This window comes from Magnolia sinica, chromosome 5, assembly GCF_029962835.1.
Source record: "Magnolia sinica isolate HGM2019 chromosome 5, MsV1, whole genome shotgun sequence".
Classification (NCBI taxonomy): domain Eukaryota; kingdom Viridiplantae; phylum Streptophyta; class Magnoliopsida; order Magnoliales; family Magnoliaceae; genus Magnolia; species Magnolia sinica.
The window spans coordinates 81,045,202-81,189,380 of record NC_080577.1 but is presented as its reverse complement, the minus strand read 5'-3'; the positions used below and the strand labels follow the sequence as shown (position 1 = coordinate 81,189,380).

Sequence of the window (144,179 nt, the reverse complement as noted above, 5' to 3'; positions counted from 1 at the left end):
GGTGGAAGCAGTATCCAAGTGGGAGCAGCCCACTACAGTGACAAAAGTTCAGAGTTTCTTAGGAATGGCCGGGTACTACTGACGTTTCATTAAGGAATTCTCCCGAATCGCTCGGCCGCTCACTCAACTAACAAAGAAGAACGCCCGATTTACATGGGACGAAAATGCAGAAGCAGCGTTCCAAGAGTTGAAGATGAGATTAACTTCTACGCCGGTGCTTACTCTCCCACAAGAAGGGGAGAGGTTCGTGGTATATAGTGATGCCTCATAGTTGGGCCTTGGTTGTGTTCTGATGGAGAACGATAAAGTGATTGCCTACGCCTCTCGCCAATTAAAGAAGCATGAAGAGAACTACCCGACTCATGACCTGGAGTTGGCAGCAGTGGTATTTGCCTTAAAGATATGGCGACATTACTTATATGGAGAAGATTTTCAGTTATTCTGCGATCACAAGAGCCTGAAGTACATATTCACACAGAAAGATCTGAATATGCGCCAGCGTCGGTGGATGGAAACACTTAAGGATTTCCACTTCGACATCTCATCCACCCTGGCAAGGCGAACTCTGTGGCCGATGCTCTGAGTCGGAAGAAGAAGCATGAGTTAGTAGCCACCCTGATGATCAAGGAGTGGGAGATGATAGAATTCGTATAAGACTTCGATATCTAGCTCACCCTCGATGAACCTGATGCATATGTGGCTCTATTAACTGCAGAGCCAACCCTGGTCCGACACATGATTTCCGCTCAGGACCAGGATGAATGGCTCATCAAAATGAAAGAAAGATGCAAGAATGAAGAGATGCCTGGCTGGAAGGTTGGTAACGACGGCGGTCTTCGGTACCAGGGACGAGTGTGAGTTCCAAACAATGTCGAATTAAGAAGAGAAGCAATGGTAGAAGCCCACCATTCCAAGTTAGCTATCCACCCAGGAAGTACTAAGATGTATAATGATGTTAAAAGACAGTACTGGTGGAGCAATATGAAGAGGGACATCACCAACTTTGTGACGAAATGCATGGTGTGCCAGAAAATCAAGGCTAAGCATCACAAACCCACTGGCCTCCTTCAGCCATTACCCTTAGCCGAGTGGAAATGGGACAGCATTTCTATGGACTTCATATCAAGTCTCCCTAGGACGCAGAGGAAACACGACTCGATCTGGGTCATTGTTGATCGATTGACGAAAGCCGCCAGATTCCTCCCAATTCGCATGACAGATTCCACCGATAGTTTGGTAAGATTATATATTTGGGAGGTCGTACGATCCTATAGAGTTCCACGAGAGATTATATCGGACCGAGACTCCAGATTCACTTCTGCCTTCTGGAAGAGGCTGCGGGAAGAATTGGGCACGGAACTCAAGTTTAGTACGGCGTTCCATCCTCAGACAGACAGGCAGACTGAGAGGGTAAATCAGATCTTAGAAGATTTGTTGAGAGCGTGTGTCCTGGACTTTCAAGGCAAATGGGACGACTACCTAGCACTTGCGAAATTTGCATACAATAACAGTTTCCAGTCCAGCATTGGCATGGCACCCTATGAGGCTCTCTATGGTCGCCCTTGCCGAGCCCCATAGTATTGGGCAAAAATCGGACAAAGAAGCTTGTTGGGTCCAGAGCTAGTTCAGGCTACTACTCAGGTCATTGACGTGGTCAGGAAGCGTCTGCATACCGCTCAGAACAGACAGAAGAGCTACGCAGACAATTGACATCGCAACCTAGAGTTTACAGTTTGCGATCATGTATTCCTGAAGGTGTCACCCATAAAGGGTTTGATGAGATTCGGACAGAAGGGGAAGCTAGCACCGCGTTTCATCAGTCCGTTCAAGATTTTGGATCATGTGGGAGCCGTGGCATACCACCTTGCACTACCTACTGCATTCGTCAGTATTCACAATGTCTTTCACGTATCCATGCTGAAAAAGTATACGCCTGATGAGTCGCACATTGTTAGTTGGGAGCAGATCGAGCTGACAGACAATGCCTCCTACATCGAGGAACCTATCCGTATCTTGGACCGCAAGGAGCAGGTCTTGCGGACAAAGACTATACCCTTAGTCAAGGTTCTTTGGTCACACCATGGGGAAGAAGAAGTAACGTGGGAGCGAGAAGCAGAAGTTAAGGAAAAATACCCTCACCTGTTCGATAGCACACCTCAAGTAATTTCGAGGGCAAAATTTTTTTTTAGGGGGGTAGACTGTAACACCCCGTACCAATGGTACACAGGTGTTACCTTTAAAACCCCATCAACTAAAATCAGGCTGGATTAATCAACTGACTTGAACACGACACATGTAGGGTGGAGATTCCAGTCGAAGTTAAGGCCATCCATCCAGGTCTCCAGGAGACGGGACACGCCTTACAACCTTCAAAAGGGTAAGATTACCTGAACACTTTAAATTAAAGCATTTATGTTAATGGAATACCGCTTCAACACACTTATCACCAACATCTGAGGATTTGATAATGGCAAGTTGAACCTTCATCACAACCAGTACATTATATTAACCGTTGGAAACGAGTATCAGGCCCATCCACTCGATAGATCACGTCCTATGGGCCAAAAATGGCCCATAAGAGGGTGTAACGGCCCACCTAGGCCTCACCATCATCTCAAGTGGGCAGGGATCCCTATGTAGGGTCCCCAGTGCGAATGGACGGAGTGGATTAGGGTAATAACATCACAGCGGGCCCCTACACGGTGCATGTACACTAAGGATGTATGTGCACGACGTGCACTGGAGTCATGAGGTCAATCAAACGGCCTTTGACCGTGCTCCTCTCAAAAAATTGCAAAATGGCATTTTCTCCCGCCATTTTTAATTTTGAACGGTGGATCTTTGGGCCTCTAAGTGGCCCACCCTAGCCACTTTCCGAGCCATCTGGACCGATCATTTTCTCCATGGGGCCCGGCTTAATAAAACCGTATAGCCTTTTAGGTCGTTGTAAACGGACAAGATAGATGGGTCACCACCATCCATTGTACTACACGTGGTGAAAATCCGCAGGTTCATGGTCGGCCCGATGGCGCCATCTCAGCCATCCAACTTCTAAGGAGAGGCGTGCTCTCTTTATTCCGGAAAAGGAGGAGCAAGGGCTGTGCAAGGAAAAGCAAAGGGGAACATTCCCACTTCGGGAAACTGCTTCTGGTGCGATTCCAGCTGTCTGTGAGGCCACGTGGCCTCATCCCTGCCCTTGGTTCAGGGCGTAGCGAGATAAAGACGGGAAATGCAAGCTATCTCACGAGAAAGGAAGATTCTCGTGAGATATGTCGAAACTGATGCTTAGGTCCTGAGAAGTGGGCCTCACACTGATCTGGGTCCCATCTAGACTGACCAGAAGGATTAGATCATGCCTATGCATGTTAAATGACGATCCACCATTAAAGATCGGATCATCTTCCCTGTTGAAAACCCACACGAAACGACAAGATGGACCCCACCAGATAAGAAAGAATGCTTTCTGGAGGGCCTCGAGGTCAACTTTTCATCCAAACGGATGGATGGACCCCATGCACAACTGATCTCAAATCTCAGTCGTGCATAGTCAATGCATTTCTAGCTGTTGGTGTCCTCCCTCTCCCTCTATATAAAGAGTCCTATAGCCTTGGGATTTGCACCAATGAGAGAGGAGAGAGATAGAGAGATAGAGTGTGTGCAGAGAGAGTGGCCAGCCGACGGTGTGGACTCGGTTTCCACTGCTCCAACTCAATCCCTGTGAGGTCGGACCGAGTCGGGTCAGTTGGGATCGTAGCTTCACAAGCAGATAGGAAGGAGAGTGGGGGGGAGAAGAGAGAAGGAGAGAGATAGAGAGAGAGTGTGTGTAGAGAGAGTGGTCGATCGGGTGAACACAGTGCACCCTGCACCGCCTCAGTCGTGGGAAACTAGGCTGAGACGGGTTAGTGTGGACCCGTCGTGGCACCGCTAGCAAGAGGAAGAGAGTGAGGAAAGAGAGGAAAGGAGGAACAGGGAGGCCGATCCTCTGTAAGTAATGAAGGCAGCAACAACCCCTGTTAAAGCATTCTTCCCTTGTTCTTTTATTTATTTATTTTTCCTTTTAGCTGTAAGAGTGACGTTCCCAGACGGAGACCAAACCTAGAAATGGCTGAGTTCAGGGCCGGGACTGTGTCAGGAAAAATGCCAAATAATGGCTGTCTTTCCATATGAGAAACTGGCCTTCTTAATGGCTGCGTTATGGGCAGTTTAACCAGACTCTGTATGAGCTAAAACCATGGCCAACTAATGGCAAAAATCTCGGGCCCAATCAGGGTGGCACAGTTGTGGCATTTTGATCTAGAGGCCAAGCCAGAACAATGGCTGGGTTTTGGACTGAAGCTAGCCATGGTGCATGGGATTGCTGCAGGCCTATTCAGGCCTCTGTCCAAGTTAAATCCATCTTGGAGAAGATGGTGGAAGTTAGTTGCAGTTGAGCAGAAATCGGGCTCAAGCAGGCTGCGTTTTTGCTAAGACCCAACACCAAACAGGGGCCTGAGTTGAGCTCTCGATAGAAGCTTCAAAGTGAGCCTCATTAGGTCACAATCAGATGAAGGTCGAGCCTATTTCAACCCTCTACCTGGCCGAAATCAAAGCTCCGATCCGCTTTCTGAACGGGGGGTCAGGCGCTGCATAGGAACAGCCCTTAGCAGAACTGAGAACATGTTCAGGTGGGCTGCTGTTGGGCCCGTGTAAATGCACATGGGCCTCAGCCAATGTCACAGGCTACCCCTACGTGGGCCCTGTGAAAATTGCAGATGGGTTGAAAATGTCCCACTATTTGAAAACAGTGGGCCTCACCTGAGATTCCAACCTCAGAGGGCCACGTCAGATGCTGAAGAAATGTTTTGACCGTCCATCAGGGGACGGCAAATCCAGACCATTCATCGATAGTTGTCCTGTGCTGAATGACTGGTTTGGTTGTTTAAAAGAAAAAAATAGAAAAAAAGGGAGACATATATTACTGTGTATAAGTGGTGGGCCCCATGAGGGACCCACATTGATATATCTAGATATATATGCATGTACATATATGTACACAAGCTGGCCCTACGTGGGACCCACGCAAGTAGGAAAAACCACCCTGTACGTGTGTGGGTACCAACCGTCCCAGCCATGGTCCACCTGGGTGCATATCCAGTCCATCCACCTATGTTGTCAGCTGGGTGGGACCCACCAGGTGCCCATGTTGTGTATATAACGTATAAGATGTATACATATATACTATGTGATACGTATGTAATATATATGATGTACACATATGTGCCATGTGATGCAAATATAATGTATATATTATGCGATACATATGCACTGTGTATGTAATGTATACATATGCTATGTGGCTAGTGGGTGCCGATCGGGCCCAGTTCACCATAAAATGAGTGGCACGTGTTTGGCAGGCTTGATTGCCTTTGGTTATAGGCCAAACAACCTCGGTTTAGGATCTTCCAACCCTCATTCATGGCTCATTGACTGATGTAAATAAACTTGTACAGGGAGTTACGTGAGTAGTAGAAATTCACCGTCTTCTCAAGGAAACTTGCCTTTGGGAGCATTCTACAACTTGCCTAGTGACGATTTCCTCCCCTTAAGCTTTCCATCCCTAACTAGACTAGAAATAGTAGTTTTAGTAGTGTAAATGGTTAACTAGACTAATGATGAATTGTGTATGGAACTAAAGCTGTATTCCCTTGATTTATCTGTTTAACATGATAATCCTCATGCTTACTATTGTTTAGAATATTTATTTCTTTGAATTGCCTAAGTGAACAATCCAGTCATTTATGTCATGAATCTTATGCGATTTCAGTTGTTGTTCCTTATTTCCCTTCAAAATTTTGATACATGTTGCTATGACACACATATTGCTAAAATCTCTCCATGGGAATTCCTATCAAAGGAGAGTCCGTGCTTAGGGTGTAACTAGACTAGTTGTGATCTATGTAGGCCCCTGACATGGAGGTTTTGGTTGTGGTATTTGACCCTGGGGTTTACCATCCATGTGGGGTTTCACCTATTTGACTTGGGATGAACTTCACAACTTTTCTAAATATCGCTATTTACTCGTCTTTGCACCATTCATGCCGTCATGTTTAGTCGCCACATTTAGTAATTTCAACGTTTCATTCCCAGTCGGCATTGGTGGTGGCCCCTTTATGTTGAATTGATTGCCCACATGTTAGCGGGTACTACACACCCTAAGACGGCGGTCTCATGGGCCGGGGATAGTGGTAATGGAACACTGTGCCAGAGCCGTCGGCTTACATTGGGCCTTGCGCTCCCCGTAGTGACCGTGAGCTTACTCAAAAATGGCTGATTGCAATTGGACTAATAATGAGCTGGCAAATCATGCATGCATAGCATACTACGACGGCTTGGATCATTATGTTCATACGATTACACCGTGTGTTGCGCTAATGACCTGCCGATCGATTTTTTATGATGACTTGGATTCTCATGCCCATGCGATTATGCGGAGTGTTGCACTGACGACCAGTCACATCCATAGGTGACATCCCCAATGTCCGTCCGGATGTTTTCCCCAGGACATAGACCATCTGAATGTTTTCCCTAGGCCGACGTTGCGTTCATGCATTCATGCATTTAATAAGACTACATATACTGTGTTTTGGATTACTTATGTGCTTTTATGCTATTCCTTGTTTAGGGCGGCCGTGTGTAATCTTGAGGGGAGATCATACTGAGCTGGCCACTCATTCATCAATGTTCAACCATACAGAGCACGCAGGTACGGGAGACGTCAAGAACGTGACAGGTCTGGAGGCGGTGGTAGCTGAGGAGGAGCCATATGATGAGGAGTGACAGCAAGAGGCAGTAGCCTACTATTGGCTAAATCAGTAGTTTAGTCATTTATTCTATTTCAGTACATTCGGGTTTTAAGGAAACTTAAGATTTTGTAAGTGGCCCCCAGCTGGGTGGGCCTGAATATTATTCCTATTTTGAGGTCATATCTATGACATGATTTTCATTCCCGTTATATTGCACTTTGATTTATTGGTTGATCATCGTTATCAATAGCTAACTCCTGGGTTCTTGGAATCCGAATCGTGTACTCGGGTTCTGAAAACCGGGGTGTTACACCAAGCTTCCATGAGAGAAGCTAGTGTGGCCCACCTTCCTACCTCCCATCTCCACCATCCAAGCTTCATCTCAACCGTTGAATCTCATCTATTGGAGCTCTATAATGCGTTGATAGAAGGAGAAGTTCATGATCAAAGGTGGGTGATTTTATTATTTGATTTTGTGATTTGAGGGCGCACATATGTGGGACCCATCTTGATGTATGCATTATATAGGGAAGGCCCATAATGGTGGGGTCCCTCCCCTCCTCTCTCTCTCTCTCTCTCTCTCTCTCTCTCTCTCTCTCTCTTTCTTGATGATGATGATGATTGTATGGCCCACTTGATCCATATCATCAACAAGATGGTCCCCACCTTGAAAACGGATTGGCTGGGTACTTCACACCAGTTATATGGTTGGGTACTTCACACCAGTTATATGGCTGGGTATTGACGTCACCAAGCTCAATGGGTCCCACTGACGTCAGCAAGTGATTGTGGGTCCCACCATCTACACCATCCATGGACTGGACAGGTGGGAACCACCATGATATATGTGTTTTATGACTAAGCCGTCTGTGCCTGGATGATCTTGTAGGACCCACCCCTTATGTGTTGTACCTCCACCGTCCACCTGGCTGGATGGTGGGACCCACACGTATGGAGTCCAGCACCGTCCAGCAGGGATGGTGGACCTCACCGTGATTTATGTGTTTCACCAACGCCGTCCATCTGTTTTGATGGTGGGCCAGCAGCCGCTGCCAGTAGCTGCTGCACGTGCAGCAGCAGCAGGGGATCACCGTGATGTATGTATTCCTCATGCCGTCCTACCATCCATCCATTTGGCAGTTGTGGGCCCACCCCACATGTGCTGCATGTGTGAGGGGTGGGGCCCACCTTGTCTGCATACGTGTTATGTCTAGACCGTCTAGATGTCTGGACGTGGTCTTGGACCACCGTGATGTATGTATATTATATTCAGACTGTCCATCTATGTGGACCCCACCTCCTGCTGCTGCTGTACAGCGACAGCAAGTTCTGTGGGCCACCTGGATGTATTTAAATCCAAACCGTCCAGCAATGGGTCCCACTGTAGGACGTCAGCAAGTTCTGTGGCCACACCTTGATGTATTTATTCTATATTCATTCCGCCCATCTGTCCAGATCAGTGAGGCCCACATGATATATATGTTTTATCCACACCATCTGGATTGTGCTAGACGGTGCTGGACTGTTTGGACAGTGCCGATTTACATGGACAATGTTTGGACAGTGCTGATAATCATTAGTGAGCCATGTGCCCCATAGAATGATAGTGTACAGTGATACACATGTTGCACCTGCAACTATTGAAATGATTTTAGATGTAATCCAAGCTCCCACTTGTAGCCTATTTGTGAGGCCCACCTTGATGTATTCTGTGGCCCATCCGTCAGGCCCACTTTGATGTATCTTGTGGCCCATCTGTGAGGCCCACCTTGATATATTTGTAGCCCATCTATGAGGCCCATTAGTATGGCCCATTGATGCAACCCACTTGATATATATGAGGCCCATTGGTGCGGCCCATTGATGCGGCCCACTTGTGATATATGAGGTCCATTGGTGCGGCACATTAATATGGCCCATCGTAATGTATATAGACCCATGTCATGTGACCCAATTTGATGTAATTGAGGCCCACATGATGCGGCTCAATTTGATGTATTGGAGGCCCATTGATCTGGCCCACTTAATATATATGATGGCCCATTGGAGTGGCCCATTGATGTGGCCCACTTGATGTATATGATGGCCATGGGTGCGGCCCATTATGATGTACTGAGGCCCATGGGTCGTAGCCCATTGAGATGTATTCCCGGCCCATATGTCATGGCCCATTATGACGTATTTTCAGCCCATGTGAGGTGGCCCATTATGATGTATTTGAGGGCCATGTGCAGGGCTGACTTGTTATGTATTTGTGGCCCAGTTGATAAGGCCCGTTGTGATGTATTTATGGCCTATATGACGAGGCCTGATGTGGTGTATATGTGGCCCTTGAGTGAGGCCCAATGCGATCAATGTGCTGACTGATGTAATGTGTGATTTCACTATAATGTATGTAATGATATTTATATGGGCCACTGCTCAGGAGCGATGTTGGTTAAATGTCCACATTGATGGGCAATGATGGTTTGATGTCCACATTGTGACCTTCCCTTGGGCCCATTGTGAGGCCCATTTTTGTTATGAGTAGGCTATCTAGGCCCATCCTTGATATGAGGAGAGTACACCATCATCTTATAGCACACTTAGTATAACTTTACGATCCATGCCCATGCGCATTATATGTATGCCTGATATGAGGAGTGATTCATCATAGCACATGCCATTGGGTAGATTATCATGGGACTCCCTGGTAAGTGGAGTTACCCCATATGAGCGCGCGGTACGTGCAAGTTTCATGCATGACTGGATGATATGACTCATGCATATCGCATTTTATGATATGACCACCGTACGCCCTAGCGACATTAGGGCCGTAGCCTCCACAGGCATATCGTGGATGGCCGATGGGACACAGAAAATCTGTTCTACATAGGGTGCTATAGATATCCCTGGGCGAAATTTCATAAACCTTCTTGGTTCTAGAGGTTGCTCCAACATCTAGACCGAGTGGATGCATTAGCGCATGAGGGCCATATACCGTTAAGCCGCATCTCCCACTGTGTCATGGTCGGTTGGAAGGGGGTGTGGCCTTACCTGCCGAAGAGGATGGAGCAAAGCTAAGCTGAGTTTGACCAACTCGAGGATTAGGTCCGCTATCAAAGAGCCAGGCCCGATATTGGCAGGTGGATAACGAGGTCTCTTCCACTCACCTTGTTGCGTGCGATGGGGTGGCAATCTGGTTTGGAGTGTACTAGGCCCTAATGATTTCCCAGAGAGGAACCATACTGATATGTGAACTTATTCAGTAAGAGTGCATACTCATTCATTCATTCATTCACTATCCACTCGAGCTGGTGGTGCACAACTAATCGTTGTGTACCTTCATAATGGCGAGGATTTCAGTTGAGGCGCGTGACTAACCTGAGATCAGGGGTCTACTACATTGAGTCTGGTTATCTAAATTTAGGTATGGGACTGGTTTGGATAGAAGTCCCTTATGATGGACCCCATAACTTGTGATACTATGTACTATCATCCCGACTTCAATCCATCTTGGTCATTTCATTCGCACCGCATATTGCATTTCATCCGCGGCATATGGCATTTTGGGTTGCCATGTTTTTACATTCATATGGCCGTTAGCATTCATGCCTTACATCACATAGCCTTGGTACGGCTGATGGCACTCATGGACTTACCAGTATATTTCTGCTTACTCTGATATTGTATGATTCATGATCTTGTCAGTATTTCCGCTTATTTCGATATTGTATAATTTATGGCGTTGTATTGCATAATTAGCACTTATCTTGTGTACATACTTTCACCACCCTCTAAGCTTTCTATAAGCTTATGCACGATAGATGCGTGCAAGTCGCGTTAGGTCGCAGCAGCGTTAAGCTTGGAGCGTGCAGGGGACTTTTAGAGCTTTAATTTTTGACATATGTATTCCTCTTTCAGCACTGTATTCAATATTTATATTAGTGGATATGTGATGATGATGTTGCCTTTATGAATTGGGTAAACTTATGGTTATACTTCTTACGAGATAAATGTACGTTGAAAAATCCTCCTTATAAGATCCCAGGATTGGAATCTGGCTTATGCATGCTGGGAGCCGAGAATGGAGTACTACGGAGGCTGTCAGCACTAGATTCGGTGATAGAAAATTTTATGAGACCAGTTTCTAAGTTTGAGGCATGACAACAACCATTAACGAATAAAGACTTACCTAAAGCTAAGACAACTATGGTTCGAATCTTAATTAATAAACCAAAGCAACCCAGTTACTCATTTAGCCTACGAACCAATGATTTAGAGTGATTATGACCGAATTGATATTTCTGTTAATTACAAATAGGCCACACTATGAACATAGCTAATCTAAACCTTAATAATTGCACACAAGAAATCTTAATACCTAATTCATTTCAGAAATGTTCTAATTATCTGAACCTCTAAACCTCTCGTTAGTGGGCCACTAATTTCAAAACTATAAAATAATGTCTATCTCACTGGGCTTGACGTCCATCGCAAGTGGCGAATCAAGATAGTACCCAAAACTGCGCAACCTGGGCCAAAGGCTGAGTGCTTGAAATGTGCAAATACCCTAAGCTGAAGCCTAAAACTTAAGTGAAATAGACCTTCTGCTCTTTCGTGAAGTTGTGGCTTTTCGACCGTTAGATCGCAACTAAACTTGAGATATGAGTTAAGGATATTTCTCTTCTCATATTCGTATAGCCGCGGCCCTGATCGATCACCGACGATCGTCTATCACAAGTGAGGTCCCCACGTTTTATTGAAGCATCTATTTGCCACCAAATTATGATGTAATATAGATCCCATGGTGGGACACCTACCCTCTAGTGTGGATGAGCCTGTGGGCCTCCCTTAAGGCCTTATAAATCAAAAACACCCTCCCTCGGGGAAAGTTTATGAGAAAGGGGGGTCCCGGGGCTATTTGTGCAAACCCTTGGCACTATAAAAGACCCTATTTCTTACCCCCTCACTCCCATACAAAATTTTAATTGCAAACAGGGAGAGAGAGTGAAGAGAGGGGGAGAAAGGAATTTTGGGAAATGTAATTTGAGAGATTTCTCCGCGTCCACTTACTACAGCATAACTCCCGACCGCGTCGCACCGTAGAAAACAACTCGACGGCAAGAAAGAGGTAAATATCAGACCCTCCTTGTGATTTAAGCCTTGCATGTGCCTTTGCAAGCTAACCTCGATGGCACAAGACACTGGCACATCCTATCTACAGACCCAATCCTAGGAGTGGCACTAAAAAATTGACGAATCATTTCCAGGTGTGGACCATTACCCTTAGGTTACCAATTATCGAGCCCATGTCACAATTAATGATTAATGTAGTGAATGGATGATCGCATGCTAACCAGTGTGTACTCGTTCGATTGATTGCCCTTCATAAATTTTGATTTTTGTGTAATGCAGCCTAAACATCTGATTGCATGCTAGAATAGGGTGAAATTTGCTAAAATTTCATGTTCATGCTTCGTATTATTCTCTTACATGTGCGCCTAATTTTGCTTTATCACATGTAAATTGTGATGATTTGGGTAGTATGCCTACATGTTCGACAAAATGCCCAAATCAAGTAAAATTTTCCTGATTTGTTGTTTTGTACTCTTTCCTGTAGTTGCGATAATTAATTTATTAAGTATATTTATTGATTGTGGATATTTAGTTAATTAGGTTGGCTGGTAAACCATAAATTTATGAGGGCAACCCTATATTGGGTTGGCTACCTCAGACTAGTCCGATTGATCTGTCCCGAACGCGGATAACTGACATTAGTCAAACTACACAGAATGCTTGCACCCAATACCTGTTACGCTGAGGTTCGTCGAGTCCACCGAACTAGTCTACTAGCTGACGAACCATGTGTGTCCACCACATATGTTTACATCTACTTTCAGGACAACCAAAACTTGTCTTGTAGTTCATCTTTTCATTCATTGTCATTTTTCCAACTTTTGATTTTTCCATTGATGGCTTTCATGCTATTCAACCTTTTTAAAGATCTTTAATAGGTAGCCGTTTTTTTACGACAACTGTTTTTTAGCTGGGTATTACTTTTTTTTCATTTGAACATGATGGCTAAATTCCCCAGGTTGGTTCCTTCCCTGCTTAATATCATCAAGTTAACACTTCAATATCAAATTGAAGCTCTAATGTGAAAGCTAGATGTGACATGTGAAATCATAACTCAATCAATGTTTAAAACTTCTAATCATGGATTAATAATTCAAACTTAATTTTCAGATCTCCCAAGTGACTAAAATTCAAAAGGCATAAAGCATCTACATTAAGCATCTTATAATTTTAATTCATGCATTAACTTCAAAATCACTTAAATTCACAGAATTTTTAAAATTTTTCAAAAAAATTTCACAATTTTGCTCAAAGATTAAGTAAATAACTGAAAGGAAACCTACCCCCAAACCTAAAATCTACATTGTCCACAATGTAAAAGAGATAAGCATGCAATACACATGAGGCAACAAAAAGAAAAAAGTAGAGATGGAAAGGTAGTACCACCTGAAGAAGGGTACGGATCTTAGCATAAAATGGGTTAGCATACAGACTAAACAATTGAAAACAAACTATCCTAGTCCTAAATCCTATGAAAGTAGTAAACCTAACTACACCTCCATCAGACTAGGAAATCAATCCTGGTAGACAGGATCAGTCAGAGGTATGGAGATGTCTTATGAATCAAATTTCTCAATAAATGGCTTTAAATGGTGCCCATTCACTTTGAAAGCACTAGCATTTGTTGGATTTACTATCTCGACGGCCCCATGAGGATAAACATTAGTGACAGTGAAAGGGCCGATCCAACGAAATTGAAGTTTACCCAGAAAAAGGTGTAACTGAGAATTATATAGAAGGACTTTTTAGCCAGCCAAGAATGATTTATAAAAGATTTTCTTATCATGGAACACCTTCATCCTGTCCTTGTAAATTCTCAACTTCTCGTAAGCATCATTCTGAATTTCCTCAAGTTCATTCAACTAAAGTTTGCGTAGCAAGCCGGCGTTGTTCAGATTGAAATTCAGATTTTAATAGCCTGGTAGGCTCTATGTTCCAACTCCATAGGTAAGTGACAAGCTTTCCCATAGATGAGTCTAAAGGGAGAAATTTCAATGGGGGTCTTAAAGGCATACAGTAAGCCCATAAAGCATCGGTCAAGCGAATTGACCAATCTTTACGATCAGGGTTAACCGTTTTCTCCAGAATGTGTTTAATTTTCCTATTAGAAATTTCAGCTTGTCTGTGGGTGGTATGGAGTGCTCACTTTGTGAGAAATGCCATATTTTTCATTAAATTCTCAAATGGCCTATTGTAGAAGTGTGAACCTCCATCACTAATGATGGCTTGAGGCATTCCGAACCAGGAAAGGATGTTTTCTTTTAAAAATCTAATGACCGTTCGATGGTCATTGTTCCAGCACGAGACCGCTTCGACCTATTTAGTGACATAGTCTACTGCTAGTGGAATATATAAGTTCCCAAAGGATTGGGGGAATGGTCCTATGAAATCGATGCTCCAGCAATCAAATGCTTTAATGATCAGAATAGGGTTCAGAGGCATCATATTTCAATGAGACAATGCTCCCAATTTCTAACAATGCTCACAAGCTTTGTAAAACTCATGAGTATGTCTAAACATAGTGGGCCAGTAAAAGCCACACTACAGAATTTTGGTCGTAGTTTTTTTAGCATAAAAGTGACCACCACGGGCCTGAGAGTGACAAAAGGAGATGACACTTTGATGTTCATTATCAGGAACACATCTCTTTAGAATTTAGTCTGGGCAATATTTAAACAAGTATGGATCATCCCAGAAGAAGTTACGTACCTCGGTGAAGAACGTTTTCTTATCTTGTGCAGTCCAATGTGTCAATGTGAAACCTGTGGCAAGATAATTAGCAATATTAGCAAACGAAGATAATTGGGAGAGTTTAAACAATTATTCATCAGGGAACATGTCATTTATGGGTGTTGTCTCAAGGGAATTAAGAAGATCAAGCCTCGAAAAATGGCCAGCCACTGCGTTCTCTAGCCCCTTTTTATCTTTTATTTCTAAATAAAATTTCAGGAGTAGGAGGATCCATCTTATCAAGCAGAGTTTGGCATCATTCTTAGAAAGAAGATACTTCAACGTCCCATGATCAGTGTAAATGATGTCCGATCAAGTGGGACCTAAATTTGTCCAAAGTGAATATTACAGCTAAGAATTCCTTCTCTGTAATAGAATAGTTCACTTGGGCAGAATTTAGAGTTCTACTTGCATAGTGAATAACATAAGGCTTCTTTTCTTTTCTCTAGCCTAACATCGCCCCAATCGCATAGTCGGATGCATCGCACATGATTTCAAAAGGGATCTGCCAATCGGCTGGCTGCATGATAGGTGTAGTTGTTAACATGCCCTTGAGCTTAGTGAAAGCTTCTTGGCATTACTCAGTCCACTCGTATGGTACATCCTTTTGAAGTAGATTGCATAAAGGACGAGAGAGGTGACTAAAGTCCTTTATGAATTGTCTGTAAAAATCGGCGTGTCCTAAGAAGGATAACACGTCACATATGCTATTGGGTGGAGGTAGGTTGGAGATAAGATCGATTTTAGCCGTATCTACCTCAATTCCCTTGGACGAAATTATATGTCTAAGAACTATTCTCTTAGGAACCATGAAATGGCACTTCTCCCAATTTAGTACCAAATTCTTTTCCTCACATCGCTTTAGTACCTTTTTCAGACTTTCCAAACACTTGCTAAAGGATGGACCAAAGACAGAGAAGTCGTCCATGAAGACCTCTAAATATTACCCCACCATGTCAGAAAAAATACTCATCATGCATCATTGAAAAGTGGCGAGGGCATTACATAGTCCAAATGGCATCCTTCGGTAAGCAAATGTGCAAAAGGGACATGTGAATATCGTCTTTCCTAATCTTCAGGGGCTATCTCTATCTGGTTGTAGCCCGAATACCCATCAAGGAAGCAATAGTATGAGTGCCTAACTAGCCTTTCTAAAATTTGATCAATGAAAGGCAAAGGAAAGTGGTCCTTCCTTGTGACAGTATTCAATTTTCTGTAGTCAACACACATTCTTCAACCAGTAGTAACTCTAGTTAACATGAGTTCATTGTTGGCATTGGCTACGATGGTGATTCCAGACTTCTTAGGAACCACCTGAGTTGGACTCACCCATTGACTATCGGATATCGAGTATATGATACCCACATCTAATAGTTTAAGTACCTCGGATTTAACCACTTCCTTCATGTTTGGATTTAATCTACATTGTGATTGACATGAGGTCTTCGCATTATCCTCTAAATAAATGCAGTGAGTACAAATTGAAAGGTCAATTTCCTTAAGATCCGTAATCGACCATCTAAGGGCTCCTTTATGATCAATGAGAGTAGAAATGAGCATACTCTCTTGTTCTTACTCAAGGTGGGAAGAAATCTCCACCGAGTATGTCTCATCTTGACCTAAGTAGACATATTTCAAATCAAAGAGCAAAGATTTTAGGTTAAGCTTCGATGCCTTGATGGTAGACGATAGAGGCACTAATTAGTTTGGGGCAATTCTTCAAATTGTGGCCTCCACCAGTTAACTTCAATTACTAGTGCGGTATCCAGCATAGTCCCCATCTCCCTAATCATGTCATCATCAAGATCATGGGAGTGGACTAGGCACATCTCTAAAGGGTCAGAGGATAAGGTCAGAAGTACTCTATCTTCCACGAAAGAATCAATCAGGTTAATATCATGGGGATCGTCTTCATCTTCTAACTATTTACCGGTGTTGAAAAAGATATTCAACTCCAATGTCATATTCTCGAAAGACATACTCATGACTTTATTCCTGCAGTTACTGATTATATTTGAAGTGGCAAGGAATGGGCAACTAAGAATGATGGGAATTTGAGTGCTCATGTCCATGATGGGTTGAGTATCCAGGACGATAAAATCTACCGGGAAGTAGAATTTGTCAACCTGGACTAACACATCCTTAATTATCCCTCTCAATACACAGACTAAGCGATCAGCAAGTTGTAACGTGGTCCAAGTGGGTTTTAATTCACCCAGACCTAGTTGCTCGTAGACTGAGTACGGGATTAGATTCACGCTCGCTCCTAAGTCAAGAAGTGCGTGCTTAATCCGGTAGTTCCCAATTACACAAGCTATGGCTAGACTACAGGGATCTTTGTACCTTTGTGGCATATCTTGCTTCAGGATGGCACTCACTTTTGCAGTTAAAAAGATCTTCTTTTGAATATTTTACTGTCTTTTGGTCGTGCATAAGTCTTTTAAAAATTTAGAATATGAAGGTATTTGTTTAACAGCATCAAGTAGAGGGATGTTGACCTTCATTTGTTTCAGTACCTGTAGAATGTCTTGAGAGTTAAAGAGAGGTTTTGGTGGTATCAACCGTTGGGGAAATGGGGCAATCAGCTTCCCTTGAGGTTTCAGTTCTAATTCTTATGGGGCATAGCTAGATCAAACATTATTGTCCTCTTCCGGGTCCTTAGGCCTTTCAACCCTAACCAAAATGGTTTTGTCAATGGTCTTCCCACTCCTAAGAGTGGTGATAGATTTAGCTTGCTCCATCTGATTTGAAGAGCTCGGGTCGCTAACTTCATATTGTGGTTTTGGATTGGGAAGAGGTTGAGCTGGAAGGCTCCCTTTATTCCCAATCACACTTTTAGTCTCAAGTCCTTGTATGCCCTTTGTGAGATCTTGAAAAACTTGTAGCATACCCTGATTGAAAAGCTCTTGATTTTGAAGATGCTTTAAAGCTAGATCCTCCTGAGGTTTCCCTTGATGTGGAATTTCATTAGGGAATCCTTGAGGTGTAGCAGTTTGTCAGTTTCTCCAACTGAAGTTTAGATAATTTCTCTAGTTGTGATTGTACGCATTAGAGGTGGGCCCACTGAAAGGTCTTTGGTAATTATTTACAGCATTGGATTGCTCATTCAGTACCTCTTGAAAGGCAGGTATTGTTGGATAATTTTCAGTTGTGTGAATGTTGCAAGCACAAATACTGCAAACAGTTTCCTTAACCTTATCCTTCTTTAATTCCATGGCATCGAGTTTTCTGGTGAGATTAGCCACTTTAGCATTGATATCATCATCCTCTCTTAGGAGATACATTCTGCCCCTCTCCTTGGTGTTTCGAATAAGAAACAAATGCATTCATTTGGGAGATTATCTTATTCAAATATAACAGAGAAAGAGTTCATTAAGAACAATCATCGTATTATTAATACTAAGTTCATTTACATCCTCGAGTATCCCTTGATTCTAAGATAAATTATCTAGAATACAGAAATTGATAAAGTTCAAATATTCAAGCTGGATGTCAAATTCGACAGCACTTTGACTTGTGATTTGATCATCTCTTTAAGAGGAATATCATGTGGATCCGATCAGCTGATTTCTCTTCTTGAAGCTTGGACAGAAGAGGAACTGGAGCCTGATCATTTCGGTAGCATGTCAGCCCCTCATCATTATAGACTGCATGACAGTCTGGTTGCATGGACCCGCACAACCAACATGGTCTGCGCAGGTCCGCGCAAACCACAAGCTTCTCTTCAGTCCTACCTTCAGTCTTCTCTACTGCTTTGCACTTCTTCCAAAATCTTCAATTCTCTAAATGAGGGAGGGGGTATTTATAGGCCTTCACACGTGCGAAACCTCGATCTTGGTGCCAAGGGACCCACCTTTCATTGATTCTAATCATTCACAGACAATAAGTCCCAAAATCTGTTGCGCGAACCCGCGCAACTAATATCATTTGCGCGGACTTGGGCAAACTCCCCTTAAAGACACTCTTCTTTTTTTATCCTCTATTTCCTTCCATATTTTTTCACTTTTTATCTTCTTAACCTCAATTCTTTCTTTGTTTCTCCAAAAATCAAAGAATCAGGATCAATTTCACTCTAAAAGGGTTTGCACAAACCCGCGCAACCATCACCCGTGTACTGTACTCGGCCTCATGCACTATAAATACCTGGAACTTTTACTCATTCCGCACCTACTTTAGTCATGACGAACCTGCATTTTTCCTCTGAACTTCAGCACAACCAACATTGCTTGCGCAGACTCGCGCAACAGCTTTCTTGTTCGCACTAAACCTTTGGTCGTCCCGCTGTTGCGCGCAACTGACTTTGATTGCACGAACTTGCGCAACTAGGACTTAGAGAAATTTTTAGTTCCCTGATTTCTCCCTTCTTCAAATAACCTTAAATCCTTGACCTTTTTCCACTATGGCCCACATTAAGTGAACTTTTCGTGTTGTTAACCCACCAACTGCACAACCTTCTTACCAGGATTTGCCAAACCCATCCTCTTTTCACCCTTCTCCTTCCTCTAATCAGCCACCGGCAAAGCGCACGAAAACCACTACCCATCATCCCACATATTTCAAGGAGCCTGTGCTCCCGACCTTCGATTTTACCGACTGCATTTCTTTGCTACCGTCTCCCATTCATCAGGCAATTTCGATGGGAGACCAGAGCGACCCCCGAAACATGGTCGCGAATACGATTGGGATGAGTGGCTGAAATCAACCGCCCATATTTACACTGACAACCAAAGACCTCTTGTTCGAGAAGACACACCTCCTGCCTCTCAATCGAAGAAAACTCGACGCAACAAAGCCAAAGAGTTCGAGGAGAAGATCAAGGAGCATAACAAGAAGAAGCTCCAGAACTCATGGGAAATGGTCCGAGTAATCGAAGGTATCATGAAGTTTAATAACCCACACTCGGAAGGTATGACCGTGATTCCTCTCAACCTTCATCACCATCAATTTATGCTCGACTGTGAGCCAAGAGACCACATAGATGGAGAGAGACTGATGTACACCTCTTCTTGGTCATCGAGAGAACTGTACATTCTCAAGGGGATCTTGCTAGCGCATAACCCGTGGCAACGCATTGGCGAGGTCTACCCAATGATTTTCCTCACCCCTTCTCACAATCCTCACGAGACAATCCAGCAACGTTTCCAAGATTGTGAGCAGCTTTGGGGACCTGAAGAATTTCAAATGAGGGGTCTCCTAACTTCGCGCCATTATTACTCGAACTGGGTGGAAGCCATCTTGAATAAACACGCGGGTATGCTTGCCAAGATAGGCTTGTATCACGCTATTAAAGTTACATCCCAGTACTTCTACAAAGAGCCGACTGTAATAAAAGGCTTCCTCGCTACTGGTCTCCCACCACCATCTCCTTTCATTTGCCATTAGGTGAGATGAGCATCACACTATGGGATCTCCACCGGATAGCAGGCCTTCCACTGACAGGGAAGTTTTAAGATGAATTCGTCCCGTCTAACAAGGAGTTGGCATTTGCTTCTCCACCTAACTGCAAGTCTTCCATCTCCAAAACCACTATCAAACTCTTCAAAGAAATGTCAAAATTTCCAAACATTCACAAGATTTCTCCTCTACAATGGCTTACACATTTCTCTAGAGCCCTCAGGTAATTTTAAGTCCACGAATCAACGGCTTTCCCTATTTGTACCTTTTTTTCACCCACTTTCATTTCTCCTGCAGATTTCGCGACTGTCATTCTCTAGAACTAACAGAACTTCGCGACAGCATCAAAGAAAGACCAGAGTACAGCTTATATGGGGAACTCGCAGCTTTCTTAGCATACTAGCTAAGTATTGTAGTGATTCCTATTCCGAAATGGGCAGACGCCATTCACCCCACAGTCTTTGCAGTCACTGGCGCCTTGGCAGAAGGCCATAAGCATTCACTTGCACCCCCAATGTTGTGCTCTATTTATAAAGCCCTTGGGGAGGTAGCCACTCATGTCAAGAATCCCATCATTGGGGCTTCTTCGGCATATACACCATGGCATTATATCACCATCTAGATGGGGGTCTATTTTCCTTGGACTTTTGAACTGCCGGAGAAAGCATATGTTCATTTTTCACACCTTCCACTCTGGTTTTTTCAGCAAAGGTCCATGGAAAAAAGATCGTACAGCTGGGTAGCCAACAAGATTCAGGACACTGATCAAGTTGATTTCTTTCAATTCTGTCTCTACCGTTACACTGAAGATACTGACATGGTGGATAAGGCGAACTCACTGTAGGAGAAAGGGCATTCTTCCTCTCTATATGCTCTTACAACCTGCCACTACGGGAAGGAACGGAGTTTTGGAGAGAACCATACTATCCCAATCACTTTGCTCATCAATTCGGCTTTGATCGGGCCATTCCAAAAGACTAGGATTAGTCACCAGAAGAATACGCTGCTATGGCACCGGTCCTTACAATTGGGTCATGGTATGGAAACAGCTACTAGGCGGTCGTGTTGATTCCACTTTCATAATCTCTAGTTGCAATCGTATAGTTCATGCCTCTTATAGCTGGATGCGATGTGGGATCACCAATCATACTTGGTCAACAATCATTTGCTAGTAGATGAACCCATCTGGCTTCCCCCGCCCAAGCTAAGAGGTAGGAAACTTGAAGATGGAATTGGCTATATATCAGAGAAGAGCCGTGCACCTTTTCACGGTCAAATTTGCAGAAAAATATCTTTAAAGGATCCAATTCGTGAAAAGAAGGTCATTAATACTTTGGAAGGTTGGATTGCTCATGAAGTCCTGATGGAATTTGAACAAGTCCCTTGGGACTTCATTGGCCGGGTTACAGATGATGCCAAAAGAACATCTTCTCCCATTCCAGCAGACACTGTTGCAACTCAAGACGAATCGGCTCCTCCTTCAGAGCCTACTCCTCCTGGCTCATCATCTCCCATGACTAGGTCTCGAACGTGTTTGCAAGCATCGCTGTCTATTCCTCAAGAAGGAAGTAGACGAGCCTCTACATCCCCTTTAATCCTAGTTAATAGAGAATCTCAACCAGAAGGCAATCGAGCTCCTCCTTCTAAAGGGAAACAAGTCATGATTGAAGAAGTTGACGAAGAAGATTTAGGAGATGAAAATTCAGCCTCTTCATCGGCAGGTACCACTTCTATCGAATACGAAGATGATGAAGACAACAAAAATGATGAAAATGATGATGATGATTTTGAAGAAGGAGAAGTTAACATAGATGGCGAGGAGGACGTTATTACAGAAGGTACTGACAAAGAGCATTTGCCACCGAATTCTAAGACTCTTCTTGGTGTCAGTATTCCTGCAAAATCTCCTACAGTAATAGAGGAGGAAGAATATGAGCCTTTCGATTATGGAGAGTATGGATATTCACCAAGTAAGTAATTCACTTTCTTTCTCTTTTTTAATTCTATATGTGTGTGTGTGTGCGCACGCGCATTTTGCAACAATTATCTCATTATCATTGTTATATCTTTATTTCAGGTGTTCATATTGTTAATGCTAGGACAGGTGATACTCCTCCCACAGATCCCTCTACAACTGCACCGGTGATTTCACCGAGGGCTCCTCTGGTTCCTTTGGTGGCACTAAAAGTGGTAGCTTGTGAAATTATTTTCCAAGTAGAGACCACGGATCTACCAACTCCAACTACCAGAGATTCAAGCACAGAGGCCAAAGCACCTTCTTTTACTGATATATTAGGAGTCGATCCTTCTTTAGTTTAGGAAGTTCCACCTGTTAGTCATACTTCTACAGCAGGTATATTTATCGATTATTTTATCGAAATTTCCACATCCTCTAGCCCTGTTATTACTACTCTAACTTCTTTTCTTCTTCATATTACAGGAACTCCTACTTGTAGCTGTGCAGCAAGCTCCGAATCTGTAGCCACTGCGTCTGAACTATTGTCCTTTGCGAAGATTCCCACACACAAGATGCTTTTGATGAAGAATTCCATGTCGGCAATAGTTCATATTTTCGAGGATCCTGAACAATGGTCGAATTTGGAGATCGCCATCGAAATCTTAGAAAGTACTAGAAGGATGGCGAAGATTAACATTTTCGCCCTACGTGACTCTCTTTTCAGATTCCGTGATTCAATAATTTCTTTAGCATCAGCGGAAAATCTCACCATTGCACCTGAGATTTTGGAATACGAGAAGCATCTGACTCTTTCCAAGGAAAAGGCTTCCCTCATCACTTCTGTTATTTCTGAATTTAATTAGGAACAATTAACCCTTCAAGAACAGTTGAAGGCTTGTGCGGATGACAGGGCAGTTATTCAGGACTATATCGCTGCCCTAAAAGAGGAAATTTTGCAGCTGAAGTTGAAAGATCATACGAAGGAATCAACTATGAAGGAAATCAAAGAAAAGATATGGGTCAGTATCCAATCTGCTGATGCTGAGAGATCTGAACTACTCAGAAGTGAAGAGATGATCACATCCTTTGAAAACAAGCTGGTTGGAATTCTTGTTTAAGCAAAGATCATCCTTGAAGAAAAGTCAAAACATGCCGCAGCCCAAATGCAGTTAAAGGAAGATTTGCAAAAGTGCATGAGAATATTAGGAATTATAGAAGAGCTTTGAACATGTAATTTCATTTGTGTATGTTTCTTCTTCTTTTTTTAACATGCAATTTCCTTTGACTTTCAACATATATTAATGAAGACTTGATGATATTTTTGAGATATTTTGTTCTTCCATAAATTTCTGCATCATGGATAATTTCAAGCATATTCATCTATGCAATAATCTTGACATGATATTTAATGAAGAACTGAAATAAAAACATCAACATATTATGATTGTCAGTATGGGATTTCCTATATGATGATTTTTTTTCTTTTTTTTATGGGCAATGCTAGATTTCAATTTAGTCAGATGATCACACACAGTTTAAGCTCTTGAGTTGTGGAGCAATGCAGTTTTTTAGACTCTTGAGTAGTGGAGTCGGGTCTCACGTGATAGTCTCTATAACTTTCATGAGTTCACTGAACTTCTCATAGCTTGGTGAGTTCACAAACCGCGATCCATCAGAGGGGCCCAGTGAAGCTACCGCGGCAGTGAACCCGATTGGATTTACACACAGGGTTGGCCGCGGTAACTCTCTAGAGTTCACGGGGTGCATAAGGTGACCTTTAGGGTACCAAATCTAAGGTCGTTAGTCCATTAATGAGTACGTTTAGGCCCTTCCTTATGAGTTACTACTGAAATCAAGCCAAGGATCTGAGGGGTCTTATGCATGGTTGGCATATCTATAGATAATGGCCAAAGAGCGCACAATGCAGCCTGCATTTTCTTCATCTGTAAGGTCGGGCCCATTCACAGGAGGGCAATTTCATCCGTTCTCCGTGACGCTGCCGGAAAGCTATATAGATGGCATAAGTGTTACACGTGATTAGCCGTTGAGGACTTTTTGGCCCTTTAAGGCTTTCAGTCACTGGCTTCATCCGCTGCCCACATGGGTATGCGTACGATGGCCTTCATGAGCTTTTTAGGGTTACTAGCTTCTCACCACTGCCCGAATGGTGATGGAGATAGGCTTTATGCGTAGTTGGTCATATAAGCTTGGCTAGGCTACCTTAAATTATGATAAGCTGTCATCGTTGTTGTAATAATAATAGGTGTCTTGATCAATATATCACTACCGCTGATAATGTTGATGATATTCGCACTATGCTCATGACAGTATATATATATATATATATATATATATATATATATATATATATATATATATATATATCAGCCTGGTGATGATACCAATTTTGACGAATTTCAGTGAAGCTTATTTGACGACGACAACAATGGTTATTTTCTTTTTAATAAATCGTTGATATGTAATCTTTAACGATATATTTGAAATTCCTCTTTTATTCAACCATCTGACAAAGAATATATGAACAGGACTTCACTTGTCTTTGCCCCCTTTTGATATAGAAGCATTATGGCGATAATCTTCTGAATCAAAATCAGAACCCTCTTTAGGTATGGTACTTCTTGATGAAGCATGCATTAACTGGTATACTGATACCCTGTCCTTCTTGACTAACCACTCTCTATGCTTCATTTGAATACACTTCTTTTATAATGTACGACCCATCCCATTTAGGCTCAAAGTTGCCCCCTGTTCTGTGGGTCACCACTATTGGTCTTTTCAATATTAGCACCAATCCCCTTTCTTAAAAGAGCGATATTTCACTCGTTTATCAAAGGCAGCTTATATTCTTCCTTGATACGACTGTAATCGCTACTGGGCTGGCAGACGCTTCTCATCGAGTAAGTCCAGTTCTTTCAGCCTTATCTTTGCATTTTCATCATCTGTAATTGACTGATGCACTACTACCCTGAGCGACGCAACTTATATTTCCATCGGCACGACCACCTCTACACCATAAACTAATGAATATGGTGTTGCACTTGTTGTCGTTCGGTGAGAAGTCCTATACACCCATAATGCCTCTTACAATCTTTCGTCCCAGTCGGGCTTATTTCCAGTTACCGTCTTCTTAAGTATTTTTACAATCATTTTGTTAAATGCCTCTGCTAATCCATTTGTCGGTGGATAATAAAGTGTTGAAAACGAATGATGGATACCAAACTTTTAACACAGTTTCTCCATGCCTATGTTCTTAAAGGGGGTACTATTATCAGTAACAATCTTCTTCGGGATGCCATGGCAATATATTATCGCATGTCGAATGAAATTGACCACATCTTTCTCTTTGACATTGCACGATGCGATCGCTTCTGTCCACTTGGAGAAGTAGTCTATTGCTGCCAGAATATATTATTTTCCCTTGGATGAAGGCGGATTTATGGGCTCGATAACATCGAGTCCCCATGTGGCGAAAGGCTAAGAAGTGATCATTTGATGGATATCTTCAGGGGGAACATGCACGACATCTCTGTGAATCTGACATTCATGGCACCTTTTTGCATAATCTATTACATCTTTGAACATTGTAGGCCAGTAATACTCCATTCAATGTATTCGATGAAGTAAATTTCGTCTAGCCTGGTATGGTCCACATTCTCTAGAATGAGCTTCTCGTATCATCTGACCTGCTTCTTATTTGTCAAGACAACGTAGCAACATCCCGTTATAAGATTTTCTGCATAGCACTTCACTACAAATGATGAATCTACTTGCTCTTTGTCTGATTTACTGCCTTTGTGCTAGATCTTCTGGCAAGATATCGTATTTGAGATAATCTATAAACGGCTGTCTCCAATCATTCGTTGTCACTTCTAAACATGATATAGGAAGTGCTTTGACAACTTCATCGACAACTTCAGGAGAGGGCAGGAATCTTCTTTCTTCTATAGTCACTTGGAGCAAACTTCAGTTTAAATAGAACAGGGTTGCTGCCAAACTAGCCAGAGCGTCTGCCTTTGCATTTTCAGATTGAGGTATATGCTTGATTTCAATATGGCAGAATTGCTCTAATAACTACTGGGCTTTTCGATAGTATAGTAAAAGTTCTTACTTTCTTATTTCGAACTTAGTCGTTAGCTGATTTATAATCAATTTGGAGTCTCCAAAAATCTGTAACGTCTTTATCTTCATCTCATTGGCGATCTCCATTCCAATGATGAGAGCTTGATATTCAGCTTCATTGTTCATGCAAGTGGTGCCCAAAGTAAAAGAATAGGATAATAAATCATCCGAAGGTGTGATGAAAATAACTCCTGCCCCCGCTCCTGACGCTCAAGAAGCACCATCGAAATACATCTGCCATTGGCCTTGTGGCTCAATCATCATTACCTGTTATTGAAAAAATCATCGCAAATTATCTCACTTTCTGGTACGAGATGCGTTGCTAAGAAATCTGCCACTGCTTGTCCCTTCACTGCTTTCGCTGATTCATAGGTGATTGTATATTTCGAAAGTAACAACATCCATTTGGCAAATCTTCCTGATAACATCGGCCTGATTATTAAAAACTTTATCGGATCTGCTCTTGAGATCAGAGTTATGTCATGGGAGAGACAATAATGCCTCAATTTCTGTACTGTAAATATTAGTGCCAGACACTCTTTCTCGATTGGAGAGTAATTACATTCCGCGCCCATCAAAGTTCGACTCAGATAATAAAGAGCAGTTTCTTTTCCATCTTCATTCATCTGTGCTAATAAGGCTCCCAGCGAGGTTTCAGCTGCAGATATGTACAAGATAAGTGGTTTACCTTTTATAGGAGCTGTCAATACCGAAGGTGGTTTCAGCAATTCTTTAATTGAATCGAATGGATTCTAGCAGGATTTATCCCGCACGAACTCTGTTCCTTTCTTCATCAAATGGAAAAATGGCTGACATCTTCCTGCTAGATTTGAAATAAAACAGTGGATATACACCAGTTTCCCTTGCAAGCTCTTCAATTCCTTCAATGTCTTCGGAGGCGGCATATCTTGAATGGCCTTAATTTTTCCTGGGTCGATTTCAATACCCCTGTGTCTGATGACAAAGTCGAGAAACTTTCTTGACAGCACTCCAAAAGCACATTTAGTCGGGTTCATCTTTAGCTGCTTCTTTCTGAGCCGATTGAAGACAGATTCTAAATGTTCACGGTGTTCCTAATGATTCCCTGACCTAACCACCAGGTCATCAACATAACATTCAACATGCTTGCGCATCATATTTTGAAAGATACTCTGCATCGCCCTTTGATATGTTGCCCCAGCATTCTTAAGACCGAACGGTATTATCTTGTAGCAGTAAATTCCCAGCGAAGTTCTAAATGTTGTCGCCTCTTCATCTTTAGGTGCCATCCTGATTTGATTATAACCAGCATAACCATCCATGAAAGACATTACAACATATTGCGTCGTACTGTCGATCAACAGTTGCGTTATTGGGAGTGGAAAATCATCCTTCGAGCAAGCCTCATTCTAATCCCTGAAATCTATGCACACTTTGATTTGTCAGCTTTTCTTTTTTGCTGGGACAATATTCGATATCCACTTGGGATATTTGACCTCTCTGATAAATCTAACTTTGATCAACTTGTTTACTTCTTCCTCTATCAGAGGGACCAAATTTGGATGAAATCGTCTTTACGCTTGCTTAATCGGTCTTTTGTCCTTAGAAATATTTAATCGATGTACTGCCACTGAAGGTTCCAAACCCGACATTTCCGCATATGTCTAGGCAAAGACATCTTTATTTTCTTTCAACAATCGAAGATACTCTTTGGCTTCCTCTTCAGGAAGACCAGCGCTTACAAATGTATTTCTCAGCTCTTCATTTATGCCCAAATTTACCTCTCGCAAACTGTCGATTGTTAGCTACCCCTCATCTTCTATTTGCTTCTGAGTTGTCTCAGGTTGTTTAACTATTTCGGGATCTGCTTCTAATGATTGATCAACCGTGACCATATTTACTGAAGACTCTACCCCCAATCCTTGAAATCTTTCTCTCTTCTTCTGGCCGACTCCAATAGGGATCTGAATTCCTTTCCCAAGATTTAAACCAATCGGTTCTTTATTACCAAAACCCATCCTTTTCATCATTCTTCTGATTGTCGGAGTGTATTTCTTGAGATCACAGGATGTCAGCTCTCCGTGATACACATTATTCTCAACCCTCATTTCTGTCTTTCTTCCAAAGAGGCGTAAAATTCAATCAGCTCCGGATATCTTGCATTGCTTCCATGTGGAACTTTCCTGGAACAGCCGAGAATGGCTTATTTCTTTCGGCATATGGCAATGGTACTGTATAGCTTGACTGCGAGATTTTCAATTGTTCAAGTGATAGTAACATTAATGGTGGTTGCCCTGGCTGCCTCAAATGTCTCAGCACAAAATAGAACTTCTTCTTCGCTTCTAAAGTTTCAGATGATCCTGCCTTTTTGGATTCTCCTTTTATTATTTTCACACAAGAATTTTTCAAGGTTTTTCTTTCATCATTCCTTTTCTCTTCCCCTCTGTCAAATCCGTCGTAGTAACTAGCATTCATAAAGAAGGCTTCGACTTCTGTGTACGGTCTTACATCGGCCATTACTTTGTACTGTATTCCATCCTTACAATATTTGAAGCATTGATGAAGGGTAGAAGGTATAATACCGTACTAATGTATCCACGGTCTTCCTAAGAGAAGATTATATATTGTGACCACACTGATCACGTGACAAACAACATCAGTAGTTAAGTCTCTTATTTTTAATGTCATCGTAATTTTGCTGAGTGCACACTGCCCATCTTGATTAAAGCCCTGTATCATCATTCCACTAGGGCACAGATCGGAATAATGGTAACCCAATTTTTTCACATTGTTAATGATAACAGGTTTATCACAGATCCATTATCAAGCATAATCCTTTTTACTTCTTTACCACGAACATGGCCTACTACCATCAATGGCCTATTATATCCTATATCACAAGTTAGATCATCATCAGAGAAGGAGACTACTGGCATACAATCTTCTCGCTCTTTGCATTCTTCATTTTCCATTTTCACCAGCAATGTTTCTCTGACATTGTGGTCGAGTAACGCTTGAATCAGACTTTGCCTGAAATCTTTTGATAACTTTAATGCGTCGTAAATGCTTAAACAAGCTGGTATACCCTTCAAATGATTCACGACGTCGTAAGTCACTTTTGTTGTTTCATCTTTCCCTTCTTTCTTGTCACTATCACGCTGATCCTTGATGACCTCAGTCCTTGTCGTTTCGACTTTCTGCCTTGGGGGACTTGTCATTCTTTTTCCCGACCGTAGCGTAATTACCGCGGCTTTCCTTGTCATCTCACGATTTTCTTTCTTTGCTCTTTCATGAGCACTGTCCCGAACTGTCGACACATTCACCGTCGCCTTTATGTCCCTTTCTTTTTCTTTTTCGATCACTATTTCACCCATGTTTATCATTCTTTGTATTATGCACTTTAATGTATAACAATTTTCTATTGGATGCCCTACCAGACGATGGTAGCAGAAAAAATCTATTTCTCTTTATCTTCATGTATCTTCAAGGCGCTTGGACGCGGGTAATTCTATCGTCCCGGCTTTCAACAACTGGTTCATCATAGGAACAATGTCTTCTCTATCGAATGCAAATCCTTCGTGAGAATTAAGCGATCTATGCCTTTTTCTAGTGAACCTGCTTCTAAGATAGTTTGACTCTTCCTTCCACTCTGTCCTTTTTTCTTCTAAATCCCTTGTTTCCTGACTTCTTTTATCATGGTCCACAATATTTGCGATTAACCTAGTGGGTCCCTTTCTGGCCATTTCATAGTGAAACATTGGCATCTTTTAGGTCATCAATTCTAAGGCATGGGCTTTAGTGGCTAAGTCATGGAAAGTTTTAATATCGGCACTAGTGAGACCGAATGCGATTCCCATTTCTATGAAATTTAGGCACATCTTGACCTATTCTTTTTCTTCCGGTAACTGTCTGCACGAGGCTCTCAATGTCTTCCATCTATCTATAAACTTCTCCACTAGTTCCCCTTCTCTTTGTCGTACTGAAGCCAACTCTGTGATGCTGACATCATGTTCTGAAGAGAATAAGTTTGACATAAAGGCATCCTACATCTGCTCCCATGTGTGTATTGATCCTGGAGCCAAACAAGAATACCATCAGAATGCTTTGCTTGTCAGGGATGATCTGAACAAATGTAGGCAGTATTGTGGTATCGTGGAGAAATTTCTCATGCTGGTAATAAAGTGCATCAAATGCTCCTCCAGCGACCCTTCTTCATTAAACTTTTGAAAATCTGGGTGCTTGAAGTTAATTGGGAACGGGACATCTTCTACTTCCCGTAGGTATGGTGTTCGATATCTGAACCGACCGACATTTTCGTATTCCCTTTCCACCCTGACGGCTTCCTCAACAACTGTCGTACTTCCTCTTGGGTTATAGTCCTTACTACCGGAGTAGATCCGAGCGATCCTGCCCCCTATGGTTGGAAACCTTCAGGTTGATGTTCTTGTCTGTTCATCATACCCATCATTGGAGAAGCTGCTACCTAGGCTACATTGTGCGCGAGAGTTATCAGAGCCTCTCTGAGATTTCTGCATTCTTCCATTAACATTCTTTGTGCTTGTGCCATTTCATTCATACAGTCCTCCGTGGTCGGCACAGTCCCCTGATCTGTTCCGGCCATGTGTACTGTAGCTTCCCCGCTTCCTGATGAAGCTGTAGTCGGAGTAGGATAAGAATACGCTGATGTGATAGGGCTCATGAGGAGGGGAGTCTCATTCAATTTTTTCGTACTTCCACTGCAACTGATTGATCGAGACGATACAGAAGTAGGTGATCCTGCAAGTAACGCCTTCCCCTTTTGTTCTTTTGTCCACCGGACCCTTGAGTAATCAGAGCCGGGAAGTCATGTGATGTTAACTGCGGGACCGCTTGCCCTGGATATATGGCAGGAGGGGCCAATTTGGGATTCTTTTTAGCGGCATTCCATGTTATTGGTCCCCTAGTTCGTGGCAAAGGTAGACTTATTGTGAAGCTCCTTGCATTTCGAGCCTTGGTTCTTCGAGATGTCACAACAGTCCATTTCTCGTCATCTTTTAGTACTCGGGGTGAAGCAGACATGACTCCAACCATTATTTTGACTTGAGTCATTTTTCTTTACGGGAGGCCGTGTTTCGTGCCTCGGAGGCTGATCCAGTGCATATTCCACCATAAATCCAATTGCGATGAAGCAAAAGTTTATCTTCATCGCTGAGTTTGCCATTTGGTCGTAGTTCACAATTTTATCTTTTTACCTTTAGAATGAAACAGAAAATTGATGACAATATAATTTATCTGAGAGATGAAGGGGAGGATGTTTCCACTGAGAGTCACCATTTTGGCGTCAGAAAGACACCAAACTACAATAAAAGTTCTATAACTATCTCAATGTTAACATTAAATAAGATAAAGTTCCCCAACAGAGTCACCATTTTGTTTCAAACAAGAAACAAATGCATTCATTTGGGAGATTATCTTATTCAAATATAACAGAGAAAGAGTTCATTAAGAACAATCATCATATTATTAATACTGAGTTCATTTACATCCTCGAGTATTCCTTGATTCTAAGATAAATTATCTAGAATACAAAAATTGATAAAGTTCAAATATCCAAGCCGAATGTCAAATTCGATAGCACTTCGACTTGTGATTTGATCATCACTTTAAGAAGAATATCATGCGAATACGATCAGCTGATTTCTCTTCTTGAACCTTGGACAGAAGAGGAACTGGAGCCTGATCATTTCGGCAGCATGTCGGCCCCTCATCATTATAGAATGCATGGCAGTCTGGTTGTGCAAACCATAGGCTTCTCTTCAGTTCTACCTTCAATCTTCTCTGTTGCTTTGCACTTCTTTCAAAATCTTCAATCCTCCAAATGAGGATGGGAGGGGGTATTTATAGGCCTTCACACGTGCGAAACCTCGATCTTGGTGCCAAGGGACCCACCTTTCATTGATTCTAATCATTCACAGACAACAAGTCCCAAAATCAGTTGTGCGAACCTGCACAACTGATTTTACTGGCTGCGCGAACCTGTGCAACCAATATCAATTGCGCGGACTCACGTAAACCCCCTTTAAAGACACTCTTCTTTCTTTATCTTCTATTTCCTTCCATCTTTTTTCACATTTTATCTTCTTATTCTTCAATTCTTTCTTCTTTTTTCATGCCTCAACACTTGGATTGAGTCGGCCTAAATATGGTGCTTGATTTTGGGGAGATGTCCCATGATTGTGTGTTTTCAGTAAGCTTATCAAAGTAGTCCCACACATCATCGACATTTTTATTCATGAATTCTCCATTATACATTATCTCGACCAATTGGTGCATGGGAGATATCAGTCTATCATAGAAAAAGTTCGTGATGCACCACATTTCAAAACCGTGGTGTGGCCATGAACTGACAAGATCCTTGAACCGCTCCCAACATTGGAAGAATATTTCATCTTCCTTCTGAGCGAAGTGCATGGTCGACTTTCTAAGAGTGTTCGTCTTATGGTATGGGAAATTTTTCTTTATGAACTCCCTTGTCATGTCATTACATCTACCAATAGATCGAGGATGTAATAAATGCAACCACGTCATAGCTTTCTCTTTCAAATAAAAAGGAAAGAGTTTCAGCTTAACCATGTCATCAAACACGTTTGGAAAGTATAGAGTGGCTATAATCTCATCAAACTCTTTCAAGTGTAGGTACGGATTTTTATATTTAAGCCCATAAAATTTTGGAAGGAGTTGGATCACCCCTGGCTTGATATCCATGTGTCCCGTATTTTCTAAAAAACCATGCATGAGAGTGTACTCACCCCGCCGGTTGTACATAATCTCATAAAGTATGAGGCGGGGGTGCTTAATGCACCGCATTCTCATCCTGGATTTCCTCAACCCTAGGTTGAGGTGGATTTGGAGGTTAATTTGTAGGCATAACCTCAATTAACTCTGAGGATCTCGAGTGATGTCTAATCCTGTGATGGATAGATAACCCTTCAACCAATCCTCCTTCACTCAAAAGACGTCGAGTGTTGTCACGGACCCACTCGGGTATGAAACACTCTCAGCCATCAATTTCAGATTCTAACCTAAACCTTTAAAAAAAATTAATAATGTAGAAATAGAAAGAGAGGGGGAATTAGAAAGAAGTTACCAATTTAGAAGTTCCTCAATTAAGATCCAGCAAAACAAAACAAAATAAGTCAGTTTCTAAAACCAAAAATTCTAACATTAGAAAGTTTCTAAAAACAAATTAGAAGTAAACTAGTTTCTAAAAAGGAAAGTTTCTATTAAAAAAAAAGCAACCTAGTTTCTAAAAAAGAAGAAAAACAAAAAAAAAAAAAAAGAAAAGTTTCTAAAAACAGAAAATAGAAAGTTTTTGAAAAGAGAAAAAAAAATAGTTTTTAAAATCAAATTAGGAAAATTTCTAAACCTATAAATAGAAAGGTAAGTTAGTTTCTAAAATAAAACAGAGAAACCTAATCCTAAAAATAGAAAATAGACAAACCCTAATCTTAAACTAATTTCAAAACTAGCCAATCTCAGAAAAACGCAACTGTTAGTCCCTAGCAATGGTGCCAAAAATGTGTTCACAACCCCAAGTGTAGGGTCGCAATGTAGTAATAACTCATTGAGACCGAGGTCGAATCCACAAGGACTATTCTTGTGTGTATTCTAAAAGCAACTAGAATTAGAAGTAGACTGAGATCTAAACCTAAATATGGAATAAAATAGTGATTGTGAGTGATTGTGAAAACTATCAATTCAAAGTGGGAATAAGGGTGCCAAGGATCCACTTGTAGGTTCTCAGGATGTTACCTTGCATGATTCAATGATCACAATTGGAATTGGAGTCCTATCCTATCTAATTGCAAATGGGAGATAATTAAATCTCTGAACATCTCATGAATCTAGTCTCAACAGATGAGAGTTGTGAGGCTTGAAAGTGATTCCATCACCTAACCATGCCTCGAAGACAATGATAAACAATAGGATATACCAATCTCACAACCAAATATAAGAGAATTAGGAAGATTATGAAGGATTCCATGACTCAACCATGCCCATGGGACAATGGTGAACAACAAGATCTCCTAATTTCACAATCTCAATACATGAAAAGAAGATACTCAAAGCTATTGCAGATCCATTATGATTTAAGTCACAACAAACTATTAAAAACTAAAAGCATTCCTTAATAAAGAACTAGAATCCATGAGGTTCAATAAAAACATGAATCAAAGCAAAGAAAACATCCAAATCATGGTACAAGCTTCACCCTTTAGCCCTAGCTAAAGGATTTCGCCAACCATAGACATGATTGGAATCAAAACCCTAAAAGAAAGCATTAAAAACAAACTAGGAAAGAAGAAAAACTCGTGAGAGGTTTCTCCACCCCTTGGCTCAACTCCTTGAAACCTTAGATATCCTAAAATTCGCATGGAAACCCCTAATTATAGCCTTTCGTCCACAAAATCGTAAAATCGCCTCAAATTTACGCAGTCCATGTAAAATCTACATAACCCTTGACTAGTCGAGGACCACCTTCGACTGGTCAACGGTCACCTTCGACTAGTCGAGGATCACCTTCGACTGGTCGAATATCACGTGAATTAAAAAGATTATGTTGAGTCGAAGTTTCCTCGACTAGTCGAGCAGGAGCTTAGACGAGTCGAAGCAGAGCTTCGACCAATCGAAGCTTCGACTAGTCGAGCCAAGGCTTAGACCAGTCGAAGCATATGCAAATTCACTTCAAATATTCAATTTTCTTCATTCTTTACTTAGTTTCCTTAGATCTTGAGGTCTTGAAATCTTCAATCTTGGTCTCTTAAGATCCATCACTTACCTTGGTGATTCTTGAGCATTAAATCCATACTTTTAATATTCTTTTCAATCCAAGCTCTCAGATTCAACTTGCAACACAAATATGTATAAAATATAACATTAAACAGCATCATGTTCATAAAACCAAGATATAAATGGGGAAAAATATGCAATATTTGACACTCAACACACCCTCATACCCTGGAAAGGCCTATTGATAACTGTTAGTGATATAATCCCTAAGTCTCAGGAGGTGGGCATGGTGGTATGAGACACTGTTTCCATGCTGTCGGCCTATGCTGGGGTGACGAGTCTCCCCATAGTGACCAATGAGTAACCAATAAGGCTATGAGCCTAGTACATCAAACCGTAATGATACCACGACCGTTCCATAATTACGTTTGGGTGATGACCCTTAAATCATTTATGGGCGCCCTCCACCAATCGATAGGCGGCCCAACCCTATGCATCTGGGCTGTGTCATCCAGGTCCTAAGTGATCAGTCGGGCCAGTGTTAGCCTCACATTGATTGGGTAGTTGTCCTCTGGATGGTAAACCCTAATATGGATCAAGAATCGCAAGCACAGAGCTGTTATGGCCACCCTGGGCCTAGTAATCTGCATTAAGCCTTTGATTATATGGAGATGTTCCACCTTCCCCAATCTTATGGGATGAATGGACTTAATTACTTGGTTAACACGAGCATTCATCACATTAAATTAGCTAGGTGTGGCGACTCGGCAGTTGAAGTCGCATGATGAGGAAGTATTGGTCATTTACGAATGTGAAGTTGGAGTCGCTATGAGGCAATGTTGGCTGGTGAGGGCATATATCATATCATTATAGCATGAACATGCATTAACGAAAGTATCTAGGTACTGTATGTTTAAGTTGCTTTTCATTAATTGTGCATATGGATTTGATAACTTGTGTAACTTGATGTTAATGGAACCACTGAGTTGATCACTTACTCTTAATCTGGGATGATGTTTTAAAACACCAACCAGACCTTATCATAGATGCAAGCACCCTGTAGTCTGATGCGTTGGATGAGGCATCCATGGACTCAGAAGAGGAATCCTCATATATCCAATTGCTCAGTGGGCCAATGTAAGATGCATGTGGGTCGTCGTTAAGACCTATGAGTTGACACATTTGTAAATTTTAGACTGTATATTTTGCTCTGCGGTAGTCCTGTACTCTTGATGGACATGTTTTACTGATAGTTGATTTACTTGCATTAAAATTTACATTTATTCCAAGGTATATCGTATAGTCTATTTTAATTCTATAAACTGCTCAAATGTCAGGTAAAATGAACTATAAAATCCTGCTTCCGCAAAACATAAGTGGGACCTGGGTTATCGGGAGTCGAGTATTTACTCGGCCCCCGAAATTCAAGGTATTACATTGTGTCGACCTAAACGTCCACAATCAACTTTTATAGATCCTCTTGCTCATCCTTACAGAATAACGATCGTTCGTCGAATTTAACGTCCCTGATAATGATGATCTTCCATTTTACCTGGTCATGAGCTTGTACCCCTTTATACCACCACCATAGCCAACAAAGATATACTTTTTGGCTCTTTGGTCTAGCTTATCTCTCTCAACTGATGGTACATGAGAGTAAGCTCCACAACCAAACATACACAATCTTAAGTAGTCTACATTCTGATCACTCCATACTTTCTCTAAAATTTTACAATCAATAGTCGTAAAAGGGAACCAATTCATCAAATAGCAAGCCGTGTTAACGGCCTTAGTCCATAGGTCTTTTCCAACCCAAGATTACCAATCATGCATCAAGCGCTCTCCAAGAGAGTCTGATTCATCTGCTCAGCTACACTGTTTTGCTCAAGTGTGTCGCACACTGTGTTGTGCCCTATGATCCCTTCATCCTTACAGTATTGATTAAATTCTCCTAAAGTAAATTCTCCACCATTATCTGTCCTTAGAACTTTCACCTTTCGCCCTAACTGCTTTTCCATCATCGCTTTCCATTGCTTAAATTTGGTGAAAATATCATATTTATTTCTCATTCAAAATTGTCCTGGAGTACTACTCACTTTTAGATTCAAGCCTGTGCCCCAATGTCCACTCTGATACCACTTATTAGGGGACCACAAAAGCACGAAGAGATGAATCAAGTGAAGTAATCCAATCGCACTAATCAAGCACAATGAAAACACACCATTTTAACGTGGAAAAGCCCTTTTAAGAAAAAACCATGGTACAAAACGACAGATAATCAGTATGAAAGAAGAATTTACAAGACTTTAAAGAATACCCGATTCGAACAAGCCTTGAATCACCCCAAGCTACACCCTTGAAACCTTAGGAACAACTTGGAAAAGCTCTATATTTTACCCTAATCACAATTACACTCCTATATATATCCTTAGGTTTGAAGCTGTATCCTAACCCGTACTGTTCCATAAGCGACCCGCGATCTGTTATCGACGTTTGTACGCAGCCCTAAGTCATGTCCTGCATTTCAGAGTCAGCTCGATCCGAGACTTGTACCCTTATGACCATGCCGTCGCCGCGGTTCCGACGCTGCATATTACGCGCCAAGGTGATACCCAGGCCAGGAGATGTGGGCCCGCATTTAGTTTGAGGAAAATGCCACGCAATTGCAAAATCTAAGAGAAATGTCCCATCAATCACCTCACATGCCAAGTACAATACCCCATCCCCAAGCAACCCCAAAGTCAGAGCAACTCATCCCTTACATGTCAAAGTACACATCACCCATCACACCCCATCACTCACCCATCCCTCTCTCTCTTACAACCTCTCTCTCTCATCTCTCTCTCTCATTCTCCAAGCAATCCCAAGAACTCCCAACGTCCAAGCTTTCCTCCATTTTTTCACCTACCATAAAGCTTTATACCCCATCATCCAACCTCTAAAATCCAATCTTAACCATTGATTCTTTCTCCTTGGAGCTAGATCACCCTAGTGTGGAAGAAGGAGGAGTAGTTTTGAAGGTGGTTGTTCATAATATTTGATTTTGATGTAGGGCCCACTTGTTGTGGGACCCATCTTGATGTATGCATTGTTAAGGGAGAGCCCATAATGGCGGGGTCCCTCCCCTTCTCACGTGTCTCCATCTTTCTCTCTCCCTCCATCTCATTTTATTTTATTTTATTTTATTTATTTTTGGGATGATGTGTGTGGCCCATTTGACGTGTCCAGAAATCTGGACCGTCCATTGTATGGGGCCTGCCTTGCTGCCTATTTTTGGGCCAGCCTGGATGAAAGAAAAACACAAATATCAACCGATCCAAAGTTATGTGGGCCCCGCATGATGTATGTGCTTCATCTATACCGTCCAAACGGTGGGACCCACCTGCTCTGATGATGTCAGCAAGCCCATGGGGTCCCATCTTGAGGTAGGTGTTATATCTAAATCGTACATCCATTCGCTGAGGACCCCTGATGACGCCAGCAAGTTCTGTGGGTCCCACTAATGGTGGGACGCACCTGATGTATGCGTTGTATCCTGACTGTCCAAACGGCTGGACCCCACCTTTGATGTATGTACTACATACACACCGTCCATCCAGTTTGGCCAGATCACGGGCCCTCTTGATCTGAGCCTGACCGTCCAAGTATTGGACGTCTAGTAGCAGCTGCTACTGGACCGTTAAAGGGAAAAACAAATATCACTTTGATTCAAACCAGGTGGGCCACACTGACGTGGACCCCACCTGGAAGTATGTGCCTTATATCTAGGTCGTCCAGCAATGGCCAGATCCAACGGCTAGATGGTCCAGGGCCTGCTATGTTGGACGTCTGATGTCCAAACCATCCAGCAGGCCTGGACGCTGGATGGAAAACACAAATATCTGATTGATATGAAACTTTGGCGGGGCCACACCTACGTGGACCCACATGAGATATGCGTTGCATCCACCACCATCCATTGCTGGACGGTATGGCCGTGACATGATTCATGTGTTGTATATCCAAGCGATTCACCTGGTAGGGCCCATTTAATAGGTGTAGGGTCCACCTGCTGTGTAAGCGCAGGGCCCACCTGCTAGCTATGCAAGGCCCACCTGCCATGTGTGTGGGGCCAGCCATATGTATGAGTTTTATAACCACGTCGTCTAGTGGTCTGGACAGTGGGGACCACCTCAATGTATGTGTTTTATAACCACGTCATCTATCCATTTTTACTAGCCGCAGGCCCGCTTGCTGCTTGTGCAAGGCCCACCTACGATGTATATTTGAGGCCCATGTGCAGGCCCACCGATTGTGTATTTATGGCCCACGTGGGAGGCCCACATGTTGTATATTTGAGGCCCATATGATGGGGCCCACCTGTCGCGTATTGAGGCCCATGGGTTGTGGCCCATTATGATGTATTTGAAGCCCATGTAATGCGGCCCGTTATGATATATTTGAGGCCCAAATATGGGGCCCATTATGATGTATACAAGGCCCATTGATGCGGCCCAGTTGATGTGTATGAGACCCATTGGTGCGGCCCATTGATGCAGCCCACTGATGTGTATGAGGCCCATGTGCAGGGCCCATTATGACGTATATTGAGGCCCATGGGTCGTAGCCCATTGTGATGTATCTGAGGCCCGTGTATTGCGACCATATGATGTATGTGAGGCCTATATGTGCAGCCCACTGAGATATATTTTTCGGCTCATATATTGCGGCCCATTTGACATATATAGGGCCCATGTATTACGGCCCATTGTAACGTACATGAGGTCCATGAGTGAGGCCCAATGCAATGAATGTGCAGACCGATGTAATGTGTGATTTCACTATAATGTATGTAATGATGTTTATGTGGGCCACTATTTGGGGTCAATGTTGGTTAAATATCCACATTAATGGGCGATGATGGTTAAATGTCCACATTGTGACCTTGCCTTAGGCCAATTGTTGAGGCCGATTTTGATTTCGATTGTCGAGGCCAATTCTAATTGTCGAGGCTGATTCTGATTATAGAGACCGATTCTGATTGTCAATATCGATTTCGATTGTCGAGGCCGATTGTTGAGGTCGATTTCGATTTCGATTGTCGAAGCCGATTATCAAGACTGATTCTAATTATCAAGGCCGATTCCGATTATAGAGGGCGATTCTGATTGTCAATACCGATTCTGATTATCGAGGCCGATTGTTAAGGCCGATTCCGATTCCGATTGTCGAGGCTGATTTCGATTGTCGAGGCCGATTGTTAAGGCCAATTCTGATTCTGAATATCGAGGCCTATTGTTGAGGCCGATTTCGATTCCAATTGTCGAGGTCGATTCTGATTGTCGAGGCTGATTGTTGAGGCTGATTCCGATTGTCGAGGCCAATTGTTGAGGCCGATTCTGATTGTCGAGGCCGATTATTAAGGCTGATTCCAATTGTCGAGGGCGATTGTTGAGGCCAATTTTGATTCCGATTGTCAAGGCCAATTATCGAGGCCAATTGTTGAGGCCGATTCTGATTCCGATTGTCGAGGCCGATTTCGATTATAGAGGCTGATTCTGATTATCGAGGCCGATTGTTGAGGACGACTCCAATTCTGATTATCGAGGCCTATTTCGATTATAGAGGTCGATTCCGATTGTTGATACCGATTCTGATTGTCGAGGCAGATTGTTGAGGCCAATTTTGATTCCGATTGTCGAAGCCGATTCGATTATCAAGGCCGATTCTGATTGTCGATATTGATTCTGATTGTCGAGGCCAATTGTTGAGGCTAATTTCGATTCTAATTGTCCAGGCCGATTCCGATTGTCGAGACCGATTGTCGAGGCCAATTCGGATTGTCGAGACCGATTCCGATTGTCAAGGCCCAATGAGATGGATATGTGGCCCATATTTGAGGCCCATTGTGATGTGCATTTGGCCCGTGTTTAAGGCCTAATGATGTACATACGGCCCGTATTTGAGCCCCGTTGTGATGTGTATTTAGCCTATGTTTAAGGCCCAATGTGATGTATATGAGGCCTATGTGATGAGGCCTATTATGATGCATTTCGGGGCCAGGCGATGGAGCCCATTGTGATATATGTTAGGCCCATGTGAAAGGCCCATCGTGATGTGTATTAAGCTCTTGAGTGAGGCCTGGCCCTTGTGTGAGGCCATGGGTCCACTATATGTTAGTCTCTATGTGGGTCATTCCTTGGGGGTAATGTTGGTTAAATGTCCACATTGTCGAGATCGATTGTCGATGCCGATTATTGATACCGATTATAAGTATGTGACAGTATAGCATCATGATACATGCCCATATGCATCATTTGCATGTTTGTTATGAGATATGATTAACCATTGCATATGCTATAGTGCCGGTTATTATGAGACTCCCTGATAAGCAGAGATTGTCTTACATGAGCGCACGGTATGCGCAGGATTGATGCATGAATGGATTATATGACTTATGCATCTTGCATTATGTGCTGTGATTATTGTACGCCCTAGTGACATCAGGGGCGTAGCCTCTACAGGTATAACGTGGATGGCCAGATGGGACACCGAAAATTTGTTACTAGCATCGGGCCGCCATAGATGGCCCTAGGTGAAAATTCCTAAATCCTCTTGGTACCAAGACCGAGTGGATATACATGAGCGTATGAGGGCCGTATACCAGTAGGTCGTGTCTCCCACTGTGTCGTGGTTGGTTAGAAGGGGGTGCGACCATACCCGCCTGAGTGAGGGGCAATATCTAGGTTGAGTTTGACCAGCTTGGGGAATGGGTCCACTATCGATGAGTTAAGCCTGATATTGGCAGGCGGATAGTGAGGTCTCTTCCACTTACCTAATTGTGAGCTCAGATAGGGGCGGCAAGCTGGCGTAGAGTGTAATAGACCCCGGTGATGATCCCAGAGATGTATAGTAATGATTAAGCAGGAGTTGCATACTCATTCATTCATTCATTCACTATCCACTCAGGCTAGTAGTGCGCAACTATTTGTTACGTATACCTTCACAATGCCTAGGATTTCGGTTAGGGTGCACAACTAACCTGAGATCAGGATCTTACCACATTGAGTCTAACTATCCAAATTAGGTATGAGACTGGTTTGGATAGAAGCCTCTTGTGATGGATCACATATCCTGTGATACTACGTACCATCATCCCAACTTCACACTCCTGCATGGTCATTTCATTCGCATCACATATTGCATTATATCCTCGGCATCTGATATGTGGCTCTTTATGACTCCTTATTTGTATAGTTGATCTGTATTGCGTACTCTGATATTATATGACTCATGGACTTGTCAGTATTTTCGCTTACTTTGATATCGTATGATTCATGATCTTGCCAGTATTTTCGACATTGTATGGTTATAGCATGTATTGGACACTTGGCACTTACCTTGTGCACATACTTTCACCACCCTCTAAGCTTTCTATAAGCTTATGCACGATAGATGCAAGCAGGTGGCGTTAGCTTGCAGCAGCGTGGAGCTTTGAGCATGTAGCTGACTTCTGGAGCTTGATTTTGATATATGTATTTTCCTTTCAGCACTGTATTCAAATGTTTATATTAGTGGATATGTGATGATGATGTTGCCTTTGTAATTTCGGTAAACTTGTGGTTATGCTTATTACGAGATAAAAGTACATTGAAAAATCCTCCTCATAGGATCACAGGATCGAAATCTGGCATATGGATGCTAGGAGCCGAGAATGGGGTACTACGGAGGCTGTCGGCACCGGATTCGGCGATCGGGAATTTTGTGAGCCCGGTTTTCGAGCTTGGGGCGTGACATTAGGAAGAATCACTATCAAAATCAGAAACAAATCCTGCAGATATGCAACTTTGTGTAACTCTACGATACATTCGATGACACCTTCGATGGGACTTCGATGTCATCGACAGATCTTCGATGGCATCGAACAAACACCAAAATAGTCTAAAGACAAAACATGAAAAATCAAATTTTCTGTATTACACTTCGATGGGTCTTAATGTCATCGAACTTAATTTTCGATGGCATCGAACAAGTACCCAAATAGTCCAACAACCAACTGAAGAATTTCTAAAATTCTCGATGGGATCGAGCATCTGTTAGATGACATCGACTAGTGCTGCCATCGAACAGTGTTCAATGGCATCCAATGATCTATCAATGACATCGACAAACCTTATTTCTGAATTGATTTAAGACATAAAAAACAACTGATCAATGACTAGAAAATTGAGATTTTACGGTGCGTGTACGCATTTCCCAACTAAACACGGGCAACATGCAAAAAAGCAGAGGCATCAAGAACAGCACTTTTCTAGCTAAAACCAGACATGGATATAGCTAAACACTTTTTTGGATTTTGCTAGTAAATGCATTGCCTGTTAAGTAAATAAATAAATAAATAAAAACAGCAAACAAAAACCCGGGTTCTGTGTCCAAATTGCAATTAATTTTAACTTTCAAGTTGGACGCAAAAGGAATGCGACTACCAATTGAGCGCAAAACTAATTTTCATCAAAAGCTCTTTCGGTATCATAATTCTTCATTATGGCATCCTCATTTAGTTTGAGTCATTTCATTCCAACTTAAATAATGGATGTTAGCAATTCAATTCACTTGATAATGTATGGCAACATGGTATATGCCTATAGCTAGAATGATAAAAACTAAAATATTAAAAAGCAAGGTGTTTCTGAAAAGGGGGTTCTAATCTTTCTTTTTCAGCTTAGTCCGAAAAAAAATCAATCTGATTAGTTTCTGCCAAGTCAGCTAAAGATCAATTGGATTGGTTCCTGCCGAGTCAGCACTTTAGCGCCTATTTTGCCAAGCAAAAGATGAGATAGGGGTTTGAGAAATACATTCAAACACACACCATCAACCACTGTTTTGATTAAAATAAGGTTTTAGCCTCCAACATCCTTCCAGCGAATGTGTCAAAATGGGTCCTTATGATTGTTTTACAAAAAGGTTTATGATGAGATTAATTGGGACCTTCCTGAAGGTTATCTGTCCACGATGAGAATTGATGTCAAATGGATTAGCTGGTCATGATATTGTGCCTCTAATGTTTCATTTTTCACTTGAACAACCTTATATCACCATAGAAACACACATTTGAGAAGTTAGCAATTACTACCATAAGTGAACAGCTCCATTAGGTCATGTTGTTTGTGCCTTCTTGGTTTAGGTTTACAGTTGAACTAACTTATGGTCTCGCCACAAAAATTCTTAATCCAAAGTATTCTAATCGCCCCAATTGTTTCTAACATCATATCCCAGCTACAACGTAGAGTAGATCTAGTTTTGGGTGGGAACAACTGTAAGAACTCTATTTAGTGGGCCTTACTGATCAACGGTCTGGATTGTCATTCAGTTGGACTGAATGATTGAGTAGACCAGTGGGCCCCACTTCAGGTGATGCGTTGCGCAGTCTATCTGCGCAGCTTTGCATACTAGGGCTGGAATGCTATAGCTGTCTTACGCAGACAGCAATTTGAGTTGCACTAGGATGCTACAATGTGGAGCGTGGGAGAGAGAATCGTGATGGGTTTCAAACTCTCTCCACAGATTCTATAAAAGAGAGTTGGGTCCCAGATCCTACACCACAGCAGAAATTCGAGTCCCATCTTGTGAGTTGCAAAAAGGGTGTGAAGGAGAGGAAGATCCTAAGCTCTACAGTTATTCTGGTATTCTTATCCGGCTTCCATGGCAGCGTCTCAGCTAGGTAAGCTATCCGACCCCTGATCGTCATGTCCCATGCATAGACAGATCCATGAGCCTATTCCGCATATAGATTAAGTCTCACACTTGGTATCAGAGCCATCTATGCATAGGTATGGATGATCACCTCCAACTATATCTGATCATATCAAGGACTTTCGAATTCCTGAAACTGTTGTGATCAGGGTTTCCGAATCCCTGAACCCAGAAATATTCAAATCAGGGATTTGAATTTCAAAAACCCTAAAGACTACTGTTCGAATTAGGGATTTCGAATCCCCAAATCCAGATGTCTATTGGGGATTTTCAATTCGGAATCCCCAAAATTGTGAAATTATGGCTTTCAGATTTGAATCCCCAAATTGAGAAAATTGGGGATTTTAATCCCAAATACGGCGATTAGGGATTTTCGAATCCCAAATTCAGATTAGGGATTTTTCGAATCCCCAAATCCAAATTAGGGTTTTTTCAGACCTACAACCCTACATCCAGTTTCAATTAAGGATTTTAGATATCAGATTCGAACATTGGGCATTCGGATCTCAAAGCCCCAAATCCATACAATTAGGATTTCAATACCCAAATTTTCGATTGGAAAAAGGAAATTCCAATATCCACCTGTGTCTTCCATAGAGGTAGTCATGGATTTCAGCACTACCATCAAGCATGTAGCCCACCTTCAAGGAGAAAGCATCTTCATCATCGTCATCGTGGTCGATGAAGGCGACCGGGCGTTCAACTGGCTGCGAATCCATCTGCGGAGAAGGAGAAATCTTCCTCTCCCTTCTGCAGCTTCTCTCAGTGGGTCGAAAATATGGCTTGATCTTTCTCGAACGGCATCATGGACGTTGGAAGAGGAAATTTTTTCTCTCTCGTTGATACCCTCAATCGTCGTTGATGCTGCTTGGTCGTAGCCGACCTTATAGGTAATCGGTCCTACAGACCCGATTACATGCATTTGGGTCCACCATATGGACCCGCGAGTGGGCTCACGTTGTTTTATCTGGTGGACTTGACGCTGCAGCATGGCCATTGCAGATATGGCCCACATGATTAGTACCTTAGTCTATCATGGGTTATGTCTAGGTAGCGGCCCATTACCCACATATAAGGTTTTCTATGTGGAAGCCTCATTCATATAGAATGACTGTTTGGATAGAGTCCAATTTTGGACCATTCTGGTTGGGTCATTTGTTGGCCAACATCTAGTGTGAACAATTCACTATGAGCAATCAATATGACACATTCTTTGGATAGATAATATAGATGATAAACCTATATTTGATTAACATTCAGTATATGGGCCGATCCATCCATCATGTAGACACCCATATATGAATCTACACATCCGGTTGTTAAAGGTTGATGTTTTCTTATCTATCATGAAAATGTAATGAACTAGATTTGCTTTACTTATTTTCAATGACCTAACAAAATAGAGTGTTAATTCGGCCCTATTGTTGGCCCATCACCCATCCTTAGAAGTCGATATGGACCATTGGAATAAATAATATGAAAAATTATCTGCATGTTTCACTTTAAGATTCCTATATTTTCCAATGATTTATACTGACCATCTTGTGGGCGGTATTAGACTAATTAAGATATAATCCATAGAGAAGCAAGATTATAATAGCAATCTTAAAGTCAATATTTGTAGTTTTGGATTCGGTTGTGTTAGCCACCATAGTGACCTCAACCGATGAAAACTTTACAAGTACAGACTTGTAACATTGGGATCAGTAGGATTGCATACAGTTGCATTCACGTTTTCATGCGACCGGTAACGAAAACACAGACCATTACTGTTTGGCAGACACGTAAACGGGTGAAGTAAATGGTGTTGCTAATGTAAAGCTGAAAGACTCATCTCACCCACAGGTGTTGAGTGTCTTAGATTTACATGACTTACATTACTTAGCTTCATGTTCAGGAGGATCACTAACATGTTGTAATTACCGCCCACAGGAGGAATGATGATGATGTAACAGATTCTCACCAGGATGAGATGGTTGGGCCCATCGTCATCCTGGATAATTCAGTTGATGCCTCCCTTAGCAACTGAATTGATTAACTTTGCCTAATATTTGTTTACATTCACTAAATTGCTTTGTGAAATTATGAACTAATGTGAGTATAAATGAATCTCTTTTATTTCAGTCTCAATTCCAACTAACCAGAATCAAGTCCCTGCCCTTAATGGATCTAATTACGCTCAATGGAAGAACGCTATTGAAGTTGTATTGAGTTGTCTTCAATTAGATCTTTCCTTGATAACACCAGAACCGCCAAAGCCATCTGATAATGCCACTGAAGCTGAATATAATCGATGGATTGCATGGTTTAGATCAAATGATACATGCCTGAAAGTAATTAAGTATTCAATTTCTGAATCGATGAAGGGTGCCATGCCTGAAACAGATAAGGCTAAAGTTTTCCTGACTGAAATGGGAAAATGATTCAAGAAATCTGAAGTGGGCATTCTTTTGAATAAATTGACTCGCTCGTCCTATGGTGGAAAAGGCAACATCCGTGAATACATTGTAGAGTAAATCGAAGTTGTTTCTAAGATCCGTGCTCTAGGGCCTATACTCACTAATGATCAACTGGTTCATTTGATCAAGAACAACCTTCCCCCCCAATTCGGCACGTTCCTGGTAAACTATAACACTCTGAAGGACATGTGGACATTAGATGAACTCATCACTCAGTGCGTCCAAGAAGAAGACAGGATCAGACAGATGGTAAAAGTTTAAAATGTTAATATGGTGACTTCAGGACAAAGGCATGGGCAAGGGAATAAAGGTAAAAGGAAAAGGAAACAAGGTTCTAATAAAGGATTCTCAGGTCCTCCATCTGAAAACTATGAGAATCAATCTGGAAATGGATCTAAATGCAAACGGGTTAAAGGCAAACCGTGCTTCTTTTGCAAAAAGGCGGGTCATCTAAAGAAAGACTGCGAAGGTTTTAAGGATTGGCTCATAAAGAAAGGTAATCATTCTGTTCTTGTCTATTTTGAATCTAACCTAACCGATGTGTCAGCGGATTCCTGGTGGATAGATTTAGAAACTACTATTCACATATGCACTTCTATGCAGGAATTACTACAGGCCAGGCCACCAACTGATGCGGAGCGCTCAGTATACGTAGGCAATGGTGTCAAAGTTGACGAGGAGGCAATAGGAGTCTATAGGCTTAAGTTGAAGTCTAGTCATTTTTTGAATTTAGTAAATACATTCTGTGTGCCGTCTATAAGGCGCAATTTAGTTTCAATTTCCTGTTTGGATAAGTTAGGATATTCATTCCACTTTGGAAATAAAAGTTTTAGTATTTACTTTAATTTGATTAAAGTTGGAACCGGATCTATAGTAAACAACTTATACCAATTAGACTTGATTGCCTCTTACGTCTATAACATTAATTCCTTGCATGAAAATGTAGTGGGATTCAAGAGAAGACTAGACTATAAGAATTCCTCCATGTTGTGGCACAGGCGGTTATGCCATATATCTCGTGAGAGATTAGATAAGCTTATGCGAGAAAGAATTTTGCATTCTCTAGACTTCTCTGATTATAAAGTATGCATTGATTGCATTAAAGGGAAACAGACTAGAACGAGAAAGAAAGGTGCAACCAGGAGTGTAGATCTATTAGAGGTTATACATACAGATATTTGTGGACCATTCCCTATAGCCTCATGGAGTGGCCACAAATATTTCATTACCTTTATAGATGACTACTCTCGCTTTGGGTACCTATACCTTATCAGTGAGAAATCAGATGCCCGGGATGCTTTTAAAATCTATGAAGTCGAGACTGAAAATCAACTCGATAAGAGAATTAAAGTTGTCAGATCTGACCGTGGTGGTGAATACTATGGCAGATATAACGAATCAGGACGCAATCCATGACCATTCGCTAAATACATACAGGATTGTGGCATTGTCGCTCAGGACACTATGCCTGGTACTCCAGAGCAGAATGGAGTGGCTGAGAGACGTAATCTCACCCTTATGGATATGGTGCAAAGCATGATCAGCAATTCGAAATTGCCAGAATCTTTATGGGGTGATGCGATCAAAACTGTAATTCATATACTAAACAGGGTTCCCAGCAAAGCAGTAAGCATAACTCCTTTTGAGTTATGGAATGGGAGAAAACCAAGTCTCCAATATCTACATGTTTGGGGTTGTCCTGCTGAGGCTAAAATTTATAACCCGCATGAAAAGAAGCTTGATCCTAGAACCGTAAGTTGTTTCTTCATTGGATACCCAGAAAGATCAAAAGGCTATCGATTTTACTCTCTTTCTCATTCCATCAGGATTGTTGAGACTGGGAATGCCAGATTCATTGAGGACACTGAAAACAGTGGGAGCACGAACATAAGAAATTTTGTATTTGAGGAACAAAGGACTGTGACTCCTGTCATAGTCAATCCAGATCACGTGGACATTAATGATGCAGTCAATTCTGCAGTCACTGCAGAGCACCACGTAGAACCTCATATACAAACCACTGATGAGGAAAATCAAGATCAAACCCAACAAACTGAACCATTGAGAAGATCTGAAAGAGAGAGAAGGCCTGTAAATCGAGACGATTACATCGTATACTTACAGGAGCACAACTTTGACATAGGGGTGGAAAAGGATCCTGCATCCTTTACATAAGTAAAACACAGTGCTGATCCTTCTCGTTAGTTTGATGCCATGAAAGATGAGTTGAAATCCATACAGGACAATAAAGTATGGGATCTTGTAGAGTTACCTACTGGAATAAGGCCAATTGGTTCTAAATGGATATTTAAAACCAAAAGAGACTCCAAGGGTAATGTCGAAAGGTATAAAGCCCGACTTATTGACAAGGGTTTTAACCAACGTGAGAGCATTAATTTTAAGGAAACTTTCTCACTAGTATCTAAGAAAGACTCATTCAGGATCATAATGGCTCTTGTAGCTCATATGGATTTAGAGTTACATCAGATGGATGTAAAGATTGCATTTCTCAATGGAGATCTAAATGAGAATGTATACATGTTGCAGCCCAAAAGTTTTGTAGCTACTGGCTCAGAACATTTGGTTTGCAAACTTAAGAAGTCCATTTATGGGTTGAAACAGGCATCGCGATAGTGGTACCTTAAGTTTCATGAAGTAATTTCCTCATATGGCTTTGTAGAAAACATTGCAGATGAATACATCTACATTAAAACCAGTGGGAGTAAGTTCGTTATGATGATTTTGTATGTTAATGACATTCTGTTAGCTAGCAGTGATACCAGGATGTTAAGCGACACCAAGAAATTCTTATCTCAAAGGTTTAAAATGAAAGACCTTGGTGAAGCTTCTTACTTCATCGGCATTGAGATTCGTCGTGACAGAACACTTGGACTGCTCAGCCTGTCACAAAGGGCCTATATTAATAACGTACTCGAAAGGTATGGCATGTAAAATTGTGCTTTAGGAAAGTCGCCAATTGTGAAGGGCGACAAATTTAATTTATTTCGATGTCCAAAGAATGATTTAGAAAAGAATCGAATGAAGGAATTTTCGTTCGCATCAGTAGTAGGGAGCATCATGTATGCTCAAGTTTGTACGCGACCAGATATTACCTTTGTCACTGGAATGTTGGGAAGATATTTATCTAATCCAGGAATGCAACATTGGATAGCAGCGAAGAAATTATTACAGTATCTTCAGAGAACGAAAGACTTCGGACTCACATACAGAAGATTTGATCAGTTGGAGTTGATTGGATATTCAGAGCAGACTTCGCAGGCTGCGTTGACACTAAGAAGTCTACTTCAAGATACATCTTCATGATGGTGGGAGGAGCTGTATCATGTAAAAGCGTGAAATAGTCTACTACAGCTTCATCCACTATGGAAGCTGAATTTATTGCCTGCCATGAGGCATCTAATCAAGCACTATGGTTACAGAGTTTCTTCAAGGGTTTACGGGTACTGGAGCATATCTCGAAACCATTGAGAATATTTTACGATAATTTGGCTGTTATTTCCTTCTCTAGTAACAACAAGCATTCATCAAGGTCGAGGCATATCGACATCAAGTACCTTGTTGTAAAGGATAGAGTTCAGAATCATCAAGTATCCGTGGAATTCATCGGCACTAAGCAGATGATTGCAGATCCGCTCACTAAAGGGCTCTCTATCACGCCATTTCAGGAGCATGTAACATCCATGGGAGTCATTGATCCCACAGATGTTTTCAGTTAGTGGGAGTTGAGCGTATTTTGATTTTCACAGACACTTAGAGATCTCGTTTTATACAGTTTTATTTGGATGATTTTGATATGAAGATTTATTTCTGCTTCTTTATACATATGCGCAAATTATGAGTAAGTAGAACACAGTCATGTCTCATTGGAGACATGTAAAAGCTTCAGGACCTCTTAAGGATAGGCATATATCATCACACTAAAGTATGTAATCCTTATACCACATTTCCTAGTTCGTGATTTAGGTCGTTAAGATTGAAAGTACTTGTGATCGCGCTTAGTCTCACTTCACCTAAATTAAATGTTGTGACGACTACCTCGTTTTGATACTGACAATCTTAATGGACCAGATTAAATAGCATTACTCATATTGTCCGACTATTTCATTGGTTAACCATTTGGATATTTTCTTAAAAGATCAAAACTTGTTTACAAAATTATTCTATATGACTATCATTGACGTTGCTCAATGAGGCCCAAGTGGGAGAATGTAAGAACTCTATTTAGTGGGCCTTACTAATCAACGGTCTGGATTGTCATTCAGTTGGACTGGATGATTGAGTAGACCAGTGGGCCTCACTTCAGGTGATGCATTGCACAGTCTATCTGCGCAGCTTTGCGTACTAGGGCTGGAATGCTATAGCTGTCTTACGCAGACAGCAATTTGAATTGCACTGGGATGCTACAATGTGGAGCGTGGGAGAGAGAGTTGTGATGGGTTTCAAACTCTCTCTCCACAGATTCTATAAAAGAGAGCTGGGTCCCCGATCCTACACCAAAGCAGAAATTCGAGTCTCATCTTGTGAATTGCAGAAAGGGTGTGATCCTAAGCTCTACAGGTATTCTGGTATTCTTATCCGGCTTCCATGGTGGCGTCTCAGCTAGGTAAGCTATCTGACCCCTGATTGCCATGTCCCATGCACAAACAGATCCGTGGGCCTATTCTGCATATAGATTAAGTCCCATAACAGCTACATCACTCAACCCACCTGATGGACAGCTTGGACATTGCACCTGCCTTCCCATGCCAGCACAAGTGGAAGCGTGTGGATGGTTGTCTTGTACGTATATGTGGTCTTGGCAAAGTTCTTGAGGTCGATAGACAAGTCTTGGAGCTGCCACCCTTCCTAAGCATCTCCCAATTGAAGTTGAGATCAACATTGCAAACCTGCAGGATCGCTCCTTGGTGTTTGGCCCTAGGATATGGCTTTAAGAATCTGAAATATCCATATGACTAGAGAGCATGTTGTCACGACCTAAGCGCTTCACCTAAGCATAAATCATGCAACACTTCACTCACAGCCTCGTTGTTAACGAGTCAGCCTATCCCCCAAGTACAAACACTAATAGGTACAAGATAGATACAAGAGAGTGGAAAATGTTTTGTATTACACGAGTTCCAAAGCTTACAACTACCGGTGGATGGTTACGAGGACCTCTCTTGGTTAAAACGACCTAAGAACCTACTATAACCCTAACATGGAGGGCTAGGATGGTGACATATGGTGATCATCCAACACATGAGAACACTTTAGAAGTTTTCTTGAACACTAAACACTCTCTAAAAGACTCCACTAGATTACTCTAGAATATTCTAAAAAACTACACGCTATATAGCTCTAGCATTTTCTCGAATTCTCTGTAATTCTCTATGCACTTCTAGCCTACTCCGGAATCCACTACAATATTGTAATGCCGTAAACATTGCCACTAGTGTAAAAAATAGCTAAAGTGATGGAGATCGCGTAAGCAAACCCAAATTCAATCAAACAAGAGAAATCAAATGTAAACAAAACATGCAAAGAGCACACAAATTTTAAATGAAAAAACACTCATAGGAAAAAACCATGTCACAAAGCAACAAGCAATTCATTATAAAACAATATTGCAAGAAATGATGCACTTACAATGATGAGGATACCATTTGAATATCTCAAAACCCCAACTTTCCTTCTCTAAAACCCTTATGAACGTCTTAGCAATCTCTTAGAATGCCCTAATCTTGATTACACCTAATATTTATAACATCACAACCGCAATAGAAAATAAATCGCACACTTACACAGAACCGCGTGCGTTGTTAATTGATCCATTGATTGATCGACATTGATCGAGCAGGCATGTTCGATCAATCAAACATGCACAAAATTGTCCAAAGAGTAAGGTATTTTTCAAATATTGTCGATCGATCGACCCGAAAGTTCGATCGATTGAACATGGTCCAAAATGTCTAAAGAGCAATTTATCTAATTTTAGGGTGGTTTGATTGATCGATGCCCCTATTTCTACATAAATTGAAGACATCTATTCATCAATCTCCTCTATGGATTTAATTTTCATGCTTCATTACTTCGCTGCCATCACCATCTTTAATCGCCTTCTATAATAGTTTTATTATCGCTTGTTGTGCACACTCCGTCTTCATCAAACCCGCGCCAAGCCCAAAGAAGTTGAACATAATCAGAACTTCTCTACGGGAACTACTTTCGTGAGCATGTCGGCTGGATTCACGTTTGTATGGATCTTCTTCGAGTCATGCCGCCTTCCTCTAGTACCTTCATACTACGTCCACTCATGTGCCTTGTACGCATACTACAAACGTGTCAACAAAGAATCTGCTACAGACGTTGCAGCTCTACCCGATACGGTATTCCCGATTAACTTGTAAAGGTTATCACTTCGTTGTACCTTCATAACCATGAGTGCTCTTTTAAAAACTTTAACGACCTGATTAAAAGCTGTGAATTTGCACCCAAGTGAAATCAAATTCTTCCTAAGATCAAGAACATGTCTCACCTCTGTTATGATATGCTTCATCTCATCAAACATCCTCATGTGCACCAAACCGACCCCAACAACTTTACTAGCAATGTCATTACCAATAAACACTTGTCCACTATTACACTCGTTGTAACTGGTGAACCAATATCGCTGAAAAGCCATGTAACATGAGGCTCCCATATCCAAAATCTACCCGTTGATAAGATAGCCGAATTTGGATCCAGTCAAAACATCACCACCATCAACTTCCTCATTGGATTCCACTATGTGGGCTTACTTCGGCGTATTATCACATTTCTCTCCCCTCTGTTCATTAGGATTGATTGTGACAATCCTTTTTTATCCACCCTAACATCCCACAATTCCGACACTTTATCTCATCGTTCCCTTTCGATTCGGATTTCGATCAAGAATTACCATTCTCCCGTTTAGAATTCCTTTCCCTGACTACCAACGTATCTGTTGAGGTACTTTGCCACATCCTTCTTTCTCAATTGTTTCTAATGAAGGGCTGAGATATAGTATTCGCGTCTATGGTATCTCTACCGTAGCTCAGAGTATGTACGAGATTCTCATAAGACAATGTAAAAGAACTCAAAAGGATTAGGTCTTAATCTCCATCTTCGACCTTCACCTTTACATTCGCTAGTTTATAGAGCAACTCACTGAATGTGCTAATGTGTTCGTTTACGTCAGACCCCTCCATCATCTTAAGATTATAGAGTGGCTTCTTAAGATACAGACACTTACCTACGAATTTCTTCGTGTATAAACTATCAAGTTTTGCCCGTACTCCTGCCGCGGTCTTTTAATCCAGGACATTATTAAACTAGCATAATTGGATCAAGGTCATAGCTCTTTCATGTAGATCATCCCACCCTTTATCAATCACAGTCGCAGAACACTTCATCATACCAAGGAGAGAGTGTTGCAATCCTTCTTGAACTAGAAGACCTCTCATCTTCACCTTCCATAGTTCAAAATTATTTCTACTAGTGAATTTCTCTGTTTTGTACTTCATGTTAGACTCTTTTATCAAAATGTTTCAGATTAGAACTCAAAAAACCCAACGTATGCTCTAGTACCACTTATCGAGGATCGCGTGGAAGCAAACCTGAATTCAATCAAACAAGACATAATCAAATATAAACAAAACACGTAGAGAGCACACAAATTTAACGTAGAAAAATGATCACAAGAAAAAACCACGGCACAAAGCAAAAAATAATCCACTACAAAATGATATTACAAGAGATGATGCACTTATAACGATGAAAACCCCCTTCAAATCTCCCAAAATCTTAGCTTTTCTTCTATAAAACTGTTAAGAACATCTTAGCAATCCCTTAGAATGTCCTAATCCCAATTACACCTGATATATAGAGTATCGCAATTAGAATATGAAACAAATTGCGCACTTGCGCGAAACCACGCACGCCATTGATTAAACCATCAATCGATTGACATCATTTCCTTTGATCGATCGAGAAGGCTTGTTCGATCAATCGAACATGCACAAAATTGTCCCGAGAGTTAACAGTATTTTTCAAATATTGTCGATCGATCGACCTGAAGGTTCAATCGATCAAACATGGCCCAAACTGCCTAAAAAGCAATCTATGTAATTCTGAGATGGTTTGATCGATCGAACAAGGCTGGCAATCAATCGATGTCCTTATTTCTACATAGACTGAAGACATACATTGATGAGGATATCATGTCACGTACACCCTTACGTACGTATTGGAGGAAGAAGCGAGCCGCGCCAATTTTCCTGTGGCTAGGCGAGTACCCGTGATCGTGCTGAAGACTCCATGTGCATGTGCGAGCATCTGGAAGACCCCACACTAAGAAGATGCACATGGGCTGCTTTATGGAGTGATCCAGACCGTTGGATTGGAGGGAAGCGGTGATCGGGCCATTAAATAACATCGATCACATGATCGGGCCATTGATCGTTGATCGTCCACATCAGTTTTAGACTTTATCATATTTTAGGATTTATTTTTAATTATTTTATATTTGGACACATTATGGGTATTTTAGTTGATTTTATTTAGACTGTGGTTATTTTTGTTAAAGCTCACAAGACGGAAATTTTTGTAATTTTTAAAATTTCTTGGATCTATAAAAAGAAGAGGGCATGTGACCTCTCCCCCATTAAATTTTATGATTTAAAAATAAAAATAAAAAGCTATTGCTTTCTTTTCCCATTTTCATGCGATTTGAAGATACTTCCATGCAATTTGAAAGGAAGATTGATGTGAAGCTAATCTTCATCAACGGAGGTGCAAGGTCTCCATCTATCCCCACACCATCTTCTCTTTTCTTCCACATCTGGGTATTTTTTTTAGATTCTTAATTCCCTCATCCCAAATCTTCATCTTCTCCCAAACCCAACTTTTCCATACTCATCCCCAATCCAAACTCTAACCGACCTAAACCCATCCTCCCACGCCACACGTGTGATCGTACGGCCACACGTGTGAAACCCACCTGCCCCTTTTGGTTTCCCACCATCATTATATTAAAACTCATTTCTTCCATCCCCGAAACCCCAACCCTAAACCTAAATTTCTTACTTTCTCAAATTACCAAAATTTTAATTTTTACCCTAGGTTGTATTAAATTTTCTATTTTGAAATAAATTATATCCTATGCTAATTAGATGTTCCTACATCCATTAGATGTTAATTTCTTTTTATTTAATGATATTGAGTTATGGTGTTGGTAGCTTAGGTTAGGATTATACATGATTTTCTTTTGATTTTTATGATATTTGTGATGATTATAACGATGTTTGTATTTGTTTAATTAAATATCTTAATTCGACTATTTGATCTCACATGTTAGTAAGTTCATGCATCAGTCCTATATCATACATTCAACATAAAGTTAACTGATTTAGCCTCTTCTAAATGATTGATCCTTGACAATGTGGAAGCTAAGTGAAAATGGTAGACAATGTAGAGGATAAAACTGTACGGAGGCCAAGTGAAATGGAACTCTTCCGTACGGTCTGCTTGCCACCTTGTAACTATTGGTGGAGCTGGGAGCTATTCAATCCCCAAGTTTCCCTCGGGGAAGGATTTGGAACTTGCGGAAATTCATATATTCACATTGGAAGGCCTGCCTGCATAACAAAATCGTTAGAAAAGAAAAGCCGCCCCATAAGGGGTTCATGGATCAACCAAAAGCTAAAAATGCTCCTCCTCCAAACGGGCTTTCAAAACTTTGGAAGGCATCATTAGCTTTGGGTACTCTCAATGGACATGATAGAAAGTGAGCATTTGTGGGCGTTTCAAATTTCTTTCACCTCCCCTACTCACTCCAAAGGAATGTTTGATGCATTTAAGATGAATAATATTTGGAACTTTTTTCATGGATTTGTTCTCTCTTTACTTTGGATGACCAAAAAAATAAAATGATGGAAGTGTAATCATTGTATTTCCATAACAACTTTCAAATTCCTGCTGGAATTATTTTCATGAAAATTTTCTTTCAATTCAAAATCCACGGATTTTATTTTTTTCTCTCGTTTGGATGACAACGAAAAATTCCATGGACTTGTAATCAATGCGTTTGGGTAAAATCTCTCATATGATATGTAACCAGCTGATTGTGATCGCAAACAGACCCATGCACTTCTTTGAACATAAAGGTCGTCGGAGATTCTCTTTGTAGCCTGGTATTAGGAACACTGGCAGGTGAAGTCTATTTCAAACTACACGCAGCCCCTGCTACAATGGCAGAGAAGTTTTGATTCTGTAATTTTCTTTAATCCGTGATTGTTTTCTGGCTAGTCCAAATAGGCAGTTCGTGTTGGCATAAATGAGTTATGCATGTTATTATGGATTGCATGTGAGATTGATCGGCAGATTGTTTGATAAGGATTCCTAAAAGAAATGTGGTTTCTAATCTCTCCATAAAATCAATGTGATCCAATGATCCCAACCATCCAATCAATGGCTAGTGAAATGGACAGTCCGTACTGATTACACTACAAACGGTCCTTTGATCAACCTGGACCACCATTCATGTGGTTCCCACCCCATGATTTCCAGGTTCAAGGGGAAAGAAAAAGAAATCCTTTAATTGGTGCATCCAGGAGTTTTAGAAAGAGTAATATCCCATAATTGTTTCCCCAAACCATGGAAGTTCCATTTTTCATAGAAAATTTTCTTTGAAATGTCATACTACTACAACATAAGGATAGGTCATGCAAACAGGACCAGTAGAGATCATTTGGGAATATTCATGTCAGCCTATGTCGGTCAGGTTGTGCAATTGAATCCTACCATTTCTCAAAACCTAAGCCATGGGTCATACCAGCACAACGTAAGGTTGGGTTGCACAATCAGGACCACTAGAGATCATTCAGGAAAATTCATCACATCCTATTTCGTGTTGGCTTTTGCAATTGAATCATTAGAGGCGATTCCCAGAAATTCATTCACAGTACCATTAAAAGCTCTGCAAACGGTACCGAAGTTAAGGCCATTATGTAGGGATTAATCATGGCCAAATGTATAAAAATATTGAAATAATTATATCATTGAAGGAGACTCCTTATTTGCCTTTTCCATCTTCCATCTACTAGAAGGGAAAATGCACCAGGATTTCCCATGTATATGGTTTTTCTTACCCCCTTTTGTTGTGTAATCATGTAATACCTTCCTTTGGCCCTTTCATTACCAAAATTAAAATTAAATATGGCAAACGGTAAGGCAGTTCCCACAGGAAAGATTGAAGAGGCAACTCACAGCATGTGCGCTGGCCATCCATCATCTAGGAGTCACCATGAAGATGGCATGAGCTGAAATGGCCATACTGTCATCTAGGAGGACTAATCATTTCAGCACATCCAGTCCATCTTTCTCATGATTATGTGGCCCACATGAATGGACCAGATTATTTTGTTTAATAACAGCGTGTTAACAACTACTACATCAGGGCCTAGATATTGCAAGTTGGCCTCAAATCACTTCTTCGATCTTTACTGCATGAACCATCCTGTCATTTCTCAACAAAATACACTTGGTTAACTCCCGAATATCCCATGGAGTGATGTGATGGACATGCCAGAATATACTAGGGCATGTTGGAGGAATTCCAATGTTCTCCCAAGCATTTGCTCATCCCAATAAATTTTACATGTAGAGCCCACCTTCTGGCAACAAAATAGTTCATATGGTGGCACAACAGTGGATGGGAGACACCCCAAATCCCCTATGGAGGGCACTGCTCTACCATTGCTGGGTCGAACAAAGGACATGCCTCTTTCAATCGAAACTTAAATATGATTCCATTTTAATATGAAAACACACATTCAACAGAAACTAGAAGAGCTGATACCTGAATAAGATGGCTTACTTCTCTTCAACTAGAGATGTTTCCATGGCTGTACATATCCTAGACATTGCTACTGCTTTCATCATGTTGGATTTGGCCGCATCTAGAAGAGGATCCACCTCTAAAGCCTTGCCAAAACAACTCTTGGCATCCTCCCATCTGCCCTCTGCGACAAACACGAGTCCTAGATTATTGTATGCAGGAGCATATCCAGGGCGCAGTTCAAATGATTTCGCAAACATGGCTTTTGCACGTTCGAACTGCTTTTGCTGTCGATAGAGATTCCCGAGGTTAGAAAGAATGGTGTGTGCCTCTTGGTCCGTTGCCAATGAAAGCCCCCTTTTGTACACTTCCTCAGCCATTGACTGGTCATCAGATAGCTGCAATGAGACACCTGTGAAATATGCAACCAATCACACCATAACAAACCTATGTCCTCAACCCACCACACAGGAACCCCTAGACCATGTAACAAGAATGGGGATCACTACTTACAAGCACCCATCTGCAAGCACCAAAAATGGTGTCCCACATGCGATCATGTGACATATACAAGATCCGGGCTGTTTGCAAGGCCGCCACACATCCACTGAATCTGAACACTGGTTTACATTTTGCACATTTCATCTGGTCATATACACATGGCATGCTTGAAGAGTGGATCAGCTTGGTGGGCTCAGTCAGATTGATTATATGGACAAAGGAACGGCCTGGATATTGCATATTGTACCATGTTGGCAAGGATGGGGTCCTTGCAGTTTGTGTTTGCAGATGAGGACTTGCAAGTAAGCATTCCTTGACAAAAATACTCAAATTAAAATTTAGAGGAAAACAAACAAAAAAAAAAAGAAGAAGAAGAAGAAGAAGAAGAAGAAGAAAGAAGAAAGAAAGAAAAGAAAAGAAAAGAAAAAGAAAAAGAAAAAAGAAAAAAGAATTGCCATGTTGGCACTCGCATCTAGTGTTACCTGGACACTTCTACTATGTAAGCTTTTGCCTAGCTGACACTTGGACACTCCTTGACATGACACAACAGTTCAAAAATTATACCTACAAAGTGTCCTTGTGATGTCATAGAAAAGTGCCGCATATTGGACATTTTAAGTGATGTGTCCAGACATTTTTCTGCACAAAGATTTCATTTCACCCTCCTCTTTTCTGTTTTTTTCTTTTTTCTTTTATTTGTTACATAAATTTCTATTGTCAAGACAGATCTCCCTCCCTCCCTCTCACGATTCTAGTTCATTTTCCATTATAGATACCATGGTGAATATAACCAAAAAATAAAAATAAAAAATACACACCTGTTGTTCCTTTTGTTATTTTGTTTCAGTTCTAATATTCGAGAGAACAAGTGACATTTTATCTATGATTTCTGAGGTTTTGTTAATCAATTATTTATCAGTTTGAAGTTTTGAAGTACCAGTAATTTGTTTCTATTAAAACTATTTGAATATTCTTTCTAATTTCCTGTCTTTAATGTTTCCATTGTTTTATTTATTTACTTAAATTATTGTTTATTTGTATATGGAAGTGTCCCTTTGCCTAGATTTTTTAAGTATGTTGTGCCAGACACTTTAGGACACTTTGGCACTTGGCACCCAAGCCACATGTCTACATAACACCGCAGGGTGTGAGTTTGTATTTGGAATACATTGGTTTGAATCTTTCTATTGTTTTTCACCGTGGCCTACTCAAACCATAGAAGAGGGATTATAATCTTTGGCCCGAGGATAAGCACAGTACCAACTACCAACAGGTGTTCATCTGTGCAAATGTGACCTGTTGTTCAATCATACAGATGATTACCATTAGAAATGGTGGATGCATATTCACCAAAAGTCTCCTCAATCCAACCTTTCAATCTGTCACCTTTCAACAATATGTTTAAGAAGATAAATGCACAGATGGCCAACATTCAACTGAAAAAGAAAAAGGTCAAGATTGCTAGCTAGGATTGTCAAGTCTGTGAGGTTTCAAGGCATTGTACATCCACATGGGGCTCAACAGACCAATCAACTGGATCACTGAATGATGGGCCACAATTGAAAAAAAAAAATTTTGAAAACCCGAGTATACATCATATCATGGGCATGAGGATATTATAATTCGACAACCAGAAAACAAGCAAAAATTAAAGGGGGGAAAAAAGAACAAAAGATTACCAAGATTTGACCATGTGTAGCTGCATTCCTTGCAGCGTGCGACTGCAGCCTTGAGGTACTTCTGTGATGTCTTGAACTGTAGCGTGCAAAGCTTGTAGAGACCCAGTTGGTTCCACGGCCCCACATCATCAGAGTCCTCCTCCATTGCCTGTTAGAAACAAATAGATGCAATATGTTAAACTCATAGATTCACTTAACAACCTGCATGACTTTGTGCCCATTGTCTAGCAAGAAGGCAATTGTGGTAGTATGCCCTGCACCCAGAGGCAGCAAGGTCTTTGCATGCTTATCCAGAGTTTAAACTTTCAAGTAAAGTGGAAGTATATGATCCTCAGCACAAAATTATGTATGGAATGCTTTAGCCTGAGAACAAATGCCCCTTTGGTTCTTCATACCACAATCCGTTGGGCCCCACTATGGATTGACAATGTCTCAAAAGTTTCCCCTTCCTTACCCTTCGATTAGTGGTCTGCAAAAAGAGTTATGAATACCTACATTAAACAACAGAAATGCCAAAGATTGGATGGCTGGGATCTTTCAACCAAAGAGATTCTGACATCAGGTACATATCAATAGTCCAAATGACCAAACTGCTGTGGCCTGAGGATACTATAAACATCCTTTGTTCAAGAATCATGTAATACCTACTAAGCGAGAAATTCACCATGCTTGGGTTGTCAAGACATGATAACTGTTCACCAGTGACTGTTGAAAAAGCATAGCAACAGGGATTAAATGACCGTGTCTGTGCACCTGGATATTGGTGTCAGTGTATCTCTTCCCTTCATCTTTCCGAGGTGTGTTCTGACATCCATGGAAGAGAATTGTACAGCATGGAAGAAGGTTTGTCATGTGTGATGGCTTAAGCAATTATGTGATCGCATAAGCCCATGCATATGGCATATGCAATGGTCACATATGGCATATGCATGGTATGCGATCGCATAATGACATGTGATTGCATAGTCTCCAACGGTCAGAAATCTGACTTTTGGAGCGTAAGTTTTTTTTTTTTGAACTCCGGTTCTTTTTCCTATTAAAAGGCACTCCCCTCTTGTCCATTTGCATTACATCTTCCCCAAAACTCTCATACACTCTCTTGCTCTTATTCTAAAGCCCTCAAATCCCATACTTTCATTCTCTCTTTCATATTTCATTTGAAGACAAGAATCAATCTTCATTCTTCATACTTCAAGAAGACAAGAAAACGAGATCACAACTCACAAGAAGCAATCTTCATTCTCTTCAATCTCTCATTCTATTTCTATTATCTTTTATTCTCTTATTCACTCTCTCTCTTCTCTAATCTATTTTATTTCTCTAATTCTCTAATCTCATTCGCTCAACTCTGATACTCTCATCTCATCTCTCAATATTTCTTTCCTTAGCATCTATTTCTAATCTCTGCTCTAAGAAGTTTAAGTGAGAAAGTATCTAACTTAAACTTATTTACACAAATGACCGGTGGTCAATGTATGTAGTTGACCTGACTAGGAGGGATATAGCACTATAGAAGCTAGCCATGAAAAATCTTGGCCTTACATGTTTTTCGAGCAGTTACGAGCACAACTGGAATACATTCAAGTCGGTAAGTTTTACAACTTAAAGTTCTACAATTCACTTTCAGTTTCAATGATAAATTGTTAATTCACATTTAATTGAAATTTCTAAATGTTATGCAGATTCACACGAAAAAAAGGAAATTGTCTCGAGCAAAAAAAAAAAAACTTAATGACCTCGTCTTCGCCCAGTATAACCAGAAGTTGCGGAAAAGATTTTACACTAGGCGACAAAAGTCTGGATTCTATGATCCTATTAACCTACATGATTTGGAGGCAGATAGTGAATGGCTTGTGGAGACAAATGATCCAGTCTTTGCCAGTGAGACCTTTACAAGGGCCCAAGTCAAAAACATCGCTTATGGATCCACACCCAGCAAAAGTTCTCAAAAGCAGAGAAGAGGGGCGACAACTTATGTGAACAGATGATGAAGAAACAGAAGAAGATGAAGTGTACGTTGAAGAAGGAGGTGACTAACGATAATGATGACAATTAGAGCTAGGCAAAATTCGGACCGATCCGACGGATCTGACCCGCTCCAACAGATCCGAACCGATCCAATCCGAACCGAAGGCCAGGATCGGGCCAGATTGAGTTGGCCCAGTCAAATCTTTCATGCATCTGATACCATGTCACGTGGGTCCCACATGGGGCCCACCACATGTGTCTATTATATATATATATATATATATATATATATATATATATATATATATATATATATATATATATATATATATAATTTTTACTCTTTTACTTTTGCCCTACCCACCTGCACCCGAACCGAACCCAAAATCCCTAAAATCCCTCCCTCAAATCCTCAAAACCCCTAAAATCTCTAAAATCCCTCCCTCAAATCCCCAACATCCCTCCCTCTCTCTTTCTCTACCCGAACAAGCAGCCATCTCGATCCGGCCACTCCACTCAGCATCCTGGCCCACTCATCAGTCATCATCACCTCATCTGTCTCTACCCGAACGAGCGCCGCACCCGGCCATCCTAACTAGCCACTCAGCAACCCGGCCCACTCATCATCACCATTCATCATCTCCATTCATCAGGTAGGTACGAAGGTTTCATTTTTATTTATATTTTTAAAAAAATTTAGCCTGTATTTTGGACTATTTTGGAGCGGTGGCCCACCATTTTTATTTAAAATTTTCCAAAAATAAAAATAAAAATCAGGACCGATCCAAACCGTACCCAATCCGATCTGACTCGATTTCCCCGACCAAGTCGAACTCGGATCGGATCAGGCCAGCAATGGTCCGGATCGGATCGAGTCAGATGACCCGGACTCGGTCTCGAATCGGATTGAGTTCGAGTCAGGCCATGAAAATTTCCGACCGAGTCGAGTTGGACCCAATCCGATCCGACTCAACTCGATGCCCAGCTCTAATGACAATGATGATGGTGGTGATGTGCCACAATGGGAGAGGGAACAATGTATATAGTAGATTAGTAGTTTGTAGATTTTGTTTATCAATAAAATTATTAAATTTTTATTAATAAGTTGTTGAGTTGTTGTTAATTTGTAGTTTTTTACGTCTTGTGGTTAATAGTTTGTAACTTATTAGTACACAAATTAGATTAAAAATTGAAATAGATAAACAAAATCAAATTGGAGTACTTGTCTTTATGAAAAAAAAAAATCAGATTTTTCCCTTTTTTTGCATTTTTTCATTTTTTTCCAAAAAGAAAAAGAAAAATTCATGTGTGATCGCATAAGCAATCACACATGTACGATTGCTTAAGCAATTTGACAACAATGATGAGAATAGAATTGCTCCAATTGTGATGAAGGTTGGCCTTTTCACTAGGTTTACTACTGGTTTCAACCCAATGTGGGGCCCGAGATTTAGCTCTGTTGTTTAATGAATTTGGAAGGTTGACAGGAATGGTGATTCTTGGCTATCAAGAGTTTGGGCCTACCGAGTATTTATTTTTTAATAGCACAAGTATGAGGTTAAGGCACAAAAGATGGTTGATTAATTGAGTGACAGAACATGGGAGCCAGGAAGCTAACTATAAACTTCGAAAATTACAGAGATCCCAAGACATATAAGGCAAGGTATGAGGTGTCGGATGGGGAAGGAGTTGTTAGCTCCTGCTGCACCAAAAGGTTGTGAGGGCAGCATCTAATGAAACGGGCTGATCACAGTCTTCAAGGAAACTTGCCATTGAATGCTACAGATGCAATGCTTTTCTTTATGTGTCTAAAAGGAGAAGCATCAATGGTCCTGAAGGACGCTTGGGGAAATCATGAGATATGTTGACAAATCTATTCTGATAGGAAGTTGAACCCAAGTCATCTACCAACACAATCTGGCTTAAAGTATGGGGTCTATCTCAATCTGTGCGCCATGAAGACCTTCCTGGCCATCAAGTCCTATTGTGAAGGGGCTCTAGATGTGGACCGAAAGGTTGACTGCAGGGAGGAGCTCAAGGTTGGAAGGTTAAGAGTTCTTGCTGACAGCTAATGGAAACGAACTTTAATATCTTGTTGAAAATCGGTGTTTACCGTAGCACTCACCCCTCTATAGAGTGAGACATTAGCCACACGCTATTTCTAAATTTTAATTAAAATCATCATCTTCTAAGCTTTATCCCAACTTACTGGGTTTGGCTACATGAATCCTTTTCCACCATTCCACTCTATCAAGGGCTATAACTTCACTTAGAACATAGGTAATCAAGTCTTTACTTAGTACCTCCACCCATGTCCTTTTGGGCAAGGTATAAAAAAACGGTTACATAATGGCCATAACGGCTATTACGTAACGGTAACGGCCATAACCGTTATGTGTTATGGGGTCGTAATGCCGTTACAGGAAAACTGCCTGTAACAACTAGGGTGTGCAATATCGGTTATATATTGGTTGTATCAACCGATACGTAACAGTAACGATTGACCCCGTTACGCGATATGGGGTCGTAACGGCCACACCCTCTTTTTTGTGCCCGTAACGGCCATTACGGTACCGTAACAACTGTTACGGGCCTAACGAAAATAGGAAAAAAAAAAAAAAAAAAAAACATACCTTTTTTCTTTCTTTCTTTTCTTCTTCTCCTCCTCCTTCTCGGGTTGCGGGTGCGGCCCTGCTGCGTCTCCCCCTCTTGTTTTCTCCTTCTCTCTTTTTCCCTTTCTTTCCCCCTCGTTTTCTCCTTCTCTCTCATTTTCCCTTTCTTTCCCTCTCATTTTTTTCTTTTTCCCTCTCATTTCTCTCTCCCTCTCTCGGTCTTGAAAAAAATGAATAGGTGGCGTGGCTGTAAAACAGCCATGCACCTTTTTTTTAAGTGGTCTGCGCCGCACGCCGCTTAGTGCACTTGCACTGTTTTAGTGCATGCGGCCCACCTTGATTTATGTATTGTATTATATATCCATGCCACCCATTAGTTTTTCTTGATCATTTCAAGGTATGGTCCCTAAAATAAAGCAGATCCAGATCTCAAGTGGACCGCATAGTAGGATTGAATGCCCACTGTGCACTTGCATTGTTTTAGTGCATGCGGCCCACCTTGATTTAGGTATTGTATTATATATCCATGCCACCCATCAATTTTTCCTGATCATTTCAAGGCATGGTCCCTAAAATGAAGCAGATCCAGATCTCAAGTGGACCGCACAGTAGGATTGAATGCCCACTGGGCACTTGCATTGTTTTAGTGCATGCAACCCACCTTAATTTATGTGTTGTATTATATATCCATGCTACCCATCAGTTTTTCCTGATCATTTCAAGGCATGGTCCCTAAAATGATGCAAATCCAGATCTCAAGTGGACCGCACAGTAGGATTGAATGCCCAATGTTAAAAACTATTATGGCCCACTGTAATGTTTATTTACCATCGAATCAACTAATAAGGTTGCATGGACATAGATTAAGGAAAACACAAGTCACTTAAAAATAAAAAATAAAATAATAATAATAATAATAATAATAATAGAAGTTTTAATTGTGGGAATTCAATCCCTACTGTGTGGTCCACCAAAGATTTGGATTTGCCTCATTTTTTGGACCATGCCCTAAAATAAGTTGGCAAAAAGGATGGACAGCATGGATATACAACAAATGCATCATGAATTTAATGTAGATTTGGGGCATCAAATGGTCCACCAAATTAGCTCTAAATCGACAACACTAATTACTTGAATATAATTTCAAATTTTTTCTTAAGATTTATTGGGAAATTTTATATTAATTTATTAGATATATGAATTATAAATTGGACATAAAAGTCCCTAGATTGTATGTTGAAATAAAATGTACACAAGTCATAAGGTATGTAATACACCAATACTTGCAAATAGAGATATTATGGTATTAGATTCATTCTAATTAATTCACATTGATATTATATAATTAGACAATTAAATATAAAAGATCTATAGACAATACTAGGTTGTCAAGTTTATAAATTCATCAGGCAGTCCGATACAACTTCTCACCAAAGAGTGGACCATTACACCACCATAAACATGTTCCAAATTATAAATAAATGCATATTTGGAATATTTAAAATATTCCGGATTTAATGGATGTTTTTCCATAATTTTTTGACGAAAAAAAAAAATTGCACCATTACGAGACCCGTATCGGCCGTTACGGCCCCGTATTGGCCGATACGGGGCGTATCCGTATAGGTAACGATGGGCACCATTACACCCACCGATACCGATACGGAATACCTTGGTAACAACCTGTAATGGACCCGTAACGATCTCGAAACAGGTTTTTTCAAAAATAAAAATAAAAATGCCATAACGGCCGTTATAGGGGGCTATAACAGCCATTACGGCCCATATCGTTAACGATAACAGTGGTAGCCGTTATGGCCACCGTTACCGTTATTGGACACCTTGCTTTTGAGCCTTCCCCTTGCCCTTTTAGAGACTTCAACTGTACGAACTCACTCCTAACAGGCGCAGTTCTTGGTCTCCAGTGCACATGACCAAACCATCTAAGTCTACTTTACCTCATCTTATTACATATCGGTGGTACTCCTAAAGTCCCTCAAATACATTCATTTCTAATTTTCTCCTTCCTTGTCTTGCCACTCATCCATCTCAACATCCTCATTTCAAGTACACTAATCCCATGGACCTATTCCTTAACTACTGAATATTATGTCCCATAAAGTATGGTTGGTGCTATAGTCGTCCTATAAAATTCCCCTCTCAGCTGGAGTGGTATACGACGGTCACACAAAACTCCAGAGGCACATCTCCATTATTTCCACCCCACTTGAATTCTATGGCAACATCCTTCTCAATCTCTACACTCTCATGAATAACCAACCAAAGATATCGAAATTGGTCAGTTTGGAAACTTCTTCGTCAATATTAACTAATTCCTCGTTCCCACTACTATTGTTAGTAAAATTACACTCCATATACTCAATTTTACTCCTAATTTTAAATCCTTCATATTCTAAAGAACCCCAACATAAATCTACCTTTGTGTTTACGCCATCCATCGTCTTGTCAATCAAAACTACGTCATCTATAAACAACATACGCCATGAGATTTCTTCGTGCAAATGCCACGTTAATTCATTCATAATGCGAAAAAGTACGGGCTCAATGCCGAACCATGATGCAAGACTACAGTAATTGGAAACTCACTTATTTCTCCATTAGTGGTCCTCATATTTGTTACTGCCCCTTCATACATATCCTTGATCATGTCAAGATATCCTCTTGAAACTCCTCTCTCCTAACACTCACTAGATTAGCCCTTTAGGGACCCTATTGTAAGCTTTCTCTAAGTCAATAATATTGATTGATGCCATTGAAGCCTGGTCGATGGCATCGAACTATCATCGACAGGCATGCTGATTTACGAATTTAAGACATCAATCAACAATCTCTACTACGTCTTCAATCGCCATTCTTCATAGCTCTGTTTTCCTCATCTCTAAGTCTGCCTTGCATCATAGCTCCACCACTGCTTCTCGTGCACACTCCATCTTCCTTTATGCCTTTGCCAAGCCCAGAGAAGTTGCACAGAACTTGAACTTCTCTGTGGGAACCACCTTAGTGAGCATGTCCGCTGGATTCACGCTCGTGTGAATCTTCTCTAGAGTCACGCCTCCTTCCTCAAGCACTTGTCGGATAAAATGGTGACAAACATCAATGTGTTTAGTACGGGAGCGATAAACAGAGTTTTTACCCAAATTAATCACTCTTTCGTTGTCACAATTAACCGGCATGGCCTCCTGCTGAAGCTCCAATTGATTTATCATCCCTCTCAACCAAACACCTTCCTTGAATGCCTCTATCACTGCCATATACTCAGCTTCTGTCATGGAAAGAACCACCACAGACTGAAGCTTCGACATCTAACTGACCGCTCAACCAGCTAATACAAACGAGTAATCAGAAGTCAACATTCTATTGTCCAAACTACCTACGTAATCAGAATCCACATACAAGAGAAATTCTCTCTTCTTCTTTTTTTCTCAAATCTCAACGCCCCCCCCCTCCCTTCTCGAATCCACGAGGAAAAAGCACGAAAAATAGAAATAAATTCTATAAAATTCGTAATTTGATTGATGAATGAAATAAACGAGTTCACAACCCTTTAAATAGGGATACTAAGCAATGGAAGAAATTTCGTAATCAAACTATAACTAAAACTCCTAGAATTTGCAACTTACTATTTATAGACGGTCATGATGTCTACTAGTGTGCAAAGTTTTCGGCCAAAAATAGTAAGTGTCCTATTTGGCTTCAATACATTGTTCTCCTAATTATTCTAAGCACTTTTCATGTTGGGCACAACTCATAAAGCCCAACGGATGAAGAGTTATAATCAAACTAAAACTTACTATTTATAGTAAAAACAGAATTAAAACAGGGAAACGACCGTCGATCTAATGGTATTTTGCAAATTCGGCGTGGGTAACACAGCGTAGCAGGGTTCGGTGGCTAAAGTAGCTCGTCCTACTCCAAAATCATTATGGTACATCGAATAACTCATTCCGGATTGTGAGATGCGCCCAATTTAAGGTCTGACGGTCTAAATCACTTTTGTCGTCAACCGGGCCTTTCTGATCCATCTTGGCCATGAAACTGTCCACAACCCGCTCTACATTAATCCCCTCCACTTCAAAAGAACTCGTCCTCGAGTTCTCGTCTTGCTTTAGTTCATGATACTCGGTCAAGTTCACGATGTTGAAAGTTCGTGAGATTGTCATGTCATCTAGAAGATCAACAACGTAAGCGTTGTCATTGATCTTTCGGATGATTGGTACCATCCAATCTTCTTATTCTTTAAATTGTTGTACGTCTCGGTCGGAAATCTCTCTTTGCGTAGATGGACCATAACGTGGTCACCCACCTCGAACACTTTTTGTTGCCGATATTTGTCTGTTTACTACTTGTACTTCTTGTTCAAGCCACGTAGCTTGGTCTACACCTCTTCATGAATGCCCATGATCCTGCCTGCCATATGTTCTATTGCAATGCTCATGTCTGGGAGCTTGGGCAGAGGAACCAAGTCAAGTATGTAGCAAGATAATCGTCCGTAAATAATCTGGAACGGGGACTTCCTTGTCAAGCGGTTCACCATGTTGTTGAATGCAAACTTCGCTTGAGACAAGGCCAAATCCCACTGCTTCAGTTTTTCACCTGAAATACATCGAAGGAGGTTTCCAAACGTGCGATTCACAACTTTAGTCTGCCCATTAGTCTGTGAGTGGCAAGCGCTGCTGAACTAAAGTCGTATATCGAATCGAGTCCACAAAGTCCACCAAAAGTTACTAATGAACTTTGTGTCACGATCAGAAGTAATGGTCTTGGGGACCCCGTGTACCATGAACACTGAATCCATGTCGCATTGTATTCATGGGAGACAAGCACGAAGTCCATAGATAAATCCTCTCAAGGGCCGTCAAGCACAGGTAACGAGGTGTAGAGGCTCGTATTCTGAAATTGCCCCTTGGAGGTCTGACAAACATGACAACGTTATACTACTTTTCCCACGTCACGTACTAATTGCGGCTAGTAATACCGCTCCTCCACAAGAACTCGCGTCTTGTCTCACTCAAGGTGTTCACCAAGGCCACCTCCACGTAACTCCTAAATAATCTGCTCGCTCAAAGAACTTTGAGGGATGCGCAATCGATTCCCTTTGAAGAGGAAATCATCCTACATATGTAAGTCATTGGGATGACCTTCTTGGCACTTTATCTAAGAATCTTTGAAGTCCTCGTCCTTAGCATATAACTCCTTAAGACAATCGAAGTCAACCACCTCATTGCTCATTGTAACAAGTAGTGATGCACGACGGTTAAGCCACCTTGTTCTGCTGCCCTGACTTGTGCTTCAAAACAAACATGAATTCCTGCAAAAAACGCAACCCATCTAGCATGCACGCGATTCATGTTAGTATGACTATTAATAAACTTTAATGTTTGATGGTCATTGTAAAGAACAAACTCTCTTTGAATCAAATAATGCCACCAATGTCGCAGCGCCTGAACAACTACGTACGACTCAAGCTCATACGTCGATCACTTCTTTCGGGCTTCGCAGAGCTTCTCGCTGTAGAAGGCTATCGACATGCCTTCCTGTGATAATACTCCAATTCCGACATATGAAACTTCACACTCAACTTGAAACAACTTGTCAAAATTAGGAAGAACCAAGACCGGTGTTATGGACAATCGATGCTTGATCTTATGAAAGCTCTTGTCAGCCTCATCGGTCCAATAAAACGGTCTCTTTTTCATGCAATCTGTTATAGGTGCGACTACAGAGCTAAAATTTCACACGAATCAACGATAGAAGGTCGCCAACCCGTGTAAACTCATCACTTCATGAATGTTTATCGAGATCGGCCATTCCTTAATGGCTCGCACCTTTTCATTGTCCACACGGATGCCTGTGGACGTTACAACGAATCCTAGGAACAACAGGCTGTCCATTAAAAAGTTGCACTTCTTCAGGTTGAGGTACAACTTGTTAACTTGTAAGACATGCAGCACCTGCCTGAGATGTTCCCTGTGCTTTGTCTCATCCTACCTATATATCAGGATGTCATCAAAATATACTACCACAAATAGGCCGGTGAACGGTTTTAGCACTTGATTCATTAAACACATAAAAGTGCTTGGTGCGTTCGATAGACCAAAGGGCATGACCAGTCACTCATACGACCATTCCTTTGTCTTAAATGCCGTTTTCCACTCATCACCGGGTTGGATACGAATCTGATGGTACCCGCTCCTCAGGTCTAGCTTAGAGAACACATTGGCCTCTTCTAGTATATCAAGCATGTCGTCCAACCGCGGTATTGGGAACTGATATTTGATGGTAATTTTGTTGATCGCCCTGCTGTCGACGCACATGCGCCAACTCCCGTTTTTTTTTGGCGTTAACAATGCTAGCATGGCACATGGGCTCATGCTCTCTCTCAAAAGACTCTTACAGATCAATTCCTCCACCTGCCCCTGAAATATCTCACAGTCCTTTGGACTCATCTGATAATGGGGGCGGTTGGGCAGGCTAGCCCCAAGGACGAGGTCTCTGTGATGATGGATGTCCCTCATGGGGAGTAATCCATTAGGTAAATCTTCAGGCCAGACTTCCTCGAATTCATTTAGCAATAGCCTTAAACTTGAAGAATGTTTGAGGGCTCTGATTCCTCGCCCTTCACCACTACAGCGTATACATTGCCGATTTCCTTAGATTTCTCCATGAAATCCCGAATGGTCAGGAGGGAACTCCCCTCCACTCTAGAAGCTTCAAGGTAGTTCTTTGGTGCCATAAGGGCAAGGATTATCTTTCAACTATCCTTGACGAAGACGTAAACATTATCTCATCCTCAATGGGTCGCATCACGGTCCGACTGCCATGGTCGACCAAGTAACATATGGCATGCTTCAATGTCGACCGCGTCATAAAGTATTTGATCCTTATAAGTTTTGTCAATTGAAAATGAGACAGTGCATTATTCAATTACCTTGGGCTCGTTCACCCTTTTTATCCAACCAATTGAGTACGATGAAGGATGTTTTGTCGTTGGTAGATGCAACTTATCCACCATCACTCTCGAGACGATGTTTCGCTACGGCAACTGTCTATGATTACATCACAGACTTTGTCGTTGACGGTGCTCCTTGTACGGAATATATTGTGTCACTGTGGATGTAATATCTTCCGTGGGGTGTACAATAATTGCCTCACAACTAGAGATTCGCTACAATCCTCACCCGTCCATTCATCGCCATCTGCCCCTTCCTCAGTGGCTTGTTCATGTTCATCAAAGCCAGGGTTTTCTTCCGCGACCTCACCCTTCATTTATGGTTAAGTGTGCTGCGAGACGTTGAGGACAGGTGTTTAATAAGTGACCTGGTTGGCCACAGCGGTAATAATTGTTCGACCTTGGCCGAATGTAAGGATTTGAAATCCTACTCGAGCCCGCTATTGTGGATGCTACACGTTGAGGCCTAGATGAGCTGCTCCCCATATCAGGGTTTGCGGTTGCAAGAGGTTCATGACATTCTCATACCAGTTCTTTTCCTTGTGCCAGTACTGGATCCTGCGTGGGACCCGTCATGAGGGGTCGAGTTGAAGGATAATGCAAAGCAGGAACTCTTGCAAGTTACGTTTCTACCCTGCCTACCAATTGAACCCGCTTCATCCGAGGTCCCGACTACGTGCATCTGAACTCGGTCATGAATCGTCGCTCGTAACCCACCTATAAATTGTGCTACCTTCTGTGATTCGGTTTCCGACAGATCGTTTTGCATTGCCAACCGCTGGAATTCTTAGGTGTAGTCAATGACAGTTCGATTCCCCTATCAGCAGCTTTGGTGTTACAGGAACAACACATGCTCGTAATCATTAGGAAAGAATCAAGATCGAAGAAGTCTTCTCATCCGTGGCCATGATGAGATGAGCGCCTTATTCTGTCGGGCTCGTGAGAGTTGCAATTGCTCCCACCATGCAGAAGCACCAGATTTTAATTTAAACGCTACTAATTTCACCTTTTTATGCTTTAGCACGTCCATGTAATCAAAGTATCTTTCTACTTCGGCTAGCCAATCGAGGAAATCTTCTATGCATAATAAACTGTTAAAACTAGGATGTTCAACCTTACCTCGATAGTCTCTTTCAGCACGATCTAGATGATCGCCTCCATGGATTGGTCGTCGTGCAAAGCCTTCATTAAGGTCCTCGTCGCTAGAGCTCGAATCATCTGGTGTAGCCCTATGATTTACCACTGGTAGTTCTCTACGGAAATTGATGTTGTGTCGTACAGCAACCACATGCGATGAAACATCGCCTACGGCTCGGGGTGGAAGTAATGCATCTACAAGACGGTTGAGGGTTGCTTGCAGCCCTTGCATGGTCAACTGACTCTCTCAGTAGAAAGCTTCCATTCTTTCCAAAAGATAACGAATCCCTAGATCACCGTCCACAGGATTTTGGTTCATACCTTCGTTGTTTGTTATCGGCCCAAGGGGAATCCTCGCTTTGATACCAATTGACGCAGGGATAAACGTGATGAGGTTGATCACCATCTTCCTCAAGGATAACTACTCCGAATCCACGGAGCTTCTTTGGACTCCTCACAGAGACTTCTCGAAACAACGAGGAAAAAGCAAGAAAATTAGAAATAAATTCTATAAAATTCGTAATTTGATTGATGAATGGAATAAACGAGTTCACAACCATTTAAATAGGGATATTAAGCAATGGAAGAAATTTCATAATCAAACTACAACTAAAACTCCTAGAATTCACAACTTACTATAAATAGTAAACTTGCTATTTATAGACAATCGTGATGTCTACTAGTGCACAAGGTTTTCGACCAAAAAATAGTGTCCAACATGACTTCAATACGCTGTTATCCTAATTATTTTAAGCACTTTTCACATTGGGAACAACTCCTAAAGCCCAACGGATGAAGAGTTATAATCAAACTAAAACTTACTATTTATAGTAAAAACATAATTAAAACAGGGAAATGACCGTCGATTTGATGGTATTTCGCAAATTCAGAGTGGGTAACTCGGCATAGCAGGGTTGGGTGGCTAAAGTAGCTCGTACTACCCCAAAATCATATATGGTATATCGAATAACTCATTCCGAATTGTGAGATACGCCCAATTTAAGGTCTGACGGTCCGAATCACTTCTGTCATCGGCTGGGCCTTTTTTATCCATCTTGGCTATGAAACTGTTCGCAACCCGCTCTACTTCATCTAGCTTATCTCTCTCAATTGACGGTACATGAGAGTAAGCTTCACAACCAAACACACGTAATCTTAAGTACCACTCCATACTTCTTCTGGAATTTTACAATCAATGGCCGAAGAAGGGGACCGATTCGCTAAGTAACAAGTTGTATTAACGGCCTTAGTCCACAATTCTTTACCCAACCCAGTATTACTAATCATGCATCGAGCCCTCCAAGAGAGTCTGATTCATCCGCTCAGCTACACCATTCTGTTCTAGTGTGTGGCGCATTGTTTTGTGCCTCACGATCTCTTCATCCTTACAGTATTGATTAAATTCACCTGAAGTAAATTTTCCACCATTATCCGTCCTTAGTACCTTCACCTTTCGCCCTGACTGTTTTTCAACTATCGTCTTCCATTGCTTGAAAGTGGAAAATACATCGGATTTATTTTTCATAAAATAAACACATACTTTTCTGGAGTAGTCGTCAATGAATGTGACGAACCATGACGACCCTCTGGCGGAAACCATGAGCGCCAGCCCCCATGCATCAGAATACACATAACCAAGAATACCCTTACATGTTTTCCAGATTTAAAAGATAACCTTGAATGTTTACCATATATACAATGTTCGCATATACTTAAATAAAAAACATTAAACACTGGAATTAAACAACGGTCAGAAAGTACCTTCATGCCCCGCTCGCTAATGTGGCCCAGACGTGTATGCCACATACGCCCAAACATGGAATCTGCTACAGACATTGCAACTCCACCCAATGAAGTGCTCTTGATCAACCTGTAAAGGTTACCGCTCCTCTGTGCTTTCATAACAACGAGTGCCCCTTTTGAAACTTTAAGGACAATCAAAACTGGTAAACTTGCACCCAAGCGCCTTGAGTGCTCCAAGAGATATCAGGCTCTTCCTAATGTCAGGAACGTGTCTCACCTCGTTCAAGGCACGCTCCATGCCATCAAACATTTTGATGCACACCGATCCAACACCCGCCACATTATAAGCATTGTCATTGCCCATAAATACTTAGCCACCATCGCACTCTGTAACTGGTAAACCAACTCCGATGAGAAGTCATGTGATATAATGCCCCAGTATCCAAAATCCACTCATCCCTACGATCATCGTATAAGTGTCCGACCATAGATACTGATAACACATCATTTCACTCGTACCTTCATAAGACTTGGCAGTGTTAGCTTTCCTAGAAGAAGCCTCTGAGTTTTATTTTCTTGCCTTAGGATTTGTGCAATCCTTCTTCATGTGCCCAGACATTCCATAGTTCCAGCACTTCAACTTTCCCTTGCCCTTAGATTTGGATCTCGATCGAGAAGATCCATTGTCCCGCTCAGAATTCTGCCCCTCATAACCAATGCATCAGTAGAGGCACCCATATTACCATTTTTTTTTTCTCGTCGCCTTTCCTTGAAGGGTTGAGATAACAGTATCGACATCAAGGGTCGATCTACCAGTGCACAACGAGTCCCTGAATGACTCAGACGAAGTCGGAAGGAAATTCAACAAGATGCACGCCTAATCCTCATCTTGTTAAAGTTGCTAATGTTGGCCTCGACATCACCTCCCTCTGCCATCTTTAGATTGAACAACTAAAGCTTCAAGTATAGGCGATTTTCAAGAGATTTCTTCGCATAGATGTCCTCTAACTTCGCCCATAAACTTGTTGCAGTTTTCTCTCTCATGACATTGTAGAGGACCTCATCTGTTAGGCACAATTGGATGGAGGATCTCGCTTTTTTATCCGTTTTGTTCCATTCATCATCTGTCACAGATTACGGTCGCTTCTCAAGGAGTGCATCAACCAATCCTTGTTGAACTAGGAGACCGGTCATCTTGACCTTCCATAGTTCAAAGTTATTTTTCCCGGAATACTTCTCAACATCAAACTTAGGATTAGAAGCCATTGATACTAGCTTTCAGATTCAATCTATGCCCCAACGTTTTGCTCCGATACCACTTGTTGGGGGCCGCGGAAGCACACAGAGATGAATCAAGCAAAGTATTTCAATCTCAACAACCAAGTCCAATCACAAAGACTCCGAATTTAACGTGGAAAAACCCTTTCAGGAAAAAACCACGGCACAAAGCGACGGATATCACTATTAAAGCAGAAATTACAGGAGATGGAGAGAATACTCGATTCAAACAAGTCTAAAATCTCCCCTTATAAGCCCCTGAAAACCCTAGGAACGAATTAGAAAGCACTTAAATACACCATAATCCTAGCTACACCTATATTTATAGCCACTATGAGAATCAAAATCGGAATCGGAAACAAATCCCGCAAATATGCAACTCTATGTAACTATGTCCATCGTTCAATGGCACCTTCGATGGGACTTCGATGGCATCGAACAGCCTTGAAATGGAACATCACAATAACCTAATTTAAATAACAATAAGCTAATTTAAATGGAACATCACTCCTAATATCGACCTTGGACGGAATTTTGCACTTTTGTTTAAACCCACACCTCACACACACTCACGCCACGTAGGCACTCGATCCCTAGTCTCAGTGTTGAAACAGAGTTTGTCTACCATTGAGCAATGGAGCCAGACCCCACAGAGTTTTGCACTTAGACACTTATTGTGCCAGTAATATTAGATTGGCAGAGATCAACTATCAGATTATCATCATCTTTGCCATAAGCTTTCTATTATGGAATTCTGCAAAGTTCACTATATGGATTTGATATATGATATATCCTTCTTCCTCACCATTCCTGATCAATTTAAGAGAAAGTAAACAGGTTTTTTAACATTGGAATAATGTCAGATCACAAGCAATGAATTCTATTAGATGTAAATGGCCCAACATGTGGGCCCCTTAAGCCTTTGAGCTTTCAATATATATGTGTGGATTGTGTTTTAGGCTCATCGTTGCATCCCTCTTTAAGTCACTTAAACAAGAAAGGTGTTTTTGTAATTTCCAGCACATGAGTGAAAACCCTAAAAAACTATGGTGGTAAACTGAAAAATAAAGTCTGAAAATTAATTTAAGTGTCGAAAACTTAGGGTGCGTTTGGTAAAACTTAATTTCGTAAGTTGTCAATGAAAAATGCTATTTTCACAAACTGTTTGGTAACCAAAAGACCTGCAATGCTTAATTGGAAAAAACACTTAAAATTTAGGGATGTTTTTCAGCTACAGCAACTTGGCTTAAAACTTATCACGGAATGCGGTAAGTCATTTCCCTTTAAATTTTTTGTTGAATTTTGACCAAAATATCCCTGTCAACTTTTTAAAATGACAAGATTACCCTTTCAGATATTCAAAACGTTGTAGGATTCCCTCACCGAGTCCTTCCATATTCTCCCACTTGAGAAAAAAATCCCTAACTATCCAGAAGCCAAATCCTTCTCAAATCGTTCCTTTCTTCTGGTTAATCCTTGATTTAAAGGTGAAATTTCAATCTTTTTCTTTTCTTTTTAAAGCCTTTTTAGGACCCGCCATGATGTTTATTTGCCATACGTGCCATTCATAAGGTCACACAGACCTGGATGAAGGGAAAACATAAATATCAGGTTGATCTACGACTTTTATAGCCCCCAAAATGTTCAAAAAGGTAGACATCGAATTCCATTGCTCTATGTGGTGTGGTCCACTTAAACTTTGGATTTGCCTCATTTTTCGGCTCATGCCCTAAAATAATATCACCAAATTGATGGACGGTGTGGATAAAACGCATAAATTATGGCGGGGCCCATAGAGCACTGTCCATTAGGCGAATTGAGTGTGGATCGTCTATGTTGAAGGCACACAAAATTCCAATGTCGTGGCTTCTCATTGGTCAACGTCATTTCCAACGACTCAAGCTAACAAGATGCACCAGATTTCTCTCCCAAATAGAATGTGTGCTACACAACACGACTTTTTATGTGTGGAACTTTTCCGAGTGCCACAATGATTTATGTTTTAGATCCACGCCATCCATCAATTTTTACAGATCATTCCAGAGCATGAGCCCAAAAATGAGGCACATTCAAAGCTCAAGTGGACCACACCAGAGAAAGCAATGGGGATTGAACAAACTACCATTGAACTTTCCTATGGCCAACTGTGAGACTTATTTTCCATCTGACCTGTTCATAAGATCATGTATACTTGGATGAAGTTAAAATACAAATATCAGCTCGATCAGAGCCTTTTATGGCCACAAGAAGTTTTCAACGATAGCATTATTTCCTATTGTTTTCACTGGTGTGGTCCACTTTATCTTTGAATCTGCATTGCTTTTGGTCTCATATCCTAGAATGATATGAAAAAATGGATGGACTATGATCAAAGAAATACATCATCGTGGGGCCCACGTAAATTTCACATGTCCAGAAATTTTGTTGCTTGTTGTGTGGTGTAGGGAACGGATTAGGTGAGACTAGGCCTCACCCAAGACCGTGTAACCCTTACCTTGGGGCCCAACTTGATGTGTATATTATATATCCGCTCCGTCCATCCATTTTTTCATATCATTGTAGAGCATGATCCCAAGAATTAAGAAGATCCAATTATCGACTACTCCAGAAACAGTGGTGATTAAACACCATACCATTAAGAATTTCTTAGGGTGCACCTAAATCTTTTCATATATTTTATTTGCCATCCAATCTGTAGATAAGTTCGCACAAGTTTGAATGAAGGGTAAAAACAATTATCAGCTTGATCCAAAGCTTTTGTGGCCCACTAATGGTCAATCACCATTGTTTCCTATGGTATGATCCACCTGATAATTGGATCTGCTTTGTTTCTTAGATAATGCCCTAAAAATATCTAGAAAAACAGATGAACAAGGTGGATACTGAATACACACATCAATGTGGGCACATTCCAGGTCAAGAGAAGAAAATCGAAGTGTTGACAAATGGAACTTCCATGGCCCCACTATGATGTATATGTTTTATCCATGACATCCATCCATTTTGACAAATAATTTTAGGGCATGAGCAAAAAAATGAGGCAAATTGAAGGATCAAGTGGACCACATCACAGGAAGTAGTTGGGATTGAAAGCTTACCATTGAAAACTTCTTAGGGGGCGATCAAGCTGATATTTATTTTTAACCTTCATACAGGTCTATGTAGCCATAAGAACAGGTTGGAAGGCAAATAATCATCACGGTAGGCCTTAGGAAGTTTCCCACCGTAGGAATTCATCTCCACTACTTCCTTTGTTACGTGCCATTAAACAATCAGCGTGATCCAAAACTTTTGTGGCCCACAAAAAGTATTTAATAGTCAATGACCATTGTTTCTTATGGTGGCCTACACGTATTAAGAGGTACCATAAATGTTGGGCCACTCATGATATACTAATCAAAAGCGTTTGTCTGACATGACATCCACCGATATGCCTAAGAACTTTTCATTCAACACTTCCATCCTTATAAATGTCACTTTGGAGAACATCCAAGAGATGAAAAAAAGTGTTTGATTTTTTTAAGATGGTGGATAATTTTTGTTTATTTCATATATTTATCTAATTCAATGTTATCCAGTGCTTAATATTATCGAGGGTTATAATTATTCTATTAAGAAGAATATATCACATGGTCCATTAATTGAGGGATCATGCTTGAGAGATGTATGTGGATGGGCATAGGTGTGTCAAATTTGGTGGCAAAGCAATAACATGTTTTGTCTCATATTCTCCTAAAGATAGAAATTGAGACAAGAGGGGCAAATATGACAAATTGCCAAATTTCAGACATTTGTGGTTTGTTTTTACCAAATAGGTTTTTGTGAAAAAAAAAAAAAATACTTATTTTCATATATCAGGACTTTTTCGGACAAATTACCAAACGAATTTTTCAGTACTTAGAAGTACATAAATTCAGCAGCTAAATTAATTTTCAGACCTTATTTTTTAGTTTACCAAACAGTACCTCAAAGTGTTGAATTTTAGTACTTATAAGTACTGAAAAATATGTTTGGTAATTTATTTGAAATAAATTCTGATATCTGAAAGTAAGCACTTTTTTTACAAAAACTATTTGGTAAACACAAACCATAAATGTCTGAAACTTGGCAATTTGTTATATTTTCCCTCATTGTCTCAATTTCTACCTTATGTAGAGTATGAGACAGCGTGTTATTGTCATGCCACAAAATTTTGCACACCTATGTCCAATTCATATACATCTCTTAAATATAATTCTTCGATTGATGGACCATGTACCATATTCTTCTTAATAGAATAATCATAACCATACGATTGGTGTCCTTGAATTGGACAGTCAATAAGAGAAACACAACAGCATCTCACATAATTAATAAAGGCTATTATGAAGGTTAGGATCATCTAATATTTATTACTACTACTACTACGACTACGACGACTACTACTACTACTACTACAACGACGACGACTACTACTACTACTACTACTACGACGACAACGACTACTACTAAATGTTTTAAATAGCGGTAGCGTGATGCGTAGCACTCAGCCCTCTATAGCGTGTAGCGTAAGCTACACGATACTTCTATTTTTTAATTTAAAAATAGAACATAATAAAAAGTGAAAAAAAAAAAGGAAAAAATATAAAAATGCCTAAAAGATGATTCATTTTATCAATTATAAGCATGTTCAAAAAAGTTATTAGTTATCATTTATCAAAAACCAATCCACATATATAAGCCAAATCAAATAATTATCACATCAACAGCTTTCTAAGAAAACAATTGTAATTAACAATGTCTAATTGAAACCACAAGTCACAATTATGAAAAGAAATAAAAATCCCATACTATTTTAAAAAGTATCAAGTATAATACAAGTGTCACATTCCTCAATATTAGAAACAAAGAAAACGTGAAAAAAAAAATTAAAATAAAATAAAATAAAATAGTAAAAAAATACATTGTAGCTTACGCAACGGACGCTACGCACTACGTAGTTGTAGCGTACGCTACAGGGGACTTACACTATTTGGGACGCTATGTAGCGCTACAGCCACGCCACCACTACGCTACGAGCGCTATTTGAAACACTGCTAATACTACTACTACTACTACCACAACCACTACTTTCATAATGGGCCCCATATTGCCAGTACTATTGAACATGAAATCAATGAGCCTGCATGTACAAACAAAATCTGAAATATGACCCATTCTTAGATGGAGCATCATATAACTCCCCTTCTAGAGATATGACACATACTCAGGTGGAGCATCATATTTGTTGAGAATTAATTCAGCCATTGTTAGAAATAATGCCAATTGGGTTGAAGCCAAGACACGTATAGGAAAACTATATAAAAATGAAGTGGCCCACCTTGTTATATGCGTGAAATCCACACCATCCCACCATTTTGTTAACTTAAAGTAGGGCATAAGCCCAAAAATGAGGTAAATCCATATCTCAAGTGAACCACACGACAGGAGACAATGGTAACTGAATGCCCACAATTAAAAACTTCATGGGGCCACAAAAGTTTTTGGATCAAGCTGATGTTTGTATTTTTCCTTTCATGTCCATGTGACTTGCTCAACAGGTGGGATGAAAATAATCATTACAGTGGTTAAAGGTGGGCATTCAATGACCACTTTTCCAGTGTTGTGGTCCACCTAAGATTTGGATTGCCCTCTTATTTTTTGGTCTCATGCTCTAAAATAAGTTGGCAAAATGGATGGACGACGTGGATAAAACACAAACATCATGGTGGGGCACATAGAGCACCATCATATACATATACATAACCTACATGTGTATGCCATCCCCGCCTAAGGATTGTGTATGAGTCGCCATCCCAAAAAAAAATGAGATGGTCCACCTTGATGTCTATGTTAAATCCACGTCATCCCACCATTTTGCCAGCTTACTTTATGGCATGAGGCCAAAAAAGAGGCAAATTCAAATCTTAGGTGAACCACACCACAGGAAAATGTGGTAATTGAACACCCACCAATAAATTCTTGGGGGCCATAAAAGTTTTGTATGAAGCCGATATTTGTGTTTTTGCCTTCATCCAAGTCTGTGTACCTAATCAACAGGTTGGACGGAAAATAAACATTATAGTGGACCCTAGGAAGTTTTTAATGGTAGGCATTCAACCACCACTATTTTGTCTACCTAAGGTTTGAATCTACCTCATTTTTGGGACATACCCTAGAATGATCTAGAAAAACTGATGGACGGCTTGGATATACATCACATACCTAAGCCACTCATAGCGTAGAACCAGCACCTAATTTATGTGTTGATTTGGAAAATTTTTCTGGGCCCCACCATGATGTGTGTTATATCCACACAATCCATCCATTTTTTCGAATCATTTTAGGACATGAGCCCAAAAATGAGGCAGATCTAAGGCTCCAGTGGACCATACCACCTAAAAAATCTGCCAAGAAGTTTTTAATGGTAGGTGTTCAATCACCATTGTTTCTTATAGTATGGTCCACCTGAGATTTGGACTGCTTCATTTTTGGGACCATGCCCTGAAGGATATGGAAAAACCGATGGATGGCTTGGATATAAAGCACATACATTGAGTAAGGCTCCACAGTAAGGGAAACACCCATTAATGTGGCAGCTGGTAACAGCTCATCTGCTCGATTTTACTGGGACCTCTTGGCGCAGTACATGGCACCTAGGTAGGTAAGGTGTTTACATGGCAACGTTTCGTAGGCCCCACTATGACGTGTGTTAGATCCACACCGTCCATCCAATTTGTCAAGTCATTTTAGGGCCTGAATGCAAAACTGAGGCAAATCCAAAGCTCAAGTGCACCACAACACCGAAAACAGTGGGAATTGAATGCCTACCATTGAAAACTTCTTTGGGCCACAGAAGTTTTAGATCAAGCTGAAATTTGTGTTTTCACTTCATCCAAGTCTGTTTGACCTTATGAGCATATTTGATGGCAGGTAAACATCACGGTGGGCCCTAGCAAGGTTTCAATTGGGGGACATCATTATCTCCGTAGGTTTCTATGGTGTGGTCCACTTGTGAGTTGGGACTACCTCACTTTTTGGCTCATGTCCTAAAATGATTTGGCAAAATGGATGGACAGTGTGGATATAACACATACATCATGATAGGGACCAAACAACTTTGCCACGTCAACACAGCTTCCATCGTGTGCAATGAACTAAGCTTGCATCGAGAGTTACAAAAGGGGCAAAGTTGTCATTTAACAAAATTAATTCAAAATCATTTACCGCATTCCATGTTGAGTGTTAAGTGACAGGTGAGAAAGTTCAAAAAAAAAAAATCCTAATTTTTCAACGAAAAGCTAAATTAAGCAATTAACATTTTAGATTTACCAAACACTCTGAATCAGGGAAAATCACTGAAAATAGCCCATCTTAGTGATAAGTGGTAAAAATAAGTTTTACCAAACAGGCCCTAAGATGTGGGGACATGTGGAGGCTTCTCTCTTAGAACCATTCCACCTCCTCTCTCTCTCTCTCTTACCTCTTTCTTCTTCTTATTTTATTCTCCATTTCCTCTTCTATTCTTTTTACGAATCTACATGGTATTAGAGCACATCTAAGTGTGATTCGGACTCCAAATCTTCTCCATTCAACTATCTAATCTCTACATCAAGTATTGGAGGCACCCAAAAACCCTACTTCACTGATTGGACCTCAAGATAAAGGGTATTTCTCGTTTTTTTTTTCCCCTTACTTTCTGTTTTCTGCATTCTTCATCAAGTAAATGCAACCGCTTGCAAAGGGAGCATAGAAGCATAGTCTGGAAGGTGAAGGCTTCTTGATTTTTTTCATAGAGGTGATGTCAAAGTGGTTTTCCTCCGTTGAAAGGCTTTTTTTTTACTCTCAATACTACCCATGACATAGTTTTTGAGATGCATAGTTAATGGTTTCGTGAATCCAAGATGATGAAGGGCTAGAAACTCATATTTGTTTTTGCCTTGGAGTGTACTTGTGTGTAAATCTGATCATAGATCAGCATTTTTCTGTAAAGTTGGAGAAAATTGTTTTCACCGTGGTTATGGACCCAAAATGTGCCGTAACTAATACCTCATCACTAGGAGGAATTCCCAGTTCATCATTCAATGTTCCAATAACATCTGTGAAACTAAACCGAAAAAAAAAATACTTACTCGGGGCTAAGTCTGTTGAGGTATTTCTTTTAGCCCGAGAGAAAGATCAATTCTTCACAAAACCCAAGCCGGAGGATCTGATCCTCAATGTCGACATTCGATGCGTGATGATGCCCAGATTCAATCTTGGTTGTAGAATAGTATAGAATCTTAGTTCCAACTTGGTGTTGATGTACTCCTCTGAACAGAACATCTCTAGAGAGTATCTGTTATCTGAGGAGATTTTCTCTTTCCAGAAGGGAGAAAAATCTCTTGATGAGTATTTTGCCAAACTGACCGGTTTGCAGGAAGAGCTCTTAAACTATCTTCCCATTACTTTAAACTTAACTCTTATGAAGAAGCAGATGGAAGACATGAAAGTTGTGAAACTCTTGTCTGGCCTTCCAAAAGAATAACAGTCTACAAAAGATCAAATTTTGGGTGGTACATCGATCCCTTCAGTTACAAAGGTTTATGAAGGACTTCAACGAGTCTCTAGTAGGAATGTATCTGATAATATCCATGTTACTAGTTCTGATAAATCCACCTTGGTTACTTCCTCTAGTTACACAAGTATATGTGGAGATCGTGGTGAACAGACTGGTCATGGAAATTTTCATGGTGGCAAAGGTGGTAGGATGCCAGGGGGAGGTATAGGTGGTCGTAAAGGTAGAGGAGGTCATGTATGTACTCATTGTGGCCTGACGAATCACTCCTAAACTTTTGTTAGAATCTCCATGGGAGGCGTCCGAGGGCCAATGAATCTCTTGAAGTTGATGATGTTTCTACTAATGGTAAACCCATTACTACTTCACCGAATGTTGGTGGTGATTAGATTAATGTCACATTATCACAAGAAGAATATGTGCAGTTCCTCTCTTCAAGTGGATCTACATCCAACAATGTACCTTCCTTCTCTATAACCACTTTAACCCATTAATGTAAATAGTCACTTGTCACATCATCCCCCTCCCTGGATAATTGAATAATCGTCTCTTTTACTCTAGGGGAGTCCTCCAAGGTGTGTAAATTGAATAAGCCTATCTATTGGCTACAGTCGCCAAGAGACTAGTTTGAAAATTCAGTAGTGTGGTGATATCGTATGGAAGGAAGAGGAGTGAAGTAGATCATTTAGTTTTTTTTTTTTTTTGTGGCATACTTCATCTGGTTATAGTGTGCTTGTAGTATATGTGGATGACATAGTGGTTATAGGTGATGACTTAGATGGAACTGAGAAACTAAAGTTGTATCTTCATTCTTAAGTCCAAATTAAAGATCTTGATTCCCTTCGGTATTTTCTAGGTATCAAAGTGGCGAGATCTAAGGAAATATGTTTGTGATCTGTTAAAAGAGATGAGTATGTTAGATGCAAAACCAGCAGATATGCCAATGGACCCCTATCTCAAGCTTGATTCTAACAAAGGAGAGTTGCTAGCAGATCCGGGTATGTACAGAAGACTTGTCGAAAAACTTATCTAACCATCACCAAGCCTGATGTTGCCTTCTTTGTCAATGTGGTTAGTCGGTATATGCAAGCTCCTAGAACTACACATTTATTTGCGGTTATAGGGATTCTTAGATACTTGAAGTGTACTCCTAGGAAAAATATCCTGTATAGATCTCATGGACATCTTGAAGTAGTTGGTTATTCAGATGCAGATTATGTGGGTTCAAGACATGATACTATAAGATACTGCACTTTTCTTGGTGGCAATGTCACCTGGAAGAGCGAGAAGCAGAATGTTATTGCGCGTGCTGAAGCGGAAAATAAATCCATGGCACACACAACTTGTGAACTTGTCCGGCAAAAATCACTTTTTAAGAATTGGGATTTGTAGTTTAAACTCCAATGTGTTTACACTGAAACAATCAAGTTGCTATACATATCGCCAACAATCTAGTGTTCCATGAGAAAACAAAGCATATAGAGGTCGATTGCCACTTCATTCAGAATAAGATCTCTCAAAAGGAAATTGTCATTCCATATATTTCGTCCCATGTTCAGATTGCAGATTTGTTCACCAAAGCTCTCGGGAAGTCTTAATTTAAAAGGCTTATATCCAAGTTGACCATGCATGATATCTCTGCTCCAGCTTGAGGGGGAGTGTTAAACGTAAATGGTCCAGCATGAGGGCCCTTTGAGCTTTTGGGCTTTCAATATGTACGTTTGAATTGCGTTTTAGGCCCATGGTTATATCCCTCTTTTAAGTCACTTAAGCAAGAGGTGTATTTTTGTAATTTCCAGCAATTTCTAGCACAAGTGAAAACCCTAATAAAACTAAGATGTGGGGACGTGGAGGCCTATCTCTTAGAGCCATTCCACCTCCTCTCTCTATTCTCTCCTTCTTCTTAGTTTCTTCTCTATTTCCTCCTTTTCAGAGCCATTCCACCTCCTCTCTCTATTCTCTCTTTCTTCTTAGTTTCTTCTCTATTTCCTCCTTTTCTATTCATTTTATGAATCTACAAGTTCCATACGAAACCACCCACGATGGTATCAGATATCCATTAAAAGAGGGAATTTTGATAGTCAAGAAAACTGAAACTTATGTATAAAGTATAAACAATAAAGGATATTTACTTTATGAAAAAGTACAATAGGAGTATATATGCATCACCTGCTTTAGAGTGTAAAGAGCTCGCTCTTTCACCTCTCTCAAATCCTTGTGTCCATCTGCAAAAGCTGATGCAATTTCATGTTGTGCCCTGTGAACCATGGCTAACCCTGCCCATGCTACACGAAGCTCAATCATCGTCGGATCACCTTCTCTAAGTATTGAAGCCATTTCATTTGCAGCCCAGCAAAGTTGTTCAGTAGGTTCTTGAGACCTTTCTGCCTCTTTAATTCGATGAAGAGCAATGGCATATCTAGTAGACAGGCGATTGGGCTCCAGTCTTGCTGCCTGAAAAACAACAAGCACATTATAGAGCAACTACTCCAATTTATTGAAAAGACAACAACAAAGCCAATAACTCATATCATGCAACCAAGTTTTCCCTATTTGAAAGTTAAATTTGTTATTGTCCATTATTCATTTGTTTATTTCTGGGCAGCCTTTTTAGCGCAATACCTTCCCATTATGGGGTTAAAGTAAAGAAGAATAGCAAATGTTTCACCTAGATTGCTTAACTCCCTACATTTAAAAAAAAAAAAAAAAAAAAAAAAAATCTAAATCACAACCAGTATAATGGGTCAATTGTGATCTAGGCTATTTCAGCAGCACAAAGTTATGATTCCACACATTCACTACTGATGAAGTTGTAATTTAACTTCATAATTAGAATCTAGAAATTTATATTTCTATTTATCCAGGAGTCGTATGATATAACATTATGCATGCAGTACCTATGATAGCATTATTCATCATTTCAGAGCATTGAGTATCCACACCAAACCAACTCAGTCAATCCTATCCAAACCAGTATTTTAAGTATCTTTATCGATGCCAGCGTCATGGAAACAATGTTCAGAGTATCGACAGTATTATCGATAATATCGCCAATATTATAGGTACTGATAAAACTGGTAAGTTCAGAAATTCCAAGTATTGTCAATATATCGCCAGGTATCACCATGGTATCGAAGTATAGATTGTATCAGCGATATTGTCAGCAATGCCGATACAAGTCGATAACCTCCACGAGACAGCGAGCATGCATATTTTGACAGAAAATTCAGGAAAAAAAAAAAAATTCCCGTTTTCCTTCCAGATCTGTATTTGGGGGTGGATTTTCGCATCTTGGCTTCATTCACTGTTGTTCAAATCTGCCATTTATATCAGAAATCGTGGATCAAAACCTCGGTGGACTGGAATTAAGTATGAAATATTACAATATAATAGGTTTTTTTCGATTCTCTCATGGGCTTCACTTCCAATCCATATTTATGCATGATTCTCATGCATTGACATGGATTTGGGTGAAAAATCGAGAGATTATAAGATCCAAATGAAATATTTGGGGAAATTGGGGAAATCTATAATAAAAAATAAAAAAATAAAAAAATAAAAAAATAAAAAATTTCCCATTTTCTTGCCTAAAATAAGTACTTGGGGCCCCATTTTTTTTAAATATCACGAGCAGCTGATCTATCGATTCAAAGATGCATAGGAACATAGATGGTCTGGCAGAGTACCAAATTGTAGAAACTTGTCAAAACATGTTTTTATATGCCAATGCATGTATGTCTGCCGGGAGTTCTCAAGAATAAACTCTCCTCATTTTAGGATTTACAGGTCAATTGTGTGTGTGGTTGGTGGGATTATTATCTTAATGAAGACTAACGCACTGCAATTAAAACAGCTATTAAACGAGAGAGACAAGGAATGCCTCTTCTTAACCTCAAGGGGAGCATATTCCTGATCAGATCTATACTCTAACAGTGAATATCATCAGCCATTTTATAGGCACCTTTGAAGATATAGGAGTTGAAACTCGAGAGGAATTAATCAATCTCCATTGTAAAACACTTTCAGACTTCTGATGGTAAAAGATGTATTCCTAACAAAGGTTTTTCTCTTAGATGATCCGTCAGCAGACTTCTGGAAAGAAAATTTTCTTTCTGGATTCCCACCTTTGTTTGCCAAGAAGGTTAAAAATGCTCTCAAAGAACAAAATAATGGCCTTCTAAACTATGCGAGATATACTTAAGGGGAGCTTACACAAAAAATTAATATCATACGTCTTTCTCTCGGTAATGATATTAGACTTAGTAAGCTAAATAAGCAGAAGAAAATTGGACGACAAAAATTAGGAAATTTTTTATACCAATTTGGTTATGAACCCTGACCAAATTCTTCGAAAGCAAAATAAAAAAGATGCATAGGAGATAGCCGCAACAAATTTTCCCAAAAACCTAAAGATAAACACTATCAAAAGCGTAAACCATTAAGAAAGAAACTAGGAAAGCAAAAATTAGAAGTCCCAACCTAGTTTAAATGCAAAAGGAAAGGTCATTATGCCAACGAGTGATTTATGAAAGCTTCTTAAACAAAAGTCAATGAAATCATTAACCAAGATGAACACAATATTGCTCTTAAAGAAAGAGAAAACCGTTCCTCTGGTGAAACTGAGGAAGAAGATTTATTTACTTATTTTAAAGGTGAAATTTTATTAATTAGAAAAAAAGAAAACACAAAAAAGACAACGAGCCCAGTCTCTCAGAAACTGTGTAACCCTCAGGAATACCCCTGCCTCTGAATTTCTTTTGTTGCAGAAGCAACGATCATTCCACTCAGCCCAAATGGACCATAGCAACACTAACAACAGAAACCACCATTTCTTCCTCCCTAGCTTTCCCCCATCCTCGCCGTGCCAAGCGAGCAAGAGGTCCTCAATAGAACAAGGCATGACCCAAACAACCTTGGCAAGGTCTAGGATGTTACTCCACACAGAAGATTTTGACTGTGGAGAACATTAAGGAGAACACGGTGAAGTAGTCTTCCTACACTATTAATGTTCTCACAGCTCAACAGGAACTGATTCTAGATGTTCTTGATGAGATACCTAATCCAGCCACTAAGAGTTTATCTACAGCGATTCCTAGAATCTTCCACGACAGCCTTGGGTGCCAAATAAGTCATTCCCCAGCAAAATGCTTGTATAGAACAGCCCTTCTCTATAGGTGAAAAAGTCTATCAGAGAATAATAACACGAGAATCTTCGAAACTAACAATTAATGATATCACACTACACCCCTATATTTGGAGTGGTCCCTGAATTCTCATCAGCAAATCCATCATTAAAAGAAACTGACATTGGCATTGAACCGATGGCATAAATGAATTACTTATCCAAAAACTAATCATATTAATCTTGTTAATGTCCCCTGAATCAAATTATAGTTTACAAATAACAAAAGGACTTTCCTGTATTTCTGGTTTATTTCTCTTATTTCATGAAAGCAGAATAATCATTTTCATTTCAATGTGCATGCATACAATTGATAAAAATAAATAATTAAGTAATTAATAAAGGAGCTTTTTTGGTCATTCTCAAATTTTAACATGCTTCACATTGCTTCTCTGATGTGATAATTAGAAGCAATGTACACTTTATTTTATTCCTACTGTTTCATCAGCGAATTTAGGAGCAGAGATCATCATGGAAATTATGTCCATAAAAGATGCAAGAAACCACAAGAACTACAAAATGCCAACGAAGACAATGGGCAGTAAAACTCAACAAAGAGGAAGTGGCACCTGCTCCAAGCACTTGCCAGCACTTCTAGGATCGCCAGCCAAGTCATATGCATTAGCAAGATTTACCCAGATGCGTCCAGCTTTGGGATCTGCTTTAGCAGCGGCTGCCAAACATTCCTTTGCAACATTCGCAGCTACAACTTGACTTGCAGAAGCCCCTTCACCAGAATTTGCCCCAGCACCTGCAGATGTAAGACAATGAGATAAATATAGACTCCTTGAAAGCTGAAATGGGCCATATCCCATAATCAGCTCCCGAAAAACTTAATGGAAAACAACCCAAGTATACAACTTATGCTTACTCATACCATCACTAGAACCTTTAATTAACACCGTTTTGTTTTTCTGAACAGAGAGCAAAGAATGAGCTTTTTTCCAAGTGTTTCCTAGTAAAGAAGTATCATTACTGGTTTCTTTCTTATGTTATTCTGGTGTCATGTATGCCCTTTTGGAAGGTGGTATCGAGGCTCAAGTAATTGCTTAGGTCATCTGACATATAGAACCAAGTACATCTAAGAAGTTTCCAACTTTGAATTCAATGAAAAGGTTTCCATGGTGTTACCTAGTAAACAATAATGAGTACCAGTTACAACAAGATGTTGCAACAACATTAGTCCAATATCAATTTTCTTTTATTTAGATCAATAGTAACTGCATCCGTGTCATTTTACAGAAATGGTTAAAAGAGGAGAAGTCATAGTTGGTTTCTGCTCTTGAACTAGTCATGCCTAGTGTTTTAAATATCGACGATATCAGCCAATATATCCCACGATATATCTTGTATACCACTTGTGCAATACGAAACGCACAAGTAGTGTCGATATATCTCACCTATTTGATCCGGTGAGCATTTTCAATTTTTGATCCATGTTTTTGCTGTAAATCACATTAAACCAATGTCAAATGGTTACAAATCTATGATTATTCATATTTTCCATTAAAAAAAAAAAAAAAAAAATTCATTGGAACTTCGATTTCGAGATTTTGGGGAGATGGGTCAAGTTGCGGAAAATTGAGAAAAATCTAAATTTCTCAATTTCTTGCAAATTCAGTTGCTATCTTTGTATCCAAACACAAAATTAAACATGTATGTAACCTCATCTAGTGATTCTTCATTTGCTTTTGAATGTATTGCTTGGGTTTCCATACATGGCTTCTTACGTTTATAAATTATATGAATAGACTTTGAATATATTTGCATAAGTTCAGTTGGAAAGCACATATATTAGGACCCCATACAAAGAAAACCCCTATTATGTGCACTTTTTTTTGTAATGTTTTGATTTCTAAATGTGTATTGATGTCTTTTTCAATTATCCCTGAAGTTTCATTGAAAAATTCGACCAATTTCCCAATGTTCCCATGGTTCCCAACATCAACGATAAATTACGCGATACAACCGATATATCCCATGCGATTACTGATATGTATCCATATCCCAAGGGTGCGATACATTACACAATAACGATATTTAAAACATTGGTCATGCCACCTGACTCAAGTTTCTATCACCCTATAGACCACACCAAAGAAGACCATCAACGGGCAAAGAAATGATTTTGAAAATATGACTAAAACCATCATCATCATAGCCTTCTCCCAACTATTTGCGATCAGTTTTACCAGTCCATTTTAGCCAATTATTCCTTAGGCCTTACTTCAGGTAAGAGAAAAGGCCATAATCCTTCTCACAACCATGATCCAACTCCATTTAGGTCTTCCCCACATCCTCCTTTAAGGCCCTTCAACCCTAATCAAAGTTCCCTATTTATTGGGTTAGTCTCCAGGTCTTATGCCACATGGTTAAACCATCTCAATCGGCTCTCCATAATTTTATTTCCAAATGGGGCTACTCTTTAGGTATTTGGCATGGCCTCATTTGTGATTCTGTCATCCCTAGTCTCTTATTCATTTGCCGGCATCCATCCCAAGGTGTGTAAAATCAATTAGGTTACGGCCGATACATAATGATAACAACGGTTACCGTTTGTGTGTGAGAATTAACCATATTTCTCAGAAATTAGTCAGATCTTGTGAAGTAAAGACCGTACATCTATACGGGCGGAGGGGGTGCTTAACACCATCCCCCTCTGTAACCGTGTTCCCTTACTCAGAATCTCTGGAAAGCAAACTCAACTGTCACCTTAGGGTTAAGGATATTCGGATTCTCAATCCTAAGCGTTTCTACAGGGTGTAATCGACTATAAGATCGAAGTAATTGGTAGTGGCAACTTTGCTCTAACGTAACACCCTCTTAACCCCCAAAAAAGCCCTCAAGCGAGGCAACCGATGGAAAGCAAGCCGATCCCCCCACCCAGAATCCAGCGTCCACACATACGCTCTAATGTAGAAATTTGAGTGTAAGTGGTCCGATTTGGGAAATTTTGGAAAATTTTCAAATTTTCTCCAATTTCTATCAAATTGCTTGCAATGTTGCACTCCAAACATGAAATGAAGCATTTATGAGGGCTGATTTACTGATTTGTCAAGTCCTTGTCAATTTTCAAAAAATAAAAATCATTTTTTAATTAAAAATAATTTTTAAAAAAATAATAATTTCCCTTCAACCAGCTTTCAATTGAGACTAGATTCGAAGTATTCAGGAGTGTTTGATGAAATGGTCATCACATAAAATCCAAATGTTACGCATTCAATTTGAATATAGTTGCATTAGTTCAATTAGACAGCGTATAGCTTAGGACCCTATACAAAGGAAACCTATTATGTGCACTTCTTTTTGGAAATGTCATGATTTAAAAGCGTGTATTACGATCTTTTTTAACAATCCCTGAAGTTTCATTAAAAAAATCAACAATTTTCCCAATGTTTCCCGAAGTTTCCCAAAAAGTGCAATAAATTACCTAATAAAAATGATATATCCCGTGCGATAACTGATGCGTATTTGTATCCCAAGGGTGCAATACGTAACACGAAACTGATATTTCGAACACTGACATTGACAAGGTAATGACTAAAGAGTACTTGGTAGTTAGATAATTATATTTTGTGAACCTATGTATATATATCTGTGAACCTTCCTTACTGAATGAAGATGCTAATCGCTAGATGATACATCGTATTGGTGAGGTAATGACTAATGAGTACTCAGTAGCATTGTTCAAGTTGTTGGTATCACTACAAGTTTCGCTGGCCAGGGATAAAGAAACAATGTCGTTATCGACATTGGCCGAGGATAAAGAAACAATATCGTTATCACCGATAATATCACTGATACCTTGAAATGCAAGGGAAACAAGAGGGAAACGATGGAATTTTTCAATGAAACTTCAGGAGATGCCTAAATACACATATTTACATATTTAGGAATTAAAATAATAATAATTAAAAAAAAATTACAAAAAGAATACATACATAATAAGTTTCCATTTAATGGGGGCCTAAAAGCATTTGTTATTGTCAGAAATCATTCCAATAGTAACCAAAATGAGTTTATATAATAAAATGTAGCTACCATACAATAATTGAGACATGTAAAAGTAAAAAATAAAAAACACTATCTAGCCATCCCTCATCCCCACATGGAGTGACGAGGTGGCTTGTAGTCGTCACCTGAATCCTTATGCAATCTAACGTAGTAATACCGCTTAACATGTTGGCAAGATTGTTGCCAAGTCATCCTCTACTCATACCAATGAAGGAACTCTCTTATGTTTCTTTGATACTCTTCTTCCCTGAACTGTATGATTACACCCAGACTTGCGTATCGTGTGACGTACATCGACAGCATTGGCTAAGTAGGGTCTTGAGAGAACAAATCAAGTCCACCAACTTCCGGATAGTAGTGTTGCCAATCATACAAGTACCGCAAATATCCTCTTGTCAAAGGGCCAATACTCAAAGAGCTATCAACTAGCTGCCCATATCCATGAGTGGATGAGTATGACTGAATGTCGGAGCCACCATACCCATACCCGTGATATCCCCTATGCACATAAGGTGGGACAAAGGTGGAGCTCCCCTACTCTAAACTAATGTCCATAGATGACAAGCTACACGTAAGAGCATCTGTAGTGCGTGTCCTTCTTTCTTCTTCAAATGACGCTCAAAATGATGTGTGGGCTGTGATGCTCTCACTGAGAATGGTGTACGAAATCCATGGTCGTCATCCTAAGTGGCATGGTCAAGGTACTGCTCATCGGTGAACTGGCCAACAGATTGTTAGCTCTGACCCATTGTGTACCCCCCATCACTTCTGCCTCCACCCCCACTAATACCACGTACACTGGTGCCGATACCTCCATCCCCTCCCTCATCGTCGCTATCATCGTCGTCCTCACAACCAATTTCAAGTGGGGGTTGGTTCTCATCATCATCACTCACTATGGCTTGACGACAAGGAGAGAGTTGTGAAGATGCCTCCCAACCCTCATAAGGATGTGTTGGACTCATCATCGCATCGAAGGAGTCTGCATCTATCCTCTACTTGCTTATTACCTGGTTGATGTCAATACCAAAAGACATTGCTCCCTTGGCTACCTATGGAGAAGGGCCTCCCTCTGCATCATCTACATCGGCTGACTTGACCCACTCATAAAGTGGGTCCTCAGCATCGTCAATGAACTATGCCATGGTATCTATCGACAATAGATCGTGCGGGTCATGATTTGCATCCATGTCTCGCTCCAATTGTAGCTACTTCTCTTTCAACTTCATATTATAAAGGCAGAAACGAGCTACTCATATGTCAGCTTGTTCCTCTTATTGGTCTGTATTAGTGACCACATGCTCCAATTCCTCTCACATGGTGAAGAAGATACCAATCTGGGCGAGAACACAGATGCCAATAATTGCAATGCGGGTGTGTCGCCTCAGTACATCGCCCACCAGTCACCTACATATCCATGAGAAGCTTGTTTTAGTTTAAAATTTAAACAGGGAATGCAACTATCTAATTATATACCATACTACTTAAGTAAATAAATTAAAATTTATACTCACACGGCATCGTTATTTCTCTTAATGCACTTATTGGTGTGGGTGAGAATGCACCCTTAGCATTCTTAAACCGTGACAGCTGTAAACACGGATTCACAAGTCACCATTTTTAGTCACCCATATTTCTAAAGGCTATAAGAAAGAAAATTTATTTCGCCAATTACCATTATCAAAATTTGCTCAAATTGCATTGCTGGTTACCAAATAATGGTTTCATCGTCGAGTCAAGGAATAACCTTTCAAACACCTCGTGGACAGCTATAGTCAAATCGTTATCCTCCTAAAGCCAACGTTTGTAATGAAACTTGGGGTCCAGGTAGTACATTGAATCCCAAATAGTATTTACTCGATTGCATTAACATGAAAACAAAAGTGATACTTAAATGTGCAAGTGCAAGTGATAAAAAATAAAGGTAAACGAAACAAACTTACTAGCCTAGTGGAGTAGATGCTTGAGGGTCGTAGTCCGTCTGGCATCGATGATATTGAGCACCCACTAATGTGAATTGGGGATTGCAGCCCGTATCCCTTCCTCATAACTCTCATGAGCTCAAACATTGACCCCATTGAAGGACACATCTCATTATCTACAACCCGTAGGACCCTGTAGATCAGATGTAGCATGGAAACGACCAGAACTTTATCCCAAAAGAAATTACTAAGCACCGTGTTCGAAACCCTCTTCACACCCTAGGTCTATCTTTGATTCCACTCTAAGTACTTCTCATAAATGACCCCTAAGACCTGTACAATGCATGTACAAGTCGAGTGCAATAAAGTTTGTGGTGAATCGTCACACCAATCTGACAACATTCCCCTAACAACACTCGTGCATTGTAGCCAACAACCACGAGTGACCGTATACGAAGTTTGTCACCCTCCTCCCATCCTCGATGGTCTTCCAGACAGACTCCCTCTACATTATCGCCTCGAGCATCAGATCAATGCAGTATGCCACGCACAGGGTCCAATAGAGATAGTACTGCATCAGCTTCTTCCCCGCCTTGAAGAATGCACTATCGTTATCTGTCACAACTTAGACGACATTCGCAGACCCAACCTCTCTAATCACTCCTTTTAGAAGGCCATATATGTGGGAGTAATCTTTTATATTGGCGGATGCATCAGTGGATCTGGGGGGAAATGGGTTGCCCTCAACAGTACACCGTGAAGTTGATAATGGACATCTTCATGGGTCCTGTCCACCTCCATGCATGATCGTCAATTCATACTACTCCCAACTCGGCTTGAGTTCACGTACTCAAGTCTGCATCTCCTCGTACTCATGATCGAGGTAGACCCCAAGGATCACCTATGGTGTTGAAGGTTTCATGCCTACCTCGGCACGCTGCACTGTCTTGATCATATTTTGGAAGTGAATGGCTGCAACATTTGTTGGCATGTGGCTCGAGATGAATTACTTAGATATGGTGCTCCCCATATCCCCCAAACCCCCTTGCTCCATGTCTTTTTACCTCTTCTACTTAGCACCTGTAATGGGTGCATCTATAACACGGGCAATCTATGTGGGTTGTAGGCCAGGCCCGCCTGAACCTAATGGGGACATTAGAGGACCTACTCAGGTGTACCAGAGACGGAGACGACCACCCACATTAATGCAGCTTTCTTTGTAGATGGGAGACGAGTTCCATATGGGGCCCACCGGGCCATTTTGAAGACCCCACACGCATTGGACGTGCATCAGGAAGACCCCACCTTGGGATGATGCATGTGAGCTGCTTAGGAGATCATTTTTGTCATAGGATTTCTATTTCGTGTCTATCCGACCGTTGCATCTTGTTAATCAGGCCATCGGGCCACCAGATCTTTTTTATTTGAGTCCCTTGGACTCTGATCTTGCTTTCTTTATGTTTTTTATATTATCTTTGGGATTTATTTGATGGTTGAGATTGAGAATAAATGTTTTAGTTTTCTTATTTTGGACAATGGGCCACTTCACTTCAGTGAGTGGCATAGTTGTAATTATGTTGAATTGTTAATTCCGAATTTTAAATAATAAAAGCACAGGGGGGTGGAGATCTAACCCCATTAGATTTTGTGATAAATAAAAAAAGAGAAAAACACTTGCTTTCTTCTCCCATCTTCATGAGATTTGAAGATACTTTCATGCGATTTGAAAGGAATATTGGTGCAAGGCTAATCTTCATTAACGGAGGTGCGAGGTCTTCATCTATCCCCACACCATCTTCTCTTTTCTCCCCTTCTTTAGATTCTTCATTCTCCCATTCCATATCTCCATCTTCTACCAAACCCAACTTTCTCATACCCATCCACAATTTAAACCCTAACCAACCTAAACCTATCCACCCCATGCCACACGTGGGAATCCCACCTAGCCCCTTTCGGCTTTCCAGCATCCTTATATCAAAACCCCTTTCTGTCATTCCCAACCCTAACCCTAAATCTAAAATCCCTAACTTTCTTAGATTTTCCCCAATTTCTATTTTTTTTTTTTTTTTTAAAAAAAAAAAAAAACAACCCTAATTCCAAAATTCTCAATTCCCATGAACCCTAATTCTTCAAATTTCAAATTTTCACATTCCTAACCCTTATCATAAAGCCTACAAATATATCCATTGATTGTGGAATGTGCGTATGCTAAATTGGAAGTTCTATCTTTCTATTGAGCCTAGTTTTAATTGATTTATGTGATTTATTAGCATGCGGGCATGTGATTTAGGTTAAATCAGATTTTATTTCCTATTATTTACTCTTAATTACTTGGTATGGACTCGTTCATAATCTCCACGTTGCATGCTAGCATTAAATCATGTGTACTACATCCAATGTTTGAATTATCTCCGATATTATCTTTATCTCCAGCTCAGGGATACCGATAAGGCTGGTAGTATAAAAAATTCAAAAGTATTAGCAATCTATCACTAAGTATCGCTAATGTATCAATATTGCTAATGTAATCACCAATATTTTCAACTATGTAAATTACAGGTGTCGCTTGTATTGCCAATGCATCAATATCACCAATGTATCGCCAATATTTTTTACTATATAAATTCTAGGTAATGCTTGTATCATAAGTGCATTGACGATATTTTAATAATATCACCAACGTATTGATATCATCAAATATATATATATATATATATTAGAGAAATGTTTATTTCATTTTTTTTCATGGGCACATGGTTGTATGTAGTGTTCAATTTGTCAATGATAATATCTTGATATTATCGATATCGCAATATACACAATATTGAAACCACAATCTTTCATTTCCTTTCCAATTGTTGATGATTTCTTGGTGAAATATCATGTGTTGTTGATATTTTGTAATATCGATGGATGTTTGGATGGAAGGTTGGATGGTTAAATAGGCTCTGGTTGGATTGATTTCTTACAACAATAACTGATTTCTTACAACAAACACGTTTTGAAGGCCCCATTAAATGGAAACTTGTTATGTATACATTCTTTTTGTAATTTTTTTTATTTTAAATATGCAAATATGTACATTTTAACATCTCTGGAAGTTTCGCTGAAAATTCAACCGATTTTCCCATGTTTCCTTGCATTTCCAGTTATCAACGATATTATTGGTGATATTGATATTGTTTTCGTATCCCTGACCAGCAAAACTTGTAGCGATACCGATACTTTGAACACTGCCTGCATCAAATTTAGTATCAGAGACCATAGGTTTAGCATAAGGTTTTTGTGTTGCATCTAGGTTAGAGTCACATATAGGGTTAGTAGAGTATGCATTGCATATAGGATCATATTGCTGAATTTTATTGGAGTACCTCATTGCTTAATTTTCAGTTTGCATCCCCACTTATACCATTGCTAAAATTTCAGCATAGTAATTTCAGGTTATCATATTGCTGAATTTTCAGCTTGTAATCTTTGAATTACACCTGTGCTGAATTTTCAGTTTGGCACCCTCAGATTACTATCCTGCTGAATTTTCAACATAAGTTTTGAGGATAGTGACCTGCTGAATTTTTTTGGTTAGTGTGTCTAGCGTGATCTCTAGGTTAGTACTATCATTGTCATCACATTGTCCTAGGACCTAGGGTTTCCTTTAGAGTGTCCTTGTGTATGCCCACTCGTTCAGGACGTGGTTTTGGCCTACATTTAACTATGAATATAGAACAGATTGCCGATGCCCTTAATGCTATCAACAACCGTCTGACTGCTATTGAAGCACACAATAAGACCATAGCGACTCAATTGACTGTGACCAATGTGCGTATCAATCGGCTTGAAGCCTCCCTTCAAGCGAACCCCGACAATGGGGAAGATGTCCAATCACAAGCCAGGAATCAAATTGAAGAGTTGAGACTGTGCCACTTGTAACTATTAGCCACACCTTAAGCCAAATTGTAGAAAGTGATGATTGGCGCAGGAATTCAATTTTCCACACTTATGCCAAGTGTGGTGGCAAAAACTGCAAGGTTATCATTGATAGTGGCAGTTGCATCAATGTGGTATCTGCTTGCACCGTGGACCGCTTAGGCATGCTAATCGTTCCTAACCCTCAGCCCTATCGAGTCTCATAGGTTGATGCATCTTCGATTCCGGTTTCTCGGCGTTGTCCCATTCCCCTCTAGTTTGGTTCCTATACAGGCACATTGTGGTGTGATGTTTTGCCTATAGATATAGGCCACATCATTTTGGGCAGGCCTTGGTTGTATGACAACGACGCAACACTATTCGGTTACTCGAATACGTGTTCGTTTCTATATGGAGGCAAAAGGATTGTCTTGAAGCCTCTCCCACCCAAAAGCACCTCGGAAAAGAAAGAGGACGTCAAGAAACGTGGTCCTGAAGGTATGAAGAAACTCCAGCTTGAGTCTCTTCCTATAGTTAATGCCAAAGAGTCTAAAAGAAAGACTAAAATTGATTTGACATTATATGCACACGTGGCAAGTGAGGTCACACCTAAGGTTATAATGGAGAAGCCACCTGAGGTTACACATGAGGGTAGTGTAGAGTTATCATATGAGGTGAGTTCGGTATTGGAGGAATCCAGTGTTGTTATTCCAGAGGGCATACCGGATGAGCTTACACCCGTGCGGGACATTCATGCATTGACTCTACCAAACCTTCATCACGATCAAATGAGTACTGTGGAGGAAGTGGATTTGGAAAAACAAGTAGATGAGCCTAGGACCCCTATAGATCGCATACCCATGTTTGTGTTCCATAGGCCTTCAGAGTCTGCACATGCATCTACACAACATATGCATGACTTGCATGTGGAGATTAGAAAAAGAATCAATACAAGTAATGAAACATATAAAATGATTGCTGACTCACGCCATAGGTTTAAAGAGTTTGTTATGGGTGATGAAGTCATGATTAAAATACGTCCAAAAGGGTTTCCACAGAGAACCATAAAAAAATTATAAGCCCGTAACACTGGACCATATAAAATCTTGAAAATACTGGGTTCGAATGCTTACTTAATAGATCTTCCACCTAACATGGGTATCAATTCCACATTTAATGTGGAAGATCTTGTACCGTTTCCTGGACATTCCCCTAACCCTCATATGAAATTTGATGATGATGCCCCTAACCTGCCCCATAACCCCTAGCCATTACCTGACCCCTCTTCTCAACATTTACCATCTATACCTACGAGAAAAGAGGAGATAGATGATATCTTAGATGAAGAAAGGAGATAGAGGATATCTTAGATGAAGAAGCAGTTCCATATGACATGGTGTTTACCAAGAGTACCTTGTCAAGTGGAAGGGCGGACCAAAATCAAACAATACGTGGATCACAAAGGCAAAGATTTAGAGACGAGACCCGGATCTCCTCGAGCATCACTGCAACTCTATTTCGCCAGAGGCGAAATCTTCTCAATCGAGGGGAATTGATGAGGACATCAGAGGACTTACTCAAGTGTACCAGAGACGGAGACGACCACCCACATTAGCACAGCTTTCGTTGTGGATGGGAGACGAGTTCCGAATGGGGCCCGCCGAGCCATTTTGAAGACCCCACATGTATTGGACGTGCATCAGGAAGACCCCACCTTGGGATGATGCATGTGGGCTGCTTAGGAGATCATTTTTGTCATAGGATTTCTATTTCATGTCGATCCGACCGTTGGATCTTGTCGATCAGGCCATCGGGCCACCAGATCTTTTAGATTTGGGCCCCTTAGACTCTGATCTTGCTTTCTTTATGTTTTTGTTATTTTTAGGATTTATTTGATGGTTGTGATTGATAGAGAGGCCGAGTTTGAGAAAATGGCAGATCAGATTCATGCGCTAGATTTATTAGAGGAAGTCAGGACCTTGTCGGACGAGGAAAGGGAGAGAAGAAATGACTTATCCCGTAAATTTGCGCAAAAGACTAAATAGGAGATTAAATGGTGGTAGAGATCCAGAGCATTATGGCTCAAAGCAGGGGACAAGAACACGCAGTTCTTTCACATTACTAGTGCTCGAGCAAGAAACGACAGGATTGGGAATTTAGTGGTGGATGGGGCGCGCACTTTGAACAAGGATGAAATCTCTGAAGCGATTACATCATACTATTCAAACCTTTTGTCAGCTGATAAATGGGGGAGGCCCAAATTAGACAACATCTGTTTCGATCAACTCTCGGTTGAAGACACTTCGTCCCGTGAGAAGCCTATTGAAGAGGAAGAGGTGCGTGTAGTATTATGGACCATGTGTGGGGACAAAGCCCCCAGCCCTGATGGGTTCCCCATTTTGTTCTTTCAGAAATTTTGGCATGTTGTTGGGAACAATTTGATAGACTTTCTAGCCGAGTTTTTTTATCAAGGGCAGTTATCATCCGCTATGGGAGCATCCTTTATTGTGTCGATTAAGGTGGAAGGGGCCGAGCAGTTGAAGGATTTTAGACCGATCAGCCTCATTGGAGACCCGTATAAGATCCTTACTAAGATTCTAGCATCGAGGTTCAAGGAAGTTCTTTCTAAGGTGATTTTTTAAAATCAAGGAGCCTTTATAGCAGGTAGGCAGATCCTGAAGCACTTTGATGGCCCATGAATGTATAGATGCTAGATACAGGGAGAAAGAAAGATGGTTTGTGTGTAAGCTTGACATGGAGAAAGCGTATTATCATGTAGATTGGGACTTCTTGGATTATATGCTTTTCAGATTGGGTTACAGCCAGAAATGGAGAGGGTGGATCAAGGCTTGCATTCATTCTCCGGCATACTCTATTCTAATCAATGACTCGCCTAAGGGTTTCTTTAGATCCTTTGAAGGGCTGAGGCATGGGGACCCGTTATCATTGTACCTTTTTGCAGTCATCACCGAAGCTCATAGCACGATGTTGCGTAAAGGGGTGGAATCGGGTATGTTTCAAGGCTTCCAAGTGGCTAGTAACGGGCTTGACATTACCCATCTTCTATATGCAGACGATAAGTTGCTATTCTGTGAGGCAGAGACAAGTGTTATCGACAATATACATAAGCTCATAGTTTGTTTTAAGGCAGTCTAGAGCTTGAAGGTCAATGTGGCAAAATCGGAACTTCTGGGCAACCATGTGGGGGAGGAAGAGCTTTAGAATTTCGCGGAGATTTTTGGCTACAAGATCAGTTCGTTTCCTACCACCTACCTCGAGCTACCTTTGTGCATAGGGAAGCCAGCTATCCACCTTTGAGATAAGGTGATTGAAAGAATAGATAGGAAGCTTGCTAGTTGGGAATGTTGTCATATGTCAAGGGGTGGCCGGCCAACTCTCATCAAGACAGCGTGCTCAAACATGCCCATTTACTTTTTGTCACTTTTTCGGTGCTTGAAAACAGTGCTTGTGAGGTTAGAAAGACTAAGACGCGGTTTCTTTTGGAAGTGTTCCAATGAGGGGAAAATGTTTTTTTCTACTAAAGTGGGAGGTGTGCAGGTCGATAAAGGAGGGCGGGGTAGGAATTAAGCCTTCGGGGGAGATGAATATCGTTTTGTTGGGGAAATGGAGTTGGAGGTTTGGGGTGGAGGAAGGGAAGTTGTGGAGGGAAGTGGTGGTGAACATGTATGGCACACAGGATGGGGGCTGGTTTGTGAAATCTCCGTCATTTACCAAGCTTCTGCGGTATGGAAAGCGATGGCAACAACAGAACACTTGGTTTGCAGGGGCATTTCCTTCTTGGTGGGCAATGGTCTTCGCACGCATTTTTGAATAGATATTTGGTGCGATAATCAAGCTTTGCAGACTTTGTTCCCGAGAATTGCTCGATTGGCCCCCAATTGCTTTGTCTCCGTTACAGATTGTTTTTCGACCTTGGGGGACTCAATTGTGTGGGTGCCTCCATGTCGCAGGAATCTTTTGGACACAGAGACAGAGGAATTTACCGGTTTGCTCAAGGTCCTAAGGCCTGCTAAGATAGAGTCACAAGAGGAAGATTCCATGGTGTGGGCTGGTAACACTACCATAATCTTCTCAGTCAAGTCTTTGTTTGACATAGTCTCTAACCCAGGGCAACAGTCCCCTCTCTAACCCAAGGCAACAGTCCCCCCTGCATCCTTTCCATCACTAGTTTTATGGGGCACCTCCTCGGGTGTCGTTTTTTGTTTGGTTAGTTTGTTGCAAGAGAATCCTAACTTTAGATAATTTGCAAAGAAGAGAGATGATCCTCCCCAATATCTGCCTCATGTGTATGGCAAATGAAGAGAACATCAACCATCCGTTTATCCATTGTCAGTTTGTTGGGAGGGTGTGGAGTCATTTCCTGTTGTTGGACCACATGTGTTGGGTGATGCCAAGGTTGGTAGAAGAGCTTTTAGGGCCTGTTTGTTTTTTCAAAGAAATGGGAAATACAGGGAAATGATAATTATTACGATTTCACTGCGTTTGTAAATTCATAGGGCTCTGTGCCTGTGAAATTGGTTCAAAAGATGTAATTTTATTTTTTGAATTGCAAATTAATGTATATGATATATCCATTCCGTCAATCTGTTTTATTACAATATTTTGAAGCATCAGATAAAAAATGAAATGGATCCAACACTCAAGTGGCCCACACCAAAAGAAACAGTGGCCTTACAAAGTTTTCACCGGTAAGTATTCGATTGCCTTTTTTGTATGACGTGGTCCAATTGAGTATTGGATATACCTCAATTTTTTACTCATGCTATGAATTTAATTAGAATAATGGATGAACGGTGTGGATAAGCAAAATGCATCACAGTGGGACCGACAGATATTTTGTAATATTTTCGATTTTCGTGTAAAAAGTAAGTGGTCAAGTCAGGTAAGTTGTAAATTCATGGGGAAGTAATTATTACTTTTCTACACGCTATTTACCATTTCACCGTAAAATCAAACACGCCCTTAGGGGCTTGTCAGGGAGGAGGCGTGGGGAAGATCGGCAAAGCTAGATGGAACCTTCTCATTATGGCGGTGTTCTAGGCTATTTCGTCAGTGAGAAATGGATGTTATTTTAGAAATCGTCAACCTAGTTCCAAGGAGATCATTAGAAAAATATCCTCTTTGCTAGAGTGTTGGGCATGAATTGTTTCTTTTTGGGTGTTATATTCTTTGCTTGTTCTCAAGCCTTCTGAATAAACTTTTGTCAATTCTCAGAAAAAAATAATAATAATAATAATAAATAATAAAAATTACACAATACAACTAATATATCTCGTGGAATGATTGATGTGTATACGTATTCCAAGGGTGCAATATATTACACGATAACGATATGGAAAACATTGGTGCCAAGTAGAGTATTGGGCTAGAGTCATTCAAGCATGAGATAGGTAAGGTTTTAGTTTCTTAAATCCATCTTGCCAATAAAAATCACGAAGAACATCAAGAAAGAATATGATAGAAGAAATACATGTGCAGAACGTGATAGTTAACTTTTTAATCACAAAATGATTGTTAAAGCCCACTTATATTCTTAACAAGTACCAGGTATAAAGACCAAAAACCAAAGTTAGCTTTTTGCATATGAATATTACTATATATTTGGATACAAAATTACATTCACCAAATCTCCTTTCCTATTTTAGTAAAAGGATAATGATATTTTCATAAGTAGGGATTAGAATACAGTAATGATGCTATCATACAGAATAAAAATGAAATATGATCCTAGAAATCAGATACCAGACCCATGTGTTCACATCAATAACAAGATGAATGATTGACAATATGATTATCTCTGCTGTAACATTTTCAAGCAACTGAAACAGGCAACAGATATACCAAGTCAACAAGCTTAGTAAGAAGAAGAAACTAATCGAGTGCAGAACCTCATACCTGCAATAACTGAACCATATTTACACAAGAGAAAGCCAGCATAATTGGTAAGAGCCGCAGGATGGTTTTGGTCTTTTAGGATCAAATCTTGAAAACATCTTCCACAAAGCTCCAATTTCCCACTGGAAAATAAGTTCGTTGATAACATGTAAAAGTGTTCGTACGGATATTATTAGCAGGAGAATATCATAGAACCTCCATTTTTAACATCCACCCTGAAGCAGTGTTCTTGGTGTCACTGATATTATCAATAATATCAGTCGATATTATATGTATCGCTGGTCAGCGATATAGATACAGGTGTTATGTAAAAATTATTCTATATTGGTGAATATTATTGATAATACAGAGGATATCTCGTGATGCACAGAAAGCCGCAGGATATCAGCCACTGCCCTTCATTATTATGATAGATATTGATGCAGCATGCGTAAACACTGTACAATTCGAGTGAAGATCAGGAAAAATCAGAAAATCGGAAAAAAAAACAAAAAAAAAAAAAACAAACTTTTTTGCATATCTTTTTGGGGGATCTCTTCGTAGGGCTGTTTCAACGACGCCTCTTGAGTTGTTTGAAATCTAAATATCAGAAATGGGGGAGAAATCGCAACTCGAGAGCGGAAACAGCTGGAACTCCAAGGTGAGAAAAAGACGATGACAATGCACTTATTTACAAATCTTAACATGGATAGTAATAGAAATCCATGTCAATGCATGATTCACATGCAATGACGTGGTTTTGAGTTTAAATTTTGAGTGGTAGAAAATGGAGGAAATTGGGGAAATCCTAATTTCCTCCATTTTTACCCATTATAATGAGATTACAAGTGCAGTAATTTGATATATTTGTGAGTGTTGGCCGATCTTTGGATGGGCCACACATTTTCCTTTTTCAAAATAAATTTTCTAATTATTTAAAATTTTAAAAAAAATAAAAATAAAATAAATAAATAAACTATTCATTTTGAAAAAATATGCTGATGAGTGTTGATTGATGTGGGAAATTTACATCTTCATGTGTTGGCCGATCTATCAATTGGCATTGCTTTTTTCAAAAAAAAATTTAAAATTATTTAAAATTAAAAATATAAAAATTCTGTTTATTTTGAAAATATATGTTGATGAAGGCCTCAAACTGCCCTAATTGAGACGGAGATGACGACTTTGAGCCGCCTCATAACTCTGTAGGTTTGAGGCAAAGGTATACCTTTTGTCCCTTTAGTTTTCGAATGAATCTTTAGTGCTTTATTACTTACGTTGTATGAGATTTGGGTGATAGTAACTGATTTTGGATATAATTCCCATGCCTTTGTCCAACAATGCATGGTTTAGATCCCTATAAAAAGGAAACCTATTGTCAGGCCCATGTCCTAGTAACCGTTCCGCTTCATAGAATCCCGCGGTCCTCCCGGACGAATTCTGGCGACCTGCGACCCGTAGATTGCATTTGCGCGCGACCCTAAGTCCCATCCTGTAAACCCGAGTCGGCTTGACCCAAGACCTATGCCATTGCGACCGCACCGTCACCACGGTTCCAACGCCACGTCTCGTGCACCAATCCGACTTCTAGATCATAAGATGTGGCCCGCGCATTATTCGGATGACCTCACCCTAGCTATAGCCACCCTAGCCCCTAGCCCATGATCCCTTTCTCTTCCCCATGAGAGCATGCCTCTTACACAAGTCATAAGGACCCTAGCCACACCTCTTCCCTAAACCACTCATTGCCTACCTAAGCTACTCCCTCTCTCTCTTATCTCTCTCACTCTCTCTTTCATTTCCCATTTCCTCCATTGCTAGCAAGAGAGAAGCCATGGACTCCCAAAAAAATTTCAGCCACTTCCTCTCCCTAATCTTCCCAATCCAACCATCAAGAGACCATCTCAACCATTGAATCTTGTCCCCTTGGAGTATTGGAAGCCATTTGTGGAAGAAGTCCTAAATTTGAAGGTGGGTGCATTTTAGATCTAGATTTCATCCTTTCCTTTGATTTCTTTCTTTTATTTGCATGGGAACTTAAAGGGCCCACCAATCCATGGTGGAGATCCTCCATGATCCCCTTGATATGGCCTTTGGCCCATCTTCTTGCACGCATGACCCATGGTGGGTCCATTCTCCATGGACCCCACCATGATGATTTCTATTCTAATCCATGCCTTAGAAGGATCATCTAGACCCCTCATTTGCATGGTAGGGATAGCATCCCCACCTCAGATTTTATTTTGTTATGATGGGCCCATGCATGCATAGGACCCATCTTGATGTATGTATTGATGCATGTATTTGAGGGGCCCATAGTGGCAGGGCCCCTCCATCTCACGTCTCTCTCTCTCTCTCTCTCTCTCTCTCTCTCTCTCTCTCTCTCTCTCTCTCTCTCTCCCTTTTCTTTTTATGGTGATGATGATGATGTGTGTGGCCCACCTAATATTACATGTATGGGACATCCACACCATCTAGATTTTCTGCACGTTCAGATTTTTGGGGCCACCTTGTTGTCCATTCCGGGCCAGCCATGGATGAGGGAAAACGCAATTATCGGCCTGATTCCGGGGCCGTGTGGCCCACCTTGATGGACCCCGTGATGTGTGTATTTTATATTCATGCCGGCCACTGCGGAGCCCACCTTGCTGGACTGTCCAGCGGCAGGACCGCTGGCCTGTCCGTCTGGACAAGCCCAAATGAAGAGAAACACAAATATCAGCTTGATGCTGGCCTGGTGGGCCCCACGCGTGTGGACCCACCTCAATGCATGTGTTATATGGGACCGTCCATCTGTTGTGGGTCCCAAGCAGCAGTAGCTACTGCCCATTGACGTCAGCAAGTTCTGTGGTCCCACCATGAGGTATGGTTATATCCAGACTGTCCATCCTTTTAGGACATGGGACCCACCCACACATGCCACACATGTGGGTATGTATGAATTCTATATCCACACCGTCCATCTAGATGGGCCGTGTGGAGTCCAGCCATGACGTATCCGATGTCTAGCCATCCGTCGGTTTTGCTGGACGGGCGAGGCCCACCTTGTGATGTGTTATATATTCACACCGTCCATTCACGTGGCCCCCATGTGATGCACGTGTTTTATCAGCGTTGTCCAGTCCATGGACCCCAATGTGATGTATTTCAGGCCCCTCTTGCAGGCCCACCTTAAGGTATATGTTGTACATGTGGCCCATCTATTTTGTTGGATTATGGGCCACCCCATAAAGCCCATGAGATGTATTTGTGGCCCATTTAATGAGGCCCAATATGATGTATATGTGGCCTGGGAGTGAGGCCCGATGTGATGTATATAAGGCCCATATGATGAGGCCTGATGTGTTGTATTTGAGGCCCATATGATCAGGCCCAATGTGATGTATACATGGCCGATGTGATAAGGCCCATTATGATGAATATGTGGCCCATGAGTGAGGCCCAACGTGATGCATATGCGGCCCATAAGTGAGGCCCATCATGGTGTACATTAGGCCTTTGTGTGAGGCCCATTATGTTGTGTATGAGGCCTTTGTGGAGGCCCATTATATTGTATATGAGGCCCTTGTGTGAGGCCATGGGCCCACTATATGTTTGGCTCTATGTGGGCCACTCCTTGGGAGCAATCTTGGTTAAATGTCTACATTGATGGGCAATGATGGTTAAATGTCCACATTGTGACCTTCCCTTAGGCCTTGTTAGGCCCATTCTCACCATTCTCTATGGGCGTGTTTGATTTTCTAGTTCATTAGTAAATGCCTGGTAAATTGGTAATGATTATTTCCCTACACATTTCCCTGTACTTGATTTGACGTTCTACTTTTTTTTACACAAAAATCGAGAAGGCTGTAAAATATTTGTGGGTCCCACCATGATGTGTGTCGCTTATCCACACCGTTCATCCATTATGCCAGCTGAATTTATGGCATGAGCCAAAAACTGAGGCATATCCAAAGCTTAGGTGGACCACGCCACAGGAAAAAGGCAATCGAACACTTACCGTTAAAAAAAAATCGAGCCACTTTCTTTTTAGTGTGGGCCACTTGAGTGCTGGATCTTCCTCAATTTTGGCTCATATCTCAAAATTCTGTTGTAAAATGGATGGACGGAACGGATATACATATACATTACTTTGTGGTTCAAAAATTAAAACTATCTCTTTTGAACCGATTTCAAATGCACAAATTCCTACGAATTTTCAAACGTTGTGAAACGGTAATAATTACCCATTTCCACGGTATTTACGTTTGCTTTGAAAAAACAAACAGGCCCTGAGTGCGTTAACCCAAATCATTGGGCCCCATCGATGTTTGCACGGCCCATCTATTCATATTGGGATAACCCAAGATGTTGGGCCCCCATTGGTTGCTTGTAAGACTATTTCTTTTTAGTCTTAAAGTCCGTCTAGGACTCATTTAGGCCCCCTAGGGCATCTAGTGGGCCATATAATAGTATGGAGAAGGAACCCTTTCCGGATCCTTAGGTTTATAGGTAGGCCACGTAGGCCCGACCATGATATAAGGAGAGTTCATCATTGCTATAAGCGGATGGATCCATGCTATCGGATTTGGTATATCCACAGCCGAGGGCCGATCTTTATATTATAGTTTAGATCGGCTGTTCATCTATGAACCCCGCCTTGTATATAGGCCGGTTATCGATACAATTATGAGTATGTGACAACATAGCATTATGATACATGCCCATACGCATCATTTGCATGTTTATTATGAGATGTGGTTGACCATTGCATATGCCATAGGGCAGGTTGTTTATGGGACTCCCTGATAGGTGGAGTCGTCCCAGATGAGCGCACGATACGCGTAGGATTGATGCATGATTGTACTGCGTGACTCATACATCTTGCATTGTGTGTTGTGTACGCCTGCCTCCACAGGCATATCGTGGATGGCAGGTTTGGACACCGGAAATCTTCTCTTTACATGAGGCGCGAAGGATGTCCCTGGGTGTAAGTCCCTAAACCTAACGGTACCGGAAGATGCTCTAATGCCTAAACCGAGTGGATGCATGAGCGCACGAGGGCCAAATACCAGGAGGCCGCGTCTCCCACTGTGTCGTGGTCGGTTGGAAGAGGGTGTGGCCTTACCCGCTCGAGGGGAGGGAGCAATTGCTAGGGTGAGTATGACCAGCTCGTAAATGGGTCCGCTATCAACGTGCCGAATAGATATTGGCTGACTATTGGCCAGGCGGATAGTGAGGTCTCTTCCGCTTGCACGGTTGTGCGTCCAGTGTAGGGTGGCAATGTGGTGTATAGTGTACTAGACCCCGGTGATTATCCAGAGAGAACTGTATTGATATATGATACTTCAAAGATGAGCTGGATTGATATGTGGATTGGTATGCTTGAGCTGCATCTTGCGCATGACATTGGCTATGTAGGCCTTGTATCGTATGGCCTTGGTGCGGCCGATAGTATTCATGCCTTGCATCGTGTGGCCTTGGTATGGCCGATAGCATTCATGATTTGCATCGCATAGCCTTGGTACGGCTGATTGCATTCATGGACTTACCAGTATATTCCGCATTACTCTGATATTGCATTCTGAGCACGCTTATATTACACACACATTTTCACCACCCTTTAAGCTTTCTATAAGCTTATACACGATTGATGCTTGCAGGTGACGCTAGACCGTAGATAAGCAGGGGCAAGAGCGTGCCGCAGAGCTTCTAGAGTTTTGTTATTATTATCATTGTATTTCCCTTTCTGCGCTTGTATCTTAAAGTTTTTTATCATAGTGGATTTTGTGATGGAGTTCCGGTTATTGTTCGTGGGTTATGCCTTTGATTATGCTTATTATGAAATGAATTCATGACTAAAATCCTCCTTGTAGGATCCCAGGATTGGAACCTGGTATATGGGTGGCAGAAGCCGAGAATGTGGTACTGCAGAGGCTGTCGGCACCGGATTCGGCGATCGGAAATTTTGTGAACCCGGTTTCCGAGTTTGGAGCGTGAAGCCTATTATGTATAGGGGTTTTTTTTTTTTAATACCTCGCGTTCTAAGTGTGTAAACATGTGTCTTTTAACATCTCCTGAAGTTTTACTAAAAAATTTCACTTTTTCGCTATGTTTCTCTAATGTTTCCCTCAAACAACGAGACATTAAAAAGATGTCAAAACAATACTTTGAACACTGCCCGAAGTGGGGAAATCGGCTGAAAGCTCTGTGTTAAAATTTATACTTCAATTGATTCTACTCATACCATTTAGTCTTGTAAGGTACAGATGTCAAAAAATCACCCAGCAGATGTTAGGTTTTCTCAAATTTTTTTTTAATAAACAAAATTGATCACATGAGGAAACCAATATCTCAATCAGCAAATATTGGGATTTATGTTGAATGCATTGCACAAAACACTGATAGCAACATCGGCAACAAGAATTGTCCAAGTAAAAGGGAAAACCTTATTTTAGAAAAGTCAACCAAAAGCTCACTCATACAAGCAGTGCAAAACACATCCTTCTACCCAAAACCCTAATTCACATATCCTAACCTCTAAACTCGTTAGCCCCTTCATCCAATTTGATCCCATAAACCCTAAATCATAGATTTCCCCAATTTCCCTAACCCTAATTTTACCCTAGGTAGTATTAAGTCTTTTACTTTGAAATAGGCTTTACCCTACGCTAAGTGGATGTCCCTACATCCATTAGATCCTAGTTTCCTTTATTTAATGATCTTGTGCTACGATGTTAGTAACCTAGGCTAGGATTATGCATGATGTTGTTACGGTTTTACTTGGTATCAGTGATTATAATGGCAGGCTTTATGTTCTTTTGTTGATTACCTTAATTTTGCTACTTGATCTCACATAATACTTGGTTCATGCATTGGTCCTACATCAAGTTTATTGGGCGTTTTCTTCTTCCAATGTTTTCAAAATTGGTTTGTGGCAGTTAGGGTTTTCTGGCTATTTTCGTTTGGATTGTTTCTTGGGTTATTTTCATCCCAATTTATAGTGATGTTTTTGTGGCCTATAATCCGGTTTGTGAGATTTGTTTTTGTTTTTTAAGATTATCAAGATTTGTTGATATCTAGTGAATTTAGCTGTAAGATCCCCGTCTTCTCTTTGATGGTTTGATTTGGAGCTACGAGGATAGGTGCCTTTTTGCATTTTTTGGGTCTTTTTTTAGACTCATGAGGTATAGTTGGCTATAGTAGTGTTTTTGTATTGAATACTGTGAAGTCTTGATATTTAGTGCTCTTTTAATTATTTGGAATTAAATATGGCTTCATCATCAATATTTGAGATAATTGATCCAATCACTGCCAAGATGGAGATTTTGACTGTGCATTCTAAGAATCCTGGGTTGCAGATTACAACTCATAAACTTAAGTCCAACAATTATCTTCAATGGTCAAAAGTTTTCGATATGTTTGTTGACGGAAAATAAAAGTTACGGAATATAAATGGCAGTATATCGAAACCTCTTATAACTAATACTTCTTACGGAGAGTGGAAATCGAACAATTTGTTAGTTATGTCCTGGCTCTTGAATTCTATGCAACCAAAGGTAAATGAAGGACTTTTTTCGTCGTCAACTACAGGTGTGATTTGGTTGACTTCTTATGAATTGTATGTTAATCAGAATAATGTGACCCGAATTTACAATATTTATCAGGAGATTGGTCATTCGAGGCAAGGGGAGAGATCAGTGTCTAATTATTATGCTAAGATGCATAGTTTGTGGCTTTCATTAATGATCTTGAATTTGTTTGTTCCACATATGCAAATGCATATAAAGGAAGTGTTGAAAATAAAAGGACATTTGAATCGTTAGAATGTCTTAATTCCCAGTTTGAGGGCAAATTCTATTACTTTACCTTCACTTAACAGTGTATATGCTTTTCTTTTATGAGATGAGAAACGCCATACAACTATGGGATCAATTGTTGTTGAGGAATTTGCCCTAGTGACACAATTCAGGAATTTTTATAATGGTGGTGTTGGCCAAGGTAGAAGTGCAAGAGGAGGTCATTATGGTAGTTAAGGTCGTGGCTGTAGTATTAGTCGTGGTCGTGGTATGGATCTATGTACACTCATTGTAGTGGATATGGACATGCTATTGATTATTATTGGGTCCTTCATGGTCGACCTCAAGGTCGAGCCGCTAATTATGCAGCTATGAATTGTAAGGATTCTCTAGATCCTATATGGGTCATTGTAAATTTGGCAAATTCACATGTGGTTCCATCTAGGGCTAAAAGTTAGGCGGGTTCAACCCGACTGACCCGTGACCGACCCGACATTGGATTGGGCTCGGGCAAGATGTATCGGGTTTGGTCTCGAGCTTGGGCTATATAAACACCAACTCGATAAAACTTGGGTCGGGCTCGGGTTGAGGTCTCAGGTTGCCCAACCCAACCCGAACCCGATCGATATATAAGTTACTTATAAATTATAATTGAGTGCGGATTGTGTGTGTTGAAGGCAAAGGAAATTCCAGTGCCGTCAGATCTCATTGGTCCACGCCAATGACACAAGCTAACAAGATATGCCAAATTTCTCTCTCAAATAGATTGTGTGCTACACAACGCGAGTTTTAAGGGAGTACTAGTCCTATATTTTAGCTTATTTGTTTAGAAAAACTAAATTTCTTTACGATAAATTACAACAAATATAATAATAAAATTATAGGTACAAAAATAAGACGCGTATTAAAATATAATAAACTAATGTAATAACGAAAATATTAGCATGTATCCACCCGACCGAGCCCACTTGGGTTGGGCCTGGGTTGAGAATTCCCAACCCGAGGTTGGGTTGGGTTGGGTTAGGGTTGAGGTATAGGAACCTTGGGTTGGGCTAGGGTTGAGCACCAACCCGCCCGACTTTCAGCCCTAGTTCCATCAGGTGGCGATGTGATTTACTCTCGAAAATTGAATATGATGCCTTACTAAGGGATGTCACTCAAAATCAAGTCTCTTCATCTACGTCTTTAGTTCAAGCAAGTAATACTTTAACAGATTTCCATACTACTTTTGGGTCAAGTCCTTCGGTAATTGATTCAAAAGTTACTAATCATATGACAGACACATATTTCTTTTTCTTCATATACCCTTAATCCTAATTTAGGTCGTCTGAAATTAGTAAGTTGCACCCTAACACCTATTGGGGGAAGGGATATTGTTTCCATTTCACCACCGTTCTCCTTGTCCTCCATTTTAGTACTTCCTAACATTACTTTTAATTTGTTATCCATTAGTCGGATTACAAAGAACCTAAATTGCAGTGCAACATTTTTTACCCAATCATTATGTCATTTAGGATCATCAGATGGAGAAGCTACCTAATGGTGGATGTGAGAATGATGGATTAATACATTCTTCAAGAGAATCCTTCGAGTTAGTTTAGGAAGTGTCATAGTATCAAAAAGGAAGAACTTTATATTGACATTGTCGATTTGGTCATCCTTCAATTTTAGTTTACATCTTTCTTGCCCCAATCGATTGAGTCTAGGTATGTAAGAATTTACAATGTGAGACTCGTGTTTTAACCAAACATCAAAGTTTGTTTATCCTCTTGTGGAGAGAAAAGTCTAGTGGAATTTTTTTCTTTGGTTCATTCTAATATATGGGGTCAAGTTCCCATTGCCTTTAATGAATTTATTTATTTTCTCTTTTATTGATGATAATTCCCGTATGACGTGGATTTATTTGATGAAATATAGAAATGAGATTGGCTCCATTTTCAAAGTGTTTCATAGTTGGGTTATAAAACAATTTAATACGAATAATGGTACTCTTCATACAGATAATGCAAAGAAATATCTACAGTCGTTAAGTTGTAATATCTAGGCTATGGAAGGGCATGCTCGTCATTGTATAGTATCCTTCCTCTAACTAATAAAATCTGTCCAAGCATGAGTAGAGTGAGGTTTCCTTTGTGAAGGAAAGACCTCTCTCTTGAACACAATTACTAAATGACAGAAGAACTGAAATAACTGCACATTTGCAGCTGTCCCTACCACGATACACTCTATATGCTAGTACCAAACAGGCACTCAGCCCAAAATGAAAGGCTTATTATCTAAACATCAGCATATGAAAATGAATACGATAGTAAAGCATTTAAATCAAAATAATAATAATAATAATAATAATTTGAAATTCAGTAACAGAACTTTTGAAGGAGGGTACAAAACATAAGGCATATAAGAATAATAATAATAATAAAAAAAAAAAAAAATCATACCTCTGAAGGTAGGCAACGCCAAGGTTTGCCAAGGCATCCAAGTAGTCAGGAGCCAAAGCTAGCAATGAAGATAAAACAGATATGGCACTCTAGAAAATGAAAAAGGCCAGGTCAGTGTCAATGAACTTGTAAAAAAGGCAAGAAAATACAAGTTCACCTGCAGGCGGCCAGTCCGAAGAAGTATCAAACCAAGTGTGTTCCAAACAGCTGCTTGTCTTACATCTGATTGCACCGACTCCCTCAACTTCAGAAGGATGTCATCGAGTTCTTCCAATTCAAGTTCTTTATCTGAAGTATCTCCAGTATTTCCTTGCAGAAGGCACTAAAAAGAAGACAGAACAGATGTAAGGATTGAGAAGAGAATTGATCAGATTCACTCAGTCCATACAACTGGTCCCAAAGGTTTGGTGATCCATGCCATTGATCTGATGGACCCACTGGAAGGGGAATGAACCAAAATGCTCCCAGAATTGAAGATCCAGACTGTTTGATTAATGTCATCCAAAAGACGGCCAGTAGGCAATATCTGCTCGAAACAGGTATTCTAATCTAGAATATCTTTTGGACAAGGGTTGTCCACTGTAGGGCAGCTGTTGCCCATCACATCAAAAATCCAGATCCCCAAACCATGGGGCCCATCTGTAAGTGATGGATGCGTGCATCAGGATATTGTTCACCTTTTAATGCATCAAGACCCAATAATTCCTTTGGTCAGAATGTTTGATCCCGTGCATGTTTTCGAACAAAACAATAGACTGCATGCAACACATTATAGATACATGAAGAATTGGTGCACCTGTGCATGGTGAATTTGAACTAAAGAAAGTAGCTCCGGTCTGCTAATCCCATCATCGCACTGTAGCAATATCTCAGATGACTTTTCGAATGCTCCAACTGCCTGGAAAGGATTATCAGAAGGGGAAATAGATAAAATTGGCATTGTTCATTGTAATATTGTCCAAAAGAAATGGTCAGATGTAAATTCAACTACCTTTTGTGGTTGACCCAACCTCTGATACATTAGACCGAGTATAAAGTGAGCATGAGCATTTTTTGGCATCTTCCGAGCAACACGCACCAAGCCCTATGAGATGCACCACGTCAATCTATACACATAAACAAATAAATTGTACTAAAATATGAAATTAGCAGCAGTAACCTACCAATCAATAGAAAAACAGACCATCCATGCAGAAAAAGTTCTACATGAAGCAATACTTCATAGCATTTGACAGTAACCATTTAAATGAGAGACTCACATATTTAAGGCTGCTGACTTTATCCTCACGGGAAGTGGAGACCCCTTGACACTGTTGATCAGCATCTACGTCAGGTCCAGATTCGAGAGGACAATCGCCCTTCAATTTTGAGTGACATTTCCCCAACTGGATTGAACTTTCATCTTCTCCCCCCAGGGCATTGGTATTGCTAACTACTAATGCACTCTTCCATAGAGAGGTTTCTTCATAGGTGCCCCTGCATTATATTTATTCATACAACATAGTTGAAAATTTTTAACAGCATATCAAAGTAACATGTCCAAGCAGCGTTGTTAGAACTGCAACAACAAAAGGGTCAATCAATGGAATATTTGAAAACATAAATGTGGAACAAATTCAAAAACTTGTAAATATTGAATAATATACAATGGGGCTTATCCCTATCAGAAGTGAAAGCAAATCCTCATCAAATATGAAAGTTAAGTGTCTAGCTCTTGTTCCAATATCTCAGGAAGCATACTAAATCCACGATTATAATCTAATTAGATTATGCACCACTTTTTACAAGGTGGATAGGATTCAAGTAGCCGACCCCAATTAGTTGGGATAAGGCTTAGATGATGATGATGATGATGATGGTGACGAATTTGATAGAACCTTTGTAAGCATCATAGTTCATTGCAATAATTGGAGAAAGAATGTTGGAGACAGCTGATAATGTGTTCAACACAAACAAAAATAATTAGGCAAAAGTAAAATAAAGTCCAAAATCCTATAGCAGACGTGTATCAAATGCAATTCTGAAAGTATGAAGACAATCTGAGAAAGATATATGTGATGTCGGCAACAAGACTAGGCTCAAGCCTGGGATGGTAGGCCAGTGACCAGTTCAGGCCAGGTCTTAAAGTATATCACAGTGTTTTAAATAGCGGTAACGTGTTGCGTAGCGTTCAACCCTCCGTAGCGTGTAGCGAAATAGCGTAGCGTGTAGCGTAAGCTACACAATACTTCTATTTTTAAATTTTTTTAATATATATATATAATAAATATTAAATAGTAAGAAAAAAGCAAAATATATAAATGTCACATTCTTCAAAATAAAAATCCCAAAGTTAAGAGCATTAAGTACAATACAAATGTCACATTCCTCAAAATCAACATCTCAAATTCTCAATAATTAGTCTCTAGACTCTAGTGTCTAAACTCTAAAGGTCATCTATATCTAATAGGTCATCGTCGTTGTCGTCATCCTCATTCACTTCGTCACCAGGTCTAGGCCTTTCATCATCAGCATCAGCATCTACATCTGCATGTACATCATCCACAGCATGAACACTCATTCCTATATCTCCTTCCTCTCTTATAGGAGTAAGAAATCTTCCCATGGGACCACCTACACATTTTATTTAAAACATAAAAAATAAAAGAGAGAGAGAGAGAGAGAGAGATTCATTGGTCTTTTACTTTGTTTGTTAAAAATGTTCATGTAACTTAGTCTATAACTATAAACACTTGCTTAAAGTAGTTGCCTTCCTTTTTTTTGAGGAAGGTGGGGGGCAAACTCCTTCAGAAATATTAGATGTTGATAGTGCATTGCTGTCAACTGGATCATCAAACTCCGGAATAGTTGTAATGGCACTAATATCAAAGGCCATATTTTGATCTTCAAGCCACGATGGATCAGTTGGGAGAACAGGGCCTTCTTTCTCAGCAATCCATTCATCATCTGATTCAATGTGGTCCAGCAATATTGCATCCATTGCTGCCCTTCTCTTTATGCTTATTTCTCTCAGTTTCATATTATACATCACATATACTAGAGAGTTGAGTTTTTGTTGCTCTAGCCGATTTCTCTTCTTTGTGTGGATCTGATCATGTAATGATCTATGTCAGTCAATTATCAAAGACTTGCTAATCGATCTACAAAATAAAAATTAGCCATTTTAGAATACTGAATGGTACAAAGGTCACCTGCTTAAAAGTACTCCAATTTCTCTCATAGCCAGAAGCACTGCATGTGAGGCTTAAAACTCGTACTGCAAACTTCGTAAGTTGTGGAGTTCTATCTCCAAAGCGTTCCCACCAATCAGCTACATAAATTAGTTATAATTTATAAATTAATTAAATACTTTCACCAATTATAAAAATATAATTTACATAACAATGAAAATATCAAAATATAAAATTATAAATTACCTGGGGAACGCTTTGTCATGGTTTCGAGTGCAAGGCGAGAGCCAAAATCCCCTCTTCTCTTCTCATATTCATCCAACTGAATATCAGCATCAGCATGCTCTTCATGGGGGATCATCCTATCTATACACTCAAACAACCCCCTTTTTATCTCAGGGTGTGTAGAGAACTTATCTGAGTACTGTATTTGAGGATTCAAATAGTACCCGGCTGCATGTAGAGGACGATGAAGCTGAGGAGTCCATCTTTCATCTATTTTGTTCCAAATTGGAACATATCTCTTTTTTACATCATTGCAATTAAATGCAATTTTCTCCTTCGTTGAATCCATCAATTCATAAATGAACCCCATTACTGGCCTCGCTTCTGAATCTACTTCTCTTAAAACGCTTACCAATGGCATAGTGCTCTTAACACATAAGGCAACATTAGGCCAAAACTTCGGATCAAACATTATAATAGCCCATACCTTTATTCCTTCAGGTTTTTTAGCCCAAGAACATGAGCACCATTGTTCCGATGCAAACATGGCTATAAGACCATTCTTTTGCCTGTAAATACTTCGAAGGGTGAGGTATGATGTTGCAAAGTGTGTCACTGCCGGCCGTAGAAGCTCATGGTTATTCGTGAAGCTTCTTATCATGCTCAATACAATTCCATGTTCGTAAATAAACTTGGTCATTGTCCTTGCTTTTCAAGCGTTTCAGAATATATTTTCATTTTTCCAATATCCTCCAACATCAGATCTATGCAATGTGTAGCACACGGAGTTCAATATATCATTTTCCTCTTATCCATCAACTTCTTCCCAGCACTCATATGGCTTGAATGGTTATCCGTGATAACCTGGACCACATTTTCTTCCACAATTTCATCAAGATATTTGAATAACAAATTTTCATCTTTTACTGAATCTGAAGCGTCAATAGACTTGTAAAACATTGTTCCGATCGGAGAATTAATCAAAAAATTAATGATGCTTCTATTCTTTCCATTCGTCCAACCATCAGACATAATTGAACATCCATAAGTTTTCTAGGAAGCTTTCTATGCTTTCATTAAACTATCAGTATTAGCAACCTCCTCTTTTAGTATCCATGTTCTCATCTCATGCATGGATGGTGGCTTCAATCCCGGTCCAAACTTACCAATAGCCTCACACAATGCTGAAAAGTATGAGCTATTACACAAGTTGAATGACAAAGCATTCCCAAAAAAAATCTTCCAATCACCCTACATACTTCTTTTCTTTCTTCCTTCTTCCACCTTGAATTCAATGTGGATTGACGTTGCTCACTGCTAACAAATTGATCCATAGGACCCCTTGCTCTTTCCATTGGTTGATTACCAGAAGATCCACTACCAAGTTGGCTGCCAATGAAAGCATCATTACCCACACTAGCGCTATCACTTGCAGAGCCAGAACTAGAAAGATATGTCGATCCCCCTCTCCCAATATCTCGAACACCTTATTTCTTTTATCTTTTCCGTCATGATATTCCTTTAAAGCCTTTCTATACTCCTCCTTGGCTTCTTCCGTCACTTTTGGGCAAGGCTTTATCCCATTGTGGGTTCAGGCCAAATGATGTTTTAGGCGAGTCACGCCTCCCGTACATATTTGACCGCAAAATTTGCATAGCACATAATTTCTATGAGATTGTCCAAGTGGATTATCAGCCACATATTTCCATGCAAAATCTCTCTTTTTCTTCAAACATTCTTCTCTCTTTAGTTCACTAGTTAACCAAAAAAAAAAAAAAAAAAGGTCACAAACAAACCAGTGAATCACAATAATCAACATACGCACACCACTTATTCTCATACGCACACCACGGTGGGCCCACCATAGAAAACAATGCAAATTCACCCCTTCACGCACCTCAGTGGGCCTAACGTGGGCCACACCATAGAAAATAATGCACATCCACCCCTTCACGCACCTCAGTGGGCCCCACGTGGGCCACACCAAAGAAAATAATGCACATCCCACCCCATCACGCACCTTAGTGGGGCCCACGTGGGCCACACCATAGAAAATAATGCACATCCCACCCCTTCACGCACCTTAGTGGGGCCCACGTGGGCCACACCATAGAAAATAATGCACATCCCACCCCTTCACGCACCTCAGTGGGGCCCACGTGGGCCATACCACAGAAAAAAAAAGTATAAAAATTCAAAAAAAGGAACGAGCGTACCTATTTTTGTCTCAAGATGAGATTGAATCAGTGAAAACTGCAAATGTTGAAGCTCCACAACAATCGGTTTGCGTCTGGAAGCAGTTTTTCCAACTCAAGATTGAAAAGTGGGGAGAGGAGCAACGTCAGCAGCGTCGGTTTGCGCCTAGCAGCAGATTTTCGACCTCAACATTGAAGGGTGGGGAGAGGAGCAGCGTCGGCATCATCGGTTTGGGCCTGTAAGAGGATTTTCAATCTCCAGATGGAAGGGTGGGCAGAGGAGCTACATCGGCTGCTTCGGTTTGGGTGTGGAAGCCCTCTCGAATAGGGTTTTTTTTTACTTTAGTTGTGGCTTGTGGTGTGAGTTCACCACTGTTTCATGCAGTGAAAAACAAAAAAAAAAAAAAAAAAAAAAAAGCACCAGACAGGTAGCGCACGCTACCTGCGCTACACGCTACGTATTCGTAGCGTACGCTACGACCCTGTAGCGTGCGTAGCGTACGCTACGACCCCAGTAGCGCACGCTACAGGGGATAAACGCTATTTGCTACGCTACGTAGCGATTTTGCTACTACGTAGCGTACGCTACCGCTACGCTATGGGCGCTACTAAAAACACTGGTATATCGAGACAGGCATGGGCTAGGCAAGTCTAGGCCTATTGACAGCCCTACTTATTGAGGAGACTCTGTGTCAAACTCTTTGAGTGCCTTATCCAACCAATCAACTTTCTCTGCCCAAGAGATCATATTTAGAAACCCGCCTGGGGTTTGGGCAAATGGTTAGCGTCGTAAGTTTGCTCCCCACAGATGCAAGTTCGATTCCCCTCCCCATGCTTTACCTGATGCACGTGGTTTGCGGGTAATTGCGTACAGCCACAAGGATTGGTCGCGCCTTATAAAGGAGTGGGGACACCCTATCGTCATCAATATATGTGTGTGTGTGTGTGTGTGTATGAGTGAGATGCAAGACAATTAATTTGATGCAGGACAATTAACCACTTGCTCTAAAAGCTCAAACTGTTAGAGTATGGTGAATTAATCCTTTTATCTCATAGCCCAAGCCCCACATCTCATGGGTTAGGACCTCGGCCGAACCCCCCTCTTGGGCCCCAAAGCCCAACCTTAGTGTGTCCCCGCATCCCACAGGCTACCCTACTCGAGCCCGATGTGAAATACGCATTAATCACCCCCGGTGAGGAGTCTCGAACACAAGACCTCCCCCGTGGGCCCCGCCCACCCCGAGTGTGCCCCTGCATCCCACAAGCGACACCACTCGAGCCTAGTGTGAAAATGCTCCTGCATTTGTGTGTGTGTGTGTGTTTTTTCGGTAGTATGTAGCGTATGCTACGTAGCATAGCATTGTTAAAACCCTACGTAGCGTATGCAGGTGGAGTAGTTCCCTGGTAGCGTAAGCTACGAGGCACGTAGCGTAAGCTACAGAGCATGTAGCGTAGAGTATGCTACCTAAAATCTCCTTTTTCTTTTAGGTTTTCTTCTATGCTAGTTCAACACCTATTTTTAAAATGGTGGTGACTCATCCCCATCACACGTGGCACTACATTAGATCAATCTAGACCATCTAAATTGTGGTCAATATCATGGATAAAGCGCTTAGATCAATCCAAACCATCCAAATTGTGGTCCATATTGTGAAGTTGTGATGTTTCAATAAATAAATAAATAAAGAGGTCGCACTTAGAGATGTCTAAAGGCAAAGAGATAGAGATTTCGAATGGAAATATGTGGTTAACAATTCAAATTCGCAATAAAAAACTCATAGGAATTATGCATTTTGTAAATTTTATCATATTTTTTAATTATTTTAATTAAAAAATATTAAGTATCGTGTAGCTTATGCTATACGCTACATAGCTTACGCTACCTGCTATAAAGGGCCAAAAACTACGTGCTATTTAAAGCATTAATATATATATATATATAAAGAGAGAGAGAGAGAGAGAGAGAGAGAGAGTGAAATGCTCACACACAACTAGTTGGACCGTCCAACTAGCTGTCTAAATTAAATGTTGATTAACGTTAATAAATGATGCCCATGAAAAAGTTAATTAACGAGGGAGAGGAGTGGTTGGCTTGGGATGGCCCCACTATGTTGTTTGTGTAAAATCCACCTCAACTATTAGATAAGTCACCCCATGTTACACCCAGAGCATGAAAATCAGCTCTATCTATGGTTCAAGTAGACCACACGATCGAAAATAATGTGCAGGACAGCTAACCTTCAAAATTGTTTCCCATTGCATGGCCCACTTGAATCATGTATGGCCCTGCATTTTAGGCATCAGGCCTAGCATTTGGTGTGGCGTCTAATGCATGGAATGGATTTTACATGCTCATCACATTGAGCCTGGTAACAATCAAGGGTAGACGTCTCTCTGAATTGTTTCCAATGATATGGGCCCACTTGAATCACATATCAACCTGATTTTGTTTCTCTGAGCCCTATATAGAATTACACATCCAATGATCGGAGTGAATCTCACAATACACATCACAGTGGGCCCAGTACAAAATATAGGGTGGGAATTGCTCTTTGTTGTTAGTTCTAATAAATGTATTATGTTACTGAGAAGGTTGGGACTGGATCCGTTTTACCCGAATGACAAATAGTGGGGTGCTTTCCAGACCTTAGAGCCCACATTCATGTATGAGTTGTATATCCATGCCATTCATCAGTTTTTACACATCATCTTAGTGTATGGCCTAAAAAATGAAACAGATGTAAATCTCAAATGGACCACACCACAATAAACAATAGACATTGAGACCCTGCCATAATAATAATAATAATAATATTTATTTTTTTTAAAAAATACCAAGGAGCATCATAATGATTTTTTGCCATCCAACTTGTAGATAAGGTCAATCCAACTTGTTGATGACGTCAGAGAGACAAGGATAAAGGGAAAACACAAATATCGGCTTGATCCAAAACTTTTGTAGCCCCAACGAAGTTTTTAATGGTTAATCAACCTTGTTTCATGTGGTGTGGTACACTTGAGATTTGGATCTACTTCATTTTTGGGATCATGTCCTAAATTGATCCGTAAAAACTAATGGACATCCTGGATATACAACACATACATTGATGTGGCCCCACGGTCAGTGAAACACCCACTCCGATGTGACCCATGTTACAAGCCAACACCCGAGTTACAAACTAACTCGGATTGGGCAGCAACACAGCAACCAGGGCTGACCATGATGTTTATTGTGTTCACGTGGCAAATTCTGTGAGCCAACCCTGATGCATGCGTTATATCCACACTGTTCATCCATTTTCTCAAATTATTTTAGTGCATGAGCCAAAAAGCCAATCAGATCCAAAACTCAATTGGACCACACCAAAAAAGTAGTTGAGACAATGACCCCACCATTGAAATCTTCCTAGGGCTGACCATGATGTTTATTTGCCATCTTACCTGTTCATAAGGTCACACGGACCTGGATGAAGGGAAAACACAAATATCACCTTGATCCAAAAATTCTAACTCTCAAGAAGTTTTTAACGGTGGTTGTTTAATCCCCATTGTGTGATCTACTTAAGCCTTGGATTTGCCTCATTTTTAGGTTCATGCTATAAAATGATCCAGCAAAATAGATGCTCAGCGTGGATAAAACGCATACATCATGGCGGGCCTCACAAAGCCCTCTCTAGATTGAAGGAGAGTATTCGTTTTCATTTTTGCAGTGTCGAGAGAGAACATTAAACAAGAGAGATGCATTCAATGGAGAGAGAGAAAAGATGAATATGATTCTTTCCAAAGAAAATGGGATGACTAAAAAATTGTACACGTCATGTATTTCGACAAAGCGCCACATATGTAAAAAATCCGATTTGTTAATTAGGTAAGGTCTTTTATAAGCAAGTGAAGACAATATTTATTTATTTTTTGAGATCAATGATATGATATTCTTCTAAAACAATTTGGGCCGTTAGAAATCCATTCTAATGGTCCATATTTAACTTACATGTATGGCTGCAGATATGAGAACTATTTACTAATTTTTAGTAGATAAAATTTAATTAATAGATTCTATTTGATGAATGGACTGGATCTTTAACATGCAATTTCCATCACGCTTACGTAAGACTTGATGTCACATATCCTTACGTGATGCATTCCATTGAATTGAAAGAGAAATTTGTGCTATTTAATACACAGCTAGTTAGACCACTTTGAATTGTCCAACTAGTTGTGTGTGAGCATTACTCATATATATATATATATATATATATATATATATATATATATATATATATATATATATATATATATATATATATATCAACTGTTTCCTTTTTAACCCAATGTTGATGAGAGAAACAAACATTTGAGAACATGGTTCACTCTTTTTTTTTTTTAATTAAGAGTTAACGACACAACATAGTAGTCCAAGCGCCAACGTGACCTCAGTATATAGGAATATGAGGTCAAGGTTTAAAAAATAATAATAATAAGTAATTTAAAATTTTAAAAAAAAAAAAAAACCTTCAAGTTCAACACTAACAACCAAAAGATTTTGAACGTTTGGCTTATATAAGAAACTATCTATAAAAGGGAAGCAAAACTCTCCTTATTCTTTTGGGTTTTTGAATTCTTGATTGCGTTTCAAGTTCTGTGCAGAGGATTAGTTTCTTTCATTCTTTTCTTTTTTTCCTGCAAGTTAAATCGGAACCAAGTTGTAGGATCATATGTTGACCAAGTCAAGCCAACTCATCGAGTTTCAAAACTATGAAAAAATGACAATAAAACAAAGACATCTTTCAAGAAGCCAAACAACAAAATCAAACATTCCTAATAAAATCCCACAACTCACTAAAAAACCATATTGTTTATACAACTCATTCTAAAATCAATTTGTGCATCTATTTAAATCAGGCTCCATAAGATCCAATGATTCAAGTTGTAAGTGGTGTAATTACTACAGCTCTTCTTCAAAGACTTCCAGAGGCTCGAAAACTTCAAAACACAAACATCGCATTCAAGGGGGAGTTTCAAATGTATTAAACATACAACCACAACATGTTCTACCCCAACAGTGCTCCCTCTCTAAATGGTGTTAGATGCCATTATGTGGTCTCCCACGTGAACCACAGAGATACCTTGTTAACATATTAGCATAATTCCCAACCCTGGTCAAATCTCTCCTCAGTTCAAGGGCAAGTTTACATCTCTACTAGTTATTATTAGCAAGCATCTTTGATTTATTGTAAGCGTGTCTACAGCATATTCTTCAAAGTCAGTTAATGGCCCTCAATTATTCTTTTGTTACTTTATGAATCATTATTATGCCTGTAAATGGGCCAAGTTGTAAATGATTTACACATGGGTTTGGATGGCCTGTTTTGCCTGTAAATCATCTACAGGCTGTAAATGATTTACAGCATTTACCACCATCTCATTTACAGGCAAAAAGTTGGGATTTCATTTACAGGCTCTCCAAAAGTTGGGATTTCATTTACAGGCTCTCCATTTACAGCCTAACGGCTATAAATGGAAAGATTGGCTCTACATTTAAAGTACTTAAACAATTTATAGGCTATCCAAACACAGACAATCATTTAGAGCTTAAAGACAAACAGGACAGGCTGTAAGGCATCCAAACGACCCCTAAAGAAACAGAACATCATTCAAATTATTCGAAAGAAAAAGTCGTGGGCTCTCCAACACTGCCACAGTTGAGATTCATCGTCTCTAGGACTCCATTTTGTATGTGGGGGTTACCAAATTTCAGCAGCTCATCAAGCGAACATGTGGCAATCATGGATGTCAATCCAGAAAATCCAGATCATGGACCCCACTGTGGATGGAGCATAGCCAGAAAATCACACTTACCAGACTTTCTCGACTTCCTGTGACCAGTTTTGCCCGTTGATTTTGGGCTACTGATAATTTTCTCGTCAAAAGGCACTTTGATGGCTGCCAATCATTATGACCACCCAACCACTGCAATTTTCATCCGCAATGTGGTCCAGTATTCGAATGGTCTGGATTGCATGGTTGTAAGCTACGCGAGTTTGCTACATTTTGACTAATTTGTGGTGAGTGGCGACCTTGCTATTGGAAATTGGTGGTTTCTGTGTATGTGGAGAGAGAGAGAGAGAGAGAGAGAGAGAGAGAGAGAGAGAGTGAGTGAGTGAGAGAGAGAGTGAATAAAGAATGTAAAAAAGGAAAGAAAGGAAATGAAACCTCGTGGAATGGGGTGGAGCAACGAGCTTGCAATCCTCACCGTCGCTTTCAGGAGGGTGGACATTGAGATCAGCAATAACGATCTTAGAGGAGTGCTTACTCAAGCTCTCGCCTGTGGAATTCTCCACGATGGGCTCGGGTTTTATGGGGGTATTCTGCAATACGGACATTCTAGTTTTCCTCACTCTCTTTTTCTAGGGTTTTGGGGTCTGAGGAGGTGAAGAAGTGTGAGATTTTAAACTTTTGCTTTTGTTCCTGAAAATCATTGCTAAAATTTTTGGTTTTGGGGTCTGAGGAGGTGGAGAAGTGTGAGATTTTAAACTTCTCATTTTTTTTTCTGAAAATCATTGCTAAAATGGGGCTGGTGCGTAGCACGCTCGTAAGGACTTCCGCAGTGGAGAAGACGGAAAATGCAGACGGCGACGAATTGTATTTATAGGTTCCTGAACTCGAGGACAAGCAGAAAATGCAATGCATGGTATACTCGGGTTCTCCGAAGTGGATACCGTGGATCCGTGATCTACATCATTTATCCGTTTGGCCCACTGTAGTTGGACCATCCACAGGACCTTGCGCGCATGGAAGGGCCAAACCACCCATTTTGAGCCGGAAGCGGATTGCCTGTGAACCCGAGCACAGAGATATCACCGTGTCCGGGGCTGTGTGGGGTCTATAGAGATGTCCGTGACAAATCCACTCCGTCCATCTGTTTTGAAACACCACAAGTCTTGTGGGCCACACCAACAAAACAGTGGGAACAGCAACGTCCACCGTTGAAACCTTCCTGGAGTTGACCGTGATGTTTATATACCATCCAAACCGTTCATAGAATTATTTACACTCAGATAAACTGTAGTAACAAATATCATCCAGATACAAAATTTCTGTAACCGCCAGGCGTTCAATTCCTTTGGTGTGGGATGACCACATGAGTTTTGGATCTTCCTGATTTTTAGAATCCCAGCCTAGTGTCGTCTTTCAAAACAGATGGACGGAATGGATGTTTCACGGACATCTCTGTGGACCCCACACATCCCTGGGCATGAAGATATCTCCATCCCCGGGGTCACGGGCAATCCACTCCCTTTTGGACAAGAGGGACTATTATTGAATCTTGTCTATAAGGTGGAATGGGATCACGTGATCCCACGAATAAATCCCACGCTCTCATTTCGTATATAGTTTTATGCAGAATTGTCATATCTCATGAATATAAGAGCATTTTCATCTACATGATTGGCAAATCCCATCTGCATAAGGGGAATTCAGCGAGTAGGGATCGTCTGCATAAGGGGCCTTCCATCACCGTCCCCAAAGCTTGACAGCCTAACCCCCTCAGCTGTTCAGTTGCAGGATTGGCAAATCCCATCTGCCAACATAAACAGATATTTCAGCTAGTCTCGAGATATTTCGATTCATCCAAACATGTAATTCACATTGTCCTGAGATTTTGCAAACCAGTGGAAGTCATGGACAACCACTAATAAGTGTCATCATTACCTTAAATCTTATCCCATCCCTCCTAATCCACTCTATTGCGCTGTCCCAAATCCAACTTGTACAATAGATGATGTAGTTTGGCTGGTGACACGAACACCAGGACGTGGTTTGGCTAGTGACACAAACACCAACCAGCTAGCCAATGTCAAAACTTTGTGAGCCCCAACATGATGTGTGTATTTCATCTATGCCATCTATCCATTTTTCTATCTTATTTTAGGATTTGATTCTAAAAATGAGGCAGATCCAAATCTCAAGTGAACTGAAAACAAAGTTGATTGAACATCCACTATTAAAAACTTCCTAAGGCCCAGTGTATTGTTTATTAGCCATCCAATATGTTGATAATGTCATATAGACTTAGATGAAAATAAAAAAAAACAAATATTAACTTGATCCAAAAATTTTGTGGCCTTCAGAAAGTTTTCAAGTATAGGCATTAAATCCCTAGTGTTTCTTGTGTGGTCCACCTGAGATTTGGATCGGCTATTTTTTTGGGCTCATGCACTAAAATCAGGTGAAAAATGGATGTATGGCGTGGATAAAACACATGCATCATAATAGGGCCCATAGAGCTTTGACACCATCTTGCTGTTCAATCAGGTTCAGCTCGGCATTTGGCATCTGCCACCAAGGAACAGCGCATCAAGGTATCTACCATTACGGGAGAGTATCAAGCGTTATTTCAATTTGAGCCATCTCCATGTGTTTGGATTGTAAGTTGCTTAAGAAAATTTACTTACTCCAGAAGTAACTTATCTTAGTTTCTACTTATGAAAATGATAATTATGTTGGGCAAACATCATAAGTATCAATTTCTCCTCTCTTTCATCTTTCTTATGCGGCTCTTCAGCAACTTAAGAAAAGTAAAAAAGCTAAAACAATTAATTGAAGTGGTTAAAGTTACTTATAATTAATCATAAACCAAACTTATTTGAAATAAGTTACTTATCTACTATTGTAAGTAAAAAAGATAACTTATTTAGGACAGGTTTGGATTATAAGTTGCTAAAGATAACCTACTTAGTATATAAGCAGCTTATCTTAGTTTTTACCTTTTAAGAATATAATTATATTTGGCAAAAAAAAAAAAAAATACTTATAAACTTCTCATCTATTTCACCTCTCCTATCATCTTTTCAGCAACTTATAAAAAGTAGAAAAGCTTAAAAAAGATTATAACTAAAGTGATTATATACTTTTAAGTAAAAAAGTTAATTATAACTAATCATAAGCCAAATTTATCTGAAATAAGTCACTTATCTACTATACAAGTAAAAATAGTAACTTATTTGGTGGGTTGTAGACTTTAATTTTTGCACGGAATTTAATAATTGGAGTGCATTACATATAATTATCATGATATGCCTTGTAAAAATAAAGGGTGGATGTTTCTCTCCCAACATTTTCCTTTGGTGTGGCCCATCAAAATCACAAGTCAGCTTGCATTTTTATATATAGGTCTAATATTGGTACTAAAAATTTAATGTTCAAAGTGGATCTTACATGAATTTTGTTGTGGGCTGTCAAAATCAAGAACTACTTCCCATACCGTTCTTTTTTTTCTTTTTTTATTTTTCTTTTTCTAAATAATCTCTCTATGCAATCAGAGGAGTTTGGGATGATTTTTGGGCGGGGCCCATTGTAATGTGTATGTGAAATCCATTCCAACTGTTAGATGGGTAATTTTAGTTTTCGTCCAGAGATAAAAATTCAGGTTGACTTGTGATTCACATAGGCTACATCAAAGAAAACAGTTGAGAGATATATCCACCTTTGACTTTTACAAGCTCATTGTGATGATTATATCGAATACACTACAAACATTAAATGGCACATCAAAATTTAGGCTTGGGACTTAAAAATCAGGCCTATCCATGATTGAGGCGAATATACAAAGGAAAACGGGTTGGAGGGCATTGATTGTCCTACACGCTGTTTTCAATCATGTAGTCCACATGAATCATGGATGGGGTGATTTTGAGCTCTTTGCCTGATTTTGAGCTCTTTGCCTAACATAAGGTGACACGCCGGGTGGTCATGGTGGATTTTACATAAGCATTATGGTGGGCCCACCCAAGCAGCTCACTCATTTGCCAGCATGCCCACTTGACTGGCCATTAAAGAAATGTAAAGAAGGTGGTAGAAGGATAATTATATCTGCTGATAAGGTAGCTTTTTAAGAACTTTTGAAAAAATATATTAGAATGTAAGTTCTATATTAATTAAATAGTTTTTATAAATTTTCCTTTTATTTATGCCCTATTTGTGGTTGGGCAAACAATTTGAACAGTTGAGATCGTCACCCAACTATTACATATGCATGGTTGAAGAGTCTTACCAATGAGCCAGGCTAAGCTATGCTCAGGCCTGACATACGCCCAACATAGACCTAGCATGGTAGGCACAAGCCTAGCTTAGAAAAAAAATTGGCCGGCCCGAGCCTAATTTAATCTGACTTGACTAGCCCAAAATTTGATAAAATTTCTATTTGACGTTTAAAATTTACTAATTTATTTGTTTGTCTAGTTGTACGCCTGTAACTTATCTAAGTGAGAAGTGATTTAGAGGTCGTGTTGAGGGGAGGAAATTCTTTAGGGTGGAAAGTAATTTACATGTGGTGCTTAGGGGAGGAAATTCTTTACGGTGCGTGGTATCTTACATGTGGTGTTTAGGGGAGGAAATTTTTTATAGCGGGAAGTGACTTACAAGTAACGAATTTAGGAGTCATTTGGATGCTCATAAAATCTTTAACTTGCAAAGGGATTCAAGGTAATCGGATTATATGGGCTGTTTGGATGAATGTATTTGCTTGTAAAGGTTGTACAAACGGTAAACAAGTAAAGGCCATAAATAGATAACAACTTTTGCTTGACAAAAAGTCATGTTTCAAGTTATAAGTAAGTCTTTATGACTAAAAAGGCACCATACATACTAAAACACAATAATTGATATATCCTCATGATATGTGGGGCTCGTTATAATATATATGGTACATCTAATCTATCCATCATGTGCTTTCCTTGATGCTTTCCTATGGCCCTGAAAGAATAGCTCGTTGATTTCAAATGGACCACATGAGGGAAGGATGGGACATCTACCATTAAAAAATTTTAGATTACATTTGGGGCCCACTGTGATGGGTGGAGGACAACCAATCTGTCTATTTTGTGCATATTTTAATGCTCTCCTATGACCAAAAAATAAAAAATAAAATTCAAGTTCTTTTGTGATTTGCGGATTTTGAAAAGTTTAATGTCTAAGCTCTATGTTATGAATACCTATTTTATTGATTGGAAACACTTTATTGGCTAGCCAAACGCACTACTTGCCTGCTTGTAAACAAATTACCAAGCAAAATAACATGTAAACTGTTTATAACTTCTTTTTTTCTTTTTCTTTTTTTTTTTTCGGTGTAATGTATTTACGACATAAAACTTCAGGGGGTGTTTGGCGCATGGTATTGAGAAGGATTAAGTGGGATGGGATTCAAAAAGTGTAATTATTACATATATTAAGAAAGATTAGGTGGGATGGGATTCAAAAAGTGTAATTATTACATATGTAAGGAATTGTCCCCTGTTACCATGGGATAAGCTTAATTCCATACTATGTTTGTAATACGGTGGTACATTGAATAGATATGCCCGCCATCATTTGAAACTATTGAGAATGACACGTGTTATATCCAAACCGTTCATTTATTGTTTAACCTTGTATTATGGCATGGGCCTAAAAATGAGGCAGATCAAAAACTTATGTGGCCCTAAAGAAGTTTTCAACAATAGGTATTCAATCCCCACTGCTTGTTGTGGTGGGGTCCACTTGAGCTTTAGATCTACCTGATTTTTTGGTCCATGCTCTAAAATAATCTCGAAAAATGGGTGGACAGTGTGGATATAGCCCACACATCATGGAGGGACCTACACAACTTGCTAACATTGAGTGGAATTGGCACGGGACCAAATGCAATTCCATCTAATCTAATTCCAATCTTTTCCATTCTTCCCAAACATTGAGTGGAATTGGCACACGACTGAATGCAGTTCCATCCCACCTAATCTCAGCTAATACCATGCGCCAAACGCCCCCTCAGAGTTTTTGGGGTGTTTATAATTTAGAACTTTACGATCATCCAAACAACCCCTTAAAGTTAAATTTCTCTGGAAATTGAGATAAATGGGATGGGAAGTCACTCCTAGGTTAAAAACTAATAGGCGTTGAAAGGAACCTAAGAGACTGTTTGTTAACTCTTAAAATTAACACTTAACACAGAATTGAGAAAATGCCCCGTATATAGAGTTGTTTGTTAACGCCGTAATCAAAAAGCACTAAGTGATTTTCTGCGATATTTCATTGAATTCTTTCCACGATAGGAGTCTGGCTTAATGGTGAATGCTGAATGCCCTCCACAAATTTTTCTATTAAAAAAATTTTTGCTTCCAAAATTATTTGTTTTCAAGTTACTATGGAAACTTTTTCTCTTTTAAATTGTTTGGGCGGTAGAAAACTAACTTTTAACATATGAAACTTATCTATGCCCCACTATGATTTATGTGTTTGATCCACACCATCCATAAACTTTTTTAGATCATTCTAGAGCATGAACCCAAAAATGAAGTGCATGTAAAACTCAACTGGGCCACACCATAAAAATCAATGGAAATTGAATAAAACTCAAGCTGACCATTACAAAACCTTTTGGGGCCATAAAAGTTTTGGATCAAGATGATCTTTGTTTTTTCCCTTCATCTGGCCTGTATGACCTGATCAACAGATTGGATGTCAAATAAATAGTACAATGGGCCTTAAGAGAATTTTAATGGTGGATATCCAATCACTATTGTTTTCCTATGGTGTGGTCCACCTAATATTTATATCCCTTTCATTTTTTGTGTGAAGCCCTAAAATGATCAGTAAAAATGGATGAACGGGATGAATGAAACACATACATCATGATGGGCCCGCAAAGCACCGACCACCAGCCATGGGGTTGGTGGGGTGGGAGAGTAGATACGTGTCATGGGAAGACGAGCTCCTGCGCTCCTCAAGCTCCGAGTTGTGCCAATGGTTAAAAGGAGATCAAAGTTACTTATCATATCCACACTGTTCCATCCATTTTTCGAGATCATTTTAGAGCATTAGCCAAAAAATAATCATATTGAAAGCTCAAACGGACCGCACCAAAAATAGCAACGGAGATAATGATTTTCACCGTTAAAAAATTTGTACGGCCCACCATAATGTTTATTTTTCATCCAATCTGTTCATAAGGTCACAAATACCTGGATGAAGAGTAGAAACAAATTTCATATTGATCCTAAACTTCTGTGACCCCTAAAAGGATTTCAATGGTAGACGTTCTATCCCCCACTGCTTTTTGAAGGGTGGTACACTTGACCTTTAGATCTGCACTATTTTTCGGCTCAAGCCTTAAGACGAGCTCAAAAAATGGATAAACGGTTTGGATATGACACATACTTCATGATGTGACCCACAGAACTTGTTGACATCAATACACCAGCTACATAGCTGGTGTGTGGTACACCAGCCAATCCGCTTTCGTCCAGATCGGACGCAGATTTCCCGCGAAGGACGCAGATTAGCTATTAATGGGTTGATTAGCGAGAATGTGACGTCACCAGGTTATGTGGGACCCACCAGATGTATGTGTTGTATCCACACCATCTATCACCAAATACAACACTGTCCATCAATTTGGTGATATAAATTTAGGGTATGAGCCAAATAACGAGTCAAATCTAAAGCTCGAGTGGACCCCACAATGGAAAACAGTGGAGAGAGTGCCGTCCACAGTTAAAAATTTCTGAGGGCCACAAAAGTTTTCGATCAAGCTAAAATTTGTGTTTTACCTTCTTTCATGTATGTCTTAACTCATGATCACGTTGGATCTCAAAAAAAAAAAAAAAAAAAAAATCATAGTAGACCTTAGGAAGGTTTCGACGGTGGAAGTCACTCTTCCCACTATTTTCTGTGGTGGGGTTCACTCCAAATTTAGATTTGACTCAATTCTTTGTCTCATGACCTAAATCCAAATGAATGGATGGTGTGGATACAACACGTTCATCATAGTGGGTCCCATAGAACTTGGTGACGTCACTTCCGTAGCAAGTCTAGCTACTCAACCTGTCAGTATATAATCCTCCGCCCCCTATGAAAGCCTTCGCATGAACTTCTGCGAAAGATTCTTTGTGGGGCCTACTAGTATGTTTGTGAGAAAGCCAATCCGTACATCCATTTTCAAGCTCATTTTAAGACGTGATAAAAAATAAGATGTATCCAAAACATATATAGGCCACACAATTGAAAATAGTGGAGATTTTGTGACCACTGTTGAAACATTTATATGACCACAAAAGTTTTGCATCGGTTCAAGTTCACGGTGTTTTCACTTCATCTCAGTCAAAATGACCTTATAAACAGTTTAGATGGAATATAAACATCAAGGTAGAGTCTAGGAAGGTTTTAACGATGGGCATTCATTTCCCCATTGTTTCATCTCGTATGTCCTACTTGAGTTTTAGATACTCCTCATTTTGGTCGAATGTCTTAAAATGAGCTCGAAAAATGGATGGATGTGTTGGATTTCTCACAAACATCATAGTGGGTCCCACCCAAAATCCTTGCGTTGGAACTTCATGCGAAAGGCTTTGGTTGGGAAATTCTTGCCCGTCCATATGCCATGGATTTATTGCTAAAGCCTCTTGTAGAATTCCCTATGCTGGAAACGTAGGTAGGGCCCACCTTCATGTTTGTGAGAAATTATTGAGACTTAAATATTGCATAATTTTCTCCATTTATATCTTGGTTTTATAAATATGGATCAGCTTAATGTTCTATTTTACTCATGTATGTGTTGCAAGGTGAATTTAAGAGCTTAGATTGAAAAAAGGGTGCTTAAAGCATGGATTTGATGCTCAAGAATCATCAAGGCAAGGGATGGATCTTATGAGACCAAGATTGAAGAATTCACATGCCAAAGATTAAAGAAAACCAAGTGATGAATGAAGAAAATCGAAGATTTGAATTGAAAAATCCTGAAATCGTCCTAAAAAAGTGTATTCTAAAATTCTGAAGTCTATTTTGAGAAACTGCACAGTGTGAAAACTATTTTAACGAAACTGCGCAGCGAGAAGTCTATTTTAAAAAAATATGTAAATTTGAGGCGGTTTCTAGAGTTTTCCAAGTTTGTACGAAAATTGGAGTTACTCACTTATAAATAGGGCTTTTCAGGGCATTCCTAAGCATCATTAAAAGCATTCAAGAGCAAAATTTAGAGTTTTTAAAGGGTTTTTAATTTTATAAGTTGTTTTTTTTTCTTTTTAGATCTTTTCTATTTGCATTTAATTATGTTTTTCTGAGTTCCTTCTAGCCCAATCTAGAAAGGAAGCACATGGGTTTAATAAATCTTTAAGTTATAATGATTGATTATTTTAATGAAGAGAAGAATGGTGTATGCATATTATCTATTGTTTAGGTTTAGTTTTTTATCCTAATGTGAGATCTATATGTTTCCATTATATGAGATCCACATTGATAGATAGGCTTACCTTAGATCAATTAGATTTCTTAGATAGGAGAGGTTCTCAACATGTTATATTTATTTGATTTTCATTATCTCATTAATATTGAATTCTTAAAATCACTGACGCTTGAGAATATATATCAATGGTGCAAATACATGATTTTCTAATCTTTTATATTATTTATTAAAATATTTAAACTATTTTATTTTTCGATTAAATCGACCATAGTGCTCGGATCCTAGTTGTGTTATCCAAGTCATCATGATTTTAGAACATTAACCTATATGTGGAACTTTGAAGCTTGGGTGTTGTTTTAATTCAGTTGAATTACATCCATTCAAAACTCTTAAAATCAAATCATCAATTTAGTTTTTTTATTACTTAGTTTATTTTGCATTTGATTTTCTCCTTCCGCAATTCATCTCCCTGTGAGATCGACCTTGTATTCACAGGATATTACTTATGAACATCTGCACTTGAAGGCAAGCAATCAAGTTTTTGACGCTGTTGCTGGGGAGAGGCTAAGATAGATCAGATTTGTGCAAGATAGCTAAGATAAGTTCTCTTCTAAACTCTCCAAATTTTCTGTAGATTTTCTTTTTTCTTTAAAAGTAAATTCAGTTAGGTCTTTCTCTTCTTTTCTTTTTTTTTTTGAAAGTTTGTGTTTATATTTTAAGAAACTCCCGGAGGGCAGCACAAAAAAGGGGCCCCTCCTAGCCTATACAAATTCAGTTGGGTCTTTCAAGCACTAACTATGACATAAGGTTGCCCTGCTTGGGATTTGATCACCCAAGTGTTATGGTTGGTATACAGTTATTGTTTGATCACAAAGATCATCCACTGAATCTATTTTCCAGATTAGCATAGTTTAATTTCTGCATTAGTTTTACTTTTATTGATTTATTTTTTATTTTGCTTTGTGGATTGAACCCTCATGGTCGGCCCTGTTGCTGGAGTTGTTGATTTATTTTTGCTTTGTAGACTGAACCCTTATGGTCAGCCCCGCTGCCTGGGTTATTGATTTATTTTTGCTTTGTGAACTGAACCCTCATGGTCGGCCTTGCTGCTTGGGTTGTTAATTTATTTTTGCTTTGTGGACTGAACCCTCATGGTTGGCCCTGCCGCCTAGGTTGTTGATTTATTTTACTTTGTGGAGTGAACCTTCATGGTCAGCCCTGCCGCCTGGGTTGTTGATTAAGTTTTTGTTTTCATTTTAAATATCATACTTGTTATTTGAATTAGTGGTATTTGTTGTGTGGTGTGGATGGTTTATGTCCCGTTGGAATAGGGATCAAAACAATCGACTCTCCTCCGAAGACGGATTAGTTCCAGGCCTTGATTATTCACTTAGAAAAGGCACTCAACATCACTTGGATTCTATTATAGACTCAGTTGATAATCCAAATCCAAATCTACCAGATCCAACTATAAATGAAAACAGAGAAAATCAACCTAATCCTCCTCTTAGGAATGAAAATGAAGTTCATATGGATGTATTAAACCAACCACGGACTCTACGTGAACATCTACACCCTGAGAGACCAACTTTACCATCTTGCATAGTGTTCCCTACTCACGGAGGGAATATTGATTTTTAAGCCAAGTGTGATTCAATTGATTCCTAAATTTCATGGCTTAGATTCTAAAAACCCCTACTTGCACCTCAAGGACTTTGAGGAAGTAATTGCAACATTACAAGTAAACAATGACAATAGGGATGTACTTAAGCTTAGATTATTATCATTTTCTCTAAAGGATTGGGCTAAAGCATGGCTCAACTCTCAAAGACCTAATATCATCACTACATGGCAAGCCTTAAGTAGAGAGTTTTTGAAAAAGTTCTTTCCCGAGCACAAAACAAATGCACTAAAACAAAAAATTATGTCATTCTCCCAAAAGGGGAATAAACTATTTTTTCAAGCTTGGGAGCGCTTCAAAGACCTTCTAATTACTTGTCCACATCATGGTTATGAACTATCACACATGGTTGATGCGTTCCGAAAGGGGCTCACCATGGATACCCGTCAGTTCATAGAGATGATGTGTGGTGGAACCTTTCTTGACAAGGATCATAATGAGGCTTGGGATTTTCTAAATATGTTAGTAGAGAATACGCAGACATGAGATTCTCTGTAAAACCAGACCAAACTAGACCCATTCCTAGAGAGAAAGCGGGAATGTATGTCCTAAAAGAGGAAGACGACATTAATGCAAAATTCGCTGCATTGGCTAGAAAGGTCGAAGCCTTGGAAATTAGGAAGGTTGATATGGTTAAAGCAAGCACTTCCTTAGGTAATTTTTGTAGCATTTGTGGTGGTACAGACCATGACACAAAAGATTGTCCAATAATCTCAGTTGTACAAAATATCACGCATGAGCATGAGCAAGCAAATGCTATAAGTAACTACAAAAGGTTAGTTATGCAACCAATGGGAAACACGTATAATCCAAATTAACGTAACCATCCTAATCTTAGTTAGAGGAATGAATCACAAATTAATGCGCCCAATGCACCTCAAATGCCTCCACAAAACAACTTCTTTGGGGCACCTAACAATGCACCATATGTGCCCCTGCCAAAGCAATTATTTATAGAGGATGCATTTACTGCATTAATGAACTCTCAAGCTAAAATGAATCAGTCTCTAATGCAATCAAATCAGAAATTAAAGATAGTCGCAGCTAGGATTGAGACTCGACTAAATGCTAGGGAAAAGGGCACCCTTCATTCTCAAACTGTGCCAAACCCTAGAAACACACATTTCATTGGAGACTCAAATCCAAGTGAGCTACATCATGAACAAGCTAAGTTCATCATTACCTTGAGAAGTGGAAAAGAGGTCGATAACAAGATGATACAACCGGTAGAAAAACCGGAGGATGAACCACCTTCTCAAGAGAATGATGAACCAGCTATAGTTCAAGAGCCGCAAAAACAAAAGGATAAAGAGACTAAGTCATATGAGCCTCTAATTCCGTTCCCATTTAGATTTCGGAATCCAACTGTCCCCATAAAATATCAAGAGGTGTTGGATGTGCTCCAAAAGTTTATTGTCAATATTCCTCTGCTTGATGTCATTAGAAAAATTCCATTATATGCTAAATATCTCAAGGACTTGTGCACTGTAAAGAAGAAATTAAATGTGCACAAAAAGGCCTTCCTTATTGAGAAAGTGAGCGCTATCATTCAACAAAGGGCCGTACCCAAATACAATGACCCAGGAAGTCCTACTATTCCTTATATTATTGGAAATTTTCAAATTGGGCATGCTTTGCTAGATTCGGGTGCAAGTGTCAACTTAGTACCTTATTCGGTTTACAAACAAATGGGGTTAGGCGAACTTAAACCAACCACGATTATGCTCCAACTCGCTGACCGCTCCATTAAGGTACCAAGGGGAATTTTAGAGGATGTACTAGTCTAAGTGGAGAAATTCTACTTCCATATGAATTTTATTGTACTAGACACTGAACCATGTGTAAACGCTAGTGCTTAAGTTCCCATCATTTTAGGTCGCCCATTCCTAACAACTTCAAATGCAATCATAAATTGCAGGAATGGAATGATGAACTTGTCTTTTGGTAATATGACTTTAGAGCTAAATATTTTTAATCTATGTAAGTAGCCCATTGATAATAATAAAGTCCTTAAAGCTGAATTTCATAGACTGCTTGATAGAAGAAGAGGAATTGGAACCTAGTCTGATAAGAAATTGATTCAAGTCTTTGGGGACATGAAAAATTCTGATTTAGAAAAAGTGATTGCTGAAATTTGTGATGATAATGAGAGCACTACCACCTAAGACATTGGTATGTACCAATGGAGATCACGCACTCAAATCCTATCTATCGAGGACTCGCGACCTCTGCTATCACCAACCAATGTTCCAAAGCTTGATTTAAAAATACTACCAAATGAGCTTAAGTATGTATACTTAGGTGAAAACAAAACTTATCCTGTGGTAATCTCTTCATTTTTAGACAAGGATCAAGAGATTAAATTATTGAATGTTCTAAAGGACCACAAAGGAGTCTTGGGTTGGACCATTTCTGACATCAAGGGTATAAGCCTTTCCATATGCACCCATCAGATTCACCTCGATGAAGACGCTAAACCAATTAGACAACCTCAAAGGCATCTCAATCCAAACATGATGGAAGTTGTAAAAATAAGGTGATTAAATTGTTGGATGTGAGAATCATCTACCCAATATCTGATAGTGTTTAGGTGAGTCCAACTCAAGTAGTCCCAAAGAAATCTAGAATTATTATTGTGCAAAATTCTAATAATGAACTCATACCAACATGTGTCACCACAGGTTGGCGTGTTTGCATTGACTATAAAAAATTGAACTAGGTCACAAAGAATGACCATTTCCCTCTATCATTCATTGATTAAGTTTTAGAGAGGGTAGCAGGTCACTAATTATATAGTTTTCTTGATGGATATTCCAGATATAACCAAATAGAGATAGCCATGGAAGATCAAGAGAAAACCACGTTCACTTGTCCATTTGGCACGTTTGCTTTCAAACGGATGCCATTTGGATTGTGTAACGCCCCAGCAACTTTCCAACGATATATGTTAAGTATTTTTTCAAACATGGTTGGGAAGTTTCTTGAGGTTTTCATGGACGACTTCTTTATATTTGGGAGTAGTTTTGAGGAATGCCTCAACAATTTTTCTTGTCTTATCTAGGTGTGAAGAGAAACACCTTGTCTTTAATTGGGAGAAATGTTATTTCATGGTTAAAAAAGGAATTGTTTTGGGCCATGTTACCTCCAACAATGGAATCGAGGTAGATCGCTCAAAACACGACATTATTGTTAATCTACCTATCCCCCGAAGTGGTAGAGATATTAGATCACTTCTAGGGCATGTTGGTTTTTATAAAAGATTCATCAAAGACTTTAGTATCATTATTAGACCCTTGACTAATCCTTTTCAAAAGAATGTTCCATTTAAGTGGAAAGATGAGTATGAAATTGCCTTTAATAAAATTAAATCATCCTTCACCACTTCACCTATCATGCACCCACCAGATTGAACATTTCCTTTTGAACTAATGTGCGATGCAAGTGATTATGCCATATGGGCTGTTTTGGGCCAAAAGAAAGATAAACGTCCCTACGGTATTCACTATGCGAGTAGAACTTTAAACTCGGCCCAAGTGAACTACTCAACAACTAAAAAAAAGTTACTTGCACTAGTTTTTGCTTTGGATAAATTTAAGTCTTACTTGCTGGGATCTAAAATGGTCATTTTTATAAACCACTCGGCTTTGAAATATTTGCTATCTAAGAAGGATGCAAAGCCAAGACTTTTGAGATGGATCCTCCTACTCCAAGAATTTGACTTAGAGATAAAAGATAAGAAAGGAGTAGAAAACGTAGTGGTTGATTACCTTTCCAGATTAGTGTTAGATGATTCCACTGAGGAGAAGCATATCCATGACACTTTCTCTGATGAACAATAATTATTTGCAATCTCCAAATTGCCTTGATACGCAGATATAGTAAACTATCTTGTAACGGAAAAAATGTCATATCATTGGAAGTCACAAGATAGGAAGTGTTTTGAAATTGAGGTTAAGAACTTCTTCTATGATGACTCATATTTATATAAATATGGGACTGATAAGATTTTTAAACGTTGTGTTCCAGGTGATAAAGTTTAGAGTGTTATTTCCTTTTGCTACATGGAAGCATGTGGTGACCATTTTTCTACTAAGAAAATCACTGCAAAAATCCTATAGTGTGGTTTTTACTGGCCCACCATGTTTAAAGATACTCATGCTTTCTATGTTGGTTGTGATAGATGTTAAAGGTTGGGAAGAGTGTCCCGTCGCAACATGATGCCTTTACCCCCAATTTTACCATTGGAGGTATCTGATTGTTGGGGTATTGATTTTATAGGCCTATTTCCATATTCTTTTGGATTTCTTTATATATCGGTTAGTGTGGACTATGTTTCAAAGTGGATTGAGACAGTTCCAAATAGGACCAATGACAACAAAGTGGTCATACGATTCCTCAAGGAAAATCTTTTTTCTAGATTTGGAACTCTAAAGACCATCATTAGTGATGGCGGGTCTCACTTTTGCAATAGGACATTTGAGGCTTTGATGAAGAAATATGACATCAAGCATAAAGTGAGCACCCCATACCATCCACAAATGAGTGGACAAGCTGAGATTTTTAATCAGGAAATCAAACACATTTTAGAGAAAACTACAAGGCCAGATAGGAAGGATTGGTCACTCAGACTATCCGACACTTTATAAGCTTATAGGACTGCTTATAAGACCTCGATTAAAATGTCTTCATACAGATTAGTGTACGGGAAGACCTGCCACTTGCTTCTAGAATTGGAACATAGAGCATAGTGAGCAATAAAGAAATTAAACTTTGACATGGACTAAGTAAGTGGACAAAGAAAATTAGAGTTGAGTGAATTAAAGGAGCTGAGGAGAGGCTCATATAAAAATTCTAAAATTTACAAAGAGAGGACCAAAGCTTTTCATGAAAAAAACATTCTGAGGAAGAATTTTAAACCTCAGCAAAAGGTCCTATTGTACAATTTCCGTATTCAGTTCTTTTCAAAAAAGTTAAGATCAAGATGGATAGGCTCCTTCATTGTGAAGAATGTTTATACTCATGGAGCTATTGAAATTGAGAATCCACGTAATGGTAATATGTACAAGGTTAATGGTCAGAGATTGAAGCCTTATGTGGAAAACTTTCAATTGGGAGAAGAATCCGTCTCTCTTCATGAACCAGAGTATTTAGATTGATGCTCCTAGTCTGACAGAGCATT

The 144,179-nt window shown here is 40.1% G+C and overlaps 1 protein-coding gene and 1 non-coding gene across 4 annotated transcripts; one reads left to right on the top strand and one right to left on the bottom strand.

Moving 5' to 3' along the window:
- The first annotated feature begins 32,461 nt into the window (after positions 1-32,461).
- Positions 32,462-32,568, top strand: LOC131247688 (small nucleolar RNA R71). Its single transcript, XR_009171960.1, has one exon. It is a non-coding gene; the product is annotated as a small nucleolar RNA R71 (small nucleolar RNA).
- Positions 32,569-58,650: 26,082 nt separating this feature from the next.
- LOC131246191 (probable UDP-N-acetylglucosamine--peptide N-acetylglucosaminyltransferase SEC) lies at positions 58,651-128,714 on the bottom strand. 3 transcript variants are annotated; one of them, XM_058246099.1, is made up of 12 exons: positions 128,614-128,710; positions 128,316-128,532; positions 117,772-117,988; positions 117,504-117,596; positions 117,309-117,410; positions 116,670-116,834; positions 116,513-116,601; positions 106,315-106,436; positions 91,129-91,310; positions 87,547-87,831; positions 61,095-61,242; positions 58,651-59,326 (listed from the first exon to the last, which is right to left on the bottom strand). In XM_058246099.1, exons 2-12 carry the CDS (start codon positions 128,483-128,485, stop codon positions 58,950-58,952), a joined length of 1,950 nt encoding a protein of 649 aa, XP_058102082.1. In that variant the 5' UTR covers positions 128,486-128,532; positions 128,614-128,710; the 3' UTR covers positions 58,651-58,949. The 3 variants fall into 3 exon arrangements, with proteins under 3 accessions (XP_058102082.1, XP_058102083.1, XP_058102081.1); XM_058246100.1 differs by having other exon boundaries at positions 58,651-59,098; positions 128,316-128,714; XM_058246098.1 differs by having other exon boundaries at positions 128,316-128,711.
- Positions 128,715-144,179: the final 15,465 nt, after the last annotated feature.

Bases quoted from the DNA above. Each gene is read 5' to 3' on its own strand.
- LOC131246191 (XM_058246098.1), bottom strand. From the start codon at position 128,485: ATGTCCGTATTGCAGAATACCCCCATAAAACCCGAGCCCATCGTGGAG. The intron at 106,437-116,512 runs GTATGATTTTTT...CTTATTTTCCAG, and splicing joins GGCGTTGCCTACCTTCAGAG to TGGGAAATTGGAGCTTTGTG. The intron at 87,832-91,128 runs GTGCCACTTCCT...GTTGTTTTTCAG, and splicing joins CTGGCAAGTGCTTGGAGCAG to GCAGCAAGACTGGAGCCCAA.